The following is a 144,179-nucleotide window of genomic DNA, read 5'->3' as shown; positions in this document are numbered from 1 at the left end:
TACGTGAGACCTATTCTTTACTGATATAACCAATTTTTAGAGTCTGTGAATTTAATTGGGAATAAAATTAAATAAGGCCTAAACCCTGGCTTCAAGATATTGGTAGAAATATACATCCAACCCCACAAACAGACTTAACAAAGAGAGGATCTCAATAAAGGGATATAAATTATTTTTCAGAAGAACCGAATGGAAACACTGTAGTTGAGAATAATAACTGAAATGAAAATTTTCCCTGAAAGGTTCAACAGTACATTTATGATGGCAGAAGAAAGATCCAGTAATCTTCAATACAGAGCAATAGAAATTATTCAATATGCATAACAAAGATAAAAGATTGAACAAAAATGAACTGTCTCAAAGACCTGTGGTACAACATCAAGTATACCAATATATGGGTAATGAGAGATCCAGAAGAATAAGAGAGAGAGATGGGGATATAAAAATTGTTTGAAGAAATAGTGGCTGAAAACTTCCAAAATTCGATGAAAAAATATTGATCTACAATTTCAAATTCAATAAATCCAAAGTTGGATAAACACTAAGAGATGCACACCTATACACATCTTAGTTAAATTTTTTAGAAGACAAAGAGAAAATCTTGAAGGCATCAAGAGAAAAAGAACTCATCATGTACAAGAGAAAAACAATACAGTTAATTCTGTCTCCTCATCAGAAACAATGGACTCCGGAAGGCAATGACATATTGAAAATACTAAAAGAAAAACTGTCAACCAAGAATTACACATCCAGTAAAATTACCTCTCAAAACTGAAAGAGAAACATAAACATTTCTAGCTAAACAAAGACTGAGAGAATGCGTGGGCAGCAGATCTGTCTTACCAGAACTACTAAAAGAAGTCCTTCCATCTGAGAGGGAGTAGTCCCAGAAGGTAACTCAAATCCACAGGATGAAATAATGAGCACTGGAAATAATAGATATGCATATAAATATGAAACACTGTATAAATATAAAATACGTGGATAAACGTAAAACATATTTTTCTCATTACTTTTCTGACCTTATTTAAAAGATGTAAGATAGTGTAAAGCAAGAATTTATAATACTGTATTTTAAATTAATAATCTATATAGACATCATCTATATGACAAAAATAGCTCAAAGGAGGGGGTGAGGAAAAGGAAATGTATTGGAACAAAGTTTCTATCTGAAGTAGATTGCTGTAAGTTAAGATCTATATTGTAATCCTACTATACTCACTAAGAAAGTAAAACATAAAAACATAGTTTAAAAAAGCCACAGAAATTAAAATAGTGCACCAAAATCTATTATCTAATACAGAAGAAGGCAGCAAAGGAGGAACAGAAGAAGAAAAAACAAAGACATGAGACAAGTAGAAAGCAGATTTTTAAAACTGGCAGCCATATATCCATCCATATCAATAATTACATTAAATGTAAATGGATGAAGCACCCCATTTAAAAGATACAGATTATCAGACTGGATAAAAAAGTAAGACTCAACTATATACTGTCTACAGAAAATACACTTTAGATTCAAAGACACAAATAGTTTGAAATCAAAAGAATGAGAAAAGATATACAAACAACAATCATGAGAGAGATGGAATGGCTATACTAATAACAGATAAAATAGACTGTAAAAAAAATTCTTAGAGACAAGGATAGATATTTTGTAATGATAAAAGGGCCAGTACATCAGAAGATGTAACAATTATAAATGTATATGCACTTAATAACAGAGCCAAAAAACACATGAAGCAAAAACTGACAGAATTGAAAGGAGAAATATCCATTCATTAATAGTAGTTGGAAATTTCAGTAATCCCCTTTCAGTAGTTGATAGAACAATTAGTCAGAAAATTAGCAAGAATATAGAAATTTGAACAATATTCTCTACCAACTTGACCTAACTGACACTTGCAGAACACTCCATATGTAGGCTGCAGAGTACATATCCTTTTCAGGTACACTTGAAATAGTCTCCAGGATAAACCATTTCCTGAGCCGCAAAACAACCTCAATAAATTTAAAAGATTGAAATCATATAAAATGTGTTCTCTGAACACAATGGAATTAAATAAGACATGCAGAGCAGAAAGAAATCTGGGAAAATTCCAAATATTTGGAAATTAAACACCACACTTCTCGTAGGTCAAAGAAAAATATCATAAGGGAAATTTAAAAATATTTTTCATTGAAAGAAAATGAAAACAGATATCAAAATTTATGGGATGCAGTCTGAATAGGGCTTACATGGAAATTTACATGTTTAACATCTATATGAGAAAAGAAGAATGTCTCCAATCAATAACCTCACCTTCCAGTTTAAGAAATTAGAAAGAGAACAAACTAAACCTCAGGCAAGTGGAAAGAAGAGCACAGACTCCACGCTAACACTATGCTGGACATGGAGCACCCTCACAGTACAATCTAGAATGGAGTATAAATGAGAGATCAGGACACTTTTTTTCAAAGGGCCAGGGAGTAAATAGGCTGTTTGAGCTATAGGATCTCTACAGCTACTACTCAGCTGTGCAGTTGTAGCATGAAAGCAGCCATAGACAGCTATTTAAAAACATAAAGAACATTCTTTGCTTAAAGATGGAATATAAATAAGATGGTGGGCCAAATGTGGTCCATGGGCCACAGTTTTCACATCTCTGTATAGATGATAGATAGAGGGGGAAAAAAAACGAAATACACTGTAAGCATTGAGCCCCATTGAGGAAGGGATTACATCTTTTTAGTTCTGTATCCCCAATCAGCAAATACATGAGATAACAGAGTTTGAGAGAAGTTTGGGCATCCCGTGGAATCCCTAAAGTGGAAAAGGGGAAACAGCTGGTTTACCAGTAGAAATAGTTTCTAGAAATGTGATTATTTAGTTTTGGTAAATCCTAGAGGGAAAGAACAAAAAATAGAGACTAACATGTAATAAGTGCCTAATACATGCACCTTATTTCATTAAATCTTCAGTATTTTACAAATACTGAAGCTGAAGTTCAAAGTTGAGTAACCTGTCCAAGATCCCATAATAGTAAGAGGCCCAAACAGGAGTGGAAGAAGTTTGTAGCTGCAAAGCTCAACTTTTTTCCATGAAACCAGGCTTACTCGCCTCCTGGCTATGATCTCATACTTTGCACTTTCCACCACTGCTGTTCTCAGACCTTCTCTTTCAGTAGTCATACATAGAGATCACAGCCTCCTCTTAGGGAACCACATGCCTGGATTCTAACAACAGTTCCAGGTCACTTCCTGAAGGTCCTCCCAGCCACCACTCAACATGTTTGAGTCTCAAAGTTTCCCAGTTATGTAGTGGTCACAACACTTCTCCCTATCTCAGTGGCGGTTAGGAAGATCAAGGAAGATAATGTGAGTGAAAGTGTTCTGAACAGTACAAAGCACTATACAAATTAATGGTGGAATTTTTAATCATTCTTAATTGACTTTGGCCTTGTTTTTTATTTTCCACAAATGGATGCACCTTTGTGAATCAATCACTGTGCTTTACAAGCATGTGCGAGCTCTTTCTACATGTGATGCGTGACTAGATGAGGCCCTTGCTTCTGTGTAGGCCTCAGTGTGGGAGAGATCTGTATCTGTGGGTATTCAGATATCTAGGACACTCTGTTCTGTTGACAAGTCAATCTTTCACTGATGGGATTTTAATTTTTTTTTTCCTGGTATCTGCTTCTGGACGGTATTTGTTCCTGGAAAACTGAGTATAAAAACAGAGTACTCACCGCCCTCAACCTAAATCATAGCCACATCGTTGGGAAAAACTCCTATAAAAAAGGAGATACTGCGAGTCTCTCTGGTTTAGAATCCAGTGAACCTCAGATGCGTAAACTTTTAGGTTAGATAAACATCAAGAAGTTGAATGCTAATCTGGAAACTTTGAACTTTCAGTGCCTATTTGGGTAGGAAATATCATGAAAATAAGTTTTGTTGCCTGATTTCCAGAACTTCCTGATTTTTGAAGAAGCCAGAAATTCTTTGAAAAAAGGAAAAAAGAAAGCCACTGTGGTGTCCAATTTCTTCTGATGAGGAGCAGAGTGGAGGGAGCCAGACAGGAGTGTTCAGGAACCACCTCTTCTTTCCACTCCCTGACAAAGGCTGCCTCATGGTACCTTAGTGCCGGCCGGCCTGTGAACAAACAGTAGGATTACCTGCTCTTGGGGAATTTCTGATTTGCATTGTAATGGTGGTTATGTCTCTCTTCAGAGGGAGAATAGTGTAACAGGCAGCCCAGACCTTCTACTCTCTGAGTCTCAAATTTCTTATCTGAAAAATATGAGGAACAGAGAAACCCACTTCACGAGGTTCTCATGGAGATTGATAAACCAAAGCACAGATTCTGGTACATCTTAGGCACTCAAAATGCCCATCTCTTTCCCCTTCCTCTTTCCCACTGCAGAGGCTTGTTCTAATAAGGGGAGTGCCCCCAGTCAGGTTGGTTATATAATCTACCATGTGCATTAGCACCCCGTGTGGTGAAGGACTGAATGGATCAGGGAATCTGCTCTGGGCTGTGGTTTAGAGCCTGCACCCCAGAATGGAGAGGAGGGTTGAGGGGTGAGTGTACAGGAGAAGGGAGGATATGCCATGCCTCTTCTCTGTGGAATTGACCTCCAGGCTTCAAAGAGGTCTCTAGAACCTGCTTGATCAACTTGGCTCATTAGTCAATTGATTAACTTTTTCTTCTGCACATTTTCAAAAATAATTGGCATTATCCCTGGCTGGAGTGCACTGATTCAAAAGCAGAAGGGGAGGAGGGGGAGAAGAGTTTCTGCCTTTGTCTCCTGCCTTTCCTAGATTAGGAGAGTGAGCCAATGAGTCATCACTGGATTCAATTCTCATTCACTAGTTGCAAAGCCGCCCAAAGTTAGACAAACAGGAAGTGAACTGAGAGAGGTCTACAGAGACCCATATGAAATGGCAGAGTGCTCTCAGCACGGGTGGTATACGGTAAACCACAAAACTCACAGATAATTGCCGGTCCAGAATATGTCAGAGTAGTAAAACTGATCTTTTTTTCAATCTGAAAATTCAGTAAGAAACATTTTCTTACTCCATCATTATGTATCATCATCTCCATCTTTCTCATTTCTTCTTATTCTAAATGCCCATAAAATTAGAATTAATCTCTGTTTGGTCATTTTCCTCTTACAATCTAGAGTGTAATTATATGTTACCATTGTGTCACCATTGCGTCATTAGTACTGGCATATTTCCCAGCACATAGGAGGAACAAAATAACACTATAATGCTGTTTTTACCGTGGATTAAAGCCCCATGGATGTAACTGCACTAAGAACAAATCTCTGTCTTTTGCTGCCTGTGCATCTCCCACTACAGGCCTTAGCATCTTGCCTTCCACATAGCAAGTGTTCAACAAATACCATTGAAGGGATGGAATGATGAAAGCATTAAACATTTATTGAGTGCCTTCTGGAGAGTGGGCTGAAGAGACAATAAATACAAGGTAAGTTCCTTGCCCTTTATGAGGATACAATTTAGTTGAGAAGGGATGATAATAGCTACAGAGAGTTAAAGAACAGCGTCAGGTAAGCTTACGCACCACACCAAGTGTGCAGATAGCAAATACTGATGAAAGCTCACTGAAGGAATGATGGCAGACACTGGGAATGCCTTTTTGGGGACACTGAGACCCACACAGCCCTCACAGGAAGGGCTGTAGAAACAGGAGCATTGCTTCCTGGGTAAGGAAACTAGCATGTTGCTGTGTTCTTAATGCATGTTTCCTTATTTCATCTCTTCTGATAACATTCCATTTCAAAGAGAAACAACAGGCCATATGTAGTGAATAGTGGAGGAAGGGCTCCCCAAAGAATATTTCTTATTCCACATAGGAATTCTTTCCACTGGAAAATAGGAAGAAGGAAGTAAGTGAAGTGATAATGGTATGAGAAAGGGCCTGGACCTGGGATACATGGCTGGTGAAATAGAAGGTGAGATGTGATGATGGAGTGGAGTTTGCTTCCAGGAAGACGTTGCTGGAAACCTCGATAAATGCCAGATGAAGGGAGACTTCAGAAGCTAGGTCTGCAGGTTAGACCTTGTTCTATGCTCAGAATAGGGAACTTTGAAAGGCTATTAAAGGGGAATCAGTAGTCTAGGAAAATTAGTCAGGCTCTTATACAAGAAAAATAAAAAGGGGAGAATCCAGACAGAGAATGGGAATTATTGCAAGGGCTTAGATGAACAATGCTCAGAGCCTTGCTGAAGTGAGTTATTCATTCATTCATTCTTGTCTTCATTCATTCACTCTCTTAATTATTCTCTTAAGAATCTCTATGGGCTGGCCTGGTGGCACAGCGGTTAAGTTTGCACGTTCCGCTTCTCAGCAGCCCAGCGTTCTCCAGTTCGGATCCTGGGTGCGGACCCGGAACCTCTTGGCAAAAGCCATGCTGTGGTAGGTGTCCCATGTATAAAATAGAGAAATGTGGGCATGGATGTTAGCTCAGGGCCAGTCTTCCTCAGCAAAAAGAGGAAGATTGGCAGTAGTTAGCTCAGGGCTAAACTTCCTCAAGGAAAAAAAAAAAAAAGAATCTGTTAAGACACTCTTGTAGGTGCTCAAAATACCAAAAAGGAACGAGAGAGACATGATATTTTTTTTAATGGTACCTGCATCCTAGTGGAGGAGATAGACAATTAACCGGAGAGAAGTAAGTAATTTCAGAAGATGGTACACATCATGAAGAATAAACAGGAACATGGGGTCAGGTGGAGGCACTGGTGACAAGCGTGAGTTGGGTGGGCAGGCAAAGCATCTCTAAGAGACGTTATCTCCAAGTGGATTACAGTGCTGTGTGAGCAGCTGGGGAGACCCTGGGGTGGAGGCCGAGAGAAGGCAAGGCCCCTGAGGATCAGAAGGGCCAGCGTGCAGGGATGCAGTGGGATGGGAGTCTGGCTTCCAAGAGTCTAGAAAAAGGACAGAGGTCTGGGCAGGAAGAATTGGGATTGAATGTGGAGAGGAAAACATAAAGAAGAGAGGGACTCTGAAGGAAGCAGTGGCACGTTTGGGGCTGTCTGCATATAGGATGGGGAAGAGGTTCAAGGGTGATTCAGACCAGCGAGCCTCTAGGACTAGGGTGCAACAAGCGAAGGTGAGCACTTTGGTTTGGGGGAAAGGGGACGGTTTAGGTTTTATGAAGAAATGCAGTAGGAGATAGAGGTAGCCCGTGAGTCATCTGTGGCTTGAAATCTCTTTCTTTTAAGGGCACAACTATTTTCTTTCATACCATTGTGGAATTTCCGAAGTTGGAATTGCTGACTACGCCAGAGAACTGCTTTGCCGAGCCATGCGCCTTGAGAAAGACGGTCACACCTACCTCCTCTGTCAATGTGTGAATGTGAAGTTGGCAAAAATGCCAAAGGGACATGACTTCGGTAATTTCCTCTCAGAACACACTTCACTAGTTTTCAAGTTGAGTTACATAGACAGGGCCCTCCTCATTTCAAAATTGTTTTCAAGTTGGCTCACAATCAAACTAACAAAACAAGCAGATACGTGAAGAATGAAGTCAATGAGCATGAAATAGAAAGGAATGAAGATGGTAGAGGGTATGGGGGCAAAGCTCTGCTGAGAATTCTTGGATGAGAGAGAAAATGCACAGGAACACAGAAACTGTTAACTAACGCATCTCGCTCTAAGCTTCCTTGTCTTGTCAGAGCCAAGGCAAGAAGGAAAAATGGCAGGATTCACACCATCTAGTCGTAGTAAACCTTGCTGCTTATCCGGTAAAATAACGTTCCTTGGCCCTGAACTTTGAAAGCAGATATTCGTATAAAGAGCAAAGTTATTAATAATATCCCTGATTTAAAATTTGCCAAAAAGATGGTTACTCCAAGTTGCTGTTTCTTTCAACAATCCTTGACGGGAGAAGAACCAGATCCTGCAAATCTGAGTCAGAAGCTTTGTGCGTCTTTGAGAGGCAGAGAATGGGGCTCAGCTTATTCATTCTGGAGGTCTGGCTTAATATTGGGATAAAGACTGAGTAACCTGAGAAACCGGTCACCACAGCCGCTGGTCTCTGGGCAAACGCTGCCTCTGAAGGTGGTGAGTCACTCTCAGCAGACAGGTGCTCTACCTGCTGCTCTGAGGGAGAGGCACGTGCTCTGCTTCCCAGCTGTGCATGGGGGTGCAGTGGGGGGCTTCACTGCCTTCCTTGGCTCCTTGCATCTCCCCCTCTCCACTGGACCCCACTGTCGCCTCTTGTTGCACCCACTATGATCTGCACAGACCCACACTATGAATTTCTTGTCATTTTTTGCCCCTTGTGCAGTGGTAAAGTTCTCTCCCTCATGAGAACCCTCTTTTTGCACAGAAGACCCTCAGAGCCGTCTTCCTAGGGGGAAAGAAACTTTTGCCTCTCATGCTGATTTCCCTGCTTTGTCAGTTTGGACAAGTGCTTCTGACTGGGTGTATTTCACTGTACATCTCGCAATCAGGGCTATTTGTTCTGAGTGCTCTCCAGCAGCCCAGAGCAGGACAGGCCACAACTGCCTCTGTCCACCTCCTCCCTGCGAGGGGGCTCGTCAGTCACTTCTCCCCAGACACTCTTGTAGTCATGCCTCTCCGTTTTCACTGCCTCAGCTTGTGGCTGGTCCTGTTTAAAATTTGTAATGAAAAAAAATCCAGAAGCGGGTAATCACAAGCCTTCCTGTATAAAAATACAGCTTGTTTCTATCATCAGTAACCTGTGCTACACCAGAACCCTGACACATGCATTTTAGGATAGATTAGGAATCGCTGGCTACATTTACATAACATTACAATCACTGTCCACATGCACAAAATAAAATGAATCTCTTCCCATTTCTCCCACAGGGGCTTGCCTGAGATAGATTTCTGCCCCGCTTTCAAATTTTGAGCCACGTTGATTTATTTGATGTGTCCGTTCTTTGCCTTCCTGGTAACGGGTGGGCTGCCTACACTCTGAGTGCCAGGCCAGGAGCAGCAGGCCAGCCGCACCCAAGCAAAACCACCCGAGAACCGGGCTGGGGGGAGGTGGGGCCCAGATCTATCTCATCTCCTCCCCGGCATGCCTTGCAGCTGCAGGAAGCCACCCACCCGTATTTCAGAAACCACAGGCTCCTGTGGGTTCTGAGATCCCCCGTTTTATGTGTTCTTTAAAACATGCTCACCATTTAATATCTTGCTAGGCGCCTTCTTTTACACTTTGCAACTGGAAATAGGAAAGAAAGCCGTTTCCTCTGAACCACGTGTGGTTTGGACTTCAATCTCCCCATTCAAAAGGGGGTCTTGGGCTCCCTCACAAGCAACCATTTGGGTAGAAATGCACCTTCCATGCACTAGAATTCCATCTCACTTGGTGTGCAGAAAGGAGGGACCTGTTTTTTATTATGGAATCACCCCCACCACACAGGGAGGGGCTCCAAGCAAACAAGGGTGTGCTTTTAGCTGCCACTTGTCATTTTGGAAGCACGGATGTCTCTCCATGGAATGAGGAAGGAGAGGTGTTCCAGTGTGAACCATGGCTGAGAGCTCTTCTCCCCACCTTCGGTGTCTCTTCACTTTCTCCTTCAGCTCAGAGCACCCCCTGTCCCCTCTCACCTGTCCATCCCCTCCTCGTCCTTTAAGACTCGGCCCAGGGCCTGACTTGCACACCTTCCCTCACCCAGACACTGCCTCACTGCCTCTAGCTTCCTCCTGTCTGTCCTCTGGTTTCCAAGGCCCCACATGGTGTTGCCATGGCCTGTGGCTCTGAGCTCCTGGAAGATGGAGCTGTGTAGGTCCTCTATCCCTGGAACCTACCAAAGGGTCTGGCCTGTGGGAGGCACTGGGGGACCCAGTTTACCTCAGCCATCTGTTCACAGAACAGTCAAAGCAGGAATATTCCAAATCAAGGCAGCTGGCTGGGGCCAGAGGTCGGCTCTCCAGCTGCCTCCTTGAGGCCTGCCGGAGGGCTGTGGTGGGTCCCCCCACTGATGGTGCCCAGCCTTCCTGACCACAGGACCTGAAGAAGCCAGCCCACCTGGGGCAGCTGCAACTCCAGAGCCAGTCAATTACTAAGGCTATCATCCCTCCGAAGGCAGTACTCCACGGTTTACGGGGCTTCTGCCTTTAATGACTCCTCCATCCTCATAGTGCCCTAGGAATAGCTGCAGTGTGCAGAAGAGGAAACTGAGGCTCAGAAAGGTTATGCTACTCTTTCAAGATCACACAGCTCATAAAGATCAGATATCTGAAGCTATAAACGTTGACAAATCCAATTCACTTTACTGTTTTCCATTTCACTACCCGCCCACTAAGTCTGGCAGCAGAGCCAGCTTCACAGACCTGAAAACAGTGCTGTTGTGTCCTGGGCACAGAAATCCCACAACTGATGCTTTATGGTTGCGATCTTGAAATTGTTAATAATTTTATCTTGAATTTGTGTTTCATATGTGAGTTCGGGTAGAACAGTGGAGCATACATTACCAGGGAGCCTTGGCCCGCATGCAGGTCCCCCTTCCAGCTGCCTCCCCTGCCCTGGGATGGGCTCTCAGCTTCCTGCCCCACTGCCCCCATCCAGCAACCACTACCACCCTCTGCCCTGAGCTGGGACCTGCACCTGGGCTTGGGAGCGTGCGGACACAGGGATGTGGGGAAGGTTAGGCACACACAGTTGTGAGGCCAGGCCCTGGTACTGTGAGAGTCTGCAATTACCCTGTGAGTATGCCCATGCTCAAGGGAGATGACCTTAAATAGTAAATAAAAAACATCATGACAAGCTAAGAGAGAGATCACGAAAGAACAAAAAATGCCTTCCATCTTTTTTGGACAAGGGGCCCATATTTTCACTGTGCATGTGGCCCTGAACGTTTCATAACCTGCCCTGCCTGACAGCCGTGTGCCAGGCAGCCCAGTAACCCATGACACAAGGTTGTCGATGGAGCACTGACTCTTGGAGTCCCCCGTCCCCCAGGCAGTCTGGTATTCTAGATTATAGTTCTTCTTAAGGAATAGGGTATCAGGAGAAGCAGCAGCCAAACGTAACCTGAGGTTCAGGGAAGACAGAACATGCCGGCCACCTCTCTCTCTTGAGGCTTGCGTCCTACATAAGCCAAAGACCTCAGCGGCCAGCAAGCTGGGCCAGGCACCTTCTACCCCAAGATAAGAGGTATTGTTGAGTGTTTAAGAGTTGCATTCTCAACGCTTGTGTCTAAAATAAGGCTGCAATTTTGCATCTGCAATTATTTATGCCTGGAAATAAGGAAGTGAAATTCCCACCTACTGGAAAGACAGTTACGAGTACTGCTCTGTGAGGCAAGTGTGGCTTAGGGCTGTGCAAACAGTGAATCACACGTGCAGGGGAAACTTAGGAGATGTGAAGAGGCAGCTGCCATAAGTGCTATTGCTCAGGGTGAGATAGGGATCAACCTTCGTTTCCTCATCTGAGACGCAGAGAGGAGCACAGACTTCACAAGGAAGTGATGAGGGCAGGAGGAGGCCATATGAGAGCAGGACTGGTCTGTGTAAGACATGTGTCCACACAGGGACAGTCAACAGCAGCTTGTGCCCATCCAACAGTCCTCACTACCTGTTACCATGATATCCTCCCCTTAGGGGACCCTCTGTTGTGTCCTGGAGCACTGCTAGGCTTTAAGTCACTTTGGGTAAGACCCTTCTGTCCTGTATGGGCTGGTTTCAGGTACTGGGCATGCCTCATGTACTGCTTCAATTTCTTCCAGCAACCACCTCTGAGCTTACATTTGAGAGGCACTGATTCCAAGGCCAGCTACAGGAGTGGGCCCCAAACAGCTGATGCCAGGTGTGTATCACACCACCCGGCCACAGTAATCAGATACGGGACAGGGACATGATCCAGTCTGAGCCAGGTTACTTCCTGGGGCCGTTGGAAAGAGAAAATTTGTCTTATACAAGAAATTCAGGGGAAAACATTCCCTCTTCCTCCAAATGGTATGACTGAGAACATGAGATCTGGACGTGAAGACAGAGCTTATCTGAGTGAGGGCCACTTTGTGGAGTCAATGATGAGGCTGGCCTTGTAGAAGGCAGACCATGAAAAAAAAGAGTCACTGATTTTCTTGCTGATCTGCTGGATCCAGCTCTTCCTACCTCTGCTGTTGACAGTTTACTTGAGCTGATACATTTCCTACATTGTTTAGATAAGTTTTACTTGTTGTTTCTTCTTATTTTAAAATTTTTCCTGACTTAACAGATATTAAATTATATCTCAGTGTTGTTCAACTTACATTTTCACTAAGTCATAGGGTTAACAACTTTATCTCTTCTTGACCACATGAGGAAGGAGAGCATCTCAAAATCCTTACCTGGGAAATTCTATGGACCATGTGATTGGTGCACCCTCTCTGGGAAGAGAAGAACCTCTCCTGAGTATGGTTGCACACCCAAAAGAATGTGAGCCTGGTGCCTGCATCAAACCCATTCCATGGAAAGACAGTCAATCTAAACACTGAGGCCAAGTGGGAGATGGGGAGTGTGGTAGATAGAATTCTGAGATGACCCCCGCTGACCCTTGCCCTTATATAATTTTCTCCCCTTGAGTGTGGGCAGAACTTGTGAATATGATGAGGTGTCCCTTCCCATAAGTGCGTTATGTTATATGGCAAAAGGGATTTTGCAGATGTTATTAAGGTTAGTAATCAGTCAACTTTGGGTTAATCAAGAGAGAAATTATGTAGTTGGACATGAGCCCTTTCAATCTGTCTCTAGAGGTCAGAGACCGGAAATGAGACTCAAAGCATGAGAGAGATTTGACATTAGGGAGATTCTCTGTTGATGGCTTTGAAAATGGAGAGAGCCACATGGCAAGGAATGTGGACAACCTATAGAAGCTGACAGCCGTCTCCTGCTCACAGCCAAAGGGGAAACGGACCTCAGTCTTACAACCGTAAACGATGAGTCTGTCAATAACCTGAGTAACCTGGGAAGCAAATTCTTCCCCAGAGCCTCCAGACAAGAACTCAGCCCAGCCATCACCTTGATTTCAACCTCAGAAGACTCTGCACAGAGCACCCAGTCACACTGTGACAATTCTTCTAACCCACAGAACTGTGAGCTGAACAGCGGGCGTTGTCGTAAGAGTCGTATTTTATGGCAGTTTGTTATGCAGTGATAGAAAACTAATGCAGGGGAACAGACTCAAGCACCCTGTTTCAAGTCTCCATCCAGAGGGCTATGAAGTCATTAGTACCCTGACCTTCGCAGTTACTTGGGAAAATAGACTCCTTTATTTGCTTATTGAAGTGGGATTTCCATTCTTGGTGTCCTGAGTCTCCTACTATAGCTCTTAAGTTCTTTTCATTTCTTTTCTTATGATACACTGCAAGGAATAGGACTATCTGGACAAGGCATATTATTGGAGTCCTAATTTTTTTCTTAGCAATTTTTATGAGAGTCCATGTTAAATCTCTGTCGTATTTCTTGAAAATATTTCCCCATTTATTTTCCTTTTTTATTTTGTTTCTACTATGTACTTATTTGGTAGAAGTTTCCTTTTTTAATGTTTCATATCTGTTATTTGCTTCCTCCATGATTTCTTTTTTTTTTCTTAAAGATTGGCACCGGAGCTAACAACTGTTGCCAATCTTCTTCTTTTTTTCTGTTTTTTCTCCCCAAATCCCCCCAGTACATAGCTGTATATTTTAGCTGTGGGTCCCTCTAGTTGTGGCATGTGGGACACTGTCTCAGCGTAGCCTGATGAGTGGTGCCATGTCCCCGCCCAGGATCCAAACCAGCGAAACCCTGGGCCGCCAAAGCGGAGCGTGTGAACTTAACCACTCAGCCACGGGGCTGGCCCCCATGTTATAGGAGACTCATGATTTCTTATATTGGCTCAAAATCTTGGAATTATGAAAACTTTCTGATATATACTCTACTTCTATATTCACTTCTGGGACTTGTCTATATATTGTTAATTTTTCCCAGAATTCGTGTCTTAGATTTATCTAGTCATTTTGTTTTTTATTGCATTTTTTTCTTCTTTTATCATATATTTTAGGAGCCTCTCAGTCAACAGTTACAGAACCCCAATTCGAACTGGCACGAACAATGCTAGATGACTTATTGGAAAATATGCTTGAGTAGGTCCAGCTTAGTGGCTTAGTGGTGAAGTTTGTGCACTCCATTTCGGTGGCCTTGGGTTCATGGGTTCTGATCCCAGGCATGGACCTACCCACTGCTCATTAAGCCATGCTGTGACAGCATCCAGCATACAAAACAGAGGAAGATTGGCACAGATGTTAGCTCAGCAACATTCTTCCTCAAGCGAAAAGGAGGAAGATTGGCAACAGATGTTAGCTCAGGGCCACTCTTTCTCACCAAAAAAAAAGAAAGAAAAGATGCTTAAGTAGTTTACAGATGTGAAGGAGAAGCTGGACCATCAAGCAAGAAGAATGACGGGTAGCAAAGGCCTGGATATGGAATGTTCTCTGCCTCCTTCCCTCTCTTTTTCTCTCAACTTCAGGATCTCAGCAGTTTAGTTTTTCCAGGGGCGAATATTTCTCTAGGCTGCGGAGAACATGGCAGCTCTGCCCTGATATCTTATAGCTTCATGATTCAAGGCAGAGAATGACCCTGTTCTCCAGCAGCAGCCAGGAATGTCCAGGGAAGGCCCAGCTGGCCCATCTTGAGTCACCTGCTGGCCCATCACACAGAATCAAATAAAAAACACTAACAAGTGACCATTTCCTCAAGAAGAAATTTCTTGACTCTCAATTAGTGAGAAGATTTTCAAACTCACAGTTTTAAATCTGAGCCCCGCATGAGCCAAAGCCTCCTAGAAGTCAGAACGCGGCTACAGACCGAACTGCAAAGCCAGAAGCAGAGATTCCAGCCCTGAGCAGCACTGGGGGCTTTCCCGACAGCCCCTCGCCACACCTCACATTCTCCCAGGAATGACGGTGGTCACATGCTGCAGGGGGAGAGCTGGAATTCCCCCCACCGCTGCAGGACTCTGGGAGGGGCCTCGGGGCGACTAAGGAACTCCCACCTCTGCTGTTTATTCCTGGAAAGAGATTTGGGTGTCTAAATCCAGGCTTCTTTGTAAATGGGGTAAGGTACAAATTTCATTGACCAATCCAAAAACTTTTGGATCAAGCTCCTCTGTATGATTTTAACAAGAATAGGGACACAAGAAAAACAGCATTGTTTACAGAACTTTGCCTGAATAATGCTGTCTGTCTATACTATTTACTACATAGTAATTTATTCAAGTTCTCAAGGCTACATTCTTACAGAAGTCAGCCCAGCATCATGGGATGCTGCACAGCAGTATCTAATGATTCACTTTAAGGCACATTTTTTGGAGAGCAAAGTTTTCTCTACTGTCCTGAATACTTCTGTTTCTGCATCACATGTTGGTTAACTTTATTTACATCATTTCGGGCTTTGATTTTAGTCAGCACTATTAATAATTTACTCTTTGATTTAGTGGAACTGTCAAGGGGAAGAGGGAGCTCTGGTTCAAATGGTGTGAGCTCCCTGTTATGGACAGCTACTGGCATCTCGTGTGAGTTGCCAAGTGCATTACAGAGTCATAAATATATAAGGGGCTAGGTGGCCTGTGTGTGTGCTAAAAATGAACTATGAGTTAAGAAAGAGAAGCATTTCCATTGTGCTGCCTCGCCATCTGTGACCCTTCACAAGCTGTGGAATCGTTAAGACTCCACTTCTCAGAAGGAGTGGAGTGTGTGTGTAAACGGCAGCCTCAGCGCCTGTAAACTCTGTGTTATTTTGGAAGCGCTGCTTCTAAATACATTATTTCAATCAGGAGAAATCCTTAGCCATGTTCGAAATTATGCAGCATGTGACAGCATGCGATTTTATGTGACTCAAAATCTCATTTCACTCACTTAGTTAGACATGGCCTAAGCTGTTCCAATGTAGCTTGTGGGTGTGAAATGGTTAAACAGTAAAACCTCAAAGGTCTGCAGCTGTGGTGGGGGTGGGGTATTTGCCTATTGGACACAAAGTGGGAGAATGAACCACATTCACAATGGGGGAGAATTTGTTCCCCTCACACTGAATCCAGAGGAGTCTGTTTATCTTCAGAGAGTTCATTCTAAAGGAGGGAAGGAAGGCAGAGGACTCATGCCCAAGTGACAAAAAAGCTACCAGAATATTCCAGAAAGACTCAGTTGGAGGAAAGTCTGTCTCTTAGATTCAGCAATACCAAAGCTATTTAAATACAGGAGTGGGTGACTGTAGTTAAAATATGAATATCGATCACTTGCAGACAGAGAGATGGAGAATTCTTTTCAGTTAAGGTAAAGCCCTCTATAGCAGGAAGATGCCCTTGTGATGAACCAGAGTGGGCCAGAGCAGGGGCACTCTGGGGAGCACCCACAAATGATGTGGACCTGAGACTTCAAGACACTGACAAAAAAGAGGACCAAAACTTTCCTTCAGTTGCACCCAGCTGAGGGCTTCAGCACTTCTCTAACGAAGAGGGAGTGAGGCTAGTATCAGACACGCTCTGCAAGTTAGCTACAGTTAATTTTTCGAATCAAAAGAATCCTTCCAGTTATTGTCATCCATAGCTATCCAATTTGGGTGGGCCACAACCAGAATTCACTCCGCCTGAAATGCAATACATTGCAGTATGTAACAGATAACCTTTAAGGCTCATGTGCTTTTCTCTATTATTTTAACAAAAGTATGGAGACCAGGAACATAGCATTCTTTACAGAACTTTGCCTGAATATCATTGTCTGTGCTACTTATTATACAGATCTTCTCCAGGGTTTCCAATTTTTTAAAAAAGTGAAGCTAAAAAATTAGTGTTGGGTTAAATTTTCTGCTGCTTCAGTATACTTCTGCCATTTCATTGTATTCAACACAGCTCTTCTCCCTTAAGTAGGAGGAAAAGAGGCATTAGGCCCACTTTTCTACTGAGCAGTTGACTCCCTCAGTAAGAGTAAGGATGAGACATCCTGAAGGGCACATTGCACTGTGTGCCCAGGAGGAAGCAGGAGGAAAGATTAATCAATCACCTTTCAGCCATCCCCTCAGAAGCAAAGCACGAGTTCTCCTCTGGCCACAAATCCTGCTGGACATCGAGGAAGCCCTCTGAACCGTTGGGTCCCTGCTGTGAACACGCTCACAAGGGAGTCCAAGAGGCAGCCCCTCAAGTCTCAAGAACTGGAACTAGCAGCCATTTTGGAGTAAGGACCCAAACTTTATTTATTCATCCAATAAACATTTATTGAGCACCTGAGTATATATTAAAAGAAAAAAGCTTCAGGATCCTGTTCTTGAAAATTCACAATGCAACAGTGATCAAAATTTACTTCATTAAACTAGGGTGTGGGGCAGGGGCGGGGCTTCAGATCCAAATGTCTCCATTCTGGAAGGACGATGGTGTCACAAAGGGGGCTTTCTGAACTGAGTCTTCCCATTGTGCAGAACAAAGTTTAAACATGTCTGAAGACAGAGAAAACACCAGAACAGCTGTGCAGAAATGAACACATTACACTCTTACAGAGTAACTTGTTTAATTAAGTGCCTGGCACATGCCAGCTACCCTTCTAATCCCTTTCCGTGCCTATTTAATCATCACAACTGCACTGACTTAGGCCAGACTGTATGCCAGGCATGCTTTTGAGTGCTTTACAAATACTAATTCATTTACTCCTCTAAGAAACACTATGGAGAGGTACTATTATTGTCCCCATTTTACAGATGAGGAAACTGAGGCACAGAGAGGCTAAGTGATTTGCCCAGGGATACAAAGCAAGTAGTGGAAGAGCCAGGGTTGGAATCCAGGCAGTCCCACTGTGGACTCCATGCTCTTAACCACAGTGTCTTATCCTGGGTGGGGAGGTAGCCAGCGTGGGGCCTGCAAGCAGAAAGAAGCAGGAGAATGGCGTGTCTGCTTCGGTGAGAGCCAGACCCCATCAGCAGATGTACGAACAGGGAGACAGTTGGGCAGAGCATAGTAGTCAAAAAGGAAAAGGAAGTTCATACCAGATAAACGTGAGTTCATGTCCTAATTTCACAATTGACCAGCTGCTCGGAGCCTCAGTTTTAGTCATCTGCAAAATAGGGATAATAAAGTCTGCCTCCTGGGGGTGTTATGGGAATTCAGTGATGCGTAAAACTGTTCACGTTGTGTCTGGCACTGAGCAGAAGTTGGTGAGCAGAAAATGCTAATCACTTCTTGTGGCCCACATCCCTCCGTCACAAATGAAGGTCTCCTGTGGGGCACGACCAGGCGACTCCCCTCCCTAAAGTGCCCCCAGCATTTTTTCGGGCCTGCAGAGACACTGCTCACAGCTCTGATGAAGACACAAATAAACAGGCCATTCTGACCCCAGTGACATGACCAGGTAATGCCTGAGCTCCCTTCCGCTTTAAGCAGTCTAAGATCAGGGAGTGGAGATGATCGTAATTATGGGCACTGGCGAAAAGCTGATCCATGCTTGTGGAATGAAAATATATTTGCTTTGGGAAATTAGACAAAGACTATTCTTGGGCAAACTTTCTTTGCCATACATATAACATAGTTGCAGGAAGTGAATATATTGTGTGTAATACATATGTGTTTAAATACAAGACGAAATGAATTATTTCTCAATTCTAATCAGTTCAGAAATAACAATTTTAGAAAAAAGTTATAGTGATATTGGAGGGAAAAGGGAATCCTCTTTGTTTAATTGAAATTTCTGTAAAATTAAATACAGGATTTGATACATTTTCAGATTGCCTGAAGGGAATATGTTTTCTTTCTTAAACAAGACAAAATTAGAAACAAAACAAAAATTAGAAAACCCATATATTGTTGCTGCTCAAATAGTGACAAACAGCATCAAATGATAATACGTAGCAAGCTACTTAGCATTATAAGTAAATGCTTTAATAGTCAATATAGAGGATTATATAAATGAGATGTTTGGGAGAGGGGAAAAAACAAAGACAAAAGAAAAGTGAGTGAGGCAAAAGGTGGTACATTTTTCTAGTCTGATTTTACAATGGCTCAATTACTCTCTTTTACACTTCATTTACTCTGTGCCTCTAAATTTATACAGTTCATGAATGGCTTCCACAGCCCCTGGAATATAGCCTATCACGCTCCACATCTTAAAACTCAACACCTCTGGCAGAGCTCCCTAACCCTCTTTAATAGTTGGGCTGATTGATCTCATTAATTGGCAAAAGCTATTTATTTCTTCTTTAATAAATACTTCTTAATTCAATTAATCTCCCTCTTGGAGCATATGCTAAACTTAGAGATGGCGCTGCAACTGCAGAGGCACCACGATGCAGGAAGATTGCTATAATAGCAAATTCATTCTTTCCAGAACATTAGCCCAGAATTTTTAATAACCTCGCAGGAGCAATCAGGTTTGCACAGCAGCACAATGGCTAAGTCTCTGGCCCAATTTATTCTCTTACTCAGATACCCACTCTAATTCACCAGCTTGCAATGTATCAGTCTTAAATTGGGAATTTAGAGGTCTTCTTGATAGAAAGCAGTAAAGTAGTACGCTCCAATTCCAGGCATGTCTAATGGAAATCTCATTCCTAACTATTTTTAAATTACTTGGATATTGTGTTCTTGGTTTCTGTGACCCATTACATACTGTAGCATCTTTATTTAAACGGCATCTTGTGCCATCTTTTCAACAACCTATTAAAAGAATAACTGTTATCTATAGTGAAGGAACTCACTTATTAACAGTTATAAATTGAATAAATTCTTCTTTCTAAGTGGTCCACAAATTTAAATAATCAATAAGTGTTCATGAAGCATCATTATATAACCAGGATTGACTCGCCCTGGGCTTCCTTGCAAAGACTGATTGAAAAAGAACTTTACACCTCCTATACCTTCTCCTTTTCATCTCTTTATGTATCCAACTCCTGGTTCCTGGATTTTCTAATTACCCCCCATAATCATACTGAAAACCAATTCTTGAAGTTTGCAGGGAAGAAGAAAACATACTAAATTTGCGTATAAGAGAATTGCGTGAAAGAGAAACTTGCATTGGAACAGCAAATGGGCAGAAGAAGTGTCAGTAAAATGAAGGGTTCAGTCCACTGCTCTGGAGTAAAAGGCAGGCAGAAATCCTTTGGTGTCTTGGACTGGGTCAGGATTACAGAGTGTGCTTCAGCCTCACAGCTGAGGTCACCCCAGCCTCCTGGAGTGACTGGCTCCCTTCTCCCACCTCCCCCTATGCCTTCTGTCTTCCTTCTTATCCACTGTCCCGGGCATCAAATCTTCTACATGGAGGAGCTAGAAAGTATGGGTGTGTTTGTTTTATACAAAGACACCTTCTTTCCTAAAAACAAGGAAAAAATTACCAGTTGTTAAGATCCCTTTTTAGATTTTGTTACATGAGAAAGGGCAAAAATTGGGAAACAAAATCCTTAACTTTATATGAATAAGGAAATGATTAAGTCAAAAATGGTCTATCCATATTATAGAATGTTATGCAGTTTTTAAAACAATGGAGTAGAACTGTATGTTTGAACTTGAAAAATTGTTCACGACATTTTCAATTTTTCTTAAGTATTGAGTAGATACACTATCATAAATTTATACAAAGTATAAAGAAGAATGATCCAACAGCCATGAACTCACTTAACATTTTAGGAAAACCAGCAATCATTACTTCGAGGTCCTCAGGGTTCCCCTTTCTAATCTCATCTCGTTCTGTCCATGCTCAGAGAAAATCACTGTCCTGAATTTCTAGTTTATTTCCCTCTGTTCTTTAGAAAATTATTTTTATTTTACAACATCCATAAATAATATAGTATTTGGGTTTTAGGTCTTTGGACTTCACAGAAACAGAAGTATACCTTTTATATTTTTTTTGTGACTTGCTTTCTTCACTCAAGAATGAGTTCATGACATTCATCCACATTGACATGTAAAGTGGAGTCAGTTCATTTTAACTGCTGTGTAGTATCCCTCTGTAGGCACATGTGACAGTTTTTAAAAATATTCACTTGCGAGTGGACCTGGTTTCTTATACAGTTCTTGCTATTACAAAGATTACTACTATTCTTTATATTCTTGAATACTTAAATTTTTTCCAATCTGGTGATGTGATAATGTGGTTTTAATCGGCATTTACCTAATTACTAATGAGGCGAAACATCTTTTCATGTGTTCCTAAGTCATTCATGTTTTCTCTTGTAAGTGCCTATCGAAGCCTTTTGTCATTTTGCTATTGCTTTATTATCAATTTTAAAAATCTCTTTTGTTGAGTTTCTTTATATATTCTGAAAATGAGTATAATATGTTCGTTACATATTCTGGAAATGACTATTACATGTATTTGTGAAAAAAAGTCTCCCAATCTTGAGCTTGTCTTTTCATTGTCTCTATAGAAGTTTTTGATCTTTTCCCCTTTGAAATGTGTATTTTGTGTCAAAATTTTCCTTACCTTGAGATCATGAAAAGATTTTTCTCTATATTTTTTCTAAAACAAAAGGTTAGTACTTCATAATTTGGTCTTTAATTTGATTTTAGAGAAATAGATTGGGGCAAGGGTTAATTTTCCTTTTTTCCCTTATGTAGACAACAAATTATTCTCCAATTATGACTTATTGAAAAATCTTCTCTTCTCCACTATTTGCAACTCCAGCTCCATTATAAATTGCTTCCAAGTATGTGTGCGTCTGTTTCTGGGCTCTCTATTTTGTTCCATTGATCAGTTTGTCTATTCCTGGACCTATACGAGACCGCCATAGTCACTATGTTATTCATAATAATTCTTGTTGGCTGACAAAGCATATTGTCCTACATTTTGGCTCAGAATTTTCTTAGCTACTCTTAACTCTCAGAGCTCTTCCATATAAATGTGAGAATCATCTTGCTGAGTTCTTTACAAAGGTGGAACTTTGATTGGGATTGACTTGAATTTCTAAACCAATCTGGAAAACATATATCTTTAAAATATTGGTTATTCAATCCATGAACATGGTATATCTCTCTATTTAGTTTGGTCTATTATGATAGATTTATCTATTTTTCCTTCTAGTCCTATGTGTGCATTTGTGTTTCTATATTTGAGGCCGTTTCTTGGTTTACAAGTTTAGAATTATTGTGTTTTTCTGGCAATGGTGTAGTAATCCTTTTATATTACCCTATGCCTTACAGTCTCTTTTGTTTGATAGGATATACCTCCACCGGTTTGTTTGTTGGTTTGTTGGTTTGTTTGTGTCTCTATTTAGCTACTATATCTTTCCCCACAGCTTTGCTTTTAATCCTTTTGAAGTCTTCTGTGTTATACGTCTATTGTAAAAAGTATATAGCTTGGTTTATTTTAAAATTTCACTCTCAAAATCCAGTTCAATCTCAACTACAGAATTTAGCCTATCAACTTTTAAGCAATTATATATTCTGATTTATTTATATTATTTTGTATTTTCTGTTTGTTTTGGTTTTTATTTTTTATAATTTTCTTGTTTCCTTTTGAATTGGTGTGTTTTCTTTACTAATAGTTTGGAAGTTACATACCTTATTCTTATTCTTATTGTTTTAGTGGTCATTATAGAAGTTTTAATGCATACACTTAATGTATAAAGTTAATAAATATTTTTTACCTCAATCCAGATAATGTTAGGACCTGAGAATATCTCAATTCCAGTCCTCTTTCCTCTGACTTACATGCTATTACTGTAGTTGCAGCCCAACAAAAACTCTGGCCAATGCCTTAGAATTCTTCTGGGTGATATTTGTCCTGACGCTGAAGTTCATTTCCAATATTTTCCTCAGCCCCACCTCTTCTCTCCCAGGATCTTCCATCACCAGCTTTGGATGAAATCAGAGAGTTCATCCACAGGGTTTTGTGAAAACAGAGAAAGTGACAGGAGAGAACAACTTCAGTTGGATGTATCTTTGCCAGGATGAAAATGACCAGGGATTATTCTCCTTACACCCTACCTGTGTCTGACTACATCAAATCCATGTGGGCTCAGAGTGCAGCAATCAAAAGCTGTGCCAATTAGCATCTTCTAGGTTTGGGGGCTCTATCTGGTTGTAACAATATTCTAAAGTGCTTTGCAGAGAGGAGGAACTCTGAGGCTGTAAGAGAGGAAGTGACTGAGGTCACCCAGGAGTCAGTTGGCAGAACCAGAAATAGACTTCAGGTCTCACTCTCAGTTCAGACAAGGCAGCATGTTCTGCTTTGATGCTGCCAGAGCGAGAGAGAGAGAGAAGGAGAGAGAGAGAGAGAGATTCTACAGACACCATATTTGTGAAGTGGACGCAAGAGAATTATTTGCCTAAGAGCAGTTCTTTCTTTTCCCTTTCCACTCAAACCATCTGAAAATTCTCTGCTAACTGGTTTTGGGATTAGGACTATTCCAGCTAGAAGAAACCCCGAATGGCAAGTGCTGCATCTGCTCTTCTCACAGCTGCAGACCACGTCTTGTGATTTCCGCAGGGCTCAAGCTATGCCTCTCAGTTTCTCCTTGCTGTGTGCTGAGTGTGGGAAAATTCTGCGTGGGAGACTTCTTTCTTCAACACTTTGGGAGTTTGCTATGGCAGGTCATTTCCTCCTGTGTATACCAGCATGCATGCATGAGGGGCAGCTCTGAAATGGTGTCAGGACAACTTTTGGAAGCTGTAGTAAGAAGATACACTTTTGACTTGCCTCTCACTCAGCTCTGAAATCCTGAGGTTCGGGCCTCAAAGAACAGAGAAAGTATGTAGTGCTCTGAGCCTTTTGGAGAAGAGATTTATCTCTCCTTGGTTTCTTCAGTCTGTAAAACTTTCCTTCCCCAGTGGGGCAGCTTGAGGCCCTCTACACGGTTCCCCTGAAAGAGAACAAAGCCCATGAATGTGATGGGAAAGAAGTGAGTACAAGTCAGAGCAGTCCCTTCTGATTGCCTCTCTTTCCCAGAAATAAGAGTTTACAGAGAAAACACAAATGGAATCTAAATCTGGTAAGATTTGCAGAACCTCAAGGTTTCGCTGGGTCAGGAACAAGATAAAAATAGTCTCGCAGGATGAATTCTGGACAGGAAAATAGAGACAAGTGAAGGGCAGGAAGATGCGTTGTAAAATTTCACTTTTCCAACTTCCTATTTAATTTCGCTGTTTTTCTCTGAATCATTAGTTTCTCCCACCACCTCCATGGCATTACAGATGAGCTGACTGGAATACCAGAATCCAGGGGATTGCAGAGCGGGGAATTTTCAAAGATCTGCTTATAAAAACTGTGGTAAAGATAGATCCCGGCAGTGGACCATATGCCCACCGAGCCAGCCAGAGAAATGCCTGTCATGCGGGACCACACCTCTTATCACAAAATATGGCCCCAAAGCCCAGAATTCAGCCTCAATGGGCCCAAAGAAGAGGAACAACCAAAGATCATTAGTCATTTGAATGCTTCCAGCTATCCCAGACAAGCGACTGGTTATCTTATTTCTGAAAAATCTCCAGGATGGGAACATTCCTGTTTCTCCTGGCAACTAGCTCCTCTATATCAGAACACTTCCCTCAGGGTGACGCAGCCTATTTTCTTCCAATTTCTCCTTCTCTCCAGGTGGTTCTATTATATTCTAGAATCATAGCACCAAGCAGACGGACTTGAAGATTCCATTTTATCTGCCATTATAGTCATAATAATCTCTTTTTAAAGGGCTATCTAAAAATTTCAACTGCCTAAGGTCAGCAATAGTGAGAATAACACACTCTTGAGAAATTCTCTCTTAGAAAAATTAGTCAAGTTCTTCAGGTTGCGAGTAACATAGACCCACTCACACTGCCTTAAATAAAAAGTAGGTTCTCACTTTGTTTTATTTTCTTTCTTTGTTTCTCTCCTAATAAGGAATGAACATTGTCTTGGGTACCCAAGGGCAGAGAAGTATCCCAGCCCTTATCAGAAGTTAGAACTAGGAGCAGGAAAGTCCACACTGAACTCAGCCAGGAATCTCAGTTCCTCTGTCATCTCCACCAGGTCTTACAGGGTCTTATCGCTTCCTCCATGAGTGTCTCTCATTCCTTTGACTCTTCAAAATGCATTTCCCTGTGTGGCATATATATGACCAAATATGACTACACTTCAGCTTCACAACTTTTCTTGGATGTAAACCAGCATGTTAGGTAACAATTCCAAATTCCTGGAATGAAAATTAAACTGGCCCATTTTGGGTTGGGAGACAAACCCTAGTCCAATAAACTGTGCCCACAAGAGGAGCTTTTGGTTGAAATAAGCATTTATTCCCACCTTGTGTGAGTGAGACCTACGTGGGCTCCCAAGACCTATCTACTATAGAGACTAGCTAATAACTTTCATAGACTCAAATTAATTAATAAGCTTTGTCCAATCCACTATGTATAAGAAAATGGCAGCTCTAGAATCTTGAAGGAGACAGGCACCTGCATTATTCCCAGGCATTCTTTATTTTGTTAGGATTACACCTCAACAGGTAAGAAAATATTGAGTGGCCCTGAGCCCCCTCTGGGTGTGATCAATGGTAGCCCACATCTGTCAGCTGGGCAGACTGATGTAGTAACAAACAGATCATGAAGCAGGTCACCGATGGATCAGTTAGTAGTAACATGCTCCCTAGACACAGGTTTATCACCAATACTAAACCCAAACCCAATATGTGGTGCTGACCACAAGAATGTGTGTGTAAGACAGTGAGGACAGCCAACCCTATCTGTCACTTGGAAGAAAATCACAAAGCCCAAGCACTCTGTATCATCTTTGTTTGTAAAGGTGAAATAAAAAAGTACATTACGGGGGCTAGCCCTGTGGCCAAGTGGTTAAGTTCGTGCACTCTCTTTGGCGGCCCAGGGTTTGCCAGTTCAGATCCTGGGCGTGGACCTACACATGGTTCATCATGCCATGCTGTGGCAGTATCCCACATAGAAGAATTAGAATGACCTACAACTAGGATATACAACTATGTACTGGGTGTTTGGGGAGGGAAAAAAAAGAGAAGATTGGCAATAAATGTTAGCTCAGGGCCAATCTTCCTCACCAAAAAAAAGCATACCTAAAGAAAAAAAGATATATTATTATGTGGAAGATGGGTTACAAGCAGAATATAAAGCCATAATTATGTCCAGATTTCAACAGTATCTTAATTCAGCAAATGCATTTTGTCTTAGTCCCTTCAGGCTGCTATAACACAATACTACAGACCGGATAGCTTGCAAACAACAGAAATCTATTTTTCACAGTTCTGAGGGCTGGAAGATTGGGATCAGGATTCCACCATGGTCAGGTGAAGGCCCTCCTCCAGGTCGCAGACTTCTCACTGTATTCTCACACAGAGGAAGGGACTAGCGAACTCTCTGGAGGCTCTTTTGTAAGGCACTAATCCCATACTTGGGGCCTCTACCCTCATGGCTTAAGCACCTCCTGAAGGCCCTACTAATACCAGCAAATTGGACATTAGGATTTCAATATATGAATTTTGGAGGGACACAAACACTCACTCCATGGTGTGCATTTAGAAAGAAGCCCCTGACTTCTTTAGGGCTTTCAACATATTCTTCTCCTCTTCTACATAGCATTTATCATTCTGAAGGGTATTTGATCTCCTGTTTGTCTTCCTCACTAAATGTTGGGGTTCTTGAGTGAAGGCCCCATATCTTAGCATGTCCTAGGCTTAGGGCCCAGCCTAGTACCTGGAATGTAGCAGTAAACAGGTGGCAATAGGTGGATGAATACATGATGGATGGAGAAAAAAATCTAGAAATTGAAGCTTGGAAATAAAGAAAAGAGGGAGGGAAAGAGTAAGGGAGAGAGATAACAAACATGACACCACAGTAAGCATTGGTGGTGTACATCCTGTGGTTCACCTCTGCAAGCAGGTGTGTGCGACCTCCTGGACGAAACAAAACATCAACGCAGAGATGCCATTTGGCTTCACCCAAGAAGCTAACAAGCTGGACCCAATGCAAGAAGTCCCAAGCGTCATATTGGTTGTGAGGCTTCTCTGCTCCTCCTGTGTACCCCTTCCTCTACTCAGACATAACGCCTCCAATGGCATTCTCCCCAGGTTGGATCAGCAAGACACTGCCACTGGTCATTTGCTCTTGTCAGGGTCTACACTTTAGTGTAAATGTGTTGTCAACTTTAGCCCAGGGGTTCTTAACCTTTTTTAGGGGGAGAAGGGGAAGCTGGCTGGGTGCATCATAGGCCTGCCCTGACATCCTGATGAAAGCTATGGATCCTCTCCTCAGGAGAAGGCACCACTACTGCCCTTCAAATGCGCAAACTTTGACACTATCGACAGCAGATTCTGAGATTCACAGCCCTGAGGTCTGTGATCAGGGGCTACTTAACTCTTTATTATTTGGCTCAGTATTTTCTTTTATACCTGTGAACTTCTGGAGAAGTACTGTACTTAGATGTTCATCATGCACCGATAACCAGACAGGGAGAAAGATGCTTGATCAGAATCAAACCTCAAAGTACACAGATGGAAGCCTTATTAGTCCTCTGGGAAACTGGGAGAAGATAAGGTATCAGGGTGATGCAGGTGCCCATCCTCTCAGCTCCCACTGATCCTATACACACACTCACAAACACATTTATGCACACAGGCACACACATATACACACTCAGACACACATACATTACACATGTGCACACGCGCACACACACACACACACACACACACACACACACACACTGGTCACTGGATGGAAGTGCCAGAAAATCATTGCCCAGAGGCAGACCTCCATCGGTGATTGATGTGAGTCAGTAGCTTAACCACCTAGCTTCCTTGCTCTGCAGGTGGGACAAAAGTAGGGTGTATGCTTCGTCATCTCCCAGAGGGCCCCGTGGGGTTCAGCTCCAGTTGCCCACAGTGTGGTCAACTGCTCGTTAATGCACCAGCATTGGCTTCTTCCCCTCCTTAACTCACCTTCCAACTCTGCACCAGGGCTTCCTGGTGTTATCTCCAGAGAAACTACTTACACACAAATCCTTGTTTCATGGTCAGCTTCCGGATGAACACAACCTAACAAAGGTGGTGATCCAAACTTTGAACAATCAAGTAAAATACTGAAAGGGCTTCATAAGACAGTCAACAGAGGTGAGATTTCATCTTTGTGTTCAGTATCTGGCCTCCTGAGAAGGACGAGCAGGAAACAGGTTAGGATGTGGCTGTGCCTAGAATTTTAGGAGGAAGAGAGGATGTTGAGAGCTCACCTCAGTGCACCTGGTGAAGTAGCCCTGAGACGAAGTGAGGTGTGTCTCAGTCAGCTTCAGTTGCCTTAACAGAATGCCACCAGTTGGGTGGCTTGAACAACAGACATTTGTTTTCCACAGTTCTGGAGGCTGGAAGTCCAAGATCAAGGTGGGGGCAGATTCAGTTCTTGGAAGAACCCACTTTCTGGCTTGTAGACAGCAGCCTTCTCACGGTGTCTTCACACTGAGGAGAGAGAGAGACCTCTGGTCTCTCTTCCTTTCCTTTAGTGCCTAATCTCATCCTGAGGGCCCCACACTCACACCTCATCTAAACCTGACAACTTCCCAAAGGTCCCTCCTCCAAATACCATCCCAGTGGTGTGGTTAGGGCTTCAGCATATGAGTTTTGAGGGGACACAAACATTCACTCTATAACAAGGTGTATAGCTTATCTGAAAATTTTACATCCTTTAATTAGCATTTAACCATGATTTTCAGATGGTGTTTGCTGTCCAGTTTGTTGTTGCTCTTGCTTGAAGTAGTCGTACTACATCTTCAGGTGTTTAATCTGATGAGCTCATTTTCTAGGGGGCATCAGCTACTGTAGTTATATGTATTTAGGAAAAGTAGGTCTGCATTGGCCCCAAGAGTTTAAGGGGTGGGGCTAGAGCCCAGAGCGACACCACCAAACGCCTCTTTGCAGATAGTCTAGATTAGAGTTTCACCTTTAAACCCTTAGGAAATGATTTTCAAAGGACATGCCCCTAAGCATCGGCATCCAGACTTGTTAGACGTGCAGATTACTGGGCCTCACCCTCTACCTACTGCAGCAGAAATTCTGGAGTGGGCACTAGCAATCTGCCTTTCAGCAAGCCCTCCAAGCGATGTGGATACATGCTCAAATTTGAGAACCACTCCCCAAAGGTGGAGCGCCACTGAAGGGTCAGTTCTTGTAGGTATCATTTTCTAGCTTTGGGAGTTTAGAATCAGAGGGATGAGGAGTCAAATGCCTAAGGGCAGCTGGCCATCCCTTCTAGCCATCTATTTTCTTCAGCACCTCACACAAATTGGCCTTTTTTCTGCCCTGATATCACCCAACAGGTACTGGTATCAGTGGTCTGGACCCTTGCTGAAGATTTATAAAGTAAAGAAAAGAAGCAGTAATTGCCCCCTGGCCTCATGGGCAAAAGGCCAGAGAAGTAAAAATCCTTCTTGCCAATCTGTCATCTCTCTGGAATGTCTGGCCCTCTTCTCCCCCCGGCTATAGCCACCCATCTCCCCCTTACGTATGAGTTCAGGGCAGTTCTCAGTATCCTGAAGAGATTCTCATGCTTACTTTTGTTAATTCCTGTAGTTTTATCAGGTTTAATTTGAGGGTAAGGAGCCAAAGCTGTGCTGAGGAGCCATTTTATCACCTACCCTGGGAATTCTAACCTTATAAGCTTCAAGATCCAGTTTTCTGGAATAATCTACCAGTGGCATGCTAAACAAACCTACCACTTACATGCAACTTTTAGATAGACTTTATCGTTTAAAGTATTTTATGTTCCCAGAAAAATTGAGTAGAAAGTACACAGATTTCCCTTATATCTCCCATCCCCCAAACACGTAACCTCCCCTACCATCAACATCCCCCACCAGAGTGGGATATTTGTACAATCAATGAACCTACACTGACACATCATTATCACCCAAAGTCCATACTTTAAATTAGAGTTCACTCTTGGTGACGTACATTCTATGGATTTTAGCAAGTGTATGATGACATATATCCACCATTATAATATCAAACAGAGTAGTTTCACTGCCTTAAAAATCCTCTATACTCCACTTATTCATCCCTCCCCCATAACTCTTGGCAGTCATTGATCTTCTTCTTGTCTCCACAGTTTTGCCTTTTCCAGAATGTCACATAGTTGGAATTACACAGTGCTTAGGTTTCTCAGGTTGGCTTCTTTCATTTAGTAATATGCATTTAAGCTTCCTCCGTGTCTTTACATGGCTTGATGGCTAAAATACTGAGTAATATTCTATTGTCTGGGTACGCCACAGTTTATCCATTCATCTTCTCAAGGACATATTGGTTGCTTCCAAGTTTTGGCAATTATGAATAAAGCTGCTATAAACACTCATGTGAAGGTTTTTGTGTGAACATAAGTTTTCAACTCATTTGAGTAAATACCAAAGAGCGTGATTGCTGCATTGTATGATAAGAGTATGTTTTGTAAGAAACTTCCAAACTGTCTTCCAAAGTGGCTGTACCATTTTGCATTCTCACCAGCAGTGAATAAGAGCTCCTGTTACTCCAAATTATTTCCAGTATTTGGTGTTGTCAGTGTTCTGATTTTGCCCCTTCTAATAGATGTGCAGTAGTATGTCATTTTTGTTTTAATTTGCAATACCCGAATGACAGATGATGTTGAGTATCTTTTAATATGCTTATTTATCATCTGTCTCTCTTCTTCGGTGAGGTGTCTCTAATTCCATGCTTTTTATTCTACTGGTAATAAAGTTCCTGACAGCAAACTTTGTAAGGATATTTCTGTATGGACTTATTGCAATGCTTCCATGTTGGTTTTTATTTTGGATCAATTTTCTCCAAAGCTAAAATTGCATCCCCAATTTATAAAATTAGAAACAAATGAGTTCAAGCATTTGACTTCTCGCTAGTAATCCTTCTGGTTGCTACTGATATTAAGTTAATCACAGTATTTTTAGAATCATCATGAATTTCTTTTTAAAGTTGAAGATTATGTGATGGCTCAGCATGTAACCCCTTCTGATTTCTTAAGTATCAGAAAATACAAGCCATTGGACCCAATTGCGCTGAATAAAATCACCCTTCAAAAGTACTTTTTGGTCACTTTCTTCCAAATTCTAGCACATGTTTCACCTTCCAAACATAGAAACCTCTAGTTTTGGGGTCACAATATTTTTGAGGAAATGAATAAAACCCATGAAAACTTCCCAACTTCTTAACTTTTCACTAAAGTTTCATTTTCACTAAAGAGGTTAAGAGCATGTGTTTTTTAAACAACAACAAAAAACTAAGACCAGAAATTTTTATATGAAATGTTTTGAGGAAAAGAAAATATATTCAAAAAAATAATCCTGGATTATAAAACACTCCAGGGTTCTTCTTATAGATAAATTTTAATATTTCAAAATGCAATGAAGATGACATTAAGATATGATGCCAAAAGCACAACCAACAATAGAAAAAAATAGATCAATTGGACTTCATCAAAATTGTAAACGTCTACACATCAAGAACACTACCCAGAGAGTGAAAATATAACCTACATAATGGACCAAAATATTTGCAAATCATGTATTTGAAATTATTCTGGATACTAGAATATATAAAATCTAGTATATATCCAGAATATGTAAAGTATCCAGAATACTTAAAGAATACTTACAGCTTAACAATAAAAAGACATACAACCCAATTAAAAAACGAGTGAAGTATTTGAATAGACTTTTATCCAGACACAACGTACAAATGGTCAACAAGCATATGAAAAGATGTTCAACATCCTTAGTCATCAAGGAAATGCAAATCAAAACTACAGTGAGAAATCACTTCATGACTACTAGAATGGCTATAATCCAGAAAATAGAAAATAATGAGTATTGGTGAGGATGAGGAGAAACTGGAACACTCATCCATTGTTGGTAGGAATTTAAAATGGTGCAGGTACTTGGAAAACAGTTTAGCAGTTCCTCAATATGTTAAACATTAAATTACCATATACAGTAATTCCACTCCTAGGCATATACACAAAAGAATTCAAAAAGATGTTCAAACAAAAACTTGTACACAAACGTTCACAGCAGCTCTATTCACATGAGACAAAAGGCAGAAACAACCCAAATTTTCATCAATAGATGAATGGATAAGCAAAATAGCCATACAGTGGAATATTGTTCAGCAATAAAAAGGGATAAAATACTGACACAACATGGATGGACATTATGCTCAAAAATATTGTGCTAAGTGAAAGAAACCAGACACCAAAGGCCACATATTGTATGATCTCATTTATATGAAATGTCCAGAATAGGCAAATCAATTGAGATAGAAAGCAGACTAGTAGTTGCCAGAGGCTGGGGGATGGGCTGAATGGGAGTGACTGCTTGATGGAGTGACGAAAAATTTGTAGAAACAGATAGTGGTGACGGTTGCACAACATCATAAACGTACTTAATGGCACTGAATTGTACACTTTGAATTGGTTATCACATAAATTTTATGTGTGCTTTAAAAAAAGACAATGAATGCTTCCAAAGTATAATTTAAATTTGTTTCACTAGTTAATTTTATCTGAGAAACTAGTGCTTCCATTGTGTAAAAACAGATTTTTTTCTGTTTTAAGCTTCTTCTGAATGGTAATGAGGAGTTAGAATGTTTCTCGCCTTCATTTCATGTTCTTAAGGAGCATTTCATTTTTTATAGTGGTTGAAAAGTACATCTATTTTTTTTTCAGTTAATTTGGCCTCCACATGTACATGTCTTCTTTGGGTTCAAGTTGTGTGATAGATTCACCTTAAATGCTTTTGGAGATATATTTATATGTCTTTCTAAACTCTGTAGGTCTGGATTTTACTTATTATTGTGCAATAAATTCAGTCTTTCATTTTCCCAATGAAGTCAATAATCAGACTATCAAAATGTCTGCATCCAACACTCTTTGACTCATTTATCTCTCAATTTAAATTAATTTTCAAAAGACTTGGCTTATTATGTATTCTCTTTCCCCCTAAGAAAAAATCAATTATTATATGGCAGTTTCCAACATAACTTTGACCCAACTTGAGTTCTTATTATACTTTCTTAATTCAATGAAGCGGATCATGTGAGTTATCTCAAATATATTTTTTATTTTATTTTGTTTTTTGAGGAAGATTAGCCCTGAGCTAAGATCTGATGCCAATCCTCCTCTTTTTGCTGAGGAAGCCTGGCCCTGAGCTAACATCCGTGCCCATCCTCCTCCACTTTATATGTGGGATGCCTGCCATGGCATGGCTTGACAAGCGGTGCGTAGGTCTACACCTGGGATCCAAACGGGTGAACCCCGAGCTGCAGAAGCAGAATGTGTGAACGTAACCACTGTACCACCCAGCCAGCCCCTCAACCACATTTTTTAAATGCACATAGCTTTATTAATAATATTAAGTATTACTAACAAATTGTAATGTAGTATAGTCAAAGAATATAGAAAATTATCAAGATTAAAGAAAATTTAATTATCAAGATAAAAATCTCTCAAGAACCTCTCACTCACAGGTAATGTGAACATTTTAGTGAATAATCTTTAGATATATGTATGAAATACCTGTGAAACACTTAAAACTATCCTTCAACTTGAATTGTCACTCAACTACGCATAGTGGGTATCTTTTCATCTCAGAAATTAGACATACATCATCTACTTTGACAGCTCCAAACTACTCATTCGTATGAATATATCAAATATTATTTCCTCTTGTTATGAAAAATTTAGTTTGTTTCTAATTTTTGTTTGAAAAAACCTCATTCTAACGAACAAGGTTAAACACACGCATGTACACCTATTTCTTGAGCATGCATTTCTTGAAGTTGCAAAGTAAAAAGTCTTACACATTTTACGCTTTGATTCATATTGATAAGAATGCTAAACTGTCCTCTAAGCCACCCTATGAATGCCACCAACAAGTCCCAATGTCTCCAATCCTTGACAACAATCTTTGAGGAGTGGTAAATAAAAAGTCATAGCTCACAATTTATTTTAATTTCCACTTTTTAACCTCTACTAAAATTGAATATTTTTCTTGCATTCAGTAGCTGTTTTGTTTCTTTTGTAAACTGTATAATAAGTTCTTTTCGCATTATTTACTGACATTTCTTTTTATTCTTTTACTAATTTGTAAAAGCTCGTTATATATTAGCAAATGTAACCCTTCTTTCACAGTCGTCGCAAATATTATCTCAAAATAGCATTTGTATTTAAATAACAGTCTTCTTGTTTTCTGTCTTTCTTAAAAAGCACTATCAGAGAAATGTTCAAGTATACTCAAAAGCAGAGAGAATCATGTAACAAATCACCATGTAGCCATCACTCAGCATTGACAATCATCATAGATATTACGAAGCGGGTTCCATCTCTCAACTGCTCTCTTTATGTATTATTATTGTTGTTGTTGTCATTTTGTTGGAGTATTTTAATGCAAAGCTCATTTTACCCATAAACACATCAGTATGCATCTCTAACAAGGATATTTTGATACACAACTATGTGCCCTTTTCCCAACTTATCTATCTTTAATACTAAGAAAATTTCACCTACCACGTAAAATCTTTATGGGTGATATATATCTATTTCAAAATACCCGCCATGTCATTTTCTTAAGCTGTTCTGCCTATTTAACCAGAGACACTTTCATCTACTTGCTTTGTATAGTTTCTTGGACACATTTCTACAATTCTTATTGGATTCTTTTTTCCTACAAAGGATTTTTTGCTTCACTCTGATGTTCTCTACACATTCATCACATTCTCTTTTCTGAGCATCAGATGATTGTAGGCCTTTGAACCTAAAGGGAGTTGTAATTCTTATTTTTACCACCTCTCCCCAGTTACAGCTCAATATTTCCAGTTGAAGTGATAGTGGGTGCTGAGATCTCAAGGTCTTCCTGCTAATTTTCCATGTTGTAGGCATTTACATAGGCATTTGGGGAAGTTATGGGTTTTCCCCAAAGCATTCCCCCCTTACCCAACTGCCTAACTCACAGCAGAGTTCAGGATTTTCCCCAGATCAATATACTTATTTTAGTCCCACATTAACTCATCTTCCTTAAATTTCTCTTGCTAATGCAGCAAGCAGCCTTTCCCAAGAGTCCTGGTCTTTGCCAGGTGCCTCTCATCTTTTACTCAGGAGGACTTTCCAAGGAAACTCCTGCTGCCAGCAAGAAACATAAAACTTCTCTCTAAGGGCACTACAAGATCAAAGTCAGGTGGATCTTTATCTCCAGCATGCATCTGTTTTATTTGTGCTTCACATTAGGAGAGTTCTTAACTTCTTCTCTCCTACTCACACAGTCCTGAAGTCGAAACATCCAGGTTTGGCCAAAGGGGTTTAGTCGCTATAGGTTAACAGGTGATTGGATTGGTGGTTGTGTTTGTGCATGTTTGACAGTGTAATAAGTTCTGGCTGCTTTGACCAGAGTTAGCCCTCAGTGCTTGGGACCCTCTGAGATGGCATGGCACTGAAAGGCAGAGGTAGAGTAGACTTAGAGGTAGTGGGGCAAAAGCCAGCAGAGCTTCTCCCCAAGGCTGTTCCCAGTCCCATGCCAGCCCACAGAAATATATTGCCAAAGCCAAAACCAAGTCAGGAAGTCTCAGGAGAGATCATAGAGATCATCTTGACAACCACCATCATTTTATGAATGAAAAAACCGGAGCTCAGGAAGGTGACCTGAATGACTTGCCCAAGGTTGGAGAGAGAAGGATGACCAAAACCAGGTCTCCTCCCTCTTACTAGTGACCCTCTCCATCTACCAAACCATCTCTGGCTGGTAACACTCTCCATCTACCCACCTCTACCAAGGCTCAGAAGGCCAGTGATGCCTTTCTAAAGCATCCTGTGCTATGGCAGAGCCTCAAATCATCTTGGCAGGATTGACTGCCATTATCAAACTAATTCCAAGGGACTTTGAAAATAATTTGTTCAATCTGGGGTCTCATCAATTGCAATTCTAGAATCCCTCATCTTGGACATCAGGAAGATGGAATTAGATATGGCCCTGTTGGATGAACTAAAGTTTACTGAAACAAAAGGGAATGGTGTGCACATGATTAAAAGGAAAAACATACTTCAAATGAGAATAGGTGACTAACCCTGACGTCCTCAGGAGGGCCCAGTATAACGCTCCAATACCATCCTACCCTTGACCTGCCTCAGTCCTTAAATTACTTGGTCTTTTGTCTGTGAAAAGACAACAGGATTGAGTCTTTAAGCAAAGAAATAAATAGTAAGTAGTTCTCCAGATTATCTGCAGCTATGTCTCATATTTGACAATCTTACACTCACCGATCTGACAGTCTGCTTTCACTAATCCATATGCATATAAGGTGTATATTACCCCCACGTCTACGAGATTCTCACTTAGCCAACGACATCTGTCTTTGAACTGTCATGAAATGCTAGAATGATTCTTTTTCTTTGTGGTGTCAATTCCTCCTTCTGTCATTATTAACCTTGTTAAATACCCTCTTCCCTCCCCTTATAAAAGGCATGAACTGAGTGCTAAGTTTCAAACATACCCCCTTAACACATCCAGATGGGGAAAAAAAAGCACATCTAGCTACCTACTTAATCAAACATCTACTTTTACTCCATCAACGGGGAGTAGGCCCTTTTGTACATTTAACAAATTCAAGCAATTTAGCAACTGGGTTAAAGTCTATGTAAAGTACTTCAACAACATGGGAAATAAAGACACTGGTCTTCTGTCTTAGAATTGGTTAATGGAAGATGTGAAGTCTCAAAACGTGCACAACAGTGGGTTCTTACAGAGCTGCCTAATGCACTGCTGGGAAAACCTTGAGAAGTTTTCCATCACGGGGGGGAGGCAGGTTGACAGTTTTTGCCTTTGCTGTCAGCTCCACTGTGGGAGGCTCCTAAATTTATTAGACCTAGGAAATGATTCTAGTGCAAACCTATCCTGAAGGAAGCAAAGCAGCAAGGCACGCAGTGCTCTCTTTCTACATGTGTCGTCGTTTATTACTGCAAAGCTACGAAGGCCGAGTCTTGGCAACTCCATGGGCAGTGACCATGGGGCACTTCTCCATCTAACTCAATCAAGGGGAGGCAGAGCAGGAAATTGGTCCTGTTGGCCTTTCTACATAGATCAGCTTGCCGAGCCTTAGCTAAAACAAACAAAAAAAACCTGGAGAGTAAAATAGAATCATCACAGTGGAGCAGCAGTGCTGTCCTGATGCACTGGTGAGCATCTCCATAAGATGCCATTCCTGCCATGTAGTGAAAACCCTCAGTACCATCTGTTAGAAGATCAGATGTCAAATATATTTTCAAGTCATCAAGAAGCAGCTTTATTTCTTTTTTTTCAATCTCCTCACTTTTAGAGGCTCCTTTCCCTCAGTTTCCTCATCTACAAAATAAGAATAATAATGTGGTCCAACTTGCCGGGGAGGAGAAGATTGATGAGGACTTTTTGCTGATTAGCTCAAAAGCCACACAAATATAAATGATTGAGTACCGCGCATGCCGCTGCACTCCTACCCTACGTGCCTGGAGCTCTCACTGAGTTGTCGGGAGCCCCAGGAGTGGACAAGAAACGTGTGCTGGGAGAGCTGAGTCCGGTGTGTTTCGGTGATGATTACTGAAGCGCTGCTGTAGTGGAGTGTCAACTGCTAAGTGTATGATTATCGACCGCTGCAATGGGATTGGCTCTGAGAACTCTGCTGCATCAGGTAGCCCAGCTCCAATGGCATCAATCATTTGGTGCAACGCTCTGTTTTATGGCCTTAATGGCACTGGAATCCAAAGGGCCAAAATCTGCCCTTGGAAGTGAGCAAAGGGCTCTTCACAAGCTGGAGGGGTAAAAGCAAGATGGAAATGACTTTTTCTTTACAATTAATAGTCTAACAATAGGATAATTAAACTAGCATACAGGTTCTGCTGATCTATAATATTGATTAAATGATCCATAAATGCATATCTGTGCTCTACAGCTTAGCTAATGGAGCCAAATCCTTTGATCCTATACCCAGGTTGGTCACTTGGTTTGTGGTTTTTTGATGACCATGGAATGTGTTCCTGACTGTAGGTATTTGTTTTATCAGTATATACAAATCCCCTGTCTCAACCTGCCCCGAAGAATGAGATCTTCGTTCTGCATGTTCCGTTTTCAACAGTAGCCTTTGCTACCATCTATAAATCAAGATAACATTATTCCTTCTCCCAAAATGCAGGGTCATTCAATGCAATGTATTGGAAACATGCTGCCTGGCATAAAATGTTTATGAGATATAATCATAGAAAATAAAGGCATATTATAATGAGAAGTCAACTCTTCAGTTTAATTGCAAAACACTGTTTAAGCTAAAGGAAATTGTGTATTTGAGCTCTGAAGTGGAAATAAAGTTGCCAGTTCCTGAGATGCATATCATAGAAAATGAGTTCTTTTTCTTCATTAGAAAAACATATCTGCAAGTAATAAGAATATTATGAGTAAATATTAAAAGAACAAATAGCCATTGGGCTGTGAGTAGCTACAGAATACATTACATCTTTAAATAAATTCTAAATCACCAACTTAGAGAAAAACTGACTCCTGATCTTACTAAATTATAATCTGTGTCTTATCCTGCAGAAATAAAGAGGTATCAACTCACTTAAGATAATTGCCCCATACAACCAGAACAGGATTAGGGAAAGTTCATTATGATTCTGAAGTGCTGTATTTTTAAATCATTCTTTGCTTCTTTTTTGGAAAATAGCTTGAAAATGAACAGAATGATGCACGTGTAAGGAAAGGGTAAACTAAATTGTCCATTTTTATATAGACCCAAGAAGGAATGAAATGCAGAACGTTCTGTGCTGCAGTCATCATTGCTAAGTGAGCATTAAACAGACGAGGAAACAATGCTGCAATGTGCACGAGCTTGGCACTCCAGACGGACAGAAGGACAGAAAGAGAAGGTAGCTCCTTCCAGCTACAACGCTAGGAAAACACAGCTTCTGTGCAGATCAGAAACCCATTATGACAACTTCTTGTTGTGTGATGAAACAAAATTGTTTTTTCTGAGTTATAAAAGTCAGGTAAACCCTTCAAAAGTAATACCAATAAATAGAAATATCTGCTGAGTGTCCTGGTCACCGCTCGAGGCACTGAGGAAACAAAACAGGCAAAGAAAAAAGCTCTGTCTTTATAGAGAGTAAACAAAACAAGTGTTAATTATACAGCATGTTAGAAGATGGTAAGTGCTATGGAAAAATGTGAAAAGAGGAGAAGAGGGATGCTTGGGAGGGGGTTGCTGAGTTTTATGGAGGGTGGGCACTGACAATCTGGAGCCAAGATGACCTTTAAGCAAAGCCTTGAAGCAGGTGAGAGGGCAGGCAGGCGGGCATCTAGAGAACAGGAAGTGCAGTGAGCCATCCCGAGCACTTGAGGAATGGCAAAGCAGAGCAAAGTGGCTGAAGACCGGGGAGCAAGGGGGACAGGAAGTAGCTGGATGCGAGTTGTAGGAGAAGAGAGGTGAGGATGTTACCTCTCTTATGTCCTCAACTCTTACGTCCTTGTAGGACAACCGCTCTTACTCTAAGAAAGCTGGCATGCCATCCAACAAAGAAGTGCACAATCTGACTTAGCTTTGTTTAGGGCTTTCTCTGAGTACTGTTAGGGTCAAGGACAGAAGTAGAGAGCAAATAGGAGGCTCTGCAGTTTTCAGATGAAGGTTGACAGCAGTTTGGACCAGTGTGGTTCCAAAGAAGGTGGGAGGAAGTTGGAGTATGGGTACCTGTTGGAGGCAGAGCCAACAGGAGGGCCTGATGGATTGCATGGCAAGAGAAAGAGGCATCAGGAAGGTTTTTGGCCTGAGCAATTTCCGGTTGCTATTCAACAAGATGAAGAAGGCTACAGTGAAGCAGTTTTGAGGGGAAAAATCAGGGATTCAGTTTGGGGATATGGTAGATATGAGATGTCAATTAGGCCCCTGGGTAATGGTATTGAGAAGACAGCTAGAAGCTCAAGTCCTGATTTCAGAGGGAGGTCAGTATAGAGGTGACACCGAAAACTATCTTCAGGGCCTTGACCTGGGAGCTCTTGGGTTTTAGGAAGGAGAATGAGAAAGAGCAGCCAATGACACAGGGAAAAACCAGGCCACTGTGGCCTCCTGCATATCTACCTCACTGGTATCATCAGGTTCGAATGAAATGTTTATGTAAGTTTTTTGTAAACTTAAAAACACTGGATAAATGCTCACTTAATGCTCCTGGAACCAGCCAGACTTTGCACCAACCCCTTCGAGATAACTCTTGCAAGCTCTCCTCCAATAAAGAAATGATCTGTTTGCAACTAGGTCAAGGTTAGTCCCAACTGCAAATCTGTGAACACCTTTCAAGCAAACTCTCTTCTTCCTTATGTGCTTTCGGCTAGACGTCACCTTCCAAGAATCTTTGTGGATGCTTCTACTCAGGGGAATGGAAGGAAAGAGGAACCAAGACTGATTACCAGGTATTAAGACTGAAGACTTATAGTCATGCTCTTGTTTAATCTTTCCACCAACTCCAAGAAGCAGTAGTGACTTTCCCTGTTGCAGAGATGAGGATGTGTTGCTCAGAGAGGTGAAGCAACTCAACTAAGTGCCTACAGTGACCTTGTGTGGGGCCTTCTATGGGGAGAGATGCCAACATTTTTAGGACACTTTCTACTGTAGAGTCCCACAGTTCAAACCCTTCTCCAAAAGTGCCGCACTTCCTTTAAAGACTGAACAGGAAAGATTTATGATTTAATAACACTGAAAAGAGAAATTTGCTATGACAATACAAAATAACTAGACTAAATGTCTATGTACTTTACAGATTGGAAAGGCCATTCACAAACCTTAAGCTTTCCTGGACGTGCCCATCTGATCCCTTTACCAAGACTGGGGCTGCCAAGATTGCCAATTTGGCCTTAGGGGAAACATAAAATTGAAAGACAGCAGGCAGGAAATGCTTCCCATCAATTGGAGAAGGATTTCTTAAAGGAATCAGTCTTGGAGTGCGTGCTCTCAGTTCTCTGCTTGGAAACAGGGCATCAGCAGGGGGCTCAACTGGTCCCAGACCAACCCCTTGGAAACTGAATACTTTGAATATCAAACACTTATCCAGTGCTTAGTACCTGCCTGGGATCCGTCTAAGTATGCTTACCATGCACTAACTCCCAGACCGGGAACATTCCTGAGGACGGTGGCAGTGTCCTTTGCTTGTTATTATTATCACATTACTATTTCCATTTTACAGATGAGGAAACTGAGGCATGGAGAAGCCTAGTAACTTGCCAAGCTACCAAATCTAAGTAGTTTGGCGCCACAGTCTGTCACTTAACCTTCAAACCCGGGGCAAGCCACGGTCTCTGAGCTTTAGGGTCCTATGTAAAATTGGTACCGCGATGCTGGCTTTGCTGCCTTGTTAGATGGCGAAATTGTGTCTGGAAATGCCCTTCACAGAGCTGGGCTCAATAGGGGGGTTATCAGAATATTACGATTCATCTTTGGTTAAGTCCCTCTTTTGAGAAAGCTCTTTTTAAGCCCCCACGTGTGGAGAAGATTGGCCTTCCTTACACCTCCTCTATGTTCTTCCTTCTCTTCCCTCTGTGTGTCCACAAAGCCTTTCTCACATCTGGCAAATTAGTGGCTTCATCCTCTGTGTTCCACAAGCTTCATGTCTGAATTTACCATGACATGGTTCCCATCGAAATGCAACTGTTTCTACTTTACTAGATTGGAAGCCTCTTAAGGGATAAGACCAGAACTTACGCTTTATTGGGACTACTTGTCTCTCAAACCCCACCTGCTGCGGTAGGCTCTCAATGAATGCATGCTCTTTGACTAAATGAATGAATACATGCCACCGGAAGTTTTCGCACCTCCACAAACAGTGTTCTAATCCCATTCCCACACAGTGGAATCTACTGGAGGCTGACACCTACCTCTCTGTTTTTCTTTATTCTGATCTGTTCAGGTCAGTTAAACATCTACTTTCCCTTTACTCACTCAAAACATTTTCAGGGGGCTGGCCCCGTGGCCAAGTGGTTAAGTTCGTGAGCTCCGCTGCAGGCGGCCCAGCGTTTCCCTGGTTCGAATACTGGGCGCGGACATGGCACTGCTCATCAAACCACGCTGAGGCAGCGTCCCACATGCCACAACCAGAAGGACCCACAACGAAGAATATACAACTATGTACCAGGGGGCTTTGGGGAGAAAAAGGAAAAGAGTAAAATCTTTAAAAAAAAAAAAAAACATTTTCAAAAGCTTTTCATTAGAAAGCTTTTTGGGTGAATATATCTTCTTTAAATCACTCTATCTGACTCAGTTTGCTTTTCAATTTCTTCTAACATCTCTTCTAATATTTCTAAATCTCTAATCTCTTCTAATATCTCTAAATGATATTGATAAAAATCACCATTTTGAGAATCTAAGTGTATTCTTCTTACAAATACCAATGGGAATAACGTGAAAGAATTATCATAAAGTGGGAAGAATTTGTTTGTCAGCTGCAGCACACCCTTAATTCAAAATCTGGAGGCAGAGATGTGAATGATCAGCAGAGCTACTAAACTTCTGTGGTTTCAAAACCAGGACTCAGCAAGGCTCCAGAGAGAGCCTTATCAATGCTGCAGGAAATGGAGCGCCCTGAAGGGTCTCTTTCTGGCTCACTGGGCGTCTCCCACTCAGCCACTGCCAGCTGGAAGGTCCTGGCTCTGCGTGAGCTTGCCCACTCTCCCCTGTGCCCTGTTGCTTCACTTCCAGAAGTAGGTGGGAGCCAGTGGTCTGTGGTTAGGAAAAGCCAAGTGCAAGGAGTGAGCCCCGAGGAAAGGAGTCGAGAACCTTGCCCCAGGCCGGCAACTGTTAGTTTTCAAAACCAGCAGACGCAGAAGCTGGAGATGGTGGAAACTGGAAAAACGGAACCTAAGAAGTAGAATCTTTGTTGCAAAAGTTTCATCCCAGTGCTAGGTCTTTCTCCGTGTGTTCATATTCCTTTTCAAACAAAAATACATAAGTTCTGTATTAGTTTAACACTGTAAAAGATAACAGAAATTTTTTTTTACAAAAAGCTTTTCCCGGTACTTAAAATTATTCTTGCTGTTTCCCAACTGCTGGAGGAAAAAAAGGCTGCTCATTTGTTGCCGTTTAACAGATGTTTTAAAATTGAAGAAAAATACAATTATAATAATAACTAATTATGTATATCATCTCCTTTAATTTCATCTAATTCTATCAATACCATTGTAAAGTAGGTATGCTCTGCAAACAATAAACTGAAGCTCAGAGATAAGTAACTTGCCAAGACTCGCACAGCTAGTAAGAAAAAAACTATTCACCAGATCATATCACCTCGATGATCCTTAGACTCTACAAAGCCCCCTTGCCTTTAAAACTTGCTTCCAGTGTCTGCCAGAAGTGCCGGTAGCTGACTCCTTATTAGAGTAAGCTCCAAATAAGCAGCCTTTGATTAATTCTATAAGGTGCTCCTTACTATTTTGACCTCATCTCAAAAGAAGAAAAACTGGTAATTTAGCAATGATTGTCTGAATACACTAAGCTAGGCTTTATTAAACACTCTAACAATATGAAAACAATATATATACTTATTTGCTAAAGAAACAAAAATGACTTTAGACTTATAATTTTTTTTAAGTATCGCATATGTTTCAATTGCCCCTGATATGTGTGCCCCTCCAATGTGCTTTTATTGTTGACTTAAGTGTCGTCTCTGGTCCCTCGGTGTCTATCCACAGACCCCAGGCTATAACCTGAATTTCTTCTGCTCCACCTGTTGGGGGTGAGAGGCAGCGGGATGTGGAGCCAGATTTTCTACTCAGTCTGCTCCCTGTCTCAACAGGACACTGGTAGTTAGCAGGGTTAATAATAAAGAATAGTTAATACAGAGTCCTCCCCTCTGCTAGGCATATGGCAAGAGCTTCCACATGCGATCTGCGTAATCCATAAACAATTCCGTGAGGTAGTTTATATAATCACCACCAATTTATATATGGGGAAACTGAGGCTCAGAGAGGTTAAGGACCTCGATTAAGATTACACAGGCCAAACTGTCTGGGCTTTTAGCCTCATGCTCTTCTGCTTCAGGAGGATCTGCATTGGCTGGAGGACCATGCTTGATTCCCACTTGTGGGGACCACAGCACACATTTAAAGAGACATGCCTGTGGCCTCAGGGTGCTGCACCATCCAAGAGAGAGGTGCCCCACGACCCATCCATTACAACATTTTTGGCCTCCCTGGGCCTTGCACCTTGTGTTTACGGTCTCATTTAATCCTGACAAGGACTCTTGAAGATGAAGTAGCATTTATTTCTTTTGCAGATAAGGAAGATGAGGCTCAATAACTTGCCCAAGGTCATGCAGGTAAGGGGAGGACTAAGACTTAAACCGATAAACCTTTACTAGCCCCACCTCCTCTGCCTTTAAGCAGGGAGTTAACTGACTCAGGCTCAGCACAGAGGAATTTTCTTTCAGGACCAGTTGAGTGGTAGGTGTTCCATAAGCAGTCCAGGAAGAATTCGACCAGATGCTGTTTGTGTTTCATGGAGGGTAGAAGAGATTTCTCCCAGGATGGCACCAGGCAAAGCAGGTCAACGCGTGCCTGGGCCTGCCACCAGCAGCCGCTTCAGTCAGGCCACAGCCTTCCCTGGCGGCCGCCACACTCAACTGCTCTGAAGTGACATTTTCCGCATGTTCCTTTGTCCCCTGTCCTGGAAGGCCTGCACATCCTGTCCCCCTCAAGGCCCAGGCCCCTTCCTCACTCTCCCCGCGGGACTTCATCCCGCCTTCCTCCAGCTAAGCAGAGGTCTTGTCTCTCCTTCACAGGGCGGCTCTGGCTTTTATTTTGCTTCTTACTGATGTGCCCCTGCCAGTCCTGCAGGGCAGAGGCCGCGGCTCCTTCATCCCAGTCCCTCCTTTAGCGCCTGAGGGGGCTTGGATAGATGTGTTGATTTCATGATTTTTCCTCTTGCGCTCAAACTGAATGCTCTTGCCTGGCTCCTGCTCGGGTGGGGCCTGGCTAATCAGAATGATGGGTTCCTTGTAGAGTGTGAAGAGGTGCGCTGTCAGAGCCGGCATTCCTGTTGTAACTGAGACACACAGCGCCGTACACTCGCGCTTCTGGGCTCAGGGAGGGAGAGGTGCAAAGCGCCGCGGAGCAGGGCTACAGGATTGCCTTCGGTGTCACCTCCTCCCGCTGCCGCCCTTTCACACTTGGGTGGGCACACAGGCCAAGATGGAAGGCGAGATCCTAACTTCTGCCGAAAGCAAGTGGGAGGGAAGAGAGACGAGAGGTATTCCATTGGTTGTCTGGGAAAGTGAATCGCACCTTCCCTCACTTGCGGAGGATCAACTTTTCCCACCCCTCTTCGGGTGGGCACTCATAACCTGGGGTCGCAGTCAGAACCTGGGAGCCAAGTGGCCCCAATTCAAGGGAAGTGGAGCTGGGCGGGCAGTGGACGCCCCAAGACCCCGGGAAAAGTGCTTCGCGTTGTCCTGTGTCCCTCGAGTCGCCCCTGGGGGGCAAGCATGCGGGTGTCAGAAGGAGCGGCCTCGGGCGCAGGGTGCCAGGGCCGGGGTACTGCGCATCCCCTTTGATTGCCCCGCACGCGTCGCCCGCGCCGGGCCCCCAAGGGTTAAGCGCGGGTCCCGCAGCGTGGTGGTAGACCCGACCACCCGGCCCAGGACGCAGAGCGCCGGCCACCGCCTGCCGTGCGGGGCTGCGGTGCGATGCGGCGCTGGAATGAGGAAGAGCGGCGGCGAAGGGAGGGTCCGGGCGCGCAGCGCGCAGGGGTGGCGGCGGCGCGCAGAGCGGGCCCGGCGCGGGCGAGCGGGCTGCAGCCGGCGGTGGCGCCAGCAGGTACGGCCCGCACTCGCCGCCGCCCCCGGCGGCCGTGGGGCACTGAGGTCCAGCCCCGCGCCGCGGCAAAGTTTGTGCGCGCGACCCCGGAGTTGCGGTCGGGACGGCTCCGCGCGAGCAGGCGACCCGGTGGCGGGGGCGGCGGCGACCTCGCGCCCGGATCTGTGCCCCGCTCCGAGTCCCGCTCCGCGCCCCGCTCTGCGCCGGAATCCATGTCCCGCTCCGCGTCCCGATCGATGTCCCGCTCCGAGTCCCGCTCCGCGCCTGGTTCCACGCCCCCCTCCCGTTCCGCTCTGTGTCCCAGAGCAGCGAGCCCGACTAGGGCCCAGGCGTACGCGCAGGGCAGGGAGGCTGCGGGGCAGGTCGAGCTGGGACCGCAGTGTGTGCAATCCCAAAGTTTGTGGTGCGGCGGGCGCGCGCTCCAGCCGCCGCTGCTCTGGGCGGCCGCAGGTGGCAAAGCGCCGGCCCGAGGGGGCGCGGCGCCGAGGGGCCCAGGTGCGCGGCCCGTGGGCGGCGCTGTGCGCGCGGGGCAGCCGGCCGGCCGGGAGCAGGAAAGCCCGATCGGAGCCAGCGGGGGGTGGGGAGTGTGGCGGCGAAATGGGGAACAATGCGAGTGAGCAACTTCAGGAAGTCGTTGTGAAAGAAAGCTGGGAAGAGCTCCGCGGCCAAGTTAGCAGGGCACTCTAACAAGTGCCTGCGCGGCCCGCGCCCGGGGCGGCGACTGCAGCGACAGTGCCTGGGTCCCCGCGAAGCGCAGCCGAGCCCGGGCGGGACGCTTGGCCCCGGCGAGGCGGCCGACCCGGGCGAGCCCGGCAGGGCAGAGGGAGCCCCGGCTCCAAGGTTGCTCTTCGCGCCCGAGGATCAATCTTGGCCCCCAAAGTGCGACGCACAAATCCACGTGAGTGTTTTCAAATTGAATTTCAATAGGAAAACTTGGAGTAGCTGGCGGATTTAAAAAAAGAGAGAGAGAGAAGGAAAGAAAAGACAAGGCAGTAAGATTTGTAACCCCTGGTTTCGCTCAGGTCCGTCTCTCCTTTCTGGGGACAGTGAGAGCGTTGACTTTTGTCAAAGCTTTCGCCACTTTATGCTGTGACCACAGGTGCAGGACCAGGCTGGCAGTGGGACACTTCTGAGCCGCCCCGCCGTCATATTTAAATTGATGTATACTTAACTTAGTGAGATCACGGAAGTCAGCCTTCATAAAGTCATTCATAAAGAGCTTTGTTTTCTTGTTTTTGAGATGAGAGCTTTTTGCTTATACTGTAAAACAATTTGATGGTGTCTGAACTTGCTTTCTGCAAAATAGGAATTATCCTGGTTTGTAAAATTAGTAGTACTTCTGCTGACTGCAGTTTTGGCTGTCAGGTTACGAATCTCCTCAGTAATGAGGCATCAGCTTACTTGCGACTGCATTTGAAATGTATTTTAAAAATTTGTCAGGGATCCTTGGTGATTCCTAAGGGATCTTGTGAAGGGGTGATTGTTTTGCTTCTAATTTGGAGGCGCGGAGTATGGCATCTAGAGAGCGAAAAGTGCGATGATTCCATAGGGTCTGATCAGGCACAGCCTTCAAAAGCAGTTTCCATTCTCTCCCTCTGGCTAGAGCCCGCCCAGAGTGAATTTCAAGGCAGTGTGCTTCGCTCCGGTTGCACACTCATAATTTCCCACCCTGCTCCCGACCGTGTATTTCACCTTTGAGGTGCCTTGTTTTAAACTTGGAGAGACAAACTGTGGTTGAAGAAATGTCTCCTTACTAGTCAAATCAACTTAGGTTAAAAGAGAAAAATTTATGGAAATTGAAAATATTTAATATGCATTATATTTAAACTTTCTTGGAAATTTAAATGATTTTAAGGATTGGTTCACTTTGGTTATGAGTTAAGAGGAGAGAGAAACCTACAGGAAATGGTCTGAGCCTGTTGAATTTATTTCTTTGTTTGAAGATGCTTGATGAAGCTAATAGGACTCATCTTTTACATGAGATTGTAAAAGTAATAATTTAAGTGTTATTTATATTAAATATGTCCAAATTGTTTCAGTGACAAATCAGATTATGTGGTACGTGGCTTAAAATTTAAACAGTGACAAATATCCGTGACAGGAATACTACCTGCTTACACTATAGAACATGTCGAACATGTTAAAAAATAACTAGTACACACAGATATAAATAATGATGTCCCATTTTAAAATCCTATTTGATTCTGGTTTGATCTAATGAGTCTGATTTGAAAACTTCCCATGAACAGCCATGTTTATACCTTTTTTACATGAAAAATAATGTGCTTCCTGGGCTTGAAGTCCACCAGGGATGACCACAACATTTTATCGAGTTAGATGGTCGTGTTTTCTTCCCCTTTTGTTTCATGGTGATAGTTGAAGGCCGGAGATTTAGAAACTCCACCATGCTTGTTTGTTTAATTCATCAGTATTTTAACTGAAGTGCTACATCTTGGAAAATCAGACATCCTCCCAGATTCAGGAGTGTCAGCCCATCATCCTGGTCTCACAGAATGAGCCCACGGGGCCATCAATAAAAGTGTGCCTGTGTCATGTTTGACCAACTTCGCAGTCTTCTGAGAGGATGTAAACTGTGGCTGTCCTTGAAGCCATTTCCCCTGTTGAAAAATTAAGATCGTAGCGAATTTCCTGGCGAGGAGATCTGAAGCCCAGCAGTGCTGGTGGCCACTGCGTCCTCATCCCTTGACTAGAGACTGAGAGTTTGAGGATGGTGGTTCTTTGCTCTGGGGATTTTTCTCCTTGATTTGGATTTGTGTGTTTCACGTTTGGTTAATGCAATAGCGTATTGTCAATATAGATGTCAAACTTTTGAAATTTGAGAGACCACTCGTATATACGTGCTGTCTAGTACATGCCATGCTCTGAAACGCCCCACCCCCACACGTGCACACATTATATGTATACGTCAAGATTGCGTGTGTGTTAATAGATATAAGAAATAAAGAATTCTGTGAGTGTACTCACACACACTGAGCATGCATGCAGTGTGGAGAGAGAGCCGTGGGGACAGGGTGGGAAAGAGTTTTAACATCAAACAGACCCGACCTGAGTAATAAAGCCCCTCCTTTCTGGTTTTATTTATTTCTTACCTTTTACTGAAACAAGATGGGTTTTCCTATATAATGGTGAGTTTAGGCATAAATGCTGTTAGTACTTCGGGTGTCTGGCTAATACTGTATGTGCATGCAGTGTACTTTCAGTTAACCCAGAATTTGTCAAGGATAGCACCATTTAGTGGCAATTTTCCCCTCCTCTAATCTTTGTAATTATGAAATAATTTCATTGTGAAATAAGTCTCAGTTTTTGTTGTCTTATTCTAACGGAGATTCATGTCACTGGGTCCAGCTCACACAGAGCAAACCAAGGCCCTCTTGGGTTCTCTGGCAACCTTGCTATTTCTAAGATGACAAGCATTTTCGGGCACTGTGACTCCTAGCCACCAGTCACTGCACCTCCTGCCCTGCCCATTAACATTGCTCCCTGTCTGGTCTGATACACTTATATTTGCAGAGCCCTCAGACGTGTGTGTATAATCATTCCATTGCATGGAAGCAAACAGGAGATGGACAAGCCACAGGCAATCCATCCTTTGAGGCTTACAAGTGGAGAACGATTGATCCAGTTTACACCTTGAGATGGATCATTCTATTTTGTTCAAAAGAGGCACTTGTACGTGTGGGATCTAGATCTTAGGAAGATCGACTTTCAGAGCATTGGCATGATACACACACGCATTGAAAATTCAGACGAGGAGGGAGATGGGAAAGGGGTTTGTCAGGGACTTCAGCACCCCAAACCAGACTATAGCAACAGTAACAAAACTGTTTTTATCGTGGTGTCGTGTCGACTAAATGCTCACACTGGTTTCTCCACGTAGACCCGTGGCGTTATTGCTGTGCTTTGAAGTTTAATGCATGACTTCACACTTCAGGTTATCTTTCTGCATCTCCTGTAATATATGCTCACGTCCTGCCACTTTCAGTGTCCTTGCTTTAGGAGGTTATGTTTGACATAGTTTTTAAATGTTTGATGATATTCTAACAAATATTTTTAAGATCTTATGAAACATTAAGAGTGAAGTGCTGCGTTATTATCAGTGAAACATAGCAAACAAAAGAAGCTTTGCAGGAAGTTTCTAAGTGGAGGAGTGGGCAGGGCCTGCCCTGCTTCGCTGTGTGTCGCTGGCGGTCACTCCTGAGAAGGGTCTGAAGGGGAAGCAGCTGAGGTCTATTCTGCAGGCAATGGCCTGATGTGTTCAGTTGACTTTCTTTTCCTTCTCATATTTTACTGTGATAAACAGGTGGATGCCATAGGTGCCTTCAGTGACCCACCTGGTGATTAACTGTTAAAAATGGTGAACACCCAGAGTCCTGGCATGGAGGCCACTGTCTTCCCCATCACAGACCTGGCCCCATTTCCCTTCTCCCATGGCCCTTTCTGCCTTTGGGGAACTCACAATTGCTGTTGACTAAAAGAGGCCCTCTTCCACCACAAGCCTGTCAAATCAGACGTCCTAATAATCTCTGAACCCATGTTGGTCAGGACCGGAAGCACAGGCTCCCTTCCTGCCTATGTTTTCCTGAGAGAAATCTATCTTCCCTCCTTTTTTGCATATTTGGCAAATGGTTCCACCTTTCTCTCCGCCCCAGTGGAGTGTGAAGGCGGTGGCAGAGGAGCCGGCCCCGCCACCCGGGCAGCAGGATCCCTCCTAGGTGGCTGAGTTGAGGGGACTCTGTCTGGCCCAGGGTCCGAAGACCCCAATCCTCAAAGGCGGGATTTGTGTGGGAAAGGCAGCACCCCTTTGGTCTCTGGGAGGCGCAGGCTCACTGGTGAGTGCCACACAGTTTCTTTGCTGCGCTTGCATAGATGGGAATAGCCAGTGTGCCCTCTCTTCCCAGTGGCATGGTGTCTCAGCAGCGGGCGGCCTGCCCCCCAGCACCTGCCCTGCACCCCTCCTGCCGACTGTCTTGGGGTGATGGAGAGCATCATTATGCTCCATTTGCACTCTCTGCTTTCGGGTTCTCCCATGCTCCACCTCCTGATAGCTAGTGGCGCAGGGCCATGGCTTAACGAATTGCTTAAAATGGGCCCTAATTAGTGGAAAAGTGCCTTCTTCATATTTTCTCATTCAAGTGTGCAATGGTTCATTTTTCTTCAGCAATCAGCTCACTGCTGAAAGAAATCTGACTCTCTTCCTGCGATTTTCGCGCCAAAAGTTAGCTATAATGGAGGTAGGGTTGGTGCAGGCTTCTAGCATGTGATAAGAATGTGGGGGGAACCCAGCATTGTTCCTTCATTCTTCCTCTCCCCTGCTTCTTTCCTTCCTTCCTTTCTTCTTCTTCTCCTTCTCCCTAGCGCTCTCTCTCTCTCTCTCTCTGTCTTCCCCCCGTCTTCCTTCTTTCTTTCACAAGTGGGGTTTTAAAGAGCCTATTGAAGAACTAAGAGCTACATAAAGTATTTTTAAATGACCTTATACTTACTAAAATAGATTTGTATGCTGCATTTTTGAGATCACATATTAAAATCACACTCTAAAGCATTTTCTGTTGTTTTGAAACTGTTTAAAACTAAACAATATGGTTTGGATTAGAGTCCTTTTCTAAAGCTAGGAGTTCTACTATGAATATTGATTCATCAGTTTTTGGTAATTTTTTGTTGTCAAATGAGATTTCACTGGCAAACTTGAAGCAAGTGAATAGCACATAAGATACCTCTATAGACCTGATGGGAAAAATGTTGAATTTAAAATCTTTAGGAGAAATGAAAATGAGGAATTGATCTTTTATAATCTTACTTCTGAAGCACTCTGAAATGTCCTCCCATGCTTTTAATGGAAATGAGAGAGCCAGAGACCCCCTGGCGCAAGCCCCACTTTTAGCCTGAAAAAGTGACCTTTTCTTTCCGTTTGTGCTGAGTTTTGTGTAGGGCAGAACATTAAAGTGATATTCAAAGAGATCCACAGTGAAAATATTGATGAAGTGTATATCCTACTTCATTAAATTAAAATCTTACTGGTAATTATCTCAGGTTGTTAGAGATAAGTCAATTAATTACCATTTAGAGTGATTGGAAATTGCTAATGCTTTTCTACATGTGTTTTCTCACTTCTGTCTGGAGTTGTATATGTTTCCCTGAATTTAAAGAATTTTCGATTTAATTTAGAGCAAACAAGGCTTTTATAAAGGAAATGTAATTTGCTAAAAAAAAAACACTTAAAGTAAAACATTGAAAATAAATAATTTAAACTTAAGGGCTGCAGAAAAATCTGCCTATAGTGTTTAAAGTGAATTTTCCTGTAATTTTCTATCTCATGGACATGAACATTTTCTACCCCATTGCAACCAATTTTCATAGCCCTAAAATGAGGAACTTGTAAGCTTCTGTGAGGTTCTACTGACGACACCCCCCACCCCCTGGGTTTGCATGAGCACATTGTAGGCTAGAAGTTGTGGATTACAGAATGTGCTCCACGCAGTCCTGGTTGGACCTGATACTCACTAGGATATCGTATTCATATGGACCTTGTTACCTGTTCTATGGTGTTGGACATTTCATCTTCAGGATCCTTCCAGGTTTGGGTTACTGGTCAACTAGTGCTGAGCTCTCTGTCTATGACAGAATTTTGTGATAGAAATTTTCTTGCTAGTTTGATCCAAATAAAGAGCCAATTCAAAATATCAAGTGATATTCTTTTCTGTAATTATTTGGTTTATTGCCCATAGCAAGCATTGTTATCAAATAATTGCTACATTTATTCTTCCCTCTACCCTTCTCAGACACAGCTGAATGTGGCTTCAGCTGAGCCATTTGAAGTTGGGGTGAACAAGGCAAATTTCCAAAGTACTGAAGTTACCAAGACATTAAATAGCTATGATTTAAGGAACCTGATATGCGGATCCATATTCTGTATACTGTGAATGTACTTTAAAAATGTGAACACAGATGATTTTTTAGTAGTTTTTATAAAAAGTTACCTCATTTTAATTGAATATAGTTTTGTGAGTGTTGTAAACAGAACTGAGCTCAGAATGCAAGTCCTTCAGGGACAATTTCCCATTAGCCTGGAGACCATGTGGCCTTACCGTGGAGAGTCCACGCCCTTAGCACGTCTGCACTCCCTCCTCTCTGGAGCTAGGACGAAACACTCCTATTACAGGTTGGGCCAAAGCAGCCTTTTATTTTGCAGGGAATAAGGGGTAGATAGATGTCTGGGTACCAATGAATCCCATGATGTGTTTGCTCTAGAACACATTTTCTCTCTCTGTTTGTATCTAGATTTGTAGATCTTGTCTCCACAACAGCTACACAGTAGACTTATCTAAATAAAATGAAAAAAATTTACAGTACCTAGGACAATGTCCTCAGTGGGTAGATCAGCAATGGCTTTTCAGTTATTGTTAATAATATGTAGGGATGGGTTTGTAAACAACTGGACATGCCTGTGAGGATTTGCATAGTTTTACTTCCTTGGAGCTAAATAAAATACAGCTTTCACCAAAGAATCTCACACAACCCCTTCTTTAACTACAAGTCCAGAGGCCTCATAGAAACCCCAGTATTACAGGTGCATTTTTTGTAATGTTATGGGTATATAAGTGGATTTTTCTACCTTGTACATTTTTTTTTTAAAGGTATGCTTTTTTTTGGTGAGGAAAATTGGCTCTGAGCTAACATCTGTTGCCAATCTTCCTCTTTTTTTTTTCTTCCCAAAGTCCCCCAGTACATAGTTGTATATCTTAGTTGTAGGTCTTTCTAGCTCCTCTATCTGGGACGCCGCCTCAACATGGCTTGATGAGCGGTGCTAGGTCCGCACCCAGGATCCGAACTGGTGAACCCTGGGTCTTCAAAGGAGAGTGCCTGAACTTAACCAGTCAGCCACAGGGCCAGCCCCTACCATGTAGTGTTTTAATTGTGAGTTTTCACATGTCCACAGGAAATGATCTACTGGTATGTTAAGATAACTTCGCTGCTAAGAAGGCAAGATAAGATACTGTATTCTTTGTGACAGCATATTGCCTTGCTGAGTAAAGAACTTAGTTAAAATTATAACTTCGCATTTATGTGTTTTTTTTACAAAAATGAAGAAAAAAACCTTGAAAAGCATGGGAACACAAACAGTGATCGTGGGCTCCTCTGTCTCTTCACTTTTTAATGATAAATGACAAGACCTCAGCACTTTAGGGAACATTTGTGTAGGTCATTATTTTGGGGCAATCTCTACCTTTTTCTAAGATATGGGGCTCATTTTTATTGTACCTCGTTTTGTTGCACAGCTGCTGGCCATGCATGAAATCTTCTAAAATCGGGAAGAGGGTAGAAGAAATTGATTCTAAATTTAGATAAGTGATGAAGTGTAAAAAGCCATTTATATTTAAGGAAGCTACTTAGGAAGTGGCCTCTGATGATGGTCAAAATCAGGAAAAGTCCTATAAAAGCATGTGTGAGTTTTGAGCATGTGTGCCTCTACCCTGGTTGCTGAATAAACAGGGGTTACTGTTAGTAGTTTGGGGGCTGGTGGTTTTGTGGTGTAGGAGGTCTTTAGGAGGAAGGCCCTTCTTTCTCTGTGAGAGATGCACATGTGGGAGAGCACAGACATGGCAGGTGTGCCTGGCCAGGACGTTCTTGGGCCTCTGAAATCCAGCTCTCCGGACCTGTTGTGGGAGCAGATGTGTGAGCACAGGGAACTGTCTCCAGCTCCATTTTCTCTATTATTATTAAATTTTTAATACAATATCTCACTTTTTTTAATACTTTGCTTTGAAACAGGTGGCTCGATTACGGCATTTAAAAATATTCTCATGATTCTGTTCCTTCTATATCAAATGTGTCTCTCCTAAGAAGGTTTTCAAACAGCAGGTTTTAGCTGTGTTTTTAAAAGGCTTCCTCAGTTCCCTCTGACTCTTCTTCTTTTGCATATCAGTTCCTGCCCCTAGAAAAAATTGCGAGGACAGAATTGCACATCTGAGCTAATTTGCCCTCAAAAGGCAGGTTCACAGGAGAACGAACCGCTGGAGGGGTTTTCTGTGGCTCAGTTAAATACTCAGGGAGGGGGGTAAAAGCCAAATTGGATTCCCTGCTGTCCTGTTTAAATCTTGTTTTTCATTGTTATTTGCACCAGCAATACTCTGTGGAATAATCATGAAAATGTGTAGATTGGCAGCTAATTTTTGAAAAATGAAAAGAATCAGAAATGAAATAAGAGTGCTCCGAAGTTTTTACGTTCTCCCGACCTGTTTTGTCAAGTTGTTAGGAAAACCTATAAGGTCCCCCTGCCTAGACACAAAGACCCTGTAGATTGCCTCAGCTTTCTCTTACAACATTTCTTTTTTTAAGATACAGTGTAATTCACAGTGATATGATGGATTTGCAAAAATAAAATCTACCAGTGTGAAGACGAAAGGACTTTTTCTCAGCAAGAATAATGGGTTTTATTAAAGAGGTGTGTGACCTCAGGCATTTTAAATAGATTATAGGCTTGGCCCGTGTTCCCTCTGTGTACGTGCCCCCTTCAAAATAAGTGCCATTGAGTGCACAAGGAAAAAACACCAAATGTAACACTAGTGCGGCCTCACTCGTCAGGGAGAAAAAAAAAACCAGTAGCATATGTTTGACCAAATAACCAGAATTTAGCTATCTTGTAGAAGTGTTGTGATGAAGTTTGCCTTAATTGCAGAGTAACACAAAGAGCGTGACTCTTTTCTGTTCCTTGTCTGTCACACATTTGAAATTTACGCCACGGCACGGGGCTGTGCAGCGCTAGCAGGCAGGAGTGGTACCACCCAGTGGTCAGGGGTTCAGATCTCAGCTCTGTGTCTGTCAGACATGTGGCCTTGAGCAGGCTACTTCTTTCTTAGCCTCGGTTTTCTCATCTATAAAATGGAAATAATAATAAGGATTATGTATAATGATAATGCAGTTTGTGAGGGTTAAAGACACACATTTAGCAAATGGGTACTGAATACTGGGTCTACCTTGGACACTGTGCCAGGCACTCAAATGAAACAGTGGACAAGGTGGACAACATTCACTGTCCTTTGAGGCTTAGCAATTAAATACCAGGTGCATAGTAGGTTGCTTCAATAAATCTAACTAATACCAGCATCCTTTCCTTTACCATCTTTTTCTGGCGTATATAAAGTGCTCAAGAAATGTTAGAAAACATTACTGGACACAAAATTCTCTGTACAGAATCAGGAAGGGGAAGGCGTTTGTTAAAAAGAAAAAAAAAAGATAGTGGACATTGTTTAAACCTCCAAGAACTAGCATTTTTAAAGCCTGTAGAAGTACTGTGTGCTCCCAGTGGATGGACTAATTTTGAGTGACCTGTAGTAGTTCATTACAGCAAGTTTGCTATACTATGTACTTAGCGGTTCTTAATAGCCATTAATTTGGGCAGCTTGAAAAGTAATCAAGTTGTGGTTCTTGACAGGTCCCTGCCTTTGAATTTTGACTTCATGAATCCAGACTCACCTTTTCAGAATTGGGGAAAAGCCTGGGTGTTTCAGAGCAAGTACTGTGAAGAGAGGAGTTCGTTAGAGAGACAGAGAGGGCGCATGGGGAGGCTAAAGGAGGTCTGAGGACCGCCACCAGCCCTTCCCACAGACAATGGCCCTTGAAGGCTCGAGTGGCTCTCTCCAAGTGCTCTTCTTCGAGTCACTTGCTCACTGGCAGGTAGAAATGAGGACACTCCTCCTGGACTCTTGCCCAGACTCCTTGCTCAGAAGCCATGACTGCCCAGGGCTATTGGATGTTCCTCCCCAGGAGACAGCCAAGTTCCAGTCCCTCGTGGGTGTGGAAGGAGGAAAGGACGGTGAGGTCAGGGAGAGTGTTTCCAAAAGTCCACTGTCCCCAAGGGAAGCTCTGAAGGGTTAGCATTGGCAGTAAATCCAAGTTTGTCTGGCCTGTCTGCTGGAGGCCCAGAAGTGCTCTGGGCCTGCTTTGCTCCTGTTTCTCAGTTCTTGATCCTCAATATACCCTGTTCTCTAAAGTCATTTAAATGCCAGTTCCATCAAATGGAAACTGGGCAAGTCCCATTTGATCAGAAGGACCAGAGAGAGAGAAGAAGGGAGGTGAGGAGAAGGAGAGATGAAGGAGACGGAAGGAAAGACAGAGAGAGCCTTTAGACTTCCAGATGAGTGACCAGTCCCGAGTAGGAGAGGAGGGTGAGTTGTGATTATGACAACAGGCTGTGCCCTCCGAGAGGGACAGCCATCGACAGCCTCTGTCATGTTGGCCTTCTCTTATCTCTGCATCTATTTCCCCTTGTGCAAGATTCAGAACTGCTCGCTCCAAAGAAACAATAAAAGCATTCATGTTTATAAGAACTGCTCAGGTGACAGTTATTTACTGATATTGGTGTACTTACTACTATCAATATGTTGAGCTCTGGCCTAAAATTGTTTGGGTTTCCCAAGCAGAATAGAAAAATCACAGTATGTTTCTGTGAAATAATTATCCCCTTTGGCGTCTCCCTTTACAGGCCCACTGGTCTTGGTTTTCATTTAGGTGAAGGCTTGTGAAAACAGGTTATTAATTCCCTTTTGTGATGAACTCCTCTTATTGATTATAAACTCCCTTGTCGCTGAGACCGTCCCAAGCCTGAATTCCATTGTCTGCTTGACCCTGGGCACTGCTTCCACGTGGGAGAAGAGGGCTCAGTAAGCATTGTCTAAAAATAAATACAGAGCATGGTCGTGCGTGTATTGAAGGGGGATAGGATGGTATTTTGCTGCCCCTTTCAAGACCCCCGGGGCTGCCCAGTCTTGGAGGGGGTGGCATTTCCTCTCCTCAAACAGCTTCCCGTCGTTGCATTATTCCTTTGGTCTTTGCCTAAAACCAAAGTCACTTTTACAAAAAAGTCACTAATTTTTCATCCCAAGAGATGCAAATCTGGAGTTTGGGCAAGTTTGAGGGAGCTTGGCAAGTAACCCCCAGTGTATGTCAGACAAGAATTCACAGGGCCCCGTGCAGACTGGAAACGTGGGCCCTGTTCCTAAATGATGAAGAACGTTGTCACCAAACATTAGTCCAAGCAAGGAGGTCCCTCTGAGCACGCCCGCTCCCCACACTGGCCGCACCCCTGCAGCAGCCCTGATGTCAGGGGAGGGCTGTTGAGAGTGCGTATGAAAATCTAAGTGAGGCTGATTACCTAACAAAGTTCCATGGGGTGGGGGTAGGGGAGGGAGTGGGAGGTGGTTATAGGCGTCTAGTGAAAATGGAAACAGGCCTGTTGACACAAATCCAGAGTCCTCTGGCTCCGTGTGGTCAGCTCTGTAACATGCCCATTGTCCTGAGTGTGCAGATGGCTGCTGAAGCAGGACTGGTTCCAGGAAGGTGCCCTCACCCTCGCTCCCTCGGGACACACTAGACACACGGGCTTGCATTTGTGAGATGACTGCCCAGGGCTAGCCACCACCCGCCCCCAGGCCCCGCCCCAGCAGAGCCTACTCTGGGCATTAGCCACGGGCCCAATCAGCTTTCTACTTTGTGACACGTTCTCACATCTCCCTCCCTGAACAGACTGATGCATGAAGGGGACGCAGTGTTGATGGATTCTCCCCATGCAGCAAACCCAGAAGGTACCCCCATGGCATGCCGGAAGGTACCTTCTCTGGGACTGCTTAGATGGGAGCCATCAGCTGGCCTTAGGAAACAATATTTTTTCTTTTAATTGGAGATAACTTGAGGAGACAAGAGGGTAATGGTTAGAACACTTCCTACAACTGAGTAGTGTATAGTTATTAAAACACGGATGTTGATGTATATTTGTAAAATAAAAAGATACATGTAGTATTAAATGGAAAAATATTTTACAACAGTTTATTTGGAATACGTTTAGTATCCTATTTTTTAAAAAGCTCTGTGTATGTGGATATAACCACATACACCCACAGCAGTACCCACACGGAAAAAATTTAGCAGTCCTAAGTGGTGAAAAGTATGGACATTTTCTTGCCTTTATAAAAAAAGTTGTAAAAATGTATCACTTGTAATCGAAAAAGCTCAAAGTCAACATTATAAAATTTTTGTTTTAGAGTAGTACTTGGTGCAACAAGATTCGACTTCTACTATGTGTCTCACCAATCAATCCAGGGAGATTTCTAAGGACTGGTTTGTGGTATATCACAATAAAATATTGTGCTCATCTTCAGAAAACTGAATCTCATATTAATGCTGCACAGTGAATACCAAGATTTTTTTCATTTGAGTCTGTCTTGCTTATAATTGTTTTGACAGTTTCAGAAGAATCATAGATTTTTGCCTTTTTTGCACTAAAAGTGCATGAGACTTTGGGCACATTGCTTTTTGGTGACACGGGTGCTGGTTTGGTGTTTGCTTCTGAGGCTGGTTTGTTTGGCTTTGACTTGCTTGTGGACCCTCCATCTTGGGGCTGAAGTACATGTGGGCCAGGGAGCCTTTTTCCCTTCTGTGGTCACTGGCTGTACCCCTAAACCACACACCAGCCTTGGAAATTCATGTCACAAATAGGACTAGTTCAGTGGCTTTCAGAAATAGATGAAAACCCCTCCCACCCAGAAAAAATGAGTGACGGTCATTCATATCTTCTTCATGACTAGTACTGATATTACTTAAATTGAAAATATGTATTCCATATGCACCATAAAAGCTATTATATATACACATATATATGGCCTCTGCCTGCACAGTTTTCAGCCTAACTGGAGCGGGTAAGTTCCCTCCATCAGTGTCCAGGTCTCTGCTGAAAACAAGCCTCACAGCTCAGATCCACACATCTGAACCGAAGAGATAGAGGCGCCCCCCCCCCCCCCCCACCCCTGGAAAAAGTGGCCTGATTTGGATTCAACAAATAGACTCAGTTTGCTGGTCAGAGAAGGATCCCCTCTGAAGGTTTTTCCAGCATAGCATAAATGAGGACACTTTGTTGAGGTCACAGATTTCTCATCTACAGAGCTCCCAGATATCATCTACTGATAGAGGCTTGAGGCTTACAAGGTGCAGGCCCGCATCCCAAGTGTGAAGTGCACACACCCTTCCTTCTGCCTGCCTGGTGCGAGACCTTTCCGAGTTGTTGTCGTGGTTGGCAGTGCGGCGTCGAGATATTCACTGTTGCCTCCCAAAGGCAGCTCTTCCCAGATGGTTTTCTCTTTTTAAACCAATCTCAGGAGCCAGCCGTCTGTCAGCAAAACAAGAAGGTTTGGGTGTTCTCTCGGCCTTGTTTTGCTGCCATCGTGAGCTTCACTTCCCCTGTGTAACAGCGCTGGTGAAGTCTGAGGCAAGGCCCCTGAACGAGTGGGGGACAGAGACAGAAGCACCCGCATTGCCCGTCTGCCAGACTGGAGGTGTATTCATTATTGATGGAGGGAGTGCGGTAGCTGCTCAGATATGCAGCCCTGCCTGGGTAAATGAGACATTCTTCAGCAAATTGCTTCGTTTTTTGATTGCTGATTGTACGCGTGTCACCAAGCTGACTCAAGGTTCATCGATGCATGCTCAGTAAATTAGAAAGAACATAACTATGGATCAGCCAAGAGAATGAATTCTGTGCCTACAATGACCCAGGGCCATTTAATTTTCTGCTTAATTTTGTTGCAGTCAGTTTGCATTTTGGGTTATTATGCAGTAGGAAATTAACAATAAATAACAAATTTGGTCCTCCTGTGCTTGTAATGATATTTTTATAAATCTTTGTAATGCTGTTTTTAAAAGGATCAAGGTCTGTGCCAGTCCGATACTCCAGCAAGTATGTGAGGAGGAAAATGCATTATTCTTAGTAGATAACCTTGTTGTTAAATACACAGGGCTTCTTTATCTCTCTTTCTCTCCCTCTCATATCTTATTAGTACTTTTCTTTAAACTAAAATCCCTTCCTCTCTTTCTCAGATAACCTGAGGACAATGGACGCTGATGAGGGTCAAGACATGTCCCAAGTTTCAGGTGAGACTTTGTGAGACACGTGTATGGGGGGAGTCCATGAGGACTGCTCCACTGGGGACCAGAAGTCAAGATGCTTGTTGTGCTCATGGGGAGGCAGAGGGGCTGTTCTGCAAAAGGAAAGACCAAGGTGGAATTTATGTTAGTGTTTAATGTCAGCTCTTAGAGTTTATCGCAATTTGAGAAACTGAACAGAAAAATCTCCAAGATAAAATTATTTTTACTGTTAAATCTTGAGAGCAACTTGGAAAGGATTCAATATATGTTGGTACTCATGGAGAGAAAATGATGACTGATCTGCTCTACACCCCAAACACATGCCAATAATGAGTTTAAAAGAGAGAAAAAAAGAGGGAGGAAAGGGAGGGGGGAGAGAGAGAGAGAGGGAGACAGAGAGAGAAAGAGGATGGGAAAGAAGTAGAGGGAGAAAGAGAAAGGGAGAGAACGAGAGAAAGAGAGAGGGAGACGGGAAGAGAGACAGGGAGAGAAAAAAGAGAAGAAGTAGCTTGAAAAACATAGCTAAGGGTCACAAGTCAGAATATTTGTTAAGCGTGCAGCAACATTGCTCCCCTTCACCATGTTTATTCAAGTCATATTGGACATAGCTCTTCTCATCATAGGAGACCCAGGAAGCAGACAGTAAGTATCAGGAGATGATCCTAAGGATGGATCACAGACTGTCCCAATGGGTGATACTGAGGAGGATGAACCTCCAGCCAGTCTAGCAAAGCCTACACAGCTCCCATATTCATAGGTGTAGAGAGCTCATCTTCTGCCTGGCCCTGTACCCAGAGGTGTCAGCAGCAGCAGCAGCCTCCATGGGCTTTGGGTTTTGAGTATTTTATCTTTTGAAGCCTCCCAGGCTCATGGTCAATCCCAGGTTGGCTTCTATGCAAGAATGGCCTTTCATTGTCTTCTGGGCTTGGCCCACCTGCCCCTACTTGCTTCCAAGTTTTTGTTGAATTCTGCATCTCTAAGTCAGCCCTCATGATGGAGACTGGGACCGAGTGAGTGGCTGCTGCCCTGCTTGGTGGCTGCTCACCAGAACTGTGCAGGAGAGGAGATATAAGTCCCATCCAACTAGAGGAAGACCTGCTACAAATCACAGACCTTGTCCTCCTCCTTTATGCCAGTTACTCCTCTCATTTGGAAAGTTGGGACTTAAAACTTTCCAGGCTGCAAAGAACAAGCAAGACTGTCCTTTTCTGTTGTGGCATTTAGGCCCTTCATGTACAGGTGATGGAAGTGAAACTGGTCAGCGAGGTTGGCACATCTGTATAAACTAAAACTGTACTGAATGAGTTGACCCTAGAGATGCCCTTTCCCAAGTGTTCAGAGTATTCAAGTAGATGCTCACAGCAGCATTGGTACTAGTATTTGAAAAATATGGTACATCCACGCACTTGTTCATTCAGCTCTTAAAAGTGAGGATGATATGAATATACTAGTAAGGAAGTATGTCCAAGATGTATGTGAAAGTGAAGAAAGCATGCTTCAGGATGGTCTGCAAAGTGTGATCCCATTCTTGAACATGAAAACAAATTACACATGCACACACGCTTTCTACATGCTTGCGTATACATTCAGGAAAGTTCTGGGGTGATGTTTGTTAACCTGGACCTCCTCTCGGAAGCTTAGTGATAGAAGGAAGGGATGGATTAGGGAGGAAGTGGTGGGAGACTTTTGCTTTTCATCTTCCTTTCGGCACTATTTGAATTTCTTCCCCTTAAGCACATACTTTATTTCTTAAACAGAAGTACAACAACACAACAACAAAAATACTATTTATATGAAAAAACATTTGGCTCTTTGAAGCCTCTCATTTGGCTTAACTGGGGTCTGGTCACTGCTGGCCTGAAGAAGCCTGCTCTGAAGGAGATGTGTGGCCCTTCCCCGGGAAGCAAGTCCCATCCCCTGGGACTGTGGCTGGAGGTGATCAGAGTGTCAAAGCATGAGATGTTAAAAATTCCAAAGGTGAAAAGAGACCCTTCCATTGTTTCTCCTTGTTGCTTGTGGTTTCTTGTTACCATGGATAGCTTCTAAATTGGCATTTTGCATGAGGCATTTAAAGAAGAGGCGACCCCTCAGATCGGTTTGGAGTCTACACTCTGATGTCCCAAAGCCAAAGCTGAAAGCCCTAGCTGAGGAGGCATCTCTAATATTTCCTCTGAGGAACAGTTGGTGAATATTCTGACCTCATATCTTGGTAACAAAAATAACAAATTTTTCTGATTGTCTTCTCCTCTTTATCTTGCCCTTAACATTATGCTAAATACTCCACTTGTTCTGGATGCTGTCTGTTTAAAGGGGAGGGTAGCTGGGGTTCGGGACAAGAATAAAGGGAGGACACATGATACAAGACTGGCTGAAAAAGGAAACTCTTCTTTGGTTGAAAACATTTAAGGTTTGGTTTGAAATTTAGTTTGTCTATACTTAGCAAAGGAAACGCTTCTTCTGAAACACTAATAGGACTTTACCTGAAGCATTCTCACCACTGATAGAACATTTGAAGAGTTGTGCCATTTTCACCAAAGATTTGAAGGATGCTTTTCTACTTCTTGTTGCTTCTCCAATTAAAACCCAACCACATCACTTTTTTTTTCATTTCTAAAGTTAAGGGAAATGGCAGTTAGTTATGGAATAAGGATGTACATTTAGCCAACCAGGAGTTGACATTCTTGATATGACATCTGAGGAATATGCTACTGAATCATCCTCTTTTCCTATAAAATTATTCAGTGCTGTCCACAGGAAAGAAAAAAATAGGTGTCCCTAAGATGGACACTTTGCAATTGCCACTTTCCTATGTAAAGAATGTTCCAGTATCAGCAGTTTCATAGGGGTCAACCTGATACATATGAAATACTCACTTGAAAAGGAGAGAAATACTTAATATCTGCCTTTTTTTTTTTCTGCAAACCACCTGCTTCTTTCTTCCCTGGTATTTATCCTAAATGTGGACTGACCACTATTTATGGTGAATAGTACCTTGTGGATAGTAGACACTCAGTAAATGTTTATCGACTTACGTCCACAGGGTTTGGACAATGGTATTGAATAGGCTTGGAAGAAAGTTTATCTAAAACAAGCTATTCTTTCCTTTTGGGCACATCTCATTCATTCTTTTGGTAAGGTTTTCTTTTTTTTTCTTTCTCTGCTTCTTCTTTGGTAGGCTTTCCAAAATATTTTTCATGCATGTGCATTATTTTCTGTTTTGGTTGCTAAGGGGAGAGTCAGCCCGTGGGAGTTGAGAGACCTGTATCAGCCTCCCATCTCTGTCCCCAGCTATGGGACCTGAGATAGTTTTCTTTGCCTCCTGGGCCATTGTGATGTCATCTGCAAAATGAGGGACTTGAGCCAGTTATCTTTAAGGATCTTCTGGCTCTTTCGACCCTAAAGCTACATTGGATGTTTTCTTAATGATATTTATAATATTTGTGGTAACACAGAAACAAGAAATATGCCCTGTAGACATATATAATCTGCTTAGGGAAATGAGGCTCATCTATACTGAAGTATCAATGGAAATATTTTCTCTCTAGTTAATCATAGTAAATCACATTGACTGAATGCTTTATATTTACCATACATTGCCCTAAGCGTTTTTCTCATTTCAACTTTATAAGCACCCGGTGAAGAAGACACAGGTACCATCTTCAATTTGCACGGAGCTGAGACTCAGAGAATTTCAGTAACTGACCAGAAGTCCCATAGGGAGCCAGACATGGCACTGGGATGCACAGCCCAATTTGGACCCTGGAGTGCAAGCTTCTCCACTGTTCTATAGAGCTGAGATTCTATATTCTGAGTCTTTATTTACCCCCAGGAATTATGTTCACCTGGGTAATTGTATATAATAAAAACTCAGGCATTTGGAAGACAGGGGATCACGGAAGTTTGCTGGGTAAATTATAATCTACTTGAGAAATTATTTGCTTTCTGTTGATAAGCTAATTGTACAATTTTCTCATCTAATTTGCCCAAAAATCTTCTCATAGGTAATTCTTTATTTGAAACATAGGCAGTAGGTAAATGAAATATAAATTGGTAAGAAGTTTCTTTCGTTTTTCTAAACAAGTGAAATCGTATTGCGCCTCCTAAATTGTTCTGTTTAAATACTTGATTTCTGGCTGTCTACACGTCTGTGCCTTGAGTGTCATGATACATGAATTTAGGGAAAATATGGACACTTGGTGCTACACATCCCATATGTTTCTACAGTGTTTTACAGTTTATAAAGTAATCTCATGAGCTCGTTTAGCGTATTAGCATTCATACACGTTATTGTTGTTTTATCTTTACAACAACCCTGTGAGTGAGGCCAAAATCATGGTTTTAGCCTCATCTTACTGTCGAGAAAAGAGTCTTACAGAGGACTTATTCCACATTCCTGTCAGTCCTACAATTGGTTAAACCAGAACTATATCCCAGGTCAACTGGCTTCAAGTCATAGTGTGTTAATATTTGAGATGTGTTGACTTGATTTAATAATTTTATTTTTTTATAATATTTCTATGGTTTTGCATTTTAAATGGTTAGCTGGGAAAATTTGTTTAAAATCAACCCATAAAAATATTTTGCCTAACATGAAGGTTTTCTCGAAGTGGTAAATGTTCGTTGTGGAAATATCTCCAGCACTGGAAGAATCCAGGGGTCACTGAGTAAGGCTCCTGCGAGCGATTAATGTCTCAGCAGCCACTACTCTAACTTTAGGGGCTTTTAGGCAAATCAGATGACCTCTTAAAAACTATCACTGAGTGAAGGCGAGGCAAGGTTGAATTACAGCAGAGCTCTTGGAGGGCACATGAATATATCTAACTCTGCTCTCTTCCAGTTCTGACTTTCTACTAGACGCCGCTGCACATGCTGAAGCTGATTTTTTATTCTCTTCTCTCTGTGTGTTGCTTCTGCATAAGGAGCTCCTATTGATTAGTCTGACCCACGCCGTTTTAGACTCGTGATCCCTACTGTTTTCATCATTCCTTTCTCTCCCCCAGGTAGAAAAGAATAAAAGTACTGAGATACAAGATTAGGGACACTGGAGAGCTGGCACTTAGTTCAGGGCAGAAGCCAGACCAGACTGATAGAATTCTTAAGAAGCACGTCTATTATTCCAGGCATCCTCAACAATTTATAGTTGGTCTTGTTCCCTAATAAACAGACCAGTTAATTTTTTTGAAAAAGTAATCAAGAGTTATTTGGACATATTTTAGCATGAATTGAGCAGAAAGACAATATTCCCTCATCAGATAAGTCCTGATTCTTCGTGATCCTCCCTTGGTTCCAGTGTGCCCTGATACTCAGCCTGTCCCAGACCATCGTGGAGTACGCCGAAGTTATCACAGGGAGATCTTAATAGGAAAATCTTAATAGGAAAATATGTTCATAAAGTTTAATTTCTCAACCTCCCACCCCATGATAACGACAGCTGGTTAATCACCGACACACACACGCCACCACACTCTGCACATTCAATCATTGGGTCAGTTTGTTAGGCCAGAGGTCTCTGCTGTGAGTTCTGGGGAGGTTCTTCAGGGGGTCTTTGAGAAGGCAGGGGGCTGGGTCTCTGATCTTCCTGTGTCCCCACCCTGCAGTGTCCCCACTTTACATGGAAGACTGGTTTTATCTGTTGAAGTTCCGCGTAAGATTATTCTTACCAAAAAAAAGAAAAGAGATTCCTCTGACCACATCCCTGAAGTCCTTCAGGTTTGAAGGCCTTCGTTCTAGGCAGTCGTGAGGAAAAGAGAGCTGTCAGTGGGTCAGGGACTCCTTGCATTCTCCTAATCAGAGCTTTTCCCCGCTTATGAAATCAGAGAAAACTAACACTAAGACATTTTGCTATTGTTACTTTTAAAGTCTTCTGTTTAGGGCAGTGAAAATATTCCTGATGTAGTGCACATTTACAAGGCTTTAGTGTAACCCGGGCACTTCAATCAATTTCTCTCTGGCCTTCTGTTTTCCCTCAGGAAATTCTTCTAATCCTGCCCCATCTTTAACTCTTCATCTCGTGTTAGCTATCCAAATATGCCCAATAGCATTCTTTGTGAAAATACCCCAATGGTGGTAATTACCGCTAAACTGGAAGATAAGTTGCCAGCCCAGCCAGCGAATAGGCAATCCCAGGCTGCTGATTTTCTGGTAACCTCCCTTTAGAATCTTAATCCCGACTGGTCTTCTGCAGCAGCTCACATGGGTTATTTTAAATCAATTTAGGACCTCACCGGCTGTTTCTTGAGTGTGGTTTGTGTTGTCCCCTAACTCAATTTCAAGTTACATCTAGAAGGTTAGAAGATACAGGAGTTTCAGTTTCAAAAGAAAAAGATCATTTTCTAACAGTCATGGCTTCCCAGTGTTGGACTCCTGGGAGTGAGAGAGAGAGTTCCCCACTGCTGGACCCTCTGGTGAAACTTAATTCTAATTCAGTCAAAATAGATATAGGCATCTTGTAAAACCCTATTTCATTTGGTAAATCCTATTTTTTGGTAGTCGTGTGGGTTATGTTTTATTTTCATATTTCAGAGACAAGAATTCGCGTTGGCAGACTTTCTGTGCATGTGCAGGGGAGTCATGTTCCTGGGAGGCAAAGGATTCCCCATTCGTTCTCCTCCCAAGCTTTCCATGCCCACCAACTTGAATCAAATTAGGCAGCTGCCAGAGTATTCCCTGAGCCTTGAAAAGAAGGTGAAGAGACCCAGAATGTGTAGCTCTGAGCAGGGACCGCAGTCTGGTGACCCTAAAACACTAATATGAGGGTGTGGCGAAGCACGCTTAGAGGAGAGTAAATTGGAATGATTTTACAGGGGAAAATTTGGCATAACACATGAAGAGTTTTAAAATGTAGATGCCTTTTGACCCAGGCATAAAACTTCTGGAGATTTATCTTAAGGTGATTATTGAGAACATGTGCAAAGATTGGCCATCAGGATGTTCACTACATTTTTTTATTAATAATATAAAACATTGAAAACAATATAAGTTCAAAAGTAGAAAAAGGATTTACATAAATCCTAGTATACCCATGCAATGGAGTATTACACAGACATTGTAAATAAAGTTGTGGAAGTATGGTCTCACTGGCATGGAAAATTGTTCATGAGCATGTCTAAAAACTAGTTTATTTTGATAAAATATATCACCACATATTATCTATGATATATAAACATATATATTGTGTGTACACATACACACACAAGAATACACCATAGTTTTAATAGTGATAATCTCTAGGTGATTTTAATTGTTTTTCCCTTTTGCTCATCTATGTTCTCTCATTTTTTGGTGTGGCAATGATATTCTTTTATAAAAAGTAAAGTAGATTTTAATCCCCACAGAGAAGCATTAGCTCAGTCCAGTAACTTTCCCCTCAAGCTGTCCTCTTAAGGCAAGCCAAGATGAGGCCCAGGCACTTGGGGCCTCCCCTCTGGTCTGTCCTTGGTGAGTATGCCCCCCCAAACTCAAGCTCCTACTTGTCTCCTCAGGGAAGGAAAGCCCTCCTGTAAGTGACACTCCAGATGATGGTGATGAACCCATGCCTGTCCCTGAAGACCTTTCCACCACGTCTGGAGGACAGCAGAACTCCAAGAGTGAGAGAGGAGTGGGTGAGTTGGGTCAGCCCAGCATCCTGTTAGCAGGTTATCACATGCTCTATTCCTATAAAACTTTTGTATCTTTATATTCTTCCAGAGACGGTGATTAGGTGACATGAGTTGTTTTATCTGTTGCATCCCCTCAACCAGCAGGTCAACGTGTCCATGAGACCCACATGCACAGCAAAATGGCAGAGTTGAGGAGCACCCCCACCACGGGGGGCACATTACTAGCATTATCCTGTGTCCTCAGTGTGCTGTAGGAATATCCAATTTTATGGATTGTAGATAATGAAAGTTATGCATTTTATGTGTTATGGTAATAAGGCTATTTGTTTTTAGAACTTTGCATTAGAAGGAGCCAAATCTGGCCATTTTATGTCATCTCTCTCATCTGTATTTCTTAAATGTCAAATTTAACTGAAAATAGAAAATTTGATAAATACAAATTTTTAAATGTTAAAAATAAATCTAGATGATCTCAGTTAGCGTACATTTACAAACCTTTCCCATAAAGAGGTGAGTATGGAAGTATTGTCAATCTCTCTCCTGGTTAACTTACATATGCCACGGTTCATCTTTAGAAAACCTAGCCCACCCTTTTTATTATAAGAAAACAGAGCCCCAGAGGTGTTCAGTGAATTAACCAAAGTCAAATAGCAGAGTCAGAATTAGACTCAACTCTGACTCAGAGACTAGTTTTCACTCCGTTATGCTACGTTCTCATGAGATAATGAGTCAACAGTTCCTTGGAATACCTATTTTCTTTTTTAAAGAAAAGAACTGTGATATTGAGAGCCACTTGTTTGCACAAAACAACATCGTGAAGGGTACACAGGTCAAAATGAGGTAGAATGGACCACATGTGGATCGGCTGCATAAGTCCCCACAGCCAAGGAGGGCAACGTATGTGAAGCTCTCAGGGCGATGAAAATCACACAGCTCTCTTTCTACAGGACATTCTGATGTAATAACTAAGAAACATATTGTGTATGTTTTCTTGTGTCTTAGAAACCAAGTAGATGTTGTGTATAATGGTTCTTTTTATAAAATTTAGCTATACAGTTAATTAAACAGACAAGGTTAGTGGCTAAAGCTGTTTGATGTGGATGAACCAAGAAAACAAATCTGTGAAGTCTTTTTCCCTGTTAGAATATGCCTACTATCTGTGGGAGAGCAAATGGGAAGAGAAGCATTTGTGGATCTTCCACTCTGTTCTGCACACATCATTTCAGGGTTTCCCAAACTTGAGGCACAGAAGAGCATGCTTTACTCCAGTTGATGCGTGTACTCTCAAGATTGTCTTCTGTTTATTGCAAGTGATACTGGTTTATCATCACCATACTGCTACAAAGGTTCCTTTCAAAACACATTCACATAAATTAAAAAGTTAAATTTAAATAAAAGCATTCGGCTAATGATGGTGTGTATATATGATAAAGATTTGTAGAGGCAACGTATGAATGGCCAATGTTGGGGCAACCCTGTGTTGTCTCATTGTTTAGTCCCTGAAGCAACCAGTGAGTCAGGTACTGTTCTCTGCACTTTACACATCAATAAGCAGATGCTCATAATTTACCCAGGACACAGAGAGAGGGTCTCAGGGACCAAAAGCAGAAGAAATTATACAAATACATATCCACTAAGCATTTAATGAACCGAGACACCAGACATGAGAGTTAGGACACTTGGGGTCATTGTAGAGAAACCAGGGAGCTCTCCCTGAAATGCCGGCAGCTGCCCTGCAGCCTGCGAGCCTTAGTCGCCATGGGCATCCTTTAGAGAACTGAAAGTCAGGTTGATTCCTGGAGAGTAAAGAACAGCGCACAGTTCGCTTGGTATAGGTAAATAAACCATTGTTATAAATGCCATCACGATCTTCTAAATATATCACCCCTTATGAACTTCAAGTTGTTCCCCGGGAGAGAGGTCATCGGGCCTCTGGTGGGGTCTTCTGACTGGCTTCCAGACTGCGTTCTCTTGGTTGAGATTTGAACTCTAGGTCTCAGCAGGAACCTTGAGCAGGTGTGGCTGCAGAGCTGGGGCTCCTCTGTGGTTTCCTGTGGCCTCCTCCCAGTGTCCCCTTGTTCTCCATGTGTGACACGATTCATTCTACTTCTCCTTTTAGGATAAAGCTTATCGAAATTGAATTTCAGAGTTGTGAAATTTAAAACACCCGAAAAGCCTCTGCTCGGTTTGTAATTAGCAGCTGACATAGCCACATGCACAGCAGAGAAAGCCATCTGAAGTGGGTGCCAAAACACTATTTTTCATAGAGTGAACGCTCACCTGGGGGGCTGGATGCCAAAGGAGCAATTGCTCACTGTAGGGAAACCAAAGAATGTCAAAGCATAGATGAGAGGTGAGAGGTATGAGGGGAAGAGTTGGTGAGCGAGAGAATCCCAGGAGAGCAGATTGTAGCAAGAGGCATCAAGGTAATCAACGCCCCCTCATGGCAAGGAAGTTTTAGAAACCATCCTTTACAATTGTTGAAGGGAATCAGCCAGCGTTAGTATGTGGTGATAGGTTGCTTATTGAAGTAATTTGTAATATGTAGCATTATGCAAAGTAGGTATTCAAATAGCATTAGGAGACAATATAAAAAGATAAGAGACTTGGTAGGTTGAAGGAAAAGGAAATACATTTGAAGCCATATTTCATCAGCTCCACGGGAAGAAGCCAGAAGAGCAAAGGAGCGTCAACAGGAAACGAGAAGGAGCCCCTCCCTGCACAGAGTAGTGAAGCAGGAAGAGGAAGTGCCACTGAGGGATGCAGGACAGGAGGTGCAGAAGGGGCGGAGAAGGCCCTGTGGCAGCGCCAGAGGCTACAGAGTGGATGCCTCTTAGAGATGGAAAGGCCACGTCCAAGCCCCGCCCCCAGCTGGCTGCCTCTGAGCAAAATTTTCCCTCTCTGAGCCTCAGTTTCCTCATTTTCAAGTGGCAGAAGTAACCAAGCATGTCTCACAGAATGGCTTGGAGGGTTAAATGAAAGATGTAAATATGCTTTACTGAAGACAGAATAACAAAGGCATAAAGTAAAAAGGACAGTAAAAGGCAGAGCAAGGATGCAACTTGTGGAAAGCAGAGCTGTTAGAGTTAGAGTGAAGGATAAAGGAAGCTGCCGTAGCTTCCCTGGAAAGAGGGGAAGAGAATAGCAGCATTTGGAGCACCAAGGATGGAAACAGGATTTATTAATTAAAAAGAATTGGTCCAAGGACTAAGCAGCCTAAACCAGAGCCAAGAAGAGAAGGGGGGAATTAGTTAGAACAGGGCAAGACCAAAAGAGAATAAGGGGCTGGCCACCGCCAGACCCAAGTTACAGTCCAGGGCGCTCGCTGCTACTGTTGAAATAGCAGGGAGGAATGGGGGGCGGCCAAAGCTGGGAAAAGGTGGGCAGATACTTGGTAATACGAGGGCACTGGGGTGTCCATTTTAGAAAAAGACAGGAATTCCTTTGAAAAGCTGTGAGCTCTCATTACCAGTTTGACAAATCTAATCTCAACCAGAAGAGCAGACCATAGTAATGAAAAAATTGGTGGGAAATGATAGAAGTCAACCCCCTAAGATGGGGCGGCGGTGTTTATACTGATGGGGGGTTATTCCCAGATGAGAAGAAGAGTGGGTTCCCACCTCATAGCTTCACCCAGTGTGGAAGGAACACCTATAAGACTGTGTAGAAATATGGTCTCCTGGATTAAAAAAAAAAATGATACGGGAAAACAGATGTTAGAGAAATAAGGCCGAGTCCAGGCTATAGCCCTTATTGGGCTCCGGTTTCTTCTAGGTCTGAGTAAGAGGAAGCAAGGACTTGAAGTGCAGCTTGAAGAATTTAAGTTAGACGCAAAAGAGAACTTTCTGACAATGAGGGATTTTCTCATCAGAACGGTCTATTTAATGAAATGATAGCTGGTTCTTCTGAAGTGGTCTCTTTAGAAATGAGAGAAATCTCACCTCTCTGAAGTGGTTGTGTGTGAAACAGCTAACAGCAGAGGGTGTCTCAATGACCTCTTAAGGCAGCCCCAGATTCACTCAGTCATCCGTGGCACGCACACTAGAGAAGAGGAAAACGGGTCGAGATTTCTTCTGCCAACTGTTGACCAGGGGCTCTTAAAAGTGCTCCGGTAGGAATTATGTCAAGATTGGCGTCTAAAGATCAGATAGGAATTTTGTATTAAAAAAAAAAGCCTGAAAACAGTTTTCTTCCTTACATTTCTTCCTTCTTTATAGCGTGGATTTTTGCCCCATTGCTGCCATGTGCTCCCTTTGCTTGGATGCGTGTCCATGTCCTAAAACTGAGCAGGGATCCTGGACTCCGGAACACTGTCAGTGAGCATATCGCCCAGACGTGTGCCTCCCACCCCAAGAGGACAGGACGAGAGGAGGCAGTGAGGTGTGGGTTGGCTGGTTCCAGACACAAGACAAGCTGTGAATGAAGGAGGAAGCCGTCTCCCCTGTGACGCAGATGGCTGGTGGGAAAGGAGGCTTGGTAGGCTGGAGCAGAGGAGAGAGGGAAGGACCAGAGATAGAAAGATTAGAGATGGCCATCCCCAGGAAAGACAACTGGCACGCTCAGTACTTGGAGTAGAATGAAGGGGAAGACCCAAGGGCACAGTAATGCTGTAGGGCTGACCTGGAAAGGTGATTTGCGCAAGCCTAGAGGGCGGTTGAATCAGAGAAGGTCAAAAAATGGACACTGATGTGTGGGGTTGAACAAGGCTTAGCAAATGGCTTGGCTCCGTGAACGGATAATTGGGATGAGCTTTTATGCAGTGGTTTACTCTACAGAGTTACTATGCGGTACTTACACTCTGCAGAGGCGGGTTGGCGTGAGTTTGCTTATGGGGAGATAACACGTATTTCTACTTGCCCGTTACATCCTAGAACGTGCTGCTTTTGCCTCTGCTCACCTATGTGACCTCCTCCCAGAGTTGGGAGGAAGTGATAACCATCGTTTCACCCGTGGTTTCTTTTAGGTTACCCCTCAAAGCATGGTGTTTAGAGCCCAGGGCTCTGCACTCCTGAGGCAGTGTTCTGGAAGCTGAATTAGCACAGCTTGGGGCCTTCCCTTTGAATAGTTTGACCAGCAAAAATGGAAAGAAAAAAAAGTTGAAAAAATTGGGATTTTTTTCCCCCTTGAATCCTGGGAAAATTAGATCAAGTGCATAAAAGCGTAGATTTTCTATTTTGATCCATTCACTCAAGATAAAATTTTCCTTTTTATTACTCAGTCCTGAGTTCAAGGACTGAGGGAGCTGTAAGAGGATTCACATATTTTTAATTGGTTATTCCGATGCCAAATCTCACCTTCATTGCCAAGTTTTTGGCAGAATACCAAGAGAGTCCTGAGAGATGGACGGTGGGCTGTGTTGCTTCTCCCGAGGCTGGGAGGGGAGAAATGCTGGAAAGAAAAAGCAGGGGGCTTTGGTCTAATGGGAGATTGGGCAGCCGGCTTTGAGGACGGATGCTAAGCCTGCTTATCTAATCAGCAGTTAGAGGAAGTTGTTTTTATCTGTGAAATGCATCTCTTCTGAACCGATAAACCCCATTTTAGCTAGGGAGAAATATTATCTAGCAGCATCTGAGCATTAGCTGCAGCTGAGATCAAGCCTGCTCAGATGGGACGCGCTCTGTGAAAGAAGTCTCAAAGCAGAAAACTGCTGAGCCTCAAGTGGCTGGGTGTGTTGGTTTTTGTTTTCTTATTTTCCTTTGTGGAATAACTAAAAGCATCTCATCTGGATTCTTGTTCGCCTCTGTATTTTAGTTCTTTACTCCTCTTCATAGCTAAAGTATTGTGCAATGGTTTTGATGAGGCATATTTTTTAAATTCTATATTCTTCTTCTTACATCTACTTTCTTTATCTTGGAATGCCTCGTGAAGACAGCAGATATTGTCACTATGACACATCCAAACCAAGATGATTACAGTTGGAAAGACTCTGATTTTCCTGAATTTCCCAAACATGAGACATAGCGTTAAAAAAATTATTTTGCCTACCCTTTGAGTCTTTCAGGTTTTGAAGAGAGAGGCTGTTATGTGATGGGTTCATTGTTTCCCATTTAAAAGTAAAACTTTTTTTTTATTACATCTACTTTGTAGGTCAGTGCTAAACATTTGGAAATCATGATCTTTGCAGAACCTCATGAGGTATTGGTACACTAAAATTAAAATAAGCAATTGTGTGCTGCATCAGGTACCATCTTGTACTAGGTTTTGGAATAGACAGGCGGAACAGGGCAGCACAGGTTTAAGAATATTCCTTGGAAAGGGGCTCGGCCCCATGGCCGAGTGGTTAAGTTAGCACACTCCGCTGCGGTGGCCTAGGGTATCACCGGTTCGGATCCTGGGCGCGGACATGGCACTGCTCGTCAGGCCACGTTGAGGCGGGGTCCCACATGCCACAGCTAGAAGGACATGCAACCAAGATATACAACTATGTACCCGGGGGGATTTGGGGAGATAAAGCAGGGAAAAAAAAAAAAGAATCCTTGGAAAAAACTGAAACTGGGGGGTATGTGTGTGTGTGTAATGTGTGGGGTATGTCATGTGTGTGTGGTGTGTCTGTGTGTAGTGTATGTGGTGTGTGTGTGGTGTGTTTGTATGTGTGTGTCTTTGGCATGTCTGTGTGTATGCATAGTATGTCTGTGGTATGTGTGACGTGGATGATATATGTGTGTATATGTGTGGTGAGTCTCTATGTGGCGTGTGTGGTAAATGTGTGCATGTGGATGTGTGGTACGTCTGTGTGTCTGTGTGTCCTGTGTGGTAGTTGACGAGAAACTGCAGTTGGTGGCTTAGAGGAACATCTCTCTCTGGAAGAGTGCTGCAGGGATGTTCTGCCCCTGGCTCTGCTGCTCTCTCGCTTGCTGGCCCTGGCAGGTTGCTTCATGCTATTTCCATCCTTACACGGCGATGGGAATCGCCTTGCCCATAGTGGTAATGTACAGAAAGCACTGACCGGTTGGGTCACAAGGTGCACAGTCATCCATGGTGGCTGCTATGGATGTTATCATCATCTCCATCTGATGCGCTGGCTGTAAGATAATTCTGTGGGATTTGGAGACTGGGTGGACATGTGCCCATGACACCTCCTATCGGGTAACTTCAGGGAGAAGCGCTGATACACAGACCTAACAAAAAGCCTAAAATTCCTAAGAAATAAGGCATATAGAGAAAGCAGTGCATGGTCAGTGTGGTAAGGCCCATAGAGTCTGAGCAAACGTCAGGTCTTTACAGCTGCCAAGACTGGGACACAAGGAAGAGGCTAGCCTGGACTGGAGGGCAGAGGTGTCATTTTGCCACCCCTGGTGAAGGCACACTCATTAGAAGGGTGTGCATGGGACCGATGGACTGTCACACTGCTTTGTTCTCTTGTGTCACATATGGGCCAGTATGTCTTTGCCTGCTTGTACTTGGAGGTTGATGGTCACAGAGTTCTAGAAGTTCTCAAAGCAGAGCCATCGCTGAAGGCCCCCGCCCTCCCCTCGCTTCCCCTGCTGAGTTCGCTTTAGGATTTGTGCAGATACTGTTTATGCCAGCTTAGTGCTGTGTTCAAACTTGAGTTTCTCTGACTCTTAGGCAGTTCGGAAATTCCATTCGACAGCAGTAATATTGACCGAGACCTTCACTGTGCCGGACTGATGCAGTGGCCGCCTCTAAGACCTTAGCAGCTAAAGCTTTGAAACTAATGGCCAAATAACAGTGATGCACAGCAGACCTCACTCACAGGAACTTCGTGGAGTTTTTTTTCAAGAATGTAGAAAAGGTGGAACTGTGCCTAGCTGGACTGGGAAGAGGATTGGGAAAGATTTACAGAGTCAAGGCTTGGGCAGGGGCGTGAAAGGTGAGCCATATTTGACTTTAGGAGAAGAGTGGTGGGTGGGTGGACGGTGGACAGGAAGAGGTGGGCAAAGGGACAGAGGTATGAAAGGGCCACAGCGGTTTGCTCTGGGAGTGAGGACTGGTGTTCCGAGGGGATCCCTCAACATGTTTCACCTGGGGAATGACCCTTTCAGATCGGTGCGCTGGAAAGATCACTCTGGTGACACTTAACAGGGAGAAATGATCTGAGCTGAGCCTGGAGGGTGCGGCCGGAGAGGAGACAAGGTGTGGAGATGTTCCCTGTAGTGTCCACGGCATTCGTCCACTTATTCACTGTGGGCACGTGAGTGCCATGGCTGCACCTTCCACCTTGGTGATTCGATAAAATGGGAATATATAAAGAGTTGGGATTAACTTGAAATCCATTGACAGTTGGTAGCCAAGGAGCTGTCCGGAAGGCAGGACGCATAAGAGGTCGAGATAGCTAGTTCTAGCTGTGTGATGATGTGGGCGGGACGGACAGTGGAGCACCAAGGGCCTTGAGGAATAAATGCATGTAATTGTCTAGAAGAGGAAGCAAGGAAGGAAGCAGACAGTGAGTTGTTTGATTCAGGTAAAATTTCTTGAAGGAAATATGGCATAGAAGCCACCAGAAAAGAGATTTTAACAAACGCAAGACATTGAAAGGGGAAGCAGTATGGTGCTGGAGAAGGGGGCCTTTGGGAGATCGGCAATGAATTTCCCAAAAGTAGCTTCACAGCGGTGGAGGCCCAAGTCACAAGCAGAAGGGGATGTGAGTGGGCGGAGGCCTAGGAAGGCAGCGAGGTGGGGCGAATAGAGACATTGGAGATGACAGGAAGGAGAGAAGGAGGCAGATTGAGGGCAGTGTGATCAGGGGAGGATTTTCAGGTTGATCTTTGGAAGAGGAGAATATTTAAGTGTGTTTAAAGTGCAAAGGAAGGAGCTAGTGAAGAGAAAGGATTAAAATATAACAGCATATTAAAATATTAAAATATTAAAAATATATTTAAATATAAATATATTTATATATATTATATTTAAAATATAAAATATAACAGTGGAGTTCCAGGGGAGGCAGGATCAGCCATGCAGGAGCTGGGTTTGGGGCTCTGTCTTGGCCATGTTCTGGCCTGAATATGTCCCCCACGTGTCCTCATGGCCCTGTCCCTCCTTGCATTCAGTCTTCATTCAGAAGGCCATACAGAGGGGCCATCCTTGACCACATGATCTAAAATCGCGGTGCCATCCTCTCCATCCTTAGCCTGCTGCGTTTCTCTTTACAGCACCTCTCCCCACTCACATAGAAGGCACTCCTCTGGGATTTTCTCACTGCTGTATCCCAGCATCTGGTGTTGCCAGCATCCAGTAGGTGTCCAGCACATGCGGACTGAATGAATGAATGGAGTAGTGGTGTTACTTTCTCAGATGGAGAGCTGGTAGGACAGTAGAGAGAACTTCAAGTTGAGAGGGAGGAATTTAAGGCTACATCTGAATTTAAGTCTTCATCATGTGGATTATTTGAGGTCACTGTTCCTCAATGGGCACAATGAGTATTTGCTGGGAGAAGCCTTTATTGGCTGACACTGCCCCTCCCATTGGGGGATGTTCAACCACCATGTCACTCCTCTCCCCGGTCATCATGACACCCCCAAGGTCTCCACGTATCTCCCAGCTGAGAGCCCCGATGGAGCGCCACCATATAACCTGAACACCTTTGTCCTCACATGTTCAGTCCATCCCACTCACAAGAGCTATGCACATTCAGAGGGGCAATTTGTGTCTGATTATTTAAGATATTTTAAGATAATCAGTAGTGTTCCACAAGCTGACATATGAATTAAAAAGAAAAGGAAAACCTGTAGAAAAACTGGGGCAGAAAAGGTTGAAAAACTCCAATATTGGCATTTCCAACCATGCTTCCAGTTTTTACTTCATGTCTCCAAAGGTGCATTTAACTTTGAAAAGTTGCTTATTTTTCCAAATGAAACCAATGTTTATCTTACCTTCATTTTATTCTGACAGCTTAAATTCAAGATCACATTGAACTTAATTGGTTCACTGAGGGAAATAAAGATAGATTATCTATCATAGTGGATAGATAAAAAGTATTTTCTGTTCTAGGTTTTTGGTCCCAATTTTATTTTCTGCTTTGTTCCCTCTGTGTTGAAAGAATACTTAGCTCTGTGTATAAAACAACCAACCGACATTTCGTTAACTTTCCTTCTACATGGGGTTTCAGAAAGAAATGGAAAAAAAAAAAAAGGTTTTGAGCTGTGGTTGCCACCTGTCCTCCTATCTGGTTAGGACATTGTCTGATTTGGGAAGTGTAAATATAACCCAGAAAAAAAAGCTTCCCCTCCTTTTATGCAAAAGTAGAAAGGTTGAAGCAAAGCGGAGCCCTTACCCATTGCCCTGTAAAGTTTCCACAGAACCAGTTCAATTCGCTGAAAACACTTGCTTGGTGGAGCTGGCCGCCCCAGGAAGCCGCCTTGCTGGCTTCCACAGCTTGGGCGCGTGGTTGAGGCCGGGCCACTGTCCCCACCAGATAAGCCCAGGTTCTTCAAGGTCTTAGCAGGAACTGCAGTTCACACATTACCGCAGATCTGCTCAAAATTTTAAACCCTTTGCCTGTTAGGATTTGGGAGATAACAGAAACTTATAGGGAACTCAAAAATTGTGTTTAAGTTCATGGTGTGCTGGAGCCAGTGGGAATCGGCCAACTGTTAAAGATTCAGAAAAGCTGCCAGGCTCTTGTTCAACTGTTGGCAGCTTGAAGCCAAGCACAGGTGGAAGAATATACACCACAAAATTCAGCAAATGCTACAAATTAGGCCGGTTTTTTTTTTTGAGAGCTGATTTACCTGCACATCACAGGCTTAAATAAAAGTTTAATGTCTTGACAGCTACAATGAAATTTGAAAGCAGGAATTATTCTGTGGATAGCTGTGTGGGTGTGGGTGTGCATGTTTTACGGAGGGGGTGTTATGGAAGAGTGAGTCTGTTGGGAAGACCATGGACAGTAAGGGGTAATGATAGTTTGTCCAGCAAAAGTGTTGATTCCCAGTGACTCTGCTGTGGATATCACAAACTGGAAACGTCAGGCCAACTAGACTCTGTGTTAGTAAATAGAATGCTTCTCTAGCATGTTGGTTTTGTTGCTGAGGGTGTGTGATTAGAAAAAGATTCTGTCTTATTGATGACATGTTATTGTTATTACTATTGCTATTATTTTGGTTTGAAGAACTTTCAAATGCAAAGTGACACTTGTCTGCATTGCATTAATATGTTACTAAATTACCATGATTTTTCCAGGAAGGCATTAGCCTCACAATATCCTTCAAAACATGGCATTGAACTTGGTCTTCTCAAAATAAGTTTTTTGTTAAGTTCCTTGGATTAAATATAACCCTGAGATGTGTGTACAAATTAGGAGGTGACCTCTTCAGTTGTTCCCGTGTACGTGGTGGCTTCATTAGGACTCTTTCTCAGCAAGGGCGTAGGAATAGGCCAGGGGCTCGGGGAACCACCGAGAGCTAACTCGACTGTGGAGGGACTGGCGAGGCTCTTCCACGGTCCTGCTTCAAAGCGTCTGAGACTCGCTGCGCTGGATTAACCGGAGGGCCGTTGCGTGCCCCACTTTCAGGAGGGAGTTCAGCCCTGGGGATCTCTGAGCAGCGGGTCTTGGGTGTGTCTGTGCAAGGCTGCCTGCCAGGAGAGTACTTCCCCTGCAGGGGATGTGGCTGCAGGCTGTCGATTTCCACTGAAATCACCCGGGCAGGATTCTGGTGAAGCCTGAACATCCGGTGTCTTTCCCCACGCGGCAGGGTGTGATTGATGGAAGGCCCCCCACCCAACCCGGGGTCCTGGCTGCAGTTACCTGGTGCATGGCAAACACAGCCATTCTCTTTTTCAGAATGAAGGATGGTCACACTAGAGGTGAAATCCTGCTGAAATGAGAAAAGGACTCTTATTATAGCCCTGCAGCCAGCTATATGATTATTTTTATTATTATTATTGGAGTCAGGCAGAATTTTCCTGCTTTTGCAGCATTGCTATACCCTCTAGTTGAACACAGTAACTGTAAAAATATGACTGTCCAGTGCCCCAGAGCACGTCCGTCGGCTTCTGCTCCCACCATAATGTTAAATGAAGACAATTAACTATTATGTGGTGTGGCTACCACTTATTTAATCTTAGCATTACAGTTGAGGCAGTCTTTGGTGAAATTCGTGTTCAGTAGAAAATCCTGTGGTTTTAAGTGAAGTGGTTTTAATCCCAAAAAGGTAAGAGTTATTTTGCCATCATAAACACTACATTTACTCACAATTTAAAAATAATACTATTATTACCAATCTATGGTCTCAATACTGGTTTTTTTTTGAAGAAGATGATTAGCCCTGAGCTAACATCTGCTGCCAATCCTCCTCTTTTTGCTGAGCAAGACTGGCCCTGAGCTAACATCTGTGCCAATCTTTCTCTACTTCATATGTGGGACGCCTACCACAGCGTGGCTTGTCGTGTGGTGCCACGTCCGTTCCCGGGATCCAAACTGGCAAACCCCAGGCCACCAAAGCAGAACATGTGCACTTAACCGCTGTGCCACCAGGCCGGCCCCTCAATACTGATTTTTATATTTGACTTTGTAGCTGTGGGTGTTAAAAAATCCGTTAGGGATTTGCGTTTGTTCATTTGTTTGGTTTTCTTATTTCGATAACTATCTTTCATTAGTGATGGAGTGTCTCCTAAAGACTTACCCTTAAAAGCAGCCTGCTCTGTGCATGCACCCCACACACGCGCGCTCTCAAGTGTTAGGCGTTGGGTCTTTCCAATCAGGTCCTAGTCAGGCAGCCCCGCCTATGCCTTATGAGACATGGCAACCTTGAACAGGCCTTGTTCGGGGACAGGGGTTTCATAGATGAACGATAACCAGCGTTTCTGGAACACATTTGTGAAATATGAGAATCAAATGTTCTAGGGTAGTACTGGCCAATGAAAATATAATGAGAACTGCACAAGTAATTCTTAATTTTCTAGTAGCCACATTAAAAAAGAAAAATGGTGCAGGTGGAATTAATTTTAATATATTTTATTTAACTCAGTATACCCAAAATATTGTTATTTAAACATGTGCTCACTATAAACAATCGTTAATGACTATTTCTCTCTTTTCTTTGTACGGAGTCTTTGAAATCTAGCGTGTTTTATGCTTACAGCACATCCCAGTTCGGACTGGCCACATTTCAAGCGCTCAGAAGCCACCTGTGGCTAGGGGCTTCCTGTTGGATGGGACACACGTAGAGTTCTGTAGAGGAGTATGTCATTATGTTATTGAAAACTTTCCAGATTAATCTTTACTGAAATTTATCTAGAAACTAGTCATTTATCAACGCTCTAAAGTAGCTTTTAAATCGGTTTTCTCTCCGAATCATTTTCTCAATTGTCATCACAACTGAATGTGAAAATTTGCCTTTTAGTTCTCTTTTTGGCCACATTTGATTGAGAGAAAATCTAGGTCTAGTTTAACTTTTACATCATTTGGATTTATTTTATGTAGCTCTGTTATAGGTCTTGTAGGCATTTAAGTAACGAGAATAAAGCAAAATGTAAACATGTAAAACAAATTAGTTTCCCAAGTCATAGTAGCTGAATTAAATACAGAAATACATTATTTTTAGTTTTAGTTTTCATCTATTCACATTATTCTCATGCACTCTCTATGGTAATTTTGGGGAGTGGGAAATCCCTTTGAATTTTTTGAAACAAGGCAATTGCTTTATAAATATAAAGCACATTCCACGAGACCACCATTGAGGACGGGCACCGAGTGAACCGAGCTTCAGAGACAACACCATCACATATGTGAAATTGTTTGCAAAAATTGTGGAGAGGGAAGCTCCTTGCTAACTTCCTAAAAGGTGCTGCTGCAAACTGATGAAGCCATGGAGCAGAGGCGGTGAAGGACAGGCTTTCTTTTTTTTGGTCAGGGGGAAAGGGAAGCAGCAAGCTGCTTGTACTGCAGCCTAAGAAACAAGCCTGGTATTTCAGCTCAGCAGCCATGTCCTGCTAGCCCATAGCCCATGCATGGAGCACCCTGGCACTCGACCCAGCTTAGCTATGTGCAACCCAGACCTCAATCTTCCCGTGTAAGGGACGCCACATGCTTACCAATCGGTGCTCTTCTTGCATTTCAGGAGACAGCATGTACTTATGTGGCTGCTGTATTTCCTGAGCACACCATGATCCAAAGTCACAGATTCAACACTGTGGCTTTGATTGTGCTGTTATTGTCTTTTGATCTTTTTTTCTTCCTTTCCGCCTGTCTTTCTTTTCTCCTTTCTCTTTCTTTCCTTCTTTCTTTTTCTTTTTTTCCTTTCTGTCTTTCCTTCTCTCTCTCTCTCTCTCTCTCTCTCTCTTTCTTTCTCAGTCTCTCTCTTGCTCTCTTTCCTTCCTTCCTTCTTTCTTCCTCTTCCTTCCTTCCTTCCCTGCCTGTATTTCTTCCTTTGTTTTGTAAAGATATTGATCTTGACTACAGTTTCATCAAGATTCTATTCCTTGGGTCCAATGGCTAGTAACTGAAGCCTTTGCCCAGAAATAAATCATTTTCAGAGACATAAAGGCAAGGCTGCCCCAGTACCCTCAGGTACTGTGCACCTGTGTTACAGGTAACCTTAAGTAGCAGGACAGATGGCAGTAATGGGAAGAGCCAGAGCCACACAAGCCTCAAGGTCACCAGCTCTTGCTTTTTGCTGCTTGTTAAATGAATTAGACTTGGATTACCTAGCTCAGGATTTGTGGACAACAAGAACTAATTCTTTGTACAAAAGGATTGTACCAGGAAGAAAAACCATTTTGGTGCAAAGATTGCTGTCTGTAGCAGTGATGAGCATATCTTCCTTAGCTGAATGTACGTGGAGTGAGATGCTGGGTAGCAGGACGGGGTTTCAGGCAGGTGTGCGCAGGACTTGTCCCTGGGGGTCCAAATGTGTTCTGCCGCTCGCACATCCTCTGCAGCTCCCACTACAACTCCCTGCAAAGCCCCAAGCACATACTTTTGAACATTTAAGACGTGGTTTTTGTTTTCTTTTAGAAATAGTCAAAAGTCCATTTGGAACCTAGACCTTGGCATAAAGTATTGAATCAACCTGGGGAATGATATTTGTTCAAAAACAAGGTTTTATTGTAAAGTAGTGAGAATTGTTTTCTAGACTAACTTCTAAATTCTCCCTAAAAATACACCTATGGAAGATGAGTCCAACTTGTTGTAGATTTTGAAGTGGCAGTTTTGAGTTTAAGTCTGGCTGCCTGCCTTACTACAACCATGATGTGGGGCAGACTTCCCTCAGAACTCCACTGTCTTCATATGCAGAATACATTGAATGAGATCGTGCATTTCTCCTAAATGCATACTGTGTAAGGTGGTATTTTTAAAATTCACTAATTTGCCTCATGGGGTTGGAAAGGATAAACATTTTGCCAGGCATTTACCATATGCATTTCTTCATGTATGGGTGGACAGGCAAAATTCTGTGTCAACTGCTGTGTTCATTTCTTTGTCCCTTCCAATAACTCCTTGGATGAAGTCATTCAGCAGCGTTTATAAGTTCTGTCATTTTACACATGGCCAGCCCATAGGGGCCAGTTGTCCACATCTCGCCTTTACTTTCTTTGCACTCTAAGAAATGTATTGTATAACTTCCAGACTGTTTACCTAAGTTCATCTGAGGACATCTAGAATCCTTCCACTCCTATGTATCAACACTGAAAGTGCAAAAACAGCATAAAGAGAGCATAAAAACAGCATAAAGTGATGTACATGCCTAGCATTTGGATATAATAAGCTGCCACAGGGTGCCCCAGATATTTTGTACCTATCCATTGAGCACAGTTAGACTGCAGGATCCTTCTCCGTCATGTGACACAATGTGAGGAAAAGCAGAAATGTAATGAACATCCTGACTTAGAGAAACACTAATTCAACGTGTTGTGAAAATCCTCTTTACTGTGTCTCGTTATGAGACTGGCTGTAGAAATAGAAAATCATCTCAGGAGGGAGTTGAAAGTCCAGAATCAACATTTCAACCAGCAGGTGAAAATAAGTAAAACAGAAAGGTATGGAGGAACACTTATACGGTTGAGGGAGAAAATAAAATGTCATCTAAAAATTTAAATCAAAAATAGATGGGAAAAATAAGGAAAATGAATATTTTTAGTTTTGCTCTATAACTAGAATTGGCTTTACAGTCTAGAGTCTGTGATGGTCACCCTCTCTGGTCTTCTTCCAACCCTTCAGGGGACAAATAGTACGAATTAACAGCATCCTGGGATCTCTGAAATTATTAGTGTGCCCTACATTGAATTACCATCTTATTAAAATGTTCATAGGTGTATATTATGATTTTTTTTATCTTACTCAGTCTTGAAAACTGAAAAGAAATCTGAGTGCCTATTGACATGTTACTCAAACCGTATTGTCTTCAAAGTGTAATCACTGAATCCATTAGAGGCTACTAGACTAAATGTCATGGGAATCGAAGCTGTATGAGAACTGGTTCCCTCCCAGAGTTAAATAAGCTGCATCTGACTACAGGAAACCCTTGTACCACACTCTACCATAGCTTTGAAGCTAAATGACTAGCACAGGTTTTGAGTAGTGTCAGCATTCTAGAATGCAAGGGAACAAGCTGGAGGTGGGAATTGAGCTGGCTTTAGAGAGTCAATTAATGAGACAAATGCTCATTAAGTACCTACTTCGTTCCAGGCACCCTGCTAGATACAAGGGTGACCAAGAAAGATAAGATTCAGGGGCTCAAGGAGTTTACTTTCTGTGGGAGAAAGGAAAGATGCAGCTGAGCAGAGAGAGAAAAACATTAAAAAGGGAAAATGTAAAAATAACATATAGGACAAACTATCTTCTTGTCCCACAGACAATTCTGCCTGGTTTTGAATATCTCCTGGTTTTAATTAAAATATTTAGCTTGATGCATTGAAGTTCATTGCTGTTTTTATTGAATGCACTGACTGCAGTATGCCCATCCCCTTAATGAAAACGTGAACCATAGCTTCTGTCTGCATGTGAGTGAAACGGAAAATTTAGGAAAGCTTCTAATGCTGACACCTTCCTGCACCCCTACTGAACCAACCATGCACACAGTTTGTTTGATCAATGTTGTGTTGCTGCTGTGCAGATGGATTCCCACTCCCACAAAGCATTACAGATGGAAGTTACTGAGCGATCATGAGCCCCAGTGCATGAATCCTTTAGCGTCTTTGATAGGCGATGGGCCAGCCTGTTTGGACACCTCAGGAGACAGGCTGCTCTAGATTTTGAGAGACATTGATTATTAGAAAAGCCTTGAACTAAATCTGCTTCTATCTGGAGCCATCCCTGCAGCCATCTGCAGTATCAGTACTTTCTCTTAAGTGTGCAAGCCCTTCAAGTCATTGGAGACAGCTACTATACCAGGCCCTCCAAACATTGCCTTCTGGCTGATGATTACTAGTACCCACCCTGCCACTGAGTACAATGAAATAAACACGATGACGCCTTTGCTTTGCTTCTCCTCACTGTTCTTACTCCACCTGGGCATTGCTCAGTGTGCCCTAGTCCTTCCTACAACAGAGCACCCAAAGGACATCGCTGGCCTTGGCAGGGAATGCACATGAAGGAGAAAGCCAGTCACTGCCTCTGACGGGCTCGCCTTCGCCCAAATCTACTTTCACCCTCAGAGTGTGATGGAAGATGGCACCAAAACTAATGTGGTAATCCCACGGGACTCACCTCCGTTAGTTTATGAAAGCATGCATGTTAAACCAATGTTATGTGCTTTCGAACTTTATGTAATATTCTTGTTCTGAAGGGCACAGAGTCCAGTAGGATCAAGCCTTCCTTGCTCTGGATCCCGGACACCTCCATATGCAGCGCACACACACACACTGTGTCAGATTTGTGTGGCCCCAACTCATGTTAACTGTCAACTAAGAACTCATGCCTCAGTTTCTCAGGAACAGCTATTAAGACATGTCCCCCTCATCTTGCATCTGTGCCTTTGATATCTGGGTCTCAGAGTAGGACCTGGCAATTATCATCATATTGTTTGGTGCAGTGTGTTCCATTTCAGCCTGGGAAGATCTTTTTGAAATAACTCCATGTGCCAGACTCAGGGACAGTGGTGGATAAGAGAATTCTTTCCCCTGGGATGCTGATTTCCACAGCAACTTCGTGAGGTGCCTGGCTGAAAACGTAGCTGTTGTTTTTAACATTCAGATAATCTGTGGTTTTCTTTTTTCTTTTTAAAGATTAAATTAGCACACGTGGGCTGCTAAGGACTCCACTCTGTCTGATCCCCGACTCCTCTAGGATCACTGGCCTCGCTGTCAGTACAGGCACCTATAAAAGGGAGCAGGTCATGATAGTTTGTCAGAGAACCAGGCCTATGGTCACAGACACGCTTTTAAACCATTGAAAACTAAGTTTTTGCAAGTTCCTTGAAAGGAGCAGAACTCACAGTGTACATCAAAGCAAAAGCAGAAAGATATGCCACCATTCCCGCTGGAGCACTCCTGCCATCCTTCTCTGTTCCAGATGAAGCTAGACCTGCAAGTAGCTGTGTCTATCAGATTTTTAATCGAGTTTAATTTTTACTTTTGTAAATGGAATGGTATCTTTAAAAAAATTGGTCTGTTTCTTCGATCCAGAATTTCCAGAGCTCAGTTTAGATGTCTGACGTTATGTCACATAATTTCATGAATCCTGCAAGTGCAGGTGGTATGCCATAGATACGGAAAGATTTCTTCGTAAGTTTAAGTGAAAGGGAAACAAGTAGAAAGTGCGCTTGACAATGAGTGTGTGGATGGCCCTCTTTGCGATGGTTTGTGAGCCTTCACGGTTTGTCAGACAATGTTGTGTTGCTGTTGCAAATGGATTCCCATTCCTATTTACCTAGTTCTGAGTCAGGAAGGCCCACATTCCCACATCCACAGAGAAATGGGGAGCCTAGAGGGAGGGAGAAACGTTTTACTATAATTGAAGTGTGAAGTATATTCTTTTCTTTATTTAGGAAGAATAAAGAAAATCCAAAGATTTTTATATGATATGCCAGGGGCATTTCTAAGAGAATTTCTGTTTCAGAGAGACATATCTGTTGATTTCTCATCAGCTTGCCCTAACTTCTGAATTGTTACATAGGGAAAGGAATTCATTTTTTGAGTTTGTCAGAAAAATAGCTTCTTTGAAGTCCTCAATTGCTGCCATTGGAAATGATATGTCTCACTTTTCAGAATCCATGGAAAGAGCATATAAGTCCTGGACAAAGAAAGGAAAAAAAGAAAGATTGCTGATAAGTGATTTCATGAGATGCCCCACAAATTGGCTGTTAGCAAAATCCTCACCTCCAAAAATATGACTGGGATATGTACAGTGAGAAACAGTTATTTTTGGCACACTCTTTGAGGTAAAACACCTCTGTAACGTGCTGCTTCCTCATTACTATGGCACCAAGATCAGAGCAAGAATATTGTGGTTTTGAAACCATGGACATCATTCAGAGCAACTACGGAGGCTCTGCCTGCTTGAAAAATTAGCCCAGCTTCCATTTTGTTTCAGGAATAAACGAATTCAGCCACTGTGGCAGATGTGGTCAAAAGCAGGCAACTCTTCTGAAGATAGACCTGGAAAACAGTAAACCAGCAGAACTTGAGGTAGTCAGTACCTAACAATTTCAATAAGTGAATTATTATTTTATGCAGTAATAGTACCCATTTATTTAGTAAAATGCAATGGAATCATGCGCTACAGATGCTAAGAGCTTTTGCTTTTAAATAACTTACAATCACCAGAGGGAAATAGAGGACCCTGGTCATGGTGATGGTAGGCATTGTTCTCTCTCTGTTTTACAGATAAGATAGGTTCCCAGAACAAGCCCAAAACCTAGAACTGCCTAGAGTGGGCTCTTTCTTGGCTATGTGGTTGGTTACAAAATTAATGAGATTAATTAACTGATCTTCAAATCACACAACCTGTATGAACCCAAGTTTTTGTATTCTAAATCTTTTGTTCTATTGATTGTTAGTTGTTACCATTTTTTAAACCTGTGTGTTTATGATTTTTGTTACCATCCAAGGAACAAGCTGAATGAGATATTGAAAAATACTGGTCTTGTATTCTAAATGGCATTAGGAAACGGGTAAGAAAATTCGATCCTGGTATCTATCCACTGTTCAGTCTGGCTTCATTCGTGCAGTATTTGTTGAGCATGTAATGAGGAATAAAGAGGATGAGTAAGGCACACCCAAGCCTGCCTACAGGGGCAGGAAATACAAAATGCTGCAGTGGAGATACGAAAACCCACAAAATAGGCAAGGAGCAAAATCAGTTTTGATGAAAAGTGTGTAGGTTTTTAGAAGACATGACACATCCTCTAACCCTTCAAGGATGGTAGAATCTTTAGAGATTGATGGGAGAAAGGAACAGGTTGGGGGAACAAAATTGAGGGCAAAGGAAGCGAGATGGCGGCTTTGGTTTCTGTGTGGGCCAACGTGGAGACCCTGGGAGGATGCCTGACCTCCGAAAACACACGTAAATGCATTCCCTAGGAAGTCACAGCCATGGGGCTGATGAGAAATGGGTTGGTGAGTCACTGGCATAGCTAACCCTCCAAATATGATTGCTAGTTTGAACCATTTATTCTATTGCCTTTCATCAAGAAATCTTGTGGCATGGATCACTCTATTCGAAACCCTGTTACTTTTAGGGCATTAATTCTTATATTTTAAGTCATGCTATAGGATCTGTGAGAAGTAAGTTTGGGGCAGATGGGGATGCTCCATGCTAAGACTGAGTCAAAGCTTTGGAAACATGACAGCTTGTCTTAATTGTGTTACAAATTCATTCAGAAACCTGTGGATTTGAAAATACCGAAATTAGGTACAAGAGCCCATGTGAGAAACAAATGAAATGATCCTCAAGTCAGCTGAGGTATTTGAGCAGAGAGATGAAGCAGCATTGAGAGAGGGTGGCCCTGGGGTGGGCCCTGCCTTCAGACAGGCCTGGGTCTGAAGCACCATCAGCGATGTGGCTTTGAGCCATCTGCCCCTCCTCCCTGAGTAGCCGTGTGCTGATGCCATTTACTCCAGAGGAGCCTGGTGGGAAATCCTGGGGGATCCGGCCTCCTTGATGAGGGGCTGGTCCCTGTTTCTCAAGAAGGCACTACAGACCTTCTCTCCTTGCCACTGTAAACCACCTCAGTTGGTTTTCATGGTACAGACGTCATGGTTGATTTCCAGGGCCCATCTGGGAATTGAGTGAACTGAACAGATGAGGTTTATGAAACCCCCGTCGTCCTTCCCCTGATTTTGAGAGAGACTTTGCTTTTGGGTGATTTTGCAGCTGGATAGAGAATCCTCAGGCAGGATTTGGAGGCAGGTAGATGGGAGGGTAAATTGGATTCTGATAGCATGTTACACCAGTAGACCCTGACGATGGTCTTACATCATGCGCAGATAACTGCCTCGTTCTTAACGGTTAGAAATGTGTCATTGAAGTGTGAAAATATTTATGCTGTTAGATTTCCCATCATTTTCTGTTCTTTCATTCCCTCTCATTTGCATTTGTTACTCGTAAATGTAGATCTTTGGTGCGATTTGTGCAACCGCTCTGTGTGTCAATCTGCGAAAAGAAATCTCCGGGTGAGCTGAGCTTTGGTCCCCTTTATCCCTGCGGGCTGGGTTTCAGTGGTTAACTCAAAGTTGGTGTCACAGCCAGCCCTGGCTGGGCACTGAGGATCAGCCAGCAGAGAACAGAGTGGGCTCCTGGTTTACTCACTGCTGAAGACCTGCTTTTAAAATTAGTAGTTGTGTTTTCTAGCACAGGGGGTTGATGTTTTAGCACAATGAGTCTAGTTGCTTAATTCAATTCGTGTATTACATCTTTGAAGAAAGCCAACCAATTATAAACTTTATAAATTCTGATTGAGATCATTGAAATAGTCACCACATCACAATTATTCATTAGGTCCTTTCTCTTTTTTGATTATCTATTAATAGAAAATACCCAAGCATCTAGCTCCTTGTAGTTTTATGACAGGGGAGGGGTGTGGATTTAACCATTATATAGTTGGGTTTTTTAATTTTCAAAAGTCATTTATCTTGATGAGAAATCATATGTCTTAATAACCTTGATAAACTAAGTTTTGCATGATTACACCTTAAGGTTGAAACACATTTCATTTCATCATTTCCCAGAAGGGGCACTGAATTCACCCATTTCCTGTTTTTAATCTCAGAATGTTCTGTATTTCCTTCATATCTACTTTCCTGGCAGCAGGACCCTGGAAGCAATTGACACCAAACTCATTTACCCCTACCTAAGATTTATGCACTTTGCACATTATTGCAATCAACTCTCCGGTATCTTTGCACAGAAGTGGATATGTGAGGCAAAATTTGCTGTCCCAATTATGCATGAACTCATTCAGCAAGCTGGGCAGTGCGCCCTTCCTTGCAGCAGACATTTCTTGAGCCCTTGTGATATCTGGGCCTGATACCAGCTCTGACACTCATGTTCACAGTTCTTGTTCAAAGGTCACCACAGCCAACATTTCATTCATCTAGCATTTAGAGGGAGGGAGCATTTCTTCATGGCTAAATTTTCTAAACTACTCAAACTACCATTTTACTTTCGGTGTGTTTTAACCCTTTTGGGTAAGGAATCGTTCTAAAGCCTAGTAGGCCCCCTGAGATTCTTTCAAGAATATCTCGAAAATACTTGAACCTTTTCTTCTTAACTCAAGTTTACTATTGTAAGTATTGACTCTAGCATGATGGTACGATCACTTGTGGGCACACACTTTGCAAACTGTAAACCCTGTAACCAGGGAGAATTGTATTATCAGTTCATTCGCTTATTCCTTCATTTATTCATTCCTTCAGCAGACATTTCCCATGCTTCCAGTGTAGCAGGGTATTAGCTTCCAGATTTTCAGTAATGGTTCACATATGTAGTCCTCTTGCAGTCAGAAAGTACACTTGGATTTGTCTGACTGTATAGCATCCTGAACTTTACTTCAGAAGAAGTCATTGGGCCTATGGAGCTTATCGCTTCTCCTTACATGACCCTAGTTTGAATTCTCTTATCTGTTTGCATAGTATTTTCAGTCTCTTCCTCTACTTTCTAATTTGCAACTTCTAATCTTCTGGGCATTGAGATAAGAAAGAACCATTTAATCGTTTTCACAACTGTGCGTATGTAAGGTAAGGGCACAGAAGCTCCCAGTGAGTGTCGCAGGGACTCGCCCATGAGTAAATGTGTGAACGTTAGTTCAAAGGTTTTTTAAGTTCTATTTTAAAGTTGGTTGCCTCAGAGGTCAGTTTTGCTTTCTTTCTCATTCTTGACCTCTTATTACCAATTGATGCAGATGGATGTACAACTTTTGAGTAAGTGTAATGTCAACGGGATGAGATCAGCCAGGGGTGCTCCTGATTTCCCCAAGTTTATATATATGTATATATATATTTGGTGGAGAAGACTGTTCCTGAGCTAATATCTGAGCCAGTCGCCCTCTATTTTGTATGTGGGACGCCGCCACAGCATGGCTTGAAGAGTAGCGTGTAGGTCCACATCCAGGATCCAAACCCATGAACCCCGGGCTGCCGAAGCAGAGCATGCAAACTTAACCCCTACACCACCAGGCCAGCCCTCAAGTTTATATTTTTAAGTTCAGCAATTCAGAGGAGGCAAAGGGCTGACGTTTTCAGTCTCTTTGATCTTTATTCAGATCCTTCCAATTACATTTTTGTTCTGTTTCTTTCTGTCACTTAAACCTGCAGCCTCCAAGTCAAAATGAAAGGCTAGTAACAATTCTTCATCTAATGTGCAGATGTGTCTTAATGCTTTCTTAGAAATTTTATTTTACTTGGCCCTCAACCGTGACATCTCTTGGAGTAACTGGTAATGTAAATCTGAATGTTTTGCCATTGCAGAGGGTAAAACTTTCTGTGAATTCCATATGGTATAAATTTTTCCCCTCTTACATATTTTTAGAATTTTTACTACTTTGTTTTTCTGAAAATAAAGTATTGCTCATAAGCAAGATATGGCTTCCCAAATCTCTTTTCCTTGCTTAGATCTTATGGCAGAATCTCATCATAAAAGACACAAGCTGAAAGAACTGGAGGCAAGAGGGGCTGCAGGAGAAGTCGGTAATGATGTCGAGCTATAGGACCTGCACCTGGGGCCCCTTCTCTTCCTCCACCATCTTGTGGGATTTGCAATTCCACCTTTCCCAGACTTCCAGGGCACTAAAGGAGAGAGAGAGACCTGCCTTACTTTCCCCTCCATCCTGCCAGCCACAACTCTTGCCATAACGTGCTGTTCTAGCCTTCAGACACTAGACACGCCACCATACCTCCCCAGAATGGGCCTGACGTCAGGCTCCCCACCATGCATCCATCTGCTGGTCTTTCCTTTTTCCTTGGCATTTGAACTTGAGGCTTAATTTCTTCAATGTTTGTGCTGACGCTTTTCAGGAAGAATAGAAAAATAAGTTTGCATACTCCTTTTCATCTCACCTCCAGCCATAATGTTAGGGGCTTTCTGACGTCACCAAAGGGAGTGCCTGACCATTGAAGCTGGTCCTCCAGTGGGGACACAGAGGCCAGGAGTGTTGGAGCTTCACTGTGAGCCCAGGTCTCTGGCCCCAGAGACCGTGAGGAGCCTGATTGCCAAGGGCCCAGTGCATGCAGCTTTGGCTCCATGATTAGTCTCCAGCCGTGTCATTTTTATTGAAGGGCATCACTTGTTAGTGAATCTCTAAACCTACTAGCAAGTTACTAAAACTTTCATTTATTAAAAAGTATCAACAGCCCTTTTACATGTTTCTCCCAGCGCCTCTGTTACAAAGCAGGAGACCTGTTCACGCCTGATACCCAGGCTATCCCAGGACCAGGATGAGGGAATTGTATTAAAACTCAATAACAGAAAGATCCAGAGAAGGCAGAATTCCCCCCGGGAGAGCATCTGCCTTGCATGGCACTGGTTTATGGATTCTGTCTGTGTTTATCTGAAACTCAGGACTTAAAAACACCAGGTTTGCCTTTAGTGCACGGGAGGTGCTGCTTGATCAAGTCTGCCTCAAGTGGAAAAGGTCGGTGGTTCTCCCAGAGTGGTTTCCCTGCAGAGCTATGCCCAACAGGAGTGCTGTCAGCAGATGTTCATTCCATCTAAAGGTGGCCCTGGAGGCAGGAGCGAGGGACAGGGAGAAAGAAAGAAAACCAATGCAGAAGTGCACTGCCACTGCTGTGGGGGACGGAGCTTCCATCCTGCTGGCGCCATCAGAGCTGCCAGAGTAGGGAGGAGGCATGCGTGGCGCCCCCGACTGGCCAAGGGCTGCCTGGCGGAGGGTGAGGGCTCAGGTCTCCAGCTGCCCTGTCTGCAGCCTGCCATGCCCAGGGCAGAAAGACAGAAAGTGACCCCTCTGAGAAGGGCACTCGGGGTTACACCTGCCAAGCGTGGGGTGGAAAGCAGGTTGAAGGAGGCTGGCAAGGCAGTGGGGCAATGCAATGCCCGAGGTGGGATCTTTGCTACCGTGTGCTTTTTTTAGATAGAAAAGAATAAAAAAGAACAAAGTTCAGAGATGAAAGACCAACTTGCCAAAACCAAAGGGAAAGAAAAGAGGTCAGACATTGTGGAGTCACAGGCCTTCAGTCACCACCTCCAGCATTTCTTTTTCTCTTTTTCCTAGTATTGGAAAGGATTTTAAAAGTAAATGCTCAGTGCCCTTGGTAACAGGCCTGTGGCCCCAGAGGTGGACATTGCATCCTTGACGGCAGAGTAGGCACCACAGGTGTTCAGGAAAAGCTTATTGAATAAACCAAAGTTTATTTATGAAGGAAAACTTAAAGTGTCTTGGTTTATGTGGCATGCTTGGACAGCATCAGTGTCACACTTCAGTATCCAAAAGGTCTTGTTGGGATAGGAACAATGTGTGATGCATAGAGAAACATCTAGAACATTTGCCCAGGAAGCCTAGAGGGTGGAGTTACTGGGGTGCAAAGGAGGGCGGTCCTGGGTCTCGGGTGAAGATGGAAGCGACCAGCTTCACCTCCCTCCTCAGCAGCCCCTGGCAGTCAGCGAAACTTGACAGCTCCTCGATTCTCAGGGAAGTGGCTGAGCCGTCCAGAGCTCTCCTTCCCCTCAGACAGAAACTCACTTAAGGGCAATGAAGTTGAAACTTCTTTAGAATCTGTGCCAGCAGTGGGCAGTGGCAAAGGGTTGAGGGGTATAAGGAGTGGTCAGGGCACCGACCGGCCACCACCCGGGAGGCCAGACACAGGACAGGAGAGTGGCCTTGCAGGACAGCCCTCACCAGGCCTGCAGCTGCCCTCCTGATTGCCCTGCACAGTGAGCAGTGTGCACAGGGTGTGGTTCTGCACTCTGCCCACAGGCTGGGGGTTTGCCCAAAGTCTACTTGGAATGCAGTCTCTTTCATTGTAGATTCATGGCAAATTTTAATGTGTTAGCTTTTAAAGAATAGATCGAAAGGAACTCTCCTGGGAACCACAAATGTAAGGTTTCAACAGATCATCAGGAGTTTTCTGTAAGAATAATGATAGTTCTTGGTGTTGCCAGTGTTTCTCTTGGAAAATAAGGAAGAGGGGAAAGCAGTGCATTAATATTAAAACCTGTGCCTGTAAGGGAACTTTCCATCTGAATTCAGTGACCTCAAGAGGCCGGACAGGCGGGAAGGCCCTCCTCACTGGGCCCACCGCCCTCTGCCACATGCCTGTGAAAATGCTAGATAAGGACTTTTTCTGAGCAACCTCCAGGCTCCTCCGGTGGGAATGCCTTTTACTGGAGCTCTGCTACTGGTTTATCTCCACAAACAGAAAATGCCGCAAACGGGTTAATTCGGTTTCTTTCTCATTTTTCCCTAGATTTCAGGCTTTTCTCTCTTTGCCTGTTCTCATTTTTAAAATTGATATTTAGAGATCTCAAAGAGGATCTACCTGAATATGTTTTTGCTTTTTGTTTCATTGGTTCATTTTTTGATCTCAGCCCTAAAATAAAATGTTTTATTATAATGAGAGGAAATTTTATCATGTTTTTACTCTGGCCTTTGAAATACACGAGAAAAATAACAGAATGGCCTCCTAGAATTATTAGGAATTTCTGGATCTAGTACTGTTTAGGACATACTTGCGGGGACACTTGGACTATATCCCCTCAGCCAGCAGGGTTGCAAAGTCAACTTGTTGCTCACCCTCCAAGGCTGAACCAGGAGATGACGCTCTTTTAGAAGTTGGACTTAGATGCAAGGAAGGCTGTGAGAGTGTGTATATGTGGACATGTGTATGTGAGTGTGTGTGTGAGAGAGTGTGGTGCGTGAGAGTGTGTGTGTGTGTCTGGGAGTGTGTGTGTCTGGGAGTGTGTCTGCGCGTGCACTCTTTGCTAAGCCATGAAATGCAATTCCTTACTCTTGCTTCCCTTTCTGTCACTTCTCCATAATTCTTTGTATTTCGGTTGGGCTGGTGTCTCGCAGAGGCTTCCTCTTTTCCTGCATTCCTATATTTCATTATTCACCCCTTGTTCCTCTTCTAGGGCTTTTACAATACAGCCAGGAGGATGTGGAAACCCAGTTACAATATGACACACAAGCTGCATGTCACAATCCTGTTCTCGGGCCCTGCCTCCTGGAGGCATCTGGATGAGGCAGGAGGAGGAGGAAGATAAATGGTGTAGAGAGGGAAGATGACAGAATGCAGAAGTAGGGGCTTCTGGAAACCCGAGGTCTGGCGATAGCTAGGATGGTTTTCCTCTAAAGCCTAGAGTTTCCCATTAGTGGGCCAATTCCAGACTAGGCTGCAGCCTCGCCCAGCCATGGAAGGCTGTGGGGTGCATGTTTCTGTTTCAGGAGCCTGGGGCACTTCAGAAGCTACTTCCCAAGTCCAAACCCATGATCCCCTTTTCCCTAGACCACCAGCTGGCTCCCAGCTTCCCTGTCTGTAGGGTGTTAGGATAGTCTCCCCTGTACAGGCTCCCTTCCTCCCAGCCATCTCCATCCTAACGCCTAACCCAGTTCCCACCAGGAGACCCCCTGAGCAGGGACCTCAGAAGCCTCCCCATGGCCTTGGGACTTCATCTCAGCTTACAGAGGCCTCTTGAATCTGGCTCCTTCGTCTCCCTCTGCATCCTCACTGTCTGAGCAGGCAGGAGGACCACCCGCCACGCACACTCCTGCCCCTTCATTTCCACTGGAGATTCCCTCTTCCTGCTTCTCATTTTGAATATTGTCCTTCTGGGAGGCCAGACCCCTGTGTCACTTCTTCTCCCAGGCTCTGCCTGTGGTGGACGCAATCTTGTCTCTCTGAGAGCGAGGACTCTCTCTGATGCTGTGCCTCGCTTTGCTTCGGCAGGGCTGGTGTTGCGCTGTGGGTCCTTCTCCTCATAGACTGCATACTCCTGTGGTCAGAGACCGTATTTGCCCTTTATAATTTCTCTCATGACTCCCCCAGGGCTTTGCACTCACACTTGTGCAAAGCCTGAAATATAAATCACTCCTCAAATGATATGTAGTATGGCTTATTCAAGGGTCTCATTTCATAAACTCATTAAGTGATAGAACAGGAAGGTTTGCAAAGTCAGTTCAGCGCCACTAAGATGGCTGGAGGAAAATAATCCATTAGCTCCCTTCTTCAATAAAATTCTAACCTCAGTCATTTTGTTTTATTCAGCTTTCAACTCAGATTGGCATGTATGGCAGCCTTGGACTGACAGAGGTGAGCCAGGGAAGCGGCCATAAGGGAGTGAAGAGCATGAGCTTTGGAGCCTGGTGAACTTGGCTCCCAGTCCCTGCCTTGCCACGGTGCCAGCAGGTGGCCTTGGGCAGATCAGGTGGCCTCTCTGAGCTTTATTTCTCTCTTTTGTAAAGCAGGGTCATATTTTTCTCACAGGACTGCTTCAAGAATGAAAGAAGCTAATGTACAGGAAGCATTTCACACAGTGGCTGCCTCCCAGTCCAGCTCATACGTGATTGGGGGACAGCTAGTTGAGCCAAGTAGCCTTGATATAGATAGTACATGCTACGTATTGCTTGGATTTTAAATGGGAAGAATGCATGACCTAACCTGGTCCTTTTCACGTGTTTCCCAGTAAATGCTGTTGAATCATAAAACTAGAGAGAGGAGGGGAAAGAGAGGGAGGAACCTCCCTTATTTCAAAGAAATGTTGCTTAAGGGAAGGACAGGACTTTTTGAGATACTCTAATCCTAAGAAACAGCTGATATCTACTAGGAAAAAAGTGTGATGTTTGAAGGTTCTTCCCAAGAGATGTGAGAATTTGACAGAAATGCTGGGAAGCCGGAGGCTGCTGAGTAATGAGTGAATCCCAGGCGAAGGTTGTGGGGTGGTCAGGAGAAGAGGGGCCGCTGTGCTGGGCAGGCGTTTTTGCTCTGTGACTGCCAGCCCCTTCGACCCTCCAGGCGTATGGTGACATTTTATTCGGGTGTCCTATGTGAGGGGACCGAGACTTTGTGAGGCAGTATGACTGTCTCAGGTCCCAGAGCCTCTCAGAGGCGGAGGAAGGGTGGGCGCAGGGCTTCCTCCTTTAAATTCATCTCCATCACCTCAGGGGTCAGAGCCGGGGGCTGGAGAAAGGAGCTCATCACAGCATCCCAGAGATTTGTTGTGGGGCTTGACAAAACAACAAATGCTTAGCATTTATTAAGCAGAGGGCTAAAAGTTAGGAAATAATGAGAGAGAGAGAGAAAAGGGGGAAAAAATCTTGAACAAATTCCTTAAGCAAAGAACTATAAAATGCAAACTGTTTCTAGTTTCCTTTGCCTGGGTTAGCAATAAGTTCACACTAGATGTTAAAGAGTGTAAAGTAGCCACATCTCTTGCCTTATGCCTTCCCACAGCCTCTGTGGGAGTTTATCATTAAGATGTAGGATTCCTTCCATCGTAAACCACCATTCCTTACCCAGAAATCTCTACAGGAGTGCTTCCCAGTTAAGAAAAGGAGGGAGCAGGAACTTCATTGTGACTTCTAAGCATGGTGGAGACCCGAGTTTGACTCCTGGGCTTCCATCTGCAGCCAGCTTGCAGGGCTGAGGGTGGTGACTGTCTTGGAGCAGCGAGGAGCTCATCTGCTGCTCAGAACTGTGGGGACTGCCATCCACCTGTCTGCACTGCTGTTCTTCAAATGTAGAAGTCTCTGTGAGTGACAGGCTCTCTGCTACCAGGTCTGTTTTACTTAGCTGCCTCTGTAAATATGTGAGCAGGAAGAGCGATCTTTGCCATTTACACATGCACATACCCACACATACACACGTGCACACAAATGTGCGCACCCTAGTATGGTAGGCGAGTGCATCCAGCCCAACCACATGCTTCAGTCCCAGGCACGGCTCTCAATCTCAGCCCTCTCTTCCCTCTGCAGACAGCCAACTTAGTTACAGATAGCCAAGGTGCCTTATACTTGCTGCTCTCTCCTACCTCCCACTCCAGCTTGCTGCCTGAGCTGGTGCCTAAGAAACATGGGGTGGAGAAGCTTTGGGGTGGAGAACAGGAAGAAATGGGAAAGGCAGAAATGAGGCTTCGTCTCTACCATAGTGTGATAAAGTCGCCAGGGGCCTGCTCACCGCCCCAGATGTTTCAGTGCAATGAATCCACGAACACTTTCCTTGAAGATCAGAGCCCCTCTGAGACAGGCTGTGCTCCTATCCCTGTGGGCTCAGGGCCCAGGGGACCATGCAACGCTGTTCTTCCTGTCTCTCCTCCTCCTTTGCTGAGTCACCTTCTGCTTGGAATTCTGGCAGGGACCCCTCAGAGCTTCTGGAAGGGAGGGACAGCAGGGGATCCACCCTCTGTGTGTCCTGGGGGAGATTACTTTATCTCTGGCCTCCGTGAAGCAAGGCCTGGGCTTCTGGGATCTTTGGGGCTTGACACAGTGCCAGCTGTGGGGATGGGAGGGAATGGCCAAGAGCGTTTGCAGAGCCTGGAGAGGAGCTGCATGCGCTTGACGTCTGGAGGAAGGCGACAGAATTGGGTCTATAGTCCTCAGCCCTTCCTTTGCCTCTCTTTCCCATTTTCAGTCAGGAGCAGCATGTCCTGTGCCGCCTCCATGTGTTAAAGACACACGGAGACCATACTTCAGAAGTCCAGGGCACGTTTAACAGTCAAAATATTTCCTAATTTAGTCTTCAGTACTTCATTTTAGCAAACTCCTTTTTACACTTGGCAGCAACAGTTCAACCTGTTGTTTCAGTAAGAAGGTGCTACGGGGAAAACCACATCTAAAACATGTGTACAGTTACATCAGCTGAAGTGCACGCCCAAACAGTTGATAAATGCCTTGCTTTGTGGCCCACGCTGCAGACACGCAGACGACTGCCAAGCCTGTCGGCCCCACATCCCTTCCCTGCCCTCCTTTCCCTTCGTCTCAGTGTTGCAAGTGAACACAGCCATGCATCGCCATGGGGAGCACGCCTGGTCATCTCCCGTCCTTACAGGGTCTAGACATTGAAAGGTGGCCCTCCATGCACGTCTGCTGCTTCGGAGCCACCTGGAGGCCACCCCACCCATCGGCCCTGAGCCACACCCTGAGTGCAGCCTGAGTTATTTACTAGACTTTCCCTCCCTTCCTGTGTGGCCTGGGTGATCCAGTATAAGTGGCCCTCATTGGAATATGATTTGGAAAGGAAAAATGAAGTAAAATTCAGTTTTTCACTTATTTGCAGGACTTCCAATAATATTTCACTTATTTCAGCCTCCCCTCGTACAATGCAAGACCTTATGTGTTGTCATTATTTCTCCAGCCTTCTGAACTTTCTTCAGCCCTAATTGATTGCCTCAAAGTGTCCCTGCCCCTCTCTCTTTTTAAAGCTTTGAACTAAGCTCTCTTTCTCTGTCTTATTATTTTTCCATTTTCTCCTTTTCACTTGGTTGTCTTTAGATTATAGGAGATGACTTTTAGAAATTTCATCTTGGTACTTCTTTATATTTTATATTTTTAGAATAGGCAAATATTATATGTACCAAAAAGTATTTCTTCAAAAAACGAGAAAGATGTAACATTCAGAAAATATCCCTAAACCTATTCTTTACTCTGTTGAATGTTTCACCCCAAAACTATGGGGAACTAAGTGTAAGAGGGTAGGTAAGGGAAGATTGCAAATGACACCCAAACAATGACTTAGAAGATAATCCCATAAATAGAATCATCACTGTTGAACACATTGTTTTCTCAGTTGTACATTTCAGAAGAAAAGTCTTTACTTGTCCATTTCTCCCTTTGTAAATTGTAGGTTTATCAATCAGAGCTTTTCCATCCTACTTAGTTCAATATGAAAAATTATATTAATAAAACATAAAGAAAAATAGGACAGGTCCCCAGTTGTGCTGCATCAAGAGAGAGAGGGTCAGAAATCGGTTTTTCCCAGTCTGTTAATCGTGCTGTTGTTTCGTCCTGTGTGCTGTCTGCTTGGAAGGCAGATCTGACAGCTGAAGTTGGAAGTAAGGCAAAATTGGCTTTGGCCATCTCTGTCACGTTCACTTGAAGCAAGCAGGATTGTCCCCCAACCTGGCAGTTAGCCTGAAACCCTGTAAGAGTAATTCCCAGATGGAGGTTTCCCATTTTGGGGGTGGAAGGGAAGCCTGCATAGACTCAGGGTTTCAAGGTGCCAATGGCATTTTCCCAGAGAGCATTTGTCTTGACTTGTCAACACCAGTGGTCTTGCAAAGCACTACCCCTGGTGTTTTCCCTGTTTGAAATACTCAGTTAATGTTAGTCGGCTGTAGTAATCCCATAGGCCCTGAAGTCTTTGTTGACAAGAATATGGATGTTATCTTTATCTGCCCATGGCTTTCCACTAAGAAAAAGAGCTGCGGTGCATTGAGTGCCTGCTAAGGAGCAGGGGCCTCGTAAGCATCACCATGAATCTTCACATTAACCTGACTAGTAGATATGATTATTCCCACATTTGATGGATGAGGAAACCGAGGATCACAGTAGTTGGCACTTGACCCAGTCCACACAGCTAATGGGAGGCAGAGCCCAGTGCCACACACTGCCTTCTGACCTGAGGCCTGCATGCACTCCACTGTCCAGCAGCTGCCCCTTCCTTCCCGCAAATGGACGTGACCCCGGCAGAAGAAGCCAGGGACCCATTCAAACAGAAAACCATGTGTGCTCAGTTTATACGAACTGAAGTAAAGTAAACTGAATGAAAACTGGCAAGAATGACTTTCCCCATTACTAACACATGCTCTAAATGCACCAGGTTTCTTGGGAGCCTCACTCGTAACCAACACAAGAAATAAAATGCTTCCTGCCACATACTTTGCAACTTCTTATTTAATGTAAATAGATTTCTAAAAATTTGCAGATATGAGTGTTGTCTTCAAAAAGTAATAGTTCGAAGTTTGTTGATTCAGCAACCCTGTAATGAGCACCATGCGTGTTCTAGGTACTATGCAGGAGGAGAGGAAGTGGGGAGAAGGGAAGCAAAGTCTCTTTATCTGAGCACAGAACTGGGTCCAAGCCCTCATCAAGTTCCAGAACTGGGCAAGTATCCGGAGGATTCTGGAGTGGAGATGGAAAGGGCTGGAACAGCCGGGAGAGAGGGCCAGTTTCTGAGTGGGCGTTGCAGGGATGGGAGAGAGGAGCAGGTCCTGAAGCGTATGCAGTCCTGCAGAGGGCAGGGAAGCCGTGCTGGTGAGCAGAGGGGATAAACAAGGCTCGAGGTGGGGGAACGACCCTGACACCTGTACAGGACACAGAGGTCTGCCGGACTAGGAGAACGCGTTCCCTCTGTGGCTGGGGCTTAGTTAGGAAATAATTATATGCACAGCTGAATGAAAACTGTGAGGTATTTACAAATGAGGTGTGGATGAGGCATTGGTTTTCCGTGCATTTTTCCGTAATGTTCATCCATTTGCTTATCTGAATGGTATTACCTGCTGAAAGACTCCTTGTCATTGCTGACCAGTCCTAGAGAGATTTTGACACAGGACTTGGGATTTTTGTCTCATCCTAACAGTGCAGACCAATGGAAACTTTGGAAGCAGATGTGACCTGATAAAGGCAGCCTTGAGGATGACCATCTTTGGGCAGTGGGCAGGATCGATTGGAAGGGGAGCCTGAAAGCAAGGTCTGCAGGATGCAGACCAACCCCCTTGGGCCCAGTGGTGGACACGAAGTACTGGCAGGAAGTGGGGCAAGCTGAGGCAACCTTGCTGGGTGAGGCAGCAGTTTCATGAAAGTGCTGGGATGTGAGAGATGTCTTGAAAGAACTCAGAGAGATGTTGGCTATGGCAGGCCGGGGTGGAGGTGAGACCCATGTGCATTGGAACTTATGGAATCCAGATAAGAGCACCACTGGCACAAGTGGGACAGAAGAAGGAGAACTGAGTCTGGAGGAAGACCTGGAGTTTGGATTTGGATGTGCTTGTTTGCTGCATCGAGGGAAGAAAAGGCAGCTAGGCAGTGACTGAGCCCAAGCAAATTCTCACAATCAGGAGGCCCTGGCATATCTCTCCTTCCTCCTTTTACAAACATTTTGTGTGCCCATTGGTGCATGACGTTATACTGGGGCTCTGCAGGATAGAGAGCTGAATAAGCCACCATGAGGTGCACACAGGGGCCTTGAAATCTGCAGAGAAGGAGCTGGCGGAGTAGGAAGCTGGACGTGGAGTGGAAGGAGCAGCTTAGGAGTGACTCAGTTTAGGTGTGCAACCTCACACCAGCTCTCCTCGGCTCTGGGTCTGTGGGTCAAACTTTAAACTTGTCTGTATTTTAGTTTCCTCTTCTGTAAGAGTAGAATGACAGTACCTTCTTAGAGTGAGCAGTAGGAGATGTTAGCCAGTATTCTCTTCCCCTGATACAACCCGGAGCTCCCTAACTTAGAAGATGGTATAAGAACAAAGGTCCATCCCAGAAATGTCTAGGTATGGAAGAATGTCAAGAGAATCTGGATTTGGTACCTATGCCGGGACGTAACTAGTTCTCTAGCAGAAGTGTGGTCTTGGTGTTTTGGTTCTGAGGTGTGCCTGGCCTTCTCCTTCACCTTTCTTCACTGTCCCAGTTGGGGACCCTCTCACTAGCACTGCGACAGGGTTAGGGTGCAAATCCATGAAATTCGAGATCTGTAGGCACTGCAAAGGTCACTTCAAACCATGCTTAATGAGACTAATGACCTGACCATGCTCAACAGGCTAATATGATTTAAAGAATATGTATAAAAGTCAAACTCCAGCATATTTGTAAATTCTCCTAAATACAAATCTAAATGTGTTTACTCTCCCCCCAAAAATTCAGTGTCCTTCTTTGACTTGAAAGTGGAATAGGCTTCCTCCCTCCTGTTTTGAAAATCTCAAGAATGTCTTAATGACCCCATAAGGGGACAACAGCATGAGAACTTTGTATGCACAACTAAATGCAAACAAAAAAGTGTGGTTTGTGGACATTTAATCTTTTTTCCAAAATGTTCATCAATTTGACCATCTGAATAGAATTCGGAATCTGAGGGATTAATAGCAATTTATATGAAATTGTTAGTGACAGTTGGCAGAATAAAACTTCCTACCAAATGAACTAAGTTTGTTTCTGATATGAAGAATGGATTTTGTTAAATTTAGAAAACTTAACAAGATATGTTGAATCTTTTAGTATCTGCACGGTTTTAGAAAACCATGGCCTAAAATTTGGGGTGGAATTTACTAAAGAAATGAAGACATGGCTGAGAGTCATCATGGCATAATCACCTGCCTGCTCCCACGGTGACCACTTCCAGACCAGGACCAGCCAGGGAGTTGGACACGCAGAGGGCAGAGCCAGCCGGCCATACCTTCCAAATCGCTGGGCGGAATCATTTCGTGTGTGGGGACTCTGTTGATGAATGCTCTGTAACTCCCACGTGTGAGTGAGTGTGTTTGTGTGTGTGCAGCTGCAGCACTTACACACTTTCCAGTGCCTCTCAACAGCGTAAGAGAGAAGGCACAGCTTCCCAAAGGCCCTCACTGCGTGGGGCGAATGTGTGTTTGGAATAGTGACTGTAATGTGTTAATTAGATACAGTCTCAAATCAGCATATTTACATGCTAACCACCAGAGGACAAATCCCAGAACTTCCTTTGAGCCCCAGCCTTCTCTCTGGTAAACCGGCTATAGTACCTGCCCCGTGGGACCATGGTGAGGATTAAAGGCAGTTTATGGAATTGCTTCCCAAGAACCTGGCATTTACAAAACTCCCAGTGAATGCCTTCCCCAAGGTGTTGGACTGAGAAGAACAGAATAAAGTAGGACAGGACAGGACAAGATAGGACAGGACAAGACAGGACAGGACAGGAGAGGACAAGATAGGACAGAATAGGACGGGACGGGACAGGACGGGACAGGACAGGGTAGGAGAGGATAGGACAGGGCAGGACAGGACAGGACAAGATAGGAGAGGACAGGACAGGACAGAACAAGATAGGACAGGATAGGACGGGATGGGACAGGACAGGACAGGACAGGACAGGATAGGACAGGACAGGATAGGACAGGGCAGGACAGGGCAGGACAGGACAGGACAAGATAGGAAAGGATAGGTTAGGACAGGACAGAATGGGACAGGGCAGGACAGGACGGAACAAGATAGGACAGGGCTGGATAGGACAGGACAGAACAGGACAGGACATGGCAGGGCAGGACAGGACCAGATAGAGTGAGTTTTCACATTTTTCTTGTTGTGCGTAACCTCCGGCCCATGTAGATACCATGGGCTTCTTGTTGCCACTGGGCAGCTGATGTGTGCCTGAGCGTGTGTGGGGCATGAGCAAGAGTGAATTCTGACCAGTTAGCTCCCCTAGGGGCAAGTAGAACAACTCTGTAGTTACAGCTATGTTTTGTTTTTTAAACTTTTTTTAATTTTTAAAGAATCAAATATTAAAGACAAAAACTAAAAAGTTAATTTGATTCTCCTAAAAAACAGTTAACATTTAATGTGTGATGATGTATTGTAGTAATAGTTTATTAAATGGTAATGGGCGAAATGGAAAGCCTCCTGACAAACTTACGTATTTCAAGGCTTACACTTTGATCACTTGACACCTGTACGAGTCTACATTTTCTGATGGTGAGACGATTTTTGGGTAAATTGTATTCAATTCTAACCCCCCAGCTCCTTTACCGGTGAGTTTAGCAGTGTGCACGAACACCTCCGGCTGCTGTCTTCATCACCACACACACGAGCTGTGGCCTGTGCAGCTGAGGGACACATTAGGAAGTTGACTTTCGAATCAAGTCCTACTCAAGCCCCTGTCGGCAGTATCAGCACTGTCTCAGGGAATTGTGGCAGTTATGTCATGTAATCAGAGAATTTTATATTATATCACGTATTGTAATGTCCCCATCTTAAAAAGATAACACATCCCTTTCAAAACATCTTTGCCTTTTCTCGCATTCCCTGAGATGGTAGCACCCCCATGACATGGAGCCACTGAGGCTGGAAAAGTTGATATAAAGGGTTAGGGCTCATTGAAGACAACGGAATCGGAGAGGTCACTGTAAAATCGACCTGATGTGGACTCTCTGGGGCCCTCCAGCTCACGTGCAGCCAGGCAAACCAACTGATGATAGCAATGTCTGACAGACACATGGTAGTGACTTTCTCTGCTAGATTTGGATGATCAAAGAACTGTATAAATGGAGGAAGACTGAGTTTCTTGGGAAATAATTAAGGTAGTCACTTCCAGGAACAGCTGTGGAAGTGTCTGCCAAGCTGTGTTTGCCCATTATCCCAATATTGTAATAAATTTTCCACAAGAAAAAGGGAGGGTCTGTGGTCAAATAAGTTTGGAAAACACTGGTTTGAGCAAAGTTGAGGTGTTCCCTGCAGGATAACATGGAGTCTTTACTCTGCTAATTCAGAAGTGCCATCCAACAAGTGTAATGTGGCAGCTACGCTGTGCACGTAACTGATAGTCACTGAGATGCCACTCTTGGAGAGAAAATTATGCGTGTGTGTGCACGCACGTGTTTGCATGCGCGATATCTACTGTCTTAAGACATAGGCACACACCAGGAAGCTCTGACCTATAAAACAGAACAAGAACTTGAAGATTTGAGGCGGTGATAACATTTGTGAAAGCAGCTGATAAGGAATGCCCACAGAATTTGGTAGCTCTTTTTGAGGTAGGGGAAACACTAATTTTTCCCCACTCAGTGTGTTGCATGAATATTTTCTAATTTTCTATGAACACTTTCTAAGAAAACATTGAATGCTGAATGAAGAACATTTGCTATTGCAAGCAGCCCATTCAGAAACACGCTGCTCTTGGGTAGAAAAGTATTCTCTCAGGAGGAGCTATGCGGTGCTGCCGAGATCTTGGACCTGTGTGTACCCATTCTGCTGAAAGGTTTCTCATAGTTCTGGAATGTTTTAGGTTACTTCCCCTGAGATGTCACACCTCAGAGGTTGCTCCAGAACTCTATGATCTAATGCCATGAATTGCAGTCCTCTTTCGGAGGACTCTTTCACTGTGTCACCTTTTCACTTGCCTCTGTGAGGGCTAACAGTAGCCAATTAGTAGCTAAATAATGTTTTTGAACAATAATACTTTCTTTTTAAAAACTAATGCTTTCTTTTAAATTCTTACTATATCTCTCAAACGGTATCACAACCCAGCTTTCTTTTTTGCCTTCTTTATTGCAGTTACATATGGGGCTGATGGCTTTAGGGATTTTCATGCAATAATTCCCAAATCTTTCTCTCGTAAGTATATGCTTTGCTTCTAGAAAACAGAAACGCATGTTCATTTCATGTTCGGTTTCCATAGTGTAAATACTGTGAATGCATGTTTTTTCATCACCTTCCTTCATACTTGCAAAATGAGATAAATTAAATTTTGACATTCTGTTCCTTAAACATCTACCATCAGGGACATCATTTCTATAATAAAGGATATATGTAACATTTTAGACTGTTGAAAGATGTACTGTGGGCTGTGCCTTTTGTGGTGGCAGTAGAGTAATAGTTTACTACCTTTAGGTAGAAATAACAGTAGTATTAATACAATTGTTACTCTACTAATGGTGTTAACAGTTTTGTTACTAATATTATGATTATCTCCTTCTTATTGAGTATGATGATAAAATAGCCAGACTTTCTGTCACCGTTAAACAACCCAACATGTTTTCAAGATAATTTTTACAATTTTGTAGGACAGTAAAAAGATACGTACTCTCCTTCTGTTGCTCTGAAGTATTAATTTCAGAACTGAGAAGAGAAAAATCGCAGGGCGTCGAGGCCGTTAGTCTGTGGTGCCTTGTTGCCTGAGCAAACCCACTTAGTACTTCATGTGTGCAGGACATTCCTGATCTGAGCCGTTAAACCAAAAGCAGATGTTAATTTCATTTTTCATTTTTAGGTATTGAGAGATGATAAATGATAAATATATTGGGGCAACATTCTTGAAGGAGTATTTTAAGGAATGGAGAGTGCTTTTTAAAAATGTACAGAGAGCTGAATATTTAAAGTGATACAGGCTGGTTGTCCCCTTAGGACTTAAATCTTCAGAGTTTGTGTTAGGAAATTTTCTACTGCAAAACAACATCAGAACATAGGTTGTGCTTGTTAAATACTGTAACAATTATTAATACAGGCTCTGATCTAACAAGTGTCAGTAACAGAGATAGGTTTCTGACATCCTGGTTATCAAAAACTCTTTGATATCTAAAGGATTTCACAGTGTCCATCTAAGTATAGCCCTCTGCTCACCGCCTAGATTGGCTGCCTTCCCAGTACGTCTATAAGAGTTATAGACGTCTTTCTCCTACTCACGTTCCTTTGATTCAACTTTAAAATAATAGCTTGATATCTCTTTCTGGGAAATATTCATGTATGTATATGTAAATGTGTGCATATATGTATATGTATGCCTACATGATTATATGAAACATGGTGGTACTAGGACAGAGAAATAACATTAATTTTGAGATTAACAATCACATCATTAAAATGCTGAAGAGCCAAATGCACATAAGAGTAAGGTAATGCATTCAAAGGCATGTTTGCAGCAAATCTGAGTAAGATTTAGGCGCAAGTATATTGTAATGTTGAAGCAGAGCCTTTGGTGAAGACTTCAGTATGTAAAAACTTGCAGCATATAAAGATATATGATGCTTGGAAATTTTATAAGATAGATGATATACGTTTTGATACACTTCCTGTCTATATATTTATACAAATGCGTTCACAAAGTATTAGCATCTCTCTCTTTTTCTTCCCTAACCCTTCCCATGTACCCAAATTGGAAGTATCCTCCTCACACAAATAGCTGTTGATCTTGACTTCACCAGCACTGCAACCCAGCTGTTCTGAGCCAACATCACCACCTAGTGGTCATGATAGAGAATTGTCCTCCTCACCCCTCACCACCTCTTTTCTTCCTTAAGAATGAAAAATATAAGCTATTTGATGGCCTCTGCCTCCTCTGTCCCAATTTGTGCCCTTAGTTGCCTGAGGAAAATGTAAATATGCTTATAACTTTTTTTTCCACACTCTTCCTCTTTTCTTTCTCCCTGACTTCATTCCATTTAAAGGCCTAAAACATCAAATAAGGATAAAAATACTTCTAATCATGCATCTTGACAAGAAAAAAAAAAACCGTACATTTTAAATGATATCAGTTATAATAAATGGTTTCATTAACCTTAAAAACCCTTAAAAGTTTTCATAAATCTCTTTAGGAAGCAGCGCACAACCATCTACATTATCTCCTCTTTATTTTTTATATGTATTTGTATATCAAATTTTCATTTAATTTTCCTCATTCAAGATGTATCTTAAATTGTTTTTTTAAAAGATTGGCCCTGAGCTAACATCTCTTGGCCATCTTTTTTTTTTTTCCTTCCTCTCCCCAGAGCCCCCCAGTATATAGTTGAATATTCTACTTGTAGGTCCTTCTAGTTCTGCTTTGAGACACCAGCTCAGCGTGGCCCGATGAGCGGTGCTAGGTCTGTGCCCAAGATCCGAACAGTGAAAGCCTGGGCCGCCAAAGCAGAGCACACAAACTTAACCACTCGACCATGGGGCCGGCCCCTTAAATAAATTCCATTTGATTTTTACTTGCTAGTCACCAGTTGCAGGAATATTTCTGCCTTCCATTTTTCATTTAAAATATTGAGCATTTCAAGCTTGCATGGCCCAAACTCATGCTATAGTGACGATTCGGGATATCTTTTCAGTGGAAAAATGGAGTCTGAGTAGCAAACATTTACCTTACCAGTAAAGATAAAGACATGTTCTGAAAGAGAAAAGCCGATGAAGAGGAGACCTAACGCCTTTGTGAGGTGGGGACTGCCACTGCGCATTCTACCTTTGCATTAAAATGCATTAATCATTCATGAGCACACACAGTGCTTGGCAGCAGATCCCAGCCTCTTGGCCCTGTTGACCCTGAGTTCCCTGGATTCCAGGTTCTTCAGCGCTAAGCTTGTCCCTATGCTAAAGTCTGCCTTCCGTTCAGGGGGTTGGGGGTCTCTCTCAAGACTGTTGTCTTACTAATAACAGAGTAGGCCTCTAAAATATGTAGCAGTAAGATTTTAGTTTTCCCTAAGTTGAAAGAGCATCTAGGAAAGAAAGGAGCTTTGACTCGGGGTTTGAAGACATCCGCTCTTAATGTAAGTCACATTTATTAAGTAATAAAATTGGGCCCCTGCCCATTAGCCCTCGGTAGTTGGTGAAAGAGCTATAGGGTTAGCCCTGAGCCAGAGTGTTCCCTGGTGAAAAAATGCCCAAGTCTCCATTTCACGTTCTATATTTAATTGGTTCAGTTCAGCACTTTACTGAGTTCGACATTTTTCTAAATGGTGGAGGGATGGAGTTACAAAATATTTATAAGTATAATCCTTATGTTCAGAGGAGTATAACATTTCATAGAAACCATACTGCAGCTAAGCAGTTCCGGCTCCAAGGAGATGGAGCAGATGGAGTGATTTAGGGATTCAGAGAAGGGTAGGCCAGTCAGCAGGAGCCCTGGTTAGCTCTCCATAGAGACAACATCCGTGGGGTGGACCACAATACAATAAATGCAAATTAGGAGAGACCAACAATTTCCTGGAATTGATTATGGGGCGGGTCTGATCTGCACCATTCAAGGAGTGCCAGTAATGAAGAAAACAAAAGGACTGGCCATGCTGCATTCTCAAGAGAGTAAAGTAACAGTCTTGCATATCCCTTTGGGTGGGCTCCAGTTGGATTGAAACTTCCGGAAATGGACAGCTTAAATAAATGCTAGTCATCCATTCCCCAACTCCCCCTTCACTAGTTGAAGCGTCTGCTGGTGCCATTGACTTCTGCAGGCTTGGGGAATTCAAAATAACAGGGCCACAAACACTCATACAGACCCGCTGAGCCTCCCTCACAAGTGCATATAGAGGTGCAGGAACAGCCCTCCACAGAAGTGTGCATCCCTTCCGGCTCCCTAAGTGACAACCTGCCCACAGAAGGAGCCCACCAGCCTTGGTGCCCACAAGCTCCACGCATCACCCCTCTGCTCCTCTGTGCTGGGTGGGGGCCTCTCGGGGCGAGGAAGGAGCTCCTCTCTTGGAGGAACCTCTGATCCCTCTGTGTCTCTCCTCGTGCCTTCTCTTCGCTCAGCAGCCAGACCAGGAAGTGCTGGTCCTATTTGCTCAAGGAGCTTGAGGAGGCATCTCAGCTGGAAGTTTCTCTGAGCCCAGCATGTCCAGTCCTGTCGACGTCCCCATAGGAATTGGTTTCAGTCCCTCACTCACTTCCTTATTTCTGACCCACTCCAGTCTGTGCTTGCCCTTTTTAAAGGAGGTATGTGCCTTGGCCAGTGCAAGGGACTCCAGATTGCAATTAACGCAAGACCCCAAGACTGTATCTTCTGTTTTCGTTTTTCTGGCACATCACTAATGGAACTTACCATCAGCTAAAACCCCAGAAGACTTTGTCACACTTACCCAAGTCAAGACAAGATGCCCTATCCTGAGCTTGTGTTTTTAAAATGTGCATTTTAACTTAAGTGGACCTTACGTTTATATCTATTAGATTTCAACTTTTGAAATCCAGTCTGTGGTTGCCATTTATTAAGATAGTTTCATCCCCGATTTCTGTCATCTACAAAAATAATAAGCATGTTGCCTGTATTCTCCTCCTAGCCAGATGACAGCCCCTGTTTTCATGGACACCCTCCTCAGGTGGGCAGAAATCTCTCCATCTCTTCTATGAGGCCAGCACCCAGTTTGCATTTGTCCACGAAGAGATGAGAACCTTTCCCCCGTATTTAGAGATAGTTCACACGTCTGACGTGCCCCATGGCTGACAGTGTTGCCCTCTTTGTTCTCTCAGATCCCCCTGATCCCCATGTTCATCCTTTCCCTCTCTTTGTCCCCACAGACCTTTCCTGTCATAATGTGACCTAGAATTTGTCCCCAGAGTGCTCGCAAGCTTCCATCTCTAAAACGCCGAGCATCTGCCGTCTGACTCCTATTTCGAAATGTGTCTGGCGCTCATTTATATGGAGCCCTCTGTCCAGGTCTCGTTCTTTGTGGTTCCTTTTCCTTGCCACAGTGACGTGGGGGTATTGTTTGCATACTTTTTTCAGAAACCTAGGACATCACAGAATCCTGAATTTTATTATTTGAGCTTTGCCTATTCTGGAACTGATGTACCTGGGGATCCACAATGATCTCAAGATAATTTATGATAAGCTTTCATGCCCTTTAAGCCTCCTGGTTTTTTTATTCTGTTACACTTCTCAGAGTAAATCTCACCTGGCATGATAATGACAAAATCCCACCTTCAAGAACCACTGGTCAAATTAGCAACTGGTCTCAAGTCTTCTGGCTTGAGGACCGCTGTGGTGTTTAAGGCAACACCCATCCCATGCCTTCGTCTCCTGCTGTCCCCGTCATCTTCCCTCCTGACACAGCTTGGCCTCCTCTGTAAGCAGCCTGCAAGCTCCTGATGTCAGAACCCTAAAGGTCACCCCCATGCTTTCCTGCCCTTCTGCTCCTCCCCAGGAAGGGACCACATTGTCGTCAACAGCCCAAGCCACAGAGCATACCAGAGCGTGGCACAAATACCTGTCTTTCTTAATAAAACAGAACAGGTGGGAGTTTCTGGAAAGTGCAATATGTGTATCCTTGGGAAAGCAAGAGTCAGTTCTCTTTAACTGGTTGCCTCAAAATTTATGAAATGGAGCCACGTGGAGGAGCATGCTAAGGGGATTATCCCAGCCCTTGTTCATCTGTGTGGGCTCCTTCTTCCGGCCATGGGTGCCCTTGACCTACACCCTGTGCTTCAGCCCTCTGTCTCAGCTCCAGTGGTTGGAGAACTTGCCACGCCAGCAATAATTTGTTCCACTGTGCTCTGGAATGCCCCGATCTCATTAAAACAGACAAATGAACAAACAAAAAAATGAGATGGATGGTTAAAATTAGTCCCAGGTTAAAGAGTTGAGAGGTCGTTGAAGCTTTATTGTCGTGTTTCCAGAGCACTTGGTTCAGAACCTGGTCGGCAATGAGCCCCAGTGAATCAGTTTCCACCTGAAAAGGTAAACACACATACCTGGGAGCACCACTTCCAGAGAGTTCAGACTTCAGAAAGCACACTCAGCTCCCCTGCTGGTCTCGTCTCCCACACGCACCGTGTCAGTAGGACTCCATCCCTTGGCTTTGGCGGCTGGGAGAAGTCATCAGGATGCTGCTGGGATGCGGGGGCTTCTCAGTCTCTGCTCTTTGGAATCTTGTAGGCAGGCGCATTTGGGGACTGGCTTTCTCGGGATGGTCCTGCCGGGATCTGTAGGGAAGAGACACTGCCTTATTTCTGGGATCTCAAAGTCCACAATGACAGTTGTGGCCCATGTTCTAGCTAATTCATTCCATTCACTTATTTGTTTGTAAGTCTTTCTCCAAAGAGCTAATGGGAAAACCTTGGCAGTATAGTGGTTAGGAATGTGGGCACTGGAGCCAGGCTGCCTGCAGTACCTCCCAGCTCTGCCACTTGCTAGCTGTGTGACCTTAGGCAAGCTGTTCAACCTCTCTGTGCCTGAGCTTCTTCAATTATAAATTAGGATAATAATAGTACCTCCCTTATTGTGTTGTCGCAAGAGTTAAATGCTACAGTGCACTTAAATTGCTGTGTGCCTGGCACGTGGTAAGTGCCGTGAACATTATTGGGGTGAGACAGAACCCCCCTCCAGGTTATGGCTCTATTGGGAATGGGCTTCCCCTTGCCATGCCCAGTCACTCTCCTGAGCTAACTTCCCATCTGTTTACCCACTAAATCCTCACAACGTCCCTGTTAGGCCAATGCTGATAGTTCCTGTTTTTGTGGATGAGGAAACCAGGACACAGAGAAGTTACATGACTCGCTCAAGCTCTCACAGCTTATGAAGAGTGAGATGGGATTCCAAACCAGGAATTTTGATTTTGGAGTCTGGGCTCTAGATGTCCAAATCAAGAGGAATGTGTTGAATACAATAAACTTGGAGTGTTATTCACCAAGCTGACTGTTTAGAATGGTTGTTCTCAGACTTGGGTGTACGGACGATCCCCTGGAGGGCCCATGAAGACAGGCAGTGCCGGGCCACGCCCACCTCGCCCCCATGTCTGGTTCAATGGGTATGAGATGGACTCAAGAACTTGCTCTTCCAACAAGTCCTCAGGTGCTGTTAATGATGCTGGTCCAGGGGCGAAACTTTGAGAACCACTCATTCAAAACATCTGTCAAAGATTTTGTAGTCATGATTGTCATCTATCTCAGTGATCATTTTATTTAGCAAAATTTACCTGCATCCTCTTATTAATCTGTAGAGACTATAATGAAAATGATGGGTCTTGGTGTAAGAGCATTTTCTCCTGGTCGTTACAGTGTTGGAGTCATCCATTCACATCAGTCAGCGTTTCAGCGGAATACACGCAAAATGTGTCTTATTTTCTTTACCAAGAAAAATATGCAAGTGACATAAATAATTACCCTAAATGTGACTTAAAGGAAATGATAATGCAGAGTAAGTAGTGGTTATTGTAGTCATTAACACCAGCGCTTCACCACCCCTCCCCCCACGCATCTTTCCCTTTGAAAAGCCGTTCTAGATCTCTGACATTCACACACTATCACAACCCACCCTTAGGCAGTTGGAAGAAATGTAAAAAATTATGCTTCTACTTCAGGACACAGGTTTTATTATTATTGTGAAATAACAAGGAGTTAGAATGATCCTATTCCAAAGAAACAAACAAAAATCTTTAAGGAATCTGTGGTCAGAAATCTGAGCAAGTATTTGCTGGTTTTATCCCAAAGTTTATTGATATATGAAATAAGGAAAGTTAGCATTGTAAGTAGGAGACTTTTTCAGGCTTAACTAATTGTGAGGGATTTTAACAAACCAGGTCACACCCCCTCAGGAGCCGGATTATGTGATCAACACTCCCCTTCAGGTGTGAGGGTAGCATTCAGCCTCAGCTCACTCTGGAGGTGCCACAGGCTGTCCCTGTGGATCCCACTGTGTGAGAATTTATAAATAGCTATTTCGTGCATTTTCAACACTGCCATTCAGACCTATGGAGAGGGCAGGCAGATCACCCCAGACCTGCCATGCTTCCTCGGGCGTGCCCTCGAGGCCCTGTAGGCCACACGTCTGAAGCTCAGAGCTCTGTCCCTGGGGTAGAAGCTGCGAAGAACCTTCTATTGAGGAGCGCTCCGCTTCTAGTTGGTTGTCTTTTTGCTGCTGTGTTGTTCTGTTTTGTTTTTTGCGATGACACTGAGTGGCACCCTGTATTATTTCTTTCAGCCAGTAATGTTAAAGTAGAGACTCAGAGTGATGAAGAGAATGGGCGTGCCTGTGAAATGAATGGGGAAGAATGTGCGGAGGATTTACGAATGATTGATGCCTCAGGAGAGAAAATGAATGGCTCCCACAGTGGCCAAGGCAACAAAACTTTGTCAGGAGCTGGAGGCATTCGACTTCCTAACGGCAAACTAAAGTGTGATGTCTGTGGGATAATTTGCATCGGCCCCAATGTGCTCATGGTCCACAAAAGAAGCCACACTGGTAAGGCCTGGCATAGTTCCTCCTTTAATGGCCTGGAAAAGGTCTCTGGGGTGTTGCAGGAGAAATATATCCTGTCTTAGCTGACGTTGCAGGAGAAAGATACCCTGTGTTAGTTGAGTGTTCTGAGCCTGTTTCAGATCGGCTGGCAGAGCTGCCGGGCTTCCTTGTCATAGCGGGGCGTAGCGTTCTCATTCTGGAACAGCATCCAAACGGACTTCTAAACATGCACCAATTTGACCTTATAAATTAAAGCAATAAAACAGAAAGGAAAAGTTAATAGCCTCACATGCAAGTTCCATCAAGGGCCTGAGGTCATGCCCCCTAAATAGGGGCAGTGGAGCCGTTAGACGGAAGGTGCCGAGTGGCTCACCCTTCAGAAAACAAGACAAAGCAAAACAGAAAGATCAATACACCAAAATGAACGCCTCAAATTTCCTACTGAGAAACCATGAGTAAAATACGCATTCGTTAGTATTCAAATTAACAGGGCTTGAGTTTTACAAACGTTAGTGAATGATGGAAAAGCAGCAAAGTTTAGTCTTTCAGAAAGAATTTCAGATCAATTTTCAGATCGCTTACCCTCCAACAGGTGAGACTCTGAACAAGATTGATTGCCACTAGTTTTCATCTAAAATTGGTAAAGAATTTAATACCAAATCCCTGTCTATTAGAGGATTTTGAAGCATAAGCGAATATAATATTCTGTGTCCAAAAAGGAAGGAATGAGGACAATCTAGTGCTGGGTGTCTGTGCTCAAGGTCCTGAGATGTTCTCACATTGAGGGGCGGGGAGTAGAGTCCTGGTCCGTCCCCCTCCATGCTCCCCAGTGCTCCCTCATGACAATTGACCAGCCACATATTTTTCCACCAAAACTGTCAAGTCACCACTAATGGCACTAGACAATCTTCAAAATACAGTATTAATGAGGATGCATTTTACCTTTAACTGTGTTCGTAAAGTGACTTTTTGAATTGAACAGAAACTTTACTGTTTTGCCCTAAGGCTGAGCAAAACACAATAAATTCACCAACTCTAGTGGTCACCGAAAGTTTAAACATAAAATGGAAACCCTGAGTCATCCTTGTCTAGGGGCTGGCACCAGTAGGTCATCATAAAGCCAGTATCTGCCACTGTACTCCACAGGAGAAAAACAAACCAATCAGAGGAAAAGCATGCTTTGGAGGCACAACAGATTTCATAAGATATCTCAGGGAAGTGAGAAAGGCGGCTTCAAAATCATGTGATTCTTACTTGGGGCCAAGAAATATATGATTATCAAAAATTAACAAGAATTCGGAAAATTTGTTGAGCAAAAAAACTGTCAGAGAATGCAGATCTTTGTGGAGTTGTGATTTTTATATCTGAATCAGGGCAGTTTCCAAAATGATGCCTTTTATCTGTAGTACATCTGGAAAATCATAAAATACGTTTATTTTCACTAAACATTCCTTTTCAATAAAAACGTAACTTCTAAAATTAAGCAAACTTGACTTTTCCTAACGTGTCCCTTAATTCTCACATTATCCAGGGAAATAAACCGATCACCTCCAGCCCTAAGTTAGGCTTGCCTGAGAGTCATCATGCTCTCCCCTTTTGCAATGAGGACCTTGAAGTGCATGCACTGGGACCCGTGGTAATACACTCCTGATAGAGGAGTGGACCTTCCTGCTAATTCATGTAAAACCTGACTATACAGTGAAAAGTCTTAGATAAATATTTGATAAATGAATCAAATTCTGGCATACTAAATTGCCAAAATATAATGACTGCCTGCCCTGATAAAAAGAATAATTGTGTTTAAAGAATAAACCTACCAAGGATAGATAGGCAGGGTAGCCCAGCCGTTTGCCTGGGAGAGGTAGCCCACCTCTCCCTACTAATAGCGGCTAAGTGCCAAGTGCACACCAACACAGAGCTCTCCACTCACAGAACAAGTAAATTCCAGAACTAGGGACATACACACCATCAGTTTTATAGTTCCTGCCTCGCCTTTCATTTAAAAACAGAACACCTGAAACAATGAACTTATGGATTGCCTTCATAATGCGTTTCCACTTGCATAAATATAGAGGGTCACAGGCAGATACAGAAATACACTGGCCAAACCAGGTTTGAGTAGCTGCACATGCTAGAAAGGTTTTCATTTTCCTAGGATCTGAGTGATATGTGTTAGAAAAGCATGCTTTGCTAACCACCGACTCTGCCCTGAAGTCTCTAACTTTAAACCATTTCTAGCGCAGTGCTTCTCAAACATTAAGGGCATATAAATCACTCGGGCATCCTGTGAAATTGCGGCCTCTGATTCAGACCCTGGAAGATCCTGGGGGTGCTGGAGCATGGACGCAGAGCACCTGTAGATAGTGGCACTGGTGCAGTGGAGTAGCAAACTAGACAGTCCCGTATCAGAGGGCTCTTCATCTGGGAGACTAGGTACCACCTAACAAATTTCCCCCAGGAAGCAGGACTTGCAAGTGCCCAGCACCGAGTTGAGCCAGCACACCAGGGCTTCCTTCCCTGGTAGACTGCAGGAGCAGTCTCCCCTGGTAGAACCCTCGCCTCTGCCCGTGTCACCCCCTCGGTGAGGTGCCGTTGGTGTCATTGTCTAAGTGGTTCGTTGATACCACCACCCCACTTCCCTAGTTTCACTGCTCAGTTTCATGTTTTTAATTCGAGTGTAGTAGTGATGGTTTTCCCGCCCACATCTCAGGGTAAATGTGAGAATTAGAGGGAAGAGTGGTCTGAAGGAATCATGAACCGCAGGGAAACACGGCCACGTAAATGTGCAGCATTATTCCTAATGATGAGATTTTTAAACAATCAAGATCAAGATGAGTGTCTGAATTACGGTTGTTCCGTATGGTCCTGTGCCTACTCTGTTCCCACCTGTGAGGAGAGAAGGCACTGTCACTGTGCTGCATAACAGCATGGAACTGGAATGCTGCTCCAAGGTGTGGTCGCAATAGGCCCACGTCAATTCTTGCAGTTTAGGTATATTTTTTAATTCTCCTTCTGATATACCCTCAGAAATTTTATAATGTAGGCATCCATGAAGACTTTCTTTTTTACCCAATTAAGTTATTTAAAAAGGCTCAAACATTCTTACAGAATCCCTGAAATGGCCCATCTATAGAGTCACTGGGATTAAAAACTAAATTTTGAATTAATGATGTTAAAGTCCTCATCTCGATTAAATAAAAGACAATACAACCTTGGAGAAACTTGATCTTACTTAGCTACAATAAGCAAGCTATTGACCTGCAGAAGAGAAGCGATTGACATTGGCCAACAGAACACAAAATGACGTGGGCCGTATTCTATCTTCCAGCTCCGGAGTCATCTCCCTTTCCTGTCAACACCTCCAAAGGGAAACTGCCTTGAGTTGGACACTCTGTGTTGTCACTTCAGGGAACACTTTCTTCAGGAGTCCCCATTCCCTCCCTGTGTTACATATTCGTGCAAGCACTGACAATAAGAAACAAATAGATTTCCAGGAAAGCTTGCCAGCAGGATTAAGACACCAGGCACAGCAGGACACACAAGAACTATTGATTCAAAGTAGAAGACAGATTTCACTCTTGAAGAAACGGCCTCCTTCCTGCCCTGTTCTGAGAAAGGATGTGGCTGTAATGATCTGTCCTTTCTATCTCAGCTGACTTGCTGCTCTTTCCAAGACATTGGCTCCACTGCAGGGTCCTACCTGGGTTTTCCCTCCAGGATTCAGACCTGAGTAGAAGCAAAGAGTTCTAGCACCTGCTCAGTGTGGAAGGGGTACTTCACACAGCGTAGGGTTGGGCTCACTATCTTTGGGTCACAACAGAACACATTCGTGTCACCAGGAGTGTCGTGCCTCCTTATCATAAGCATTTTTATGGCATGAGATCTCCCAACTGTCTTTCTGGAACACCCAGCCTGAGGGTCCCCCCGTTAGAATGAGAACTGTGGTTGGAGGCATATTCTCCCCCACCCCTCAGGTCTCCCTGCACACAGTGACCACGTTACTTCTCTTTTTCCTTTTGCCCACTTGGAGTTGAACACACACATTCATGCGCGTGTGTGCCATGAAAGCCCAGAAGGGTTTCTAATAGATGATTAAATGATCTCTGTCTATTGGACGCTCCTCGGGGCTACCTGCTACCAGCTATTTTAATCTCCTCATGCAATACAGGCTTGTAGCTCAGAGATCTAGTTATAGTTAGTTTCACCATTATCTTCCCACCTGCTTGACTTTAAATCCTTTCTCTGCTCAGCCAAGTCCAATCCAGACATAGACTTGGGAAAATACCGAATACACCCTGGTTAGTATCAGTATCCCTCCAATTGGTCTATAATTGAATTTGATTGTAAATTAGTTGCAATTTTTACAATAGCACATCTACGCTGCCCACTTAAAAATAAAAATGATGATAATCATTAAAATTCAGGTGCCGTACAAACTTTTAAATTTAATCTGGTGTAGATTTTGGTAGTGCCAGATATGCTTCTACTTAGTCGCTTTTGATAAGTGCTGCCTTGTTCGCCAAAATCATGTTACTCAATTAGGAAAATTGTTAAATATACGTTCTAATACATTCTTTTTTCCTAAGAGAAAGTTGTTAGTAGGAAGTATATTTTCATGGTATCTCAACACCAGATATCGCGGTCACCTACAGCTCTTCGTCTAAAAAAATGCATTTGTCTTCAAAAGAGCTTTAATGTTTACTTAAACGTGACAAATGGAGCACTCTTTTCTGTGAGCGCTGAGTGAAATCTTCATCGATTTAGATTCTCGGACCTATGACTGCTTGATAGCATGCCTCTTTCTCACAGATAGCTGCCTGTCCCTTTGTTGGATCCAGAATGGAGGGAACGCAGGCTGCCACACACAGGAGAGGTTCAGATGTTTCCGTAGTCACAGCTCCATAGTGCCACCCCCAGAAGAATTCCTAATAGCGACTAAATGCATCCCTTAGAAGATTCGTACTGCAAGGATAAGGTGTCTTCTGTGAATATAGACCAATAATAGCTTAAAGATTTTAGGATTTGCTAGGAAAGCAGAAAGCTAGAAACCTCAGTGCAGCTCTGATTCTGATGCCCTGCTGCAGCGAGATTCGGGACTTTTCTCTGGACGATGTGGAGCTTCCTTCACAGTTTCTTAACTTCTCATTTTATTCAATCTTTCTCCCTCTCCCGCTCTCTCCTCACACTCCCTCTGTCTGTCTCTCTCCTGATTTGCCTGTGTAGGGACAGACAGGTAATGGAGAAGAAATTGAAAGGGAGGATACAGGGAAAATGTAAATGAAAAGAAGTTATTATAACTGTTATAATGAAGTGCCTTTCATTTAAATATAAGAATGTAACGCTGAAATGAACTTGTGATCCTGAAATGCATTTTTAATGAGTTTCCTTTTTATTTTGCTGCTTCAGTGGCATATTTTAAAGACCCTTTGAAAAAAGCCACATTAAAAACCCCACCAAATGCCACAACACGCAAAATTGGATATTGGTTTATTCCAAAACTGCTGATCAGGAAGAGTGGCTCTTCATCACAAAATGTTGCAGTCACTTTATTTAAATGAGTTTGAATTTGCATTGTGATGTGCCATTCTGATTTAGGGAAAAAAAATTAGATTTTCAGATCAAATTGACCCAACCAGTGAAGCGTTAAGGAGCTGGCAGGTTTAGTCTGAAAGCCTCATGTTCTATCAAACCTGCAGCCGGTGGAAGTCACCGGGCCCCGTGGGAAACAACTTTCTCGCCGAGTCCCCCTCTTGTCTCGGCGCCGAGTTTTGTCTCACCGACTGCCCCTCCTCTCCTCCCAGGAGAACGGCCTTTCCAGTGCAATCAGTGTGGGGCCTCCTTCACTCAGAAAGGCAACCTGCTCCGGCACATCAAGTTACACTCCGGGGAGAAGCCCTTCAAGTGCCACCTCTGCAACTACGCATGCCGCCGGAGGGATGCCCTCACAGGCCACCTGAGGACGCACTCTGGTAGGTGCTCTGGGCAAAGGCCCAGGCTCTGAGGGACTCGGAGGCCGCCCAGGTGTCCCAGGGCCCCACGTCGCATGTGCACAGGAGCCCTCCTTCTTGGCTGGCCTGGTCCCGGGGCACAGCCCTCCGTCGGGGATTGGCTGCCACTGACTGTGCCATCGGTCTCCCCCTCTCTCCCTTGTATTCTCTGATTTTCCACTGAGACAGAGGAGGTGGGTGGGGAAATCACACACACAGAAGTCTCACCTTAGAGTATTTCAAGAGAGGCCTCCTCATCCCGTTTTGTCAGGTAAGTGCGGTTTTTTTAAAAGGCTTTTGCCAGCTGGACTTGTACTGAGTGTGCTGCTGTGCCCGAACAGCTTCCAGATGCATTTCTTTATGTCAGTTGTTAAGCCACACTTATTACGGTTTCACACAGTGTTTCAGTGGCGATCATTGGGATAGTTTTCTTTGGAAAGGTGATAGATACGATGGTTCAGGGCCTGCCGTTATCTGTCCTGAGTGGGTGGATGCCTGTTACCTGAGGACACACCACCCCAACTGGGCCCGAGTGTCACTCTCACACCAGAAGCCAGTGGAGGCCTCGGTTGGAGAGGCCAGTTTGGAGCTGTTACCAGCTTCTAATAAATGCATCCCAAATAATCCAGAGTCTCAGCTAGATCATAATTAGCATGAACACCCAACAATTCTTGAAACATTCCCAACCTGTGAAGCACAAATCCGCCTTTGATTAGATTAGATCTTCTGCCTCCTGAGAAGTCTTCTTTGCTATCTCATTATCAAGTGGCCCCATAATCTTCCAGGTCAGAGGAAGAAAGTGTAGGGCCTGTGTGCTGTGCCGCGCATGCCATCCAGCAGGGATATTTGACGTAACACCCTGGGAGGCTCTGGGAGCGGGAGATGACGGGCCCTCACCTCTGCCCTCGTGGAGCTCACCGTCCAGACTATCTGGTTATCCTCGACTTCTGCTGAGCAGGGCGTTATGGGAAGGAAGAAGCTTCAGATCAGCTCCTTCCTGACATCCCCAAGGCAGCACTATAGGAGGCACCTCCCAGAGGAGGGGACGCCATGCCCTTGGGGAGGGTTCTCCTGGGTTCAGGCTGTCTCCCCCAAATGCGATGAGTGTAGTTAATATTGGGTTTTAGAGCCCTCTTCCTTGTGTCATTTCTTTGTCACGCATTTACTGAGCACCCCAGAGACAGGTGGGGTACAAGCGCCATGACACAGGCATTCAAGGGGATGGTGGGAGCACAGAGAGGGGACAGTAGGTCTTGGGCTGGGAGGTGTCAGGAGAGACTTCCGGTGGAAGGGGGAGCTTGAGTCAATGCCAAATGGTACGTTTCTAAAATTTACCTTCAGAGAAGTTCCAGATGAATGTGTAATTCTGTGAGTGATCCACATTTTAGCAAGTGTTGTCGAAATTTGGTCTTCTCCTGCAAGTGGTACCTGCAAGTTCATCCAGGACGCAAGAGGGAGATAAGTCACAGGGTCCTGGGAATGCTACTTCTCTCACGTGTTCAGCTAAGCCATCTCCTCTCATTCTGGTCTCATTTCTGATAGTCAGCATGGAGGAAGCTCCCAAAATGCTCCTAAGAAGAAAACTGTGATGACTTGGGTGAGCTTCCTAAAATCTTCCAAGAAAGGAGCTATACAGAGCCAAGGAGTTGCTCCTCCAATAGAGCGGGCAGGTCAGCAAGGGATAACGGAAGGGCCAATGCCACCACCTCCCCATCGGGGGCAGGATGTGTGCTCAGAGTTGGGGAGGGCTTTGCTGCGGGGGACAGGGAGAACAGATCCCCAAAGTGGGATGATGACAACGTGACAGTGAGCATTTTTAAATGTTTACATATGTTGATAATAAGGAGCATGTGTGTTGTCCCACCCAGAGGTGAAGGCATGCAAGGAACTAAATGACAAATTAGGTCTGAATAGGCTTCAGATGTGACAATTATATGGTTTGCATACAGTGCCTAGTCAGGGGATCTAGGACCAAGAAACTTCACATGTATCATTCATAAGGATCAAATAGACATCAACACAATTCACAGTAGTACCACATTGGGGTTAATAGGAAGCACAACTTCCCATGTAGGCAGAAAATACCAGGCTCGTCCTAAGTTTGGCACCAACCATATCATCGTAATCCCCAGATTCCTCTGACTTGCAACAGAAATCCCACTTGCGTGTCAGTCCTTAAAAGATGCTGCTCCTTTCTTTCCTGTTGTGAAGTTAAGAACATCTAATGCAGTATTTTAGGTTCTTCTGGCTCCATGCCTGTTTATGTCATTTGAGAGATGATGGTATCCTTCTCTAAGTATGGCTAATTTATTGAGTAATTATATATAACAGTGATAGACTTTAGACAGTTTATTTCTATTATGGACCCACTGATGAGCTAATAGATGATACCCTAGTGAGAAAACCATCATTGATCCAGGGCTGCTGGTGATTCTATCATCTGAAAGTACCATTGACATGTAGCTCTTGGAAAAGGCAGTGATTTAGGTTCTACAAGATAATTTCACTAGAGTGACATGAAGACTCAGCCTTTGTCTGCGAACTCAAGTGTTGCCACATTGGTTTCCATTGTGAAAGAGTCACTCTTCCATTCCACTGAAAACCATGATCAACTTTATAGCAACTGGTGGTGGCCGGAGGTTCCAAAGATCAACACGTCAGTGATGATAGAGCTATAGAATTTGTCCCATACTGATGACAAGAGGAGCTTGGGCAGTCCGGTAGGGTAGGGAAAGGATCCCCTTTCCTTCTTCGCTGTTTTTTCTGGAAGTTGCAAACATAGCTAGAGACTTTCTTTCCTGCAGAAGACTGGGCTGTGCTTCAAGATATACTTTAGTTCTTATGTTGCAGGGTTAAAATCAATCATATACTCAGAAAAATGGGTATTCAGACACCATGCCATATATATAGGAATTTGCTAAAGTTATGGCTTTTCAAGAAAGGATATTGAGTGGTTATCTACATTATATTAATTTGTAAAGGCAGTACTCAATAAAATGTGCAATTTTAGGCAACATTGTATATTTCAACATTATTTACCTGATGTTAGGGATGCAACATTTTCTGCAGATAAAGAAAGATCCCTTTCTTCCTCTATTAAATGTTCCAGAAGTCAAATTTTGGTTTTCCTCTTAGTCGTTGTGAACCATAGCTTCTGTTCAACTAAGAAAGAGATTTAACCAATATAAACTTTGGTTGAACCATTTTACCAAACATTCCTATTTGGATGGTATTGATTTTTATATAATATTCTCAAATATGTGAAATCTAATAACATGAGAAGGAAGTAGAAGATTCTGGTCTTAGGATGGAAATTTACATTCCTTATATAAGTAAGTGAAGATCCTTTATCCATGTCATCTCTTAAAATGTTATCTATTAAAGTCTTTAAACTTAGATGTGATGCAAATTCATACTAGTCATCTTCTCCTAAAATACCGTTCAATAAAATTCAAGAAGAACTAAACTCATTGTATAGAACAGCACTGCTCCATACAGTACCCAATAGCCATATGTGGTATTTAAATTTTAATTTTAACCAATTAGAATTAAATAAAATTAAAACTTCAGTCCTCAGTGACACTGGCCATACTTCGAATGCTCAATACCCACACATTGCTGGTTGCCACCCTATTGAACACACAATGGCTACCATATTGGACAGCACAGATAGAGAACACTTCCGTCTTCATAGTAAATTCTGTTGGACAGGGCTGATCTGGAAGCCACACTATCCTTAAGTTCTTTGGGGAGGAAAACAGAACTTTTCTAAGTTAGAACAAGAAAATACATTTTGGAAATAAAATGTTTATCCACTCTAGTTTCCTAGAGACCTCAAATTATCCAGTTTAGCACCCTGGAATTGAATTCACTTTGGTTGCACTAGATCTGCGACAGTGTCATGCCAAACCTGGCCCCCAGCAGAGACATGGACAAAAGAGTCCAACTTTAAGAGGTGAATCCAGATATTATCTAGCAACAGGGGCCCTTCCTCACGTCTCTGTCCAGTTGTTCAAATCCACATTCTAACACTGCGGTGGTTCGTTTCCTCCAGGTAAAGGACAGACTCCTGTGATTTAAGTAGGTGAGAATTTGATAGTCAGTACAGTGGACAAATTAAGAAGAAACAAGTCACAGGCGTTCTTAGTACAATCAAGGAAACCCCTGGGCATTAACATTTTTAAATTCAGTAATTTTGACTGAGTCCATAATGCTTTTAGCTCTCAAGAGTAGAATTTTTTTGACTTTTTGGTAATAATTGTATTGCATGCATTCCCATTACACCTAAGGCCGATATTTAATTGGGGTCTTGAACTCAATTGTGTTTTCTGCAGTTGGTAAACCTCACAAATGTGGATATTGTGGCCGAAGCTATAAACAGCGAAGCTCTTTAGAGGAACATAAAGAGCGCTGCCACAACTACTTGCAGAGCATGGGCCTTCCAGGCACGCTGTACCCAGGTAAGCGCTGAAGGCACGAGGCGAGCCTGGCACTGGCTCTCCCTCCCCAGCACGCGGCGAAGAAGGCCCCCTGCACGCAGCGCTGGGAGCACAACGCAGGCCTGCTGCGCCGCCGCCCTGGGATGGAGGGAAGTTTTTGCCCGCTAAAATCACACAGTTTCACTAGGAACACACTACACTTCCTTCCCTACTTTCCACGTCTTCATCCCACCAGAAATAGTTTGACCTTAAAACTCCTCCCTCTTGACATCTGGGGAAGCTTCTAAGATAGTAGTGACCCTTGAAAGTTCTGGGATTTTTTTGGGGGGGGTATTTTTTTTAACCTGGAGTATCGATTGTTTCCTTGTGCCTAGTAATCAGAATAACATGTGAAGTCTTGCTTTAAAAACTGTTTTCATGAAGTTGATCAAATAAGGGCTTTCAGGCGGTGTTTCCATTCTTTGGCACCAGCATCTCCCTGGAACGAGGGAGTAAGCCTGACAGTTGACAGTATTGCGGGTGTCAGAGGATTCAAGGAAAAGTTGCTTTTTTCTTATGAGCTTTGATGCTTCTCTGTATATTGCATTACGAGATGGCACTTGACTCCAGTCTTAGATAATGTAAAGTGAAAGATGGAAAGAGATAGTGCCGAAGGAGGCTGACCTTACTCAGAGGGACGGCAGTGTTATAAAAGGCACCTTTTTGACTTTTTAAGACATAAGAAATTGGCGAATAGATCAACTGAAGCTAACTTCGTTCAAAACACTGTTCATTTAGCAGTAGCACTGCAAAAATCATCATTGGACTGAGCAGTAGAAGTTAAATTAATAGTTCAGAATTTATTGAACCTTACCCGGCTTTCTGACCTTAATGAATGGTTCATAATGGAAAATCCACCAGGGAACACTCAGATTATTGTTTTCAAATTTTTAATTTTATTTTATTCTTTTATTGTGGTAAAATACACATGACGTAAAACTTACTATCTTAACCATTTTTAAGTGTACACTTCAGTAGTAGTAAGTACATTCAGGAATACTCAGATCGTTAATGCAAATGGGGGCAGGGGAAAGAATGGTCAGAATGAAGTCCTGAAAATCCAGTATCGTTGGCATCGAGAGGCAGCGTGTCACGTGGCCTGTGCTGTCTCCCCACCTACCTGCTGTCGATCTAGGGCTCACAGCTGATTTCTCTGGACCTTCATTTTCTTACCGGTAAAATGGGGAGATTCCATTAAGTTATTGTTTAGCTTTTATCAAAGTCTAAGGTCTATTTCTAGAATGGAAAGGTATTGAAGGTTAGTTTAAGAAAGGAAACTAGATATTAAAATAATAATAATTTATGAGTTATCAATTTGTGGCCAGACCCCAAGGTAGGAGATTAAGGGATGAGAGGAGAATTATAATAAAATAAAATGTAAATACTCAGATATTGTATTTTTCTGTGAAAAATAAATTGATGGGTCTTGGAAGTAAATACTTCTGATTAATGTTTAAATAAGCCGTTTATCCACTCAACAGATATTTACTTAGGACTTATCGGCGATACCAATCCCTATTGAATACAGTAATCTGAATTTCCCCTTAAAACTATACACATGGAATTGAGAAGACAAAATGGACAAGAGACATGGACAGAATCGATTGGTTTTCTCCACCGTTTTCATTGCTAAAGAAGCAGACCATGAAGTCACAGCAGGCTGAGACCTTCTTCCAGGGGACAAACAGCATCCCTTCACTGAAACCTGGGTTCTGGTTTCATCTCTAAATCTGTTTTTAAATATGACCCAGGGCTCGTCTCTTAAGTGGGAGTGATAATCCGTGTGTGGCCAACCTCACGGAACTGCTCTGAGAGATGCCCGAGAGAAGGAGCAGATGTGAGAGCAGGGAGCAGAGACGTGCATCGTGCACTTCACTGAACATGCAAGTTCAGGTCTCCGAAGGATTCTCACCTGAAACCTAATTCTCCTCTGTTGGCTGCAGATGTCAGTGAGCTTGTCTGTCAGCGATACATATATTAAATCTTAACCCTGTGGTCAGAATCAATGTAATCCGAAAATGTTCATTTATTCCCTTTGGTGATTGGATTATTTGGGACACCACAGTGATGGCTTTATGCTCCTATCCCCAGGAGATAAGAAGGCTTCTCATGTGCAGTTAGTGCTGGTTGAAGGGAGTGTTGAGGGAATCCATAGGCAAACTTTAACCAAAGTCCTGCAAGACTACATCTGGGACACGGCGGGCAGGCAGGGGGCTGGGGGCCTTGGCCACTTAGCTTGCTGTGCATCTCCCATCTCCTGTCCTTCCCACACCCCGCAAGACCAGCTCCCATCAGAATTCAGAGGGACACCCAAGCAGCCTCTTGGCCCTCTAATCCCACTCAGGTTGGGGCCATTCCTTTGGATTAGGTCCAAACAAAGCCTATCTTATAAGATATAGAAAAGATTAATTTCTCTGAATATAATTGTATTTAGTAAAAGACTTCTTTGTCATCTGTTATAATTTCCTGATGTCTTTTCGGAAAACATAAGTTTCTCTTGAGCCTTAGGTGCACAAATTGTGTTAGATGCCCTTAAGGGAAGTACATCAAGGGTTGAATAGCCAGCGATCCTGGAGCTTTGGCCCCATTTGTCCCTCAGTGTGACAACTCTGAGGGTCCCAGAAGGTCTCGTGGCCTGTTGGAGTGGAAATCCCGCTAGAGGTGCTGTAGGCACCCTGGGCAGGCACCAGTGCCCTACTTTGCAGGGAAGGACAGACACATAAGGAATTCTGCCAGTGCAACTGGACTTTAAGGGTTTTATGTGTCTCCCTATATAAATCAGGGTGCGAGCTATTATTTTTGCCCATTAAATAAGAAACACACACTTCAGATGTTAAAAAATTACGTATAGCAACGATAGTAACAGATTTGAAATGTGTTTTCAAAGTGGCATTCATAATAGCAATGACGACATAAAATACTTAGAAATAATTTTAGCAGGTAAATGCAGGACATAATTAAGAAAACTACAAAACCACACTGAGGCAAAAAAAAAACATGGAAGATTGAAGAGGGAGAGAGGGCTGGACACTGGACACGTGTGTCCTCCCAAATCAAGGCATGGTTTTAACGTAACATTGGTCTGTAAATGTTATTGGACTATCATGAAGTGTCTCTGGAAAAATAAATGAGGGAATTGGCATTTTTTTAAAAGAAGAGTGATGTCCAGTGCTATATTAAAATGTAGCTATAATGTGGAACTCTTTGAAGAATAGACAGGCAAGTCAATACTGGAAATGGATAAACTTCCGAAGAGCTGTGATAAGTCAGCATGTCGTATCTAAGAAAGGAGGGAGCACAGGAGGTGGGATTTAAATGGACTGTTCAGAAACGGTGTTAGAAGAATTGATTGGCTATTTGGAAGATAATCAGTTTACATTTTCAGCTCCTTATACATTAGGATAAATTGCAGGGAGATGAAGGAGTTAAATTTCCAAAAGTCTAACCATAAAGACTAGAATATAGATGAAATTATGCAGGATACAAAGTTGTATCTTCAGTTATAGAAAGAAAGGGACAATAGAGAAAAATAAAGATCAACGAGAAATAGTCCCTGCATCAATATTTACCTCCACAATTTCTAGATTTTCTCCAGTGTGCAGGTGTTAATCGATTTTCTCAACTGCTGTGTGTTCAGGGATCAGAGCTCTGGTTCTCTCCCCATGTTGTCTGGATTTCCTGGAGCATTTTGAGCCGCCATGCTTCTTTTGCATCTCACATCGCTGTGCCAGTAGATGGAGTGGGACCCTTAGATCATTTCCAGCTTTGACCGTTCTTTGATTCTCAGGGGACTGTTGTCAGGATAAACTAAGTTAGTGGATTTGGGAGTATTTTGAAAAGTTAAGAGGACTTGGCAAAGGGACACAATTAATTAATCGCAGTCCAGCTTCTGGTGACAGTGGTGGGGCTTCTTCCTTTGGTCTTGGGGGATGATACGTGGTGTCCAGACATCATTAGCAGGTGGCTGTGATTGGTCTCTGTCTCTCTGGCAGGGTTGCTGGCAAGATTAGAAATAATTTCTTCGAAGGTCCTGGCTCTTGTAGGCACTTAACAAATGTCAGATTTAACACTGGACGCAACTGAATCCTTTCACAGTAAGCGTTTCTAAACTGGCCTCTCTAACTGTCTTTGACTTTAGTCATTAAAGAAGAAGCTAATCACAGTGAAATGGCAGAAGACCTGTGCAAGATAGGATCAGAAAGATCCCTCGTGCTGGACAGACTAGCAAGTAACGTCGCCAAACGTAAGAGCTCTATGCCTCAGAAATTTGTTGGTAAGAGTTAAACGTTTGCTGTCTCTTAAAAAACAACTATGCGGGTGTTTTAGACTCAGTTGGTAATTAGTTGAGAGTAGAAGAAAGAAAGAGAATCTCATTTTTAAAAAATAAAATTTGGTAAGCTCAACATTTCTTAAATATCATAGAATTTTTTCCACTAGGCCTCTTAAAAATAACAAATCTTCTACCAGTAGTTTTTCCTAGATGTGGTCTTGCAGTGCCCAGGGCACTTGGTGAGATCTACCTATGGACACTTCGTGTCCATCTGAGGGTGGCCGAGTCAGTGTGCACAGGGTCAGGAGCGTGGGCCTGGCTCAGCCAGGGGCTCACCACACAGCCCGGACACCCTCTGCCTGAGCAGCCTCTCTAAGCTTCAGATGCTCATTTTTCACATTGAGCTCATAATGCTCCCATGTGGGCAACTCTGAAGGTTTAATGGACACAATTGCACAGCAGCTGGCCCACAAGAAGGGCCTAGTGAAGAGGGAACACAACTAAGATTGCTATTTTCACCGTTGAACCTCTACCTGTGCCAGATACTTTGAGGGATAAAAGAAGAAGTGGGGTAGCCCTTTCCTCCAGGAGCTTGTTGTCCAGTGTAGATGATAGACAAATGCTCCTATAACCACGGGCCATGGCCAGACACTTACAAGTGCAGGAAGAATGACATCTAGTCAGATGTAAGAGTAGAAATGCACCAGGCTTGGGGACCAACCTGAGGTTATCAGTGCACAGCCACATGTTAACACTCTCACTGTGGCAAAATTACTTGACCTCTCCAAGCCTTGGTTCCATTCTTTACTTATCTCACAGATTTTTGTGAACATAAATTAACACCAAGGATGTGAGAACATCTAGAAACCCTCAATATGAAGGTCAACTATTATCTAATGTGGAAAGAGGACCGTGGTGGGAGGGTCATGTCTGAGAAAGACACCATGGGGGTGGGTCAGGTCAAGGAAAGAGGACCATGGCGGGGAGAGTCATATCCAGGAAAGAGACCATGGCGGAGAGGGTCTTGTCTAGGGGAGAGGATCACAGTGAGAGGGTCATATCCAGGGAAGAGGATCAATAAAAGTTTCATGAAGCTGAAAGTGACCTTGACGGAGGAATAGGATTTCAGTACATTACTGATAATGGAAGAATGGGAGAGAATTCTGGGCAGGCAGATAAAAATAAAGAGAAATGGTGATGCTGGTTATGGGGGCTGGAGTGGGGACATGTGGGACATGATTGAGGAGCAGGGTATGTTCTGGGCTAACTCATACTCTCAGGGAAACAATAAAAATAAAGTCCCACTAAACCCTGGGCACAGGATGAATGACCTTTGAATGCCAAGGTAAGAAATGTATCCTTAATTTGGTAGGCAGAAAAAACCATTGACATATTTTTAATTGGAGCAACATCTTGGAAAACAGAGACGGAAAGTGCCAATAAGTGAATGGAAAAAGAAGAGCACTGGGGTGGTAGTGATAGGCGTGAAGAAAGGAAGGTATGGACGAGGGAAGTTTGGTGAGAGTGGAATGTAAGGGTCAGCACAGGAATTGGGTGACGGAAACCATGAATCATGGTGACTCTAGTAGAGTAGTGTGCCATTTGCAGAAGTGATAAAGCCAGGTTCTGGAAAAAGATAGAGTTCTGGTTTTGATCTGCTAAGTTTCAAGGACTTCCTGATGTAGATGCCACATGGGAGCCTGAGAAATGAGTGTTGAGAGAAAAGATGAATGTAGAATGGAGTTAATGGTTAATGAAGCCTGGGGTTCCAGAGGATGCCTGCTGTCCTACAGGAAAGGACAGGAGGACAATGCAGAGTCCAAGTTCTTGGGGCTCCAGCTTCCCTCTTGCACTGAAAATAGACTCCATTTGATCAGGTTTTAAATAGAAGTTTGTCATAGGTTGAGGGTTGGGAGGGGTGGGGGAAGGAAGGATTTAGTTAAAAAAAACTTTTGCAAACCACTGCCTAGAGACACCATGTGGGGAGTTGCCCACATAAATGTGAGCTTTTAGATGGTGAGAGCAAGGGAGACCTTCCATTTCCTGAGCAGAGTAGGAATGAGTCAGGTGCAGAGGGTAGGCTGTTGGTGGTGGGATTTCAGTCACAGCGGGCTGAGGTGAGAAGGTAGCACTCATCCAGGCTCCTCCCTGACAGGCAATGTGTGATGGGGAGAGAGAGCTCAGAGAGATGGAGCAGAGACAGAGCAGCAAGTGTATTCGGGGATTGCTAAGGGTCACTGACCGTGGGCAGCTGGGCGTGACTTCTTCCTTCAGGCTGGCAAACTGGAGAATGCCAAGGGCTTTGAAAATGAACATGTGCAGCCCCTTTTAGCTTTTAGAAACTTCAAACCAAATGAGACTCTGTGAAACTACGATGGCCACCTCAGGTGAGACCACAATTTAATTGTCTTGAGATTTAGATGCTTCCATGTTAAAAAAAAAAAAAAATGGAAAGAAAACCAGCTCTGATTAAGCAAACCTAAGATGAAAAAGCAGTCTCCTGGGGAGAAGTGGAGTACACAGGAGAAGTGTATTGGGAACAGTTGGACGAGGATGGCAGAGTAGAATTTGGCAAGAAGGGCTCCGAAGCCTGAAGCGGCTCTGTATCCGCTAGGTGTTTACCTAGAACCTGGTGATTGGCAGTTCATCTCCAGAATAATGCCTCTCCTTGCCCTGAGGAATAATGACTCCCCTCACTTCAGTTTGATGGGATTTCAATCAACCACTCCTAACTCATCACAGTTTCTCTATCTCGAAAATAAAAAAGGAAGTGGATCTCTAAGGTCCCTCTTAACCTCTAGATGTTGAGTTTACCCTTTATATAAATTCAGACAGAGTGGTAGGAATGCAGCTATCATCATATGTACTGGCCTAATAGTGGTGGAGTTGAAAGAGCTGCAGGTTTGCATTTAAGAGACCTGGGTTCAGGGTCCAGCTCCAGCTATGACTGGCTGGTGACCTTGAGTATATCACTGGACTCAGCATCCCCAGCTGCGAAATGAGTGTGATGCCTCCCACCCTGCCTCCTTCCCATTGCTATTCTGAGGATCAAATGGGATGATGGGTGTGGCAGTGCTCTGGATACTAGAAAGCACCTTAAAAATGTAAGATGATATTATTTTCATGGTGAATATTGCTCCGAATGGCACATATTTTTGCTTAATTGATATGTGATCTGTGATTTACAGTTTTTTAATTTATCTTTGGCATAATTGTAAATAAGTATTTGCCAGCAACATTCCTCACCATTATATCATCAAAGATCTCCTCTTCTGAGAATAATCAGATACAGCTCATCAGGATCGATGAAGCCCATCAGAAAAGGGATACTATTACATAGCACTACCAGTTGTTGTTTTTAGTCTGTTTGTTGATTGTAATGAGAAAATTTTTAAAATAGGGAACAGGAAATAGAAGAGGAAAATTAAAATGATCAATATTTCTGCTACCCATTATAATTATCTTGGTATATTTTCTTCTTTTTCAAGAAAAAACTGTTGTATTATTAAAATGACACGTGGTTACTATAAAGAATTTTAATGCAAAAATGACTATTTTTAAATCACCTCAAAACCCGACATCCAGAAATTACCAATATTGAGAGTAGCTGAGCATCATTCTAAATATCTTTCTATTCACATGTGTGTGAGTGGATAGGATGATGAATACATGGATAGATACATGTGAAAGAAATACTTCTATAAGATTCTATCATATTATAGATGCTACTTCAAATGAAAGTATCATATTTACATGTCTTAAATTTAAGAGGTGGACAAGAACCAACAAAAACTGGAGGGCTGGCTTATCTTCAAGTAAATATTTTCTCGCAGAAAACTATTATTTTTTAAAGGATTTTTCTAAGATTTTCCAAGATTAAGAAGATATATTATGAAAAACATTCGGACCTTCAAGTCATTTTTTAATTCATTTGTTTCGATTTAGGCAGTATCTGCTGATTCACTGGTTTGAAAAATAAAGACATATGCCACTTCCAAATGCTCTGTTATATTATTTTTAATTATTATTATTGTTCATTATTATTTTTACATTGTCCAGCTTCATAATATTCACATTCTATTCTCTAATCCTAGCTTAGCTATTAATTATTATATATATAGCTTAACTATTAATTATTAACTCTATATTTAAATAGATTCAACATAGACCCAGTCCTTTTAGTACTATTTCTATTTGTTTTGAGTAGTCTCTCCACAAATTGGCCTTTACATCCAAGCAGCTTCTTTCAGGAAGGTTCTGTGGTGCTCTGTTTCCACAGTTGTCTGTGTTTGAGGTATCTGCCTGTGGCCCTTTCTACTTGAGGAGCATCTTGAAGGTGTGTGTGTGGGGTGGGGTCACTCTTGTTCTCCCACTGAGAACTGGTTAGATCTTGCCATGAGGACTGATGGCCAGACTTCCGTTTTCTCTTTGAATGCTGGAAGAGTTCTTTCTCTGAGCTTAGCCTTAAATACCCTAACTAGGATGCGTCTTGAGGTTTTGCATTCTGAATAAAAATTCCCTGCCATGTTAATCTGGGGATTCCCTTTTTTTGCCTTTATCTCTGATGATTTCTCTTTTTTGTGTATTCATCTTTTATTCTGTCTACTGTGATCTCTAGTCAGGGATACCAGGTGTCCCAATTTTGGATAATTTGTCTTCCATATCTGTTAACATTTCTTTAAGTTGGTTTTTTTTCTCTTTTTCACGTTTATTCACTGTTATTATCTTCTGTTTTTCCTCTGTGTCAGTAATTCCATTTTTGGTAGTTTCTGTTATACTACTTGCTGCCTCTAATCCATATATTAATTCTGTAATAATACTGCTTTGGACCTCATTGTGTTTCCTGAGCTTTGAAATCTCTTTCTTCTCATTCTGTTGTCTTAGCATGCTGTCTTTCAGTATTTTTTTTTTAATTGAGTCCATGTCACAAAGCCATTATGGGACATTTCCTCTCTCTCTTAAATTAAGCTTTCATACTAGGATGGGCTCATTGGTCTGTGTTTTACTTCCTTTCTTCCATTGTATTGCTAGAAAATATTTTCACAGTAACCACGACATTTCTCTTCATCTTGCTTATTCTACTTGGGCTGATATAGCTTGATTGACATTTCAACATTCTTCCCACTATATCTGAGACATTTTTTTTCCTGTGAGAGCTATTGACTTCTCTAAATCCTGAAAGAATGCCAAGGATGGGAAGGGAGGAGTTCAGGTGAGGCAAAGTGCAGTCTTCGTTAAAAGACTTTCTCTCTGCTCTCCTCCCTCATTCTGCGATTTGCTTCAATGCCCTACACCAGTTATCACTGCACTGGTTGGGGAGTGTCCCAGCACACAAAGGAATACTCGGGGATGTTGGGCCGTTTCCCCTCAGTGGACAGCATTGAGACTTCACTCCTGTCGAGGAAGCCAGCCTCACCGCTCACTTGTCTAGTGTCACCTGGTTCTTGCTAGCAGAGTTTCCAACTGCTTTTTGATCAGAAGTGGAAAAAGACACCTATTTGAATTGATTCTCTACACATATGAGGATATTAGGGAAACTGCTAAGGATTTTGTTGATTTATACTTAATGTTTTTGGTGGCTGAGATCAGCAGCCAGGCTTTGCCATATATCTCATTCTAGAATTATCTTTCCTTGCTCCTTGACGTTTTTAAATATGTAGGTCATTAGAATATGTTACTTTCTGTAGCTGATTGCCAAAGTGAATTTTGTGGGTTTTTATTTTTCTCACTTTTTGGAGTATTAGGGAAGAGAAATTCTGTGGGTAGTTTCAATATACCACGGTAATCTGAAATATATGTTGTTTTTTTCCTACGTCCATTTGTTGTTGATACCAACTTTAAAAACAACAGACTTCAGTGATTGCTTGGGAAACCACAACCACAGAACCATGACTTTGGGGAGAAACAGGGTGATTAGGTAGGAAAGCACAATTTTTGGTGGGGCTCTAAGCACTTTTATATTTATCAGAATTGGCTACAAAATCCCCTCCCCCTCCTCTCCTTGCTAGATTAGGTTTGGTAGAGGGATAGGCTGAGGTACAGGCCAGAATGGATTCATTCTGCTCTGAGGTTAGCGTAACAAGACATTTAGCACCTCAACACAAAAACAGGAAAAAGTGATGTGGTTTCTGTAATGCTGTCCAATTGCTTCGTCTAACTCTTAATGGAGAAACACCACTTCTGTGATCCCTGCCGCCCAGCTTGCATAGAGATTGCACTCTGCTGCGTTTCTGCAGAGGGTATGACTGGCCACCAGCAAGTGTTCTTTCTGCGGTGCAGGGATCACGCTATACCATTATCAGGGCATGTGCCACTCCTGACTACCAGTAGATTAGAATGAGTGGAAGCCAGGCCGTTAAGTGATAAATATCCATTACAAAGCATGAAATGAGACTGAAGATACTTTATACTAGGATGGGGCATATTCCTGGTCAATTATCAATGGTCGCAGATTTTTTTTAAAAAAAGGACCCTTAGTAAGTTTATGAACTACAGAGTAGTTTATCCTTCTGTTGCTAAGAACTAGCAGAGCTCCATGTCAGGTGTCAGCGTAGAGTGTGGGGATCCTCCTGCCACCGCTCTGACCAGCTGCCATCAGCCAAAACCTTGATTCCGGACAGCCTGAAAGTAATTCCTTACTTTTGCCCCTCCCCAATCTGTTCTCCCCACAGTGACTGAGAAGGGCACTTCCTTCCTTCACATCCTTCAGTAGCCTCCACTTCCCTTTGGACAAAGCCTCAGCTTGGTCTAGCCCTGCCTACAGACCTGATGCTGCCCCTGCCCCACCCCACCCGGACTCTGGCCCCACTACCTTCACTAGACAACCGTCTCCAGGCTCCTCCCCTTGATTTCCTCTTGCTGTTCCCAGAGCCAGGACACAAAACCCCATGCACCTGACTGACTCTTCCTAGGTCAGAAGCCATATGACACTTGAAGCGAGCCTTCCTTTGTCTTCTTAGGGCTTCTCAGACTGGGATGCCCTGTTTGTGTGAGCCTGCTTCAATTTCTGTCTCCCTTTTAGCTGTGTGCTGAAGAGGATGGGGCCCATTTTTACTTACTCACCTCTCTATCCCTCCTGTCTGGTCCATGGTAGACATTTGATGAGCATGTGTTCGAGGAAGGAAAGGAACAGAGTGATGGAAAAATGTAGACAGTTTAGACATGCCTGTGGATGGCCTCATGTGTTTGACTTCTTAATTAACCACCACTGAAAGGAAAGTAAATCAATAGCCCTGACAATAAGAGTGCGAAGAGTTTATTAACAAATCTGCTAGTTAAGCCATCGTTTCATACTGAACTTATAACCAATATGTCAAGAAAGTGAATCTTCAAGGAAATTCATTTTTTATTTCTTAATGGAAATGTTTACTCAAAAGCTAATTACAAGAAGCCAGCTCTGGTCTCAGATTTCACCTTTCCTGGGGAAGCGAGCTTGTCTAGTCCTAAAAACTGTGATGTTAGATCGTAAGTCTCTTGAGGCAAAGCTCGATTGCTGACGAGTCCTTGGCAGTAATTCCTTGGGCATCACTCATGCTCACTAATTTTTTGAAAGAACACATGAATGGCACACCTTCTCCCTGTAGCTCCCTAGGTTTGCCACCATCTTCCCACCACATTTCTCTGTAGCGTGCGGCTCCAGTGCTGCCAGCGACTGGCAGGCAAGTGGAATTCAAGGCGCAGGAGCATGTGGAGATGTTAAGTCTGAATATCCTCTTAACTCTCGCCACAAGTCAGAGCCAGCTTTGTGTTATTGATGAGAATGATATCGTTTTATTTTAAAGAATATATAGGTATATATTTTGATTGTTTTATTCTAGAGCATTAACGTTATGAATTTAAAATGTCACATAATATTATTTTAAATAAATATATTGCACATTATTGTGAATAATCATATAATTATGTATTTTAATTAAATAAATTTATGGTAAATTGACCAGTTATTTTAAAATACTTAGAACACCATATTGAAAATACATCATTTAAATATTAATCTTAAATTAAATATAATAATGTTTAAGTATACCATCCATAGTAAAAGGCAAGTATTGGTTTAGTCCATTTGAATGTGTGCTGTTTAAATTGACACACTTGTCTTTGGTTCAACTGTTCATTTGTTAATTTGTCCAACAAGATTTCTTTAAATGCCAACCCCAGGCAGATCCCTGTGCTCTGTGCCCACAGGGCAGAGATAGCTCACCCTGCTCTATTTGGGAGGTGTTCATATTGCATGTCTACGCACACCGCAAGGTTGGGTGCCCCGCCTGGGTGTAGAGTTCAACTGTTGCTGCCACACAGTTAGGAAATCTGGGCCTCACTGACTTTCACCCACTTCCCACAGGGGACAAGTGCCTGTCGGACATGCCCTATGACAGCAGTGCCAGCTATGAGAAGGAGAATGAGATGATGCAGACCCATGTGATGGACCAAGCCATCAATAACGCCATCAGCTACCTGGGGGCCGAGTCACTGCGCCCCCTGGTGCAGACACCCCCGGGCAGCTCCGAGGTAGGCCCAGTCATCAGCCCTATATACCAGCTCCACAAGCCCCACCCTGAGGGCCCTGTGCGGTCCAACCACTCCGCCCAGGACAGCGCCGTGGAGAATCTACTGCTGCTCTCCAAGGCCAAGTCAGTGTCCTCCGAGAGGGAGGCGTCCCCGAGCAACAGCTGCCAAGACTCCACGGACACCGAGAGCAATACCGAGGAGCAGCGGGGTAGCCTCATCTACCTGACCAACCACATCAACCCCCATGCCCGCAATGGTCTGTCCATCAAGGAGGAGCACCCTGCCTACGACGTGCTGAGGGCAGCCTCCGAGAGCTCCCAGGACGCCTTCCGGGTGATCGGCACGAGCGGGGAGCAGATGAAGGTGTACAAGTGCGAACACTGCAGGGTGCTCTTCCTGGACCACGTCATGTACACCATCCACATGGGTTGCCACGGCTTCCGTGATCCTTTTGAGTGCAACATGTGCGGCTACCACAGCCAGGACAGGTACGAATTCTCATCCCACATCACACGGGGGGAGCACCGCTTCCACATGAGCTAAACCTCCTCTGCTGCGTGGACCCCACAACGAAGGGAGTACAGAGCCACTGCCTTCCCTTCTGCCAGCAGCACAGACTGGACAAGACCATTGAGCTTTGATTCCTGGTGGTGTTTTGTTTTGTTTTTCTAAGTTGGTTGGGATTTGATTTGCTTTTGAAAACAAAGAGATTTTTATTGTTAGATACAGGGTTAGAATTGGAGCCCCCAAACTGCTGTGTTGTTGGATGTTCTCCTAGACTGCCGGCTGAAAGCCCCCACCTGTGGCTTCCTGGAATTCCCCTCCTCCAAACAATTGGTCCTTTTCAGAGAGAATTTTATAAAAACAGGCCAAAACCTGGGAAGGAAGGAGCTAGTTCCCATGCTAAGCACAAGAATCACATGCTTGATATGGTTTCCAAGGCCCCAGAAGCAGTGGGTGCAGCCCCTGAAGTGTGGCTGTCCTGGTGAGCACTGCCGGTGAGCAGACCTGGGAGGTGCCCCAGCACAGCAGGCCCTGCAAACTGTGCGTGCACCTAGGGCTGAAAGGTGGCAATTGTCAAAAGAAGGGATTGTTCTAAGTCATATTCTGCAGGAAAATAAATTATCGGGGAGAAGTTGTGACTATTGGGCTCCCTGGGCAAGGGGAAGGGGAAGGGAGAGCCTTTTAGACTCATTCTTGATTTCCATACTTCTATGATGTTGCTCAGAGGACTGCTCCGCCTTCTGGGCTTGTTGTCAGGTGGAATGAATGCACCTCTGGAGACCATTGTGCTCTGCTTTGTCATCCCCGTGCCTTTAATGGCCCCATGAGTCTATCACTACATTTTTAACACCAGTCCTGAAATCTGGACCATGATTTCTTTTGAACCTCTCAAACGGTAAAATTCCTCAGAAACCAAAGCTTTATTAACCAACTTCCACACTCATTTCTTTGGATACTTATTCCTTCCCCGGCTGGTTCTACCTATGACCAGAAGCCTGTTTTCCTACAGAAGACCCATGCTAGACCTCATTTGAACTAAGCACACATTTTGTTTGTAGGTACAGGCCTGGATTTCTTACTGTTGGTAAATTTCTTTACCTGACATCACTGTATATTATTGTTGTTTTAAAACCTGTGAAAGAAGGATTCAGAATGACCATTAATTTTCAGATCAAGGAAATATGACAAGTGAAGCCCAGCAGACATTGCTAACACACAGAACCTACCTGTTTGAAACTAAACTTTCAAGCAATCTCAAACTCTCTCCCATAAGGACAAAGCAGCTGTGTGCTCACACATAAATAGTTTGCATGGCCCTACGCCCTTTCTCCCTAGGGGATTGGAAGGTCAGGGCAGTCTTGTGCCTAGACCACGAGGTCTGACAGGAAAGAGGCCAGTGACACTGGAGGGGAGAGCCCTTCCCATCCATGCTAAGACGTGGAATGCTCTCTGAGGCCCCACTGAGGTGTTTGGGGATTCTAGTCCAAATCAGGAAGGGTCTCCCTCAAGACTAACCCTGTCATTAAGGACATTCATCTCAACCACCTAGAGAAGGAAGAGCATACAATTTCAATTGTTTACAGTACTTGTCTTCACCAAAACTGTCCCAAGGGGAACATGAAGAAACAGAAGAACAACTGTACACCTCCAAATTTAATCTAAATCCAGGGTTCTTAGTCTCAGTGCTGTTGACATTTGGGGCTGGATCATTCTTTGTTGTGGGGGATTCTCCTATGTATTGTAGGATATTTAGGAGGATCCCTGCTCGCTACCCAACAAATGCCATTAGCACTCCCAATTGACAACTAAAAATTTCTCCAGATGTTGCCAAATGTCCCCTGGGGAGCAGATCGCCCCCAGCTGAGAATCACTGCTCTAAATGAATTCTAAGCCAATCAGATGTCTAGGAAGTCTTCCAAAGATGAAAACACTGGAAGCATTATCCTAGTCATCAGTCTGGAGCCTGACTCCTGTTCCTTTGGAGTCATTATAAATTCTATAAATGAATTATCCCCCTTCAGTCTTCAGAAACATACCTTCTCATGTGCATTTCAGTTTTGTTGAAAGGATGGAGTCCACAAAGATATCATTCTTGAGTCATGGGTTTCTTTGCTTACAAAATGGTCTGTGATTTTGGAACTGGAAATAAACGAAATGGTAATAATTTAGACTGTGGCACACTGATGCACTGAATAAAGGAACAGATAGAGGAGCTGGTCTGTTGACAGCTGTAGTTCAGTATGCAATTACAGAGAAAGATACACCTCATCCGAATGTACATATTCAAGGTGAAAGACTTCTTAGAGTTCCAGTTTGCTGGCCAATTGCACCTGCTGTGTTGTTTTCCATCCATCCCACAGTCAACTGGTTGAAAGGAGTTATTTCTCCCCATGGCTTCAAACAAAATTTAACCCAGAATTGTAAATAGTGGCTACAGGAATTCTTTTCTAAAATGCTTTCCCCTTCTTCTTACTGCCTTTTATAGCTAAGATAATTGTCTATTTACACACTTTTTGTTGTGGTTTTGTATTGTAACACCATTTTTCTTTGAGACTATTGTATTTAAAGGAAGTTTCATATAGTGTCAACAAGTAATTAAATTATGTCTGAAAGCTGGCCATATTCTGCACCAAAAGCTGTTACTGTTTTTCTTCTACCTGGTAAAAGTAGGATTTTGCATGACCTCCCACCTTTTTGTTCTGTGGTTTGTTCTGTTGCTTGATGGCGTGAGTGTGTGTCTTGGGAACCACTGTGTACTGAAGTGTCCCTAGGCTTCATGTGCTCTCCATGTGTTTAAAATAAAGATCAGAGAAAGGAGGGTCACTAGGAGCAGGGTGATATGTTGATCACAATGAGAAATTGCTATGTAGCGTTCCTGCCCCGCCCCTGTCGCCCAGCTTCCGTCTACTTGAAAATCCTGGACACCTGCCCCTCACCCAGGTCCCTGCTGTAACATGTACCTTAGAGCTCGGGCTGGTCCTCATTGAAGAGTCACTAAAAAGAATTGCATTATCATTGCTTTATCTCCAAAGGGTGTGTCCCAGTACCACTCGCTTCAGATACCAGCATGTTTCACTTCCAGTTTAGGATCAACCATGTAATGGAATCTTAGAATCTTCGTTGAGAAAGAGAGCTACCTGTTATGGAGATGTCAGATTGGGGTTTTTTTCTTCCTATTTTTGTGCTTTTTCATGTTTTGCTTTGATTACTTTGTGACTCTTATAGTGTCATATTCTTGCCAAAACAAAAGCACGATGAAATGGACTTATGTAGACAAGTCATGAAGCAAATGTATTTCTCTATCCTGCACTTCTTAAGTTCTGGCAATAATGAAGGTTCAACTCTACTTAAAATCCAGATATCTCTCATTCAGTTCAATGTGGGTTTTTTTTTACTTTAAAATGAACCAAAATCAGACTTATTTAAGATGTACAGGCATCAGAAAAAAGAAGCACATATGCCGTTGGTGCGATAGCATTCACTGTGAACACGTGTAACCAGATGTTAATATGCAATATTGTTTCCAATACTTTCTAATACACTTTTTTACAATGTTGTGTGTGGTGATTGTTAAGGTCCAATTTATTTGTATCCAATGCAGCTTTAGGTCTTTAACTGCTATTCTGGCAAATACATGTTGTAAATGAGAAAATGCAGTTGTATTTCCAGTCTGCCTCTATGATGATGTTAAATCATTTCTGCTTAGCTGTGAACAAGGGGTATACCCCTGGAGGAATAGAGTCCTTTTGTACACATTTTGAAATGCTCCTTCTGTAGTGATAGAACAAATAAACGCACCAAATCCTCTGTCTGCCCCATTGCACGAAGTCCACACGACTATGAGACAAGGCCCTTGGGACTCCGCCACTCAGAGAAGGCAGTGGTGGGCCTTGAGCTGGTGTGGCCTGAGTTGAGAATCATTTGTGATCGTAGGCATATGATGTTTCCAGCACAGCAGTTCAGTTCAGCAGACTGACTGCCTCCTGTCCAAGCAGTGCTGGACTCAGGGTACTAAGTCTCAGTCTTTGACTTCAAAGTGTGGATTTAAGGGTGGGTGGAGGCAGTGGGCAACAAGAAATACATTCCTGGCTCTTCACAGCTCACCGCATAATTCCCCGAGTACCAGGCCCACAGCTGGGGGAGCCCAGAAGACAGTGACTAACCACAGTGGCCACCTCTCATGGTCCTCACCCTGCAAAGCTGCTCACTTAGGCCAGGGCTGGGCAATGCTGGAAGGCTCATCTCAGCTCTGTACAGAACTGAGTTACTGCTAACACTCTATGTGTAAAATCCTCTGTCCCTTTAGGATAAATAGCCAAACATCATGTGGGTTCAGATCTAATAAATAAGATGAGGTGACCAAGTTCACATAGTACAACATTTGATCCAAATGAGGTGAAACTCTAATGAAATAAGCAGATTGTACTGTTTCACATCACCCCTGGCATCAGTTCCCAAGGGGGGCCTTTCAAAAATATCGTTGCCCAAGGCAGCTTCTTTCGAGGAAGTTTTCTGCCTCCTCAGGTGACCTCACTGAACGAGCATGCTGGTGGGATAGATACATGTGATGATACACCCATTTGAAAATTGGTTACAGCTGTGCCTTGTTATTTCTCAGTGATCACAGGTCCAAAGAATAAAAAATATCTACATTCGCTTAGAGATAACCTAGGCTCAAACTAAGGGGAAAAGTGACTCAGTAGGGTTGGGGTTTGATGGTGAGAGTGAGGAGGAATGTGCTTGCAGCTCAATTTCTTATGAAGCTTAATAAACATGCATTGAAGGAATTGTGATAAAGGAGTTGCTTGCACTAATCACTTGCAAGCCTTCCCAGCCCTAGTTGAGCACACAGGAGTGCTCGTCCTGGATGTGGTGACTGGGGAAGGGCAAGGTTTCAGATCTCGATTTCAAGAGCCACCGGTAGCATGATAGACTCCATTTCTTGGTTCTCACTACCTTTTATTTTAAGTTGTCATAAGAATGATTATTCTCATCATAGCCTTTTGACACTGTAAACCTTTAGTGTCCATTTACCTTCCTCTTGTCCCCTGCAAACTCTTAGTGGGTCAAAGTGCATCCACTCAACGTGGCCAAGTGATGGGGCCCACTCTGGGGAGGCTGATCTGGAGGGAGTGCCCCCTTTGTGGGGTGACCGTGAGGACCACAGCAGTTCACATGCACACTTGGGAGTGGGAGGAGTCAGGAATGGTCTGCCTGGTGGCCCCAGGAGGACAGCACCAGATTCCGGGTAGGACCTACCAAGGTGAGAAGAGCCAGGTGGCAG

General features: G+C 43.4%; 1 protein-coding gene across 36 annotated transcripts; it reads left to right on the top strand.

The window, feature by feature from the left end:
* Positions 1–45,636: 45,636 nt before the first annotated feature.
* On the top strand, positions 45,637–142,702 carry IKZF1 (IKAROS family zinc finger 1). 36 transcript variants are annotated; one of them, XM_070499124.1, is made up of 9 exons: positions 45,641–45,735; positions 60,619–60,672; positions 68,148–68,300; positions 106,781–106,840; positions 114,891–115,151; positions 120,950–121,117; positions 125,470–125,595; positions 129,752–129,856; positions 138,225–141,513. In XM_070499124.1, the coding sequence occupies exons 2-9, from the start codon at positions 60,633–60,635 to the stop codon at positions 138,932–138,934; spliced, it is 1,623 nt and encodes a 540-aa protein (XP_070355225.1). In that variant the 5' UTR covers positions 45,641–45,735; positions 60,619–60,632; the 3' UTR covers positions 138,935–141,513. The 36 variants fall into 36 exon arrangements, with proteins under 36 accessions (XP_070355471.1, XP_044634138.2, XP_070355834.1 ...); XM_070499072.1 differs by having other exon boundaries at positions 45,645–45,735; positions 129,752–129,886; positions 138,225–142,702; XM_044778192.2 differs by having other exon boundaries at positions 45,646–45,735; positions 68,148–68,267; positions 129,752–129,886; positions 138,225–142,702.
* Positions 142,703–144,179: the final 1,477 nt, after the last annotated feature.

Source organism: Equus asinus, chromosome 1, assembly GCF_041296235.1.
Source record: "Equus asinus isolate D_3611 breed Donkey chromosome 1, EquAss-T2T_v2, whole genome shotgun sequence".
NCBI classification, from domain to species: domain Eukaryota; kingdom Metazoa; phylum Chordata; class Mammalia; order Perissodactyla; family Equidae; genus Equus; species Equus asinus.
The sequence above is the reverse complement of the archived record's forward strand: the minus strand, read 5'-3'. Positions and strand labels throughout refer to the sequence as shown.

Coding starts and splice junctions, on each gene's coding strand:
- IKZF1 (XM_070499072.1), top strand. CDS start 60,633: ATGGACGCTGATGAGGGTCAAGACATGTCCCAAGTTTCAG. Junction 60,673..68,147: donor AGACATGTCCCAAGTTTCAG/GTGAGACTTTGT, acceptor TTGTCTCCTCAG/GGAAGGAAAGCCCTCCTGTA. Junction 106,841..114,890: donor AATTCCCAAATCTTTCTCTC/GTAAGTATATGC, acceptor TATTTCTTTCAG/CCAGTAATGTTAAAGTAGAG.